The sequence below is a fragment of the Calypte anna genome, chromosome 4A, assembly GCF_003957555.1.
Source record: "Calypte anna isolate BGI_N300 chromosome 4A, bCalAnn1_v1.p, whole genome shotgun sequence".
Lineage (NCBI taxonomy): Eukaryota > Metazoa > Chordata > Aves > Apodiformes > Trochilidae > Calypte > Calypte anna.
In genome coordinates, this window is record NC_044248.1 from 4320947 (window position 1) to 4425846 (window position 104900).

Genomic DNA, 104900 nt, shown 5'->3' on the forward strand with positions numbered 1-104900 from the left:
TGATTTTTTCTTCTCTATTTTTATTAAAGGGTGGGAATTTTAGAGAGTAACTTGGTTAGTTTCACTCCTAAACCCATTACTCTAAAGAAAAAAAAATAATCTGGACTCTGTTATGGGAAACTCCTCTGTCTGTGCTGCTTTTCAGGCTTCATAATAGAACAGTTCCTGAAAAGTGTTTCTTTTCAGCCTCTCCCTTAGTCTTTTCACAGAGAGGCAGAGCAGCATTATTTTCTTGGAGAATATCTAAAGGATCTCTCAACTCTTTGTTCTCAGTAATTCAGAATCCATGGGGCAATATGAGCATCCCACATACACAATATTTATTATATTTACATTTTCAAGCCAAATCCCCTTGCATCCAAAACTGTGGGCAGTGGTGTGCAGAATTCAGGGCTGGTCTGTGCTGATTGTATCCCCTTTCTAAGGCCCCACAGCCACACATGTAGTTATTAGGGATATGCATTCTCTTCCCTACCTATATTAAATTATACTTGTGAAAACTCTGCACTGAGATTCCTCTGCTGCCCCAGAATGCAGGGAACTTCAGCCAGCAGCACCCCAGGAACCTCCCTGAAGTCACCTCAGGCAAAGTCAAGAATTATGGTGAGCCCTGACACCCAAAACACACTGAAAACACCCAAAATGTATAAAACAAGTAATTATTTCTTAAAAACCCTTATCTAGGAGGTTGTCCTCATTTAGCCCTTCTCTGTAAGGTTGCCCTCATTTATTCCCTATGCTCCTCAGCCAAGAAGGATGACCAGGAAGAGAATAAACACCCTATGCAGAGAACCATAAACAAATTTCATGAAATAACCAAAATAACAAAAACATAGAGCATAGAAACTTATACTCAACCTCACCTAGAGGACAGCAGTGGACGCAGGAGACCAACACAGAGAAACCCCAGAAGAAAAAACCCTTCCCCTCAGCCCACCTCCCCCTTTTATACTGAGCAGATGTAAGTGGTGTGGGATACACCTGGTTTTTTGGGGCAGCTGCCCTGACTCACCCTCCCAGCTGACTCAGGACTACTAATGGCCTTCCTGATGATTCTGTCCCAGTGAGCCTGGGACAAAAGTAATTTTTTTTTCTGATGGAGACCTTCTTTCACACTTGGAATCTCACCTGCTTTTTACATAGTGTTCAATAGACAAGGACAGTGTTTTCCTTTCCTTTCATTTGAGGAAGGAGGAGCACTCCTGAGAATTACTCTTGCATGCAGTAGGCAGCTCTTTAACATTACCATAGTTTAAACTGAATTGCACACACTCCTTTGGTGATGTAGTTTGGATAGCTAACACATAATGCTAGGATTTACATTACAGCTAAGGAACAGTTTTATACCTAATCTCTCTAAGAATTAAATATGGTTCTGAACAATCAGCAAATCAAGTTACTCAGGGTGTAAATTTTGGTGTGCTGGTCTAATTTCAAGACAAATAACAGAATCTTGATGTTACTGACAGCTGAACTGGTTTCTAGCTGTATTTGTTGCCACAGAAGCTACAAGGTACTTTGAGTTACACAATTTGAATCTTTATTTCACAAAACTTTGTTTAATTGTACACAGTGACTGTAATTCCTTTGTACAGGTTGTACTATCTTCCAATCCTACTTTTAAACACCAAAGATTTCTTTGCACATCCCTATATCTGCTCTATTTACACTGAGTTTAAACCAAGAAGCAATGCATGCTGTTGGTTTAAAAGTTCAGTCACCAAACCCAGCTTCTGCCTTTTTGATTTGTCCTGATTACAAATGAACACTGTAAGAAAATTGCCTTCTATGTGATCTTCCATTCAGTTTGCAACACTGCTGCCACAAAAAAAAAGTTATGGTGTTTATGCCATAAAAAATATAAAATGGGCCACATGTAGTTTTCTGTTGTCTGTGCCAAATTAGGACCTTTGTAGCTGGAGGAAAGATGGTCAGCTTTTTCCATTTTATTTACCTCTCATTCATAAAGAAATTACAAGTTGAGGAGTAACTTGTCCCTGAGTAGAGATGAACCTCACCAGCCTCTCTTTAATGACCAAATTAACTGATGACCACAAGGAAACTTTGACTCCTTTTCACTGGCCAGGACACTGGTCAGGAAGCTGAACATGAGCCAGCAGTGTGCCCAGGTGGCCAAGAAGGCCAATGGCATCCTGGGCTGGCTCAGGAACAGCGTGGCCAGCAGGTCCAGGGAAGGGATTCTGCCCCTGTGCTCAGCCCTGGGGAGGCCACAGCTTGAGTCCTGTGTCCAGTTCTGGGCCCCTCAGTTCAGGAAGGAGCTTGAGGTGCTGGAGCAGGTCCAGAGAAGAGCAAGGAGGCTGTGAAGGGATCCAGCAGAATTCCTGTGAGGAAGGGCTGAGGGAGCTGGGGGTGTTGAGGCTGGAGAAGAGGAGGCTCAGGGGAGACCTCATCACTCTCTGCAACTCCCTGAAAGGAGGTTGGAGCCAGGGGGGGGTTGGGCTCTTTTCCCAGGCAACTCTCAGCAAGACAAGAGGGCAGGGTCTCAAGTTGTGCCAGGGGAGGTTTAGGTTGGAGATGAGAAAGAATTTCTTTCTGGAGAGGGTGATCAGGCATTGGAATGGGCTGCCCAGGGAAGTAGTGGATTCTCCGTGTCTGGAGATCTTTCCAAAGAGCCTGGATGTGGCACTGAGTGCCATGGGCTGGGAACTGCAGCGGGAGTGGATCAAGGGTTGGACTTGATGACCTCTGAGGTCCCTTCCAACCCAGCCAATTCTAGGATTCTAGGATTCACTGGAGATGCTTGTTAAGCAGGCCAAGGCCTGATGATCTCCAAAGTGTCCTCACACAAAACTCTTGGAATTTGCACACTCCTGATTCCTCCTCTTCCAGCCATGCTCCTTCCATGCAGGACTGAGTGCACAGGGTGTGTGTCCTTACAGCTTTACCTGCACTGCTTCTTCCAGTGGGACCACAGCCCTTTGTGTCTCTGTGTGTGTGTTGGAATTTTACTCCAAGCTCAAAATCTTAAATTTCAAGGTTAGTCTTTTGAGCAATTACAGGAAGCTCCAACATGTACTACTGAAACCTATCTGCTCCCAAGTCAGCTTGAAACTTTCAAAACAAGGCAGCTATGGAAGTGCAAATAACTACTGAGTAGATGCAGTTACTGTATACAGGAAGCTAGGATCAAGTTCAAATAAAAGCTCTGGGCACCAGTTCTCAGCAACTGATTTTAAAGCAGTTGTAATCTTCAAAGCTATCTATTTATCTCCACAGCAGAGGCCCTGGGGATTGGATACCTAATGTGTAAGACCATTTGAGCAACCTTCTTTCACATTAAGAAGGTACTTTTCCCTTTGCCAGATTAACTGTTCAGTCCATTTCTGACAGATGAGATCAGCTACATGGAATTTTAATACTGTCTTTCATTTAAAATGTGTCTCTGTTTGTTTCCTTGTGCCCAAATGGAAGTTATAAGATTGTGAGGTTCAAAACTGGTTGTGTAATATTACACTTAATGTTTTAGGGTGTTTTTCAGTAACTACTGCTCACATACATAAAGCACAAATAAATAAGTAAGAAGTAGTTGAAATAGAGGTATAATCTTGCTCCCAAAGACTTTCCAGCTAAAGTCCTGATCCAGGAAAAGGTTTATGTGCTTAACTGTGTGTGCCATGTGTGGTTCCATTGACCTCAGTGGGAGGATTGACAGTGGTTTAGTATGCACATAAATCTTTGCAAAGTTAGAAGATAAAACTGTAGCATAACTGTTAAAATTTGACTTACTGAACTGTAGCTTCTTCTTCCATCCAACAATGTACAGAGTACTCCAGTTACTTTAAAGAACCTCATTAGAATAGGAGTAAACTATAACATCTCATAGGCACCAGTAAGTTATTTTTTTCTAAAAGTAGGAAGCAGGAATTCAAAATTTCCAAATAACTTTCATATTTCTACAGTTTAAATGCAAAGAAGCAGAACCCTAACAGCAAAAATCTACAAATTCTTAGCCAATGCCCACTTAAACTGCAGGTTTTTAAGGGAATATCCACGTTAGCTTCATCCAGTGTTGGAACAAGATATTCATCTGAATACAAACCAGAGGTTTTGTGCATATTCTCAGCTACATTTCCAGGACTATACTGCCCTGAGCCAAGCTGTGATTTTCTTATTTCTATTGGCAAAAAACTTCAAGTTCTTATGGAACAATGTGTTTGTGGGGGGAGCATGAGTCAGTGTGTATGAAAACCACCCTAAGAGGTAGTAGCATCACTGAACATGGCTCAGAATTGCCTTCAGGTTGCTTCATCTTGAGGGTATCAGTGAGATCAAGCCATTCCTGGAATTTTATTCTGTGCTTGCTTTGGCTTTGGCAATGCCAAGAAAAAGCAAACAATCCATTTTGGAAGCTAGAACTGAGAGTATCTGATTTATTCTCTGCAAGTTCCATTCAGCTTTATTGAATCCATCCTTTCCTAAAGTATCTTTTAAACTGAATTTCTTAATGTTGAAAGAACAAAGGCATTTAGCTTGAGGTTCAATCAAATACTATTGGCATTCCTGGAATGAAAAGTTTAATCTCTTTCATTGTCTATTTTTTTTTTTTAATACCTTAAATATATTTTCACAGCACATCCAGCACCGAGGACAGGGACTGAAAACATCTACTCCTTTAATTAGAAATACAGACCCATACCACAACAAAGACCCAATTTAAAACAGAAAAATAACAAAGTCTGAATGAATACTAATCAGAATATATTTATGAGGGAACCACTAATCTATAACTAAGCCTGAACTGATGAGAACTGAACTGAAAGCAGAGCTGTAATCAGCCAGGGAAGGAACCCTGATACTCTGGAGCAGATATGAAAAATAATTGTGGTTGACTTAAGTTCCAGTCCACTGGGGGGGAGGAAGGATTTTGAAACTGGTTTTTGGAGCCTGTCTCAGGGAACGTGCTGCTGGTCAGTCAGAGCACAGTTAAAAACACCACAGGATCTGCTGGATCCCAAAAGTATAACATGGTGCATATATAAATATATATAACCCCCCCACTGAATACTTGGTCAGAATTTTTCCCTTTTTGCACACAATTTCATGGAACTTGGAATAGTTTGGTCAGGGAAGTTTGCTCAGTGGAGTCTCCATCCCTGGAGATGTTCAGGACCCACCTGGATGAATCCTTCCCTGGCAGGGGTGGCACTGGGTGACCCTCAGGGGTCCCTTCCAAGCCCTGACCCTGTTCTGAGTCCGAGATGAAGCTGCCCTTGTCACTGTCAAAACACAAATGACACTGGGGTCACACACACAGCTGGCTGCAGAACCACCTCACCAACAGCCCTGTGTGGTGACTGACAGTGTGATACTGGTACCGGTGTGATCCTGGTACCAGTGTGATCCCAGCACTGCTGTGATCCCAGCACTGGTGTGACAGTGTGATCCTGGTACTGATGTGATTCTGATACTGGTGTGATAAAGGTACTGGAGTGATAGAGGTACTGGTGTGATCCTGGTACCGGTGTGATACAGGTACTGGACCAGTGTGATACAGGTGCGGTGCCAGAGCGATCCTGGTGCCAGTATGATCCCAGTACTGGTGTGACAAAGGTACTGGAGTGATAGAGGTACTGGTGTGATCCTGGTACCGGTGTGATACAAGTGTCAGAGTGATCCTGGTACCAGTGTGATCCCAGTACTGGTGTGATAAAGGTACTGGTGTGATCCTGGGAGTGGAGTGATACAGGTACTGGAGTGATCCTGGTACAGGTGTGATTCTGGTACCAGAGTGATCCTGGTACTGGTGTGATACAGGTACTGGAGAGAGACAGCTAGTGGTGTGATCCTGGTACTGGTGTGATCCCGCTACTGGTGTGATACAGGTACTGGAGTGATAGAAGTACTGGTGTGATCCTGGTACCAGAGTGATCTGGTACCGGAGAGATACAGGTACCGGTGTGATCCTGGTACCAGACTGATCCTGGTACTGGTGTGATCCTGGTACCAGAGTGATACAGGTACAAGCGTGATCCTGGCACCGCTGAGATCCCGGTACCGCTGTGATCCCGTCGCGGTGCCGAGCGGCAGCAGAGCGGACTCAGTTTTCCTTCCTGGAGAAGCAGGATCAGCGATGTTGGCTCCAGGTGTGACGAGCTGAGGGACACGCAGCCCTCCCGCAGCCCAATTAACCAACACGTTCATTAACCCAATTAACCCAGCACCCGCTTCGCCGCGCTGGGCAGACCGGGTCGAACAGCACCACCTGGCGATACCTGGCACGACACCGCCGCTACCTCCTCCAAACGTCCAAATTCTGTTGGAAAGTCACTTTTATCTTTTTTTTTAAAAAAAAAAAAACCCAGCGGTTCGCTCGGGAGGAGGCAGCAGCCTCGCTGCCGGGCGGTACCGGGCAGTACCGGGCGGTACCGGGCGGTGCCGTGCAACCCTCCCCCAGCCCTCCCGGTATCCGCAGCTCCGTGCGGGCTGTACGGCCAGGAGTTTAACGCTTCTCCTCCACAACCTTCCCCCCCCCCATGCTGCCGCCTCGCCGCTCCTCACCCCATACCCAGGCTCCGAGTGGGCTCCGCGGAGAAAAAGCGGAGCGAAAGCTGCGGAAGCTCCGCGCCCTGCGGAACGCTCCGCGCGGGGCCGCGTTGCGCGGGGAAGAGTGCGCGGCGGCACCGTGAGAGGACGGGCGGGCGGGAAGAAGAGGGAGGGAGGGGAAGGGTCTGTTCCGCCATGGCTGTGGACATCACCCCCCTCTTCAAGGCCTGCGTGAAGACGGTGAAAACCCGCAACAAAGCGCTGGGGGTGGCGGTGGGGGACAGCGCTAAGGAGGAGCTGCTCAAGCGGAACAACTCCCGCTCCAAGAGCGACTTCACCAGCCGGGCCCGGGAGGTGGTGAGTGCGGAGGTGGAAGAAGAAGGAGGAGGAGGAGGGGGGTGAGGGAGGACGAGCTCAGGGTCCCTCAGCGCCTTCCCCCTCACCCACGGTTCGGGCAAGCGAGGCCTGGGGTAGCGCTTTCCCTCACGGTGTGGGTGGGAGGGTGGCTGAGGTGGCGGCTCCGAGCTCCTCTGTCACCCACCCGGGTGTGGGAGCGGCCTGAGGGGGCTGTGGGGGGCGAGTCCCCTTCCTGAGGGGGCTGCTGAGCCCCCAAACCCTCCTCTCCCCCGTGTTTGCGGTCACACGGGTGTTTCCTCAGTGCCACGTAAGAGATGGCTCCCGTAGCCATATGGGAATAAACGTTTGCAGTGTTGGCGTTGGGTAGGTGGTCATTACTGTGAGTCCTAGGGATTCGTCTCTATTTTATTTTTTTTTTTCCTCTGTCACCCCATATGGGTAGAAAGCGTCGAGGTATGCAAATGGACACGTTAAAAGGTTAATCAGGACGTTGGGAGACTTGAAAAGGCAGGCACGGAGGAGCTGAGGAATTGCAGACCAGCACTCCTGCCACACCTCCTCTAAACCCAGGTTTGGGGCAGGTCATTCTCCTCCTCTAAACCCAGGTTTGGGGCAGGTCATTCTCCTCCTCTAAACCCAAGTTTAGGGCAGGTTATTTTCCTTCTCTAAACCCAAGTTTGAGGCAGGTCATTCTCCTTCTCTAAACCCAAGTTTAGGGCAGGTTATTTTCCTCTCTACTGAGCAAAAAGCAGGGAGAAAAAAAAAAAAAGCTTGATACCAAGGCAAGGCTTGAATAATGTGTTTAATAAGGTACTAGACCATGTTTTTAAAAATGTGGAAGAATGCTTAGTACATTCTCTGAGAAGACAGAATGTATATGCAAGTTTAGGGCTAAACAAAGTGTGCACAGCTGTGTTGAGTCATTTTCCAGCTTAAAAATAATTTAGTTTTCAAGCACAGATATTAACGTCACATTTCTGTGCTCATTCTACTTTTACCAGCTCTGAGAGAATGCTTAAAAACTTACATGTTTTGTAACACTTGATGATTATCGTTCAGTAGCTCAGTGATTGCTTTGAGGCCTAATCAGAGGGTGTCAAGTATCAGGGGAACATAAAAGAATTAAAAATTACAAAGACTTCATTTATATGACACTTCAACTGTGAGTTCTATAGTAGGGATCCAACCAGTCCATAAAACTACATCCAGGATCTTTGTCCATGAGATCTTCATTTTCTCTCCCAGTGCATCTCCTTGTTGTCATTCTAAATATTCCACCTTCTCCAGTGTTAAAGAGAACAGGTTCCTTCAGCCTTGCTCCAGAGTGAGGCAACGTCTTTAGTTTTTAGCATAATGTGTGTGTGTTAAATGCTTGAATTCTGAAAAGGATAGAAATTGTAGCACAGGACATCATGTTAGAATCACAGAAATGATTTGGGTTGGAAGGGGCCTTAAAGATGATGTAGATCTGACCTTCTTCCTGCCACCTCCCACCAGCCCAGGTTGCTCCAAGCCCCATCCAACTTGGCCTTGAACATTTCCAGGGAGGAGGCATCCACAGCTTCCCTGGGCAACCTGTGCCAGGGTCTCATCACCTTCACAGTAAAGAATTTCCTCCTAATGTTGACATTTATCAGCTGCACTTTTGACATGTGCTGTTCATAACCCCAGCACTTGGGCTGATGCTGAGAGCAGGTTGTTCCTCTATGAGGGTTTAGCACTAGATGGTGTTTGGGTACTTTGTCAAAGCATTTCCCAGTTGGTTGCAATATCAGTGGAAGCAAGAGGAAATCTGAGGTTTTTAGGTTCCAGTTTAGGTGCTATGTAGGTATAAGACTTCTGTCCTGTTGCCTCCAGAACAGTCTCTGTGAGCTTTGGTTCCTCCTTCTCACTATCAGTGTCTGTTCCAGATGCTCTAGAGCCTCTGACCAGGCTCTGTGTTTGCACAGTGGGTTTCTGTACTTCTGGTTCCAGCTTTAAAGTCCTGATTTATATTCTCAAACTTAACATGATTTTTAGGTGGATTGAAGTACTGCACAGAGAGTATAAGAACATTGACTTCCATCCAGATCGTGTGGGGAAAACAGTTTAGAGATGAGAGAATACATTTTATGTGCCTTGGTACTTTACATTAGTCACAAAAAATACTTCAACATTCTGTATTCATTTGGATTTTTCCAAAGCTGACTGTTTTATGCTCAGAAATATTGCCTTGCTGCAGTCTGTGAGAAACCAATGGAGGGTTTTGTATTTGAGATTAAGTTGGTAACAAGGATGTTAAGAGGTTTTCTGAAAGGATTGTAATGTTTGTGTTTTGTATATAAATGTATATATTGTTATATACACTGTGACAAAACTGATGTTTGCTTATGAATGTCATCTGAATCAAAGACCAATGTTATGGCCATGAACTTTGGATTTTCTTGCCTTGCCACTGACCCCTCACTGTTTATTTGGTTTGAGTAATTTTTTTGGTCTGTCAGCTGTCTCGTACAACCCCTGGGTGTCTGATATGTAATGAAAGAAGAGTAATGTTATATATGGTGAGGGGTTTCTGGCATCTCTCCACCTGTTCAGTGGTTACACATTGATTAAGGCCAGGTAAGAACTTGTCACTGGTTCTGTGGCTTTCTTGTAGGGAATCACTTAACAGCCCTTGAGTTGTTTGTAATTTCTAACAGACTGTTAATATTCATTAGTTATATATTGGGGCTTTTTGATCAATTAAAACATAAAGCAGCATTTTTTTTCTCCCTTAGCCTTTTCCAGTGTCATGGCTCTTTAAAATATAGTGTGTAGGAATGCTAAAGTTTGCATTTTATCACACTTCCCAGGTGGGTTCCCAGACAGCTGCCCCCCAGAGCTTCTCTGTCCTCCCCTCCTCAGCTGGGCAGAGGGGGAAAAATATAATAAAAGGTTCATGGGTTGAGATAAGGGGAGGGAGATACATTTACCAATTACTGTCATGGGAAAACCAGACTTGGCTTGGGGCAATGAGTTTGTCACAAATCAAGTCAGAGTAGGATAATAAGAAATAAACCAAATCTTAAAATGCCTCCTCCCCACCTCTCCTTTGTTCCCAAGGTCAAAGTCTGAGTTCTGAGCATGGGGAATGAGGGTTGCTGACACTTCATCACACACTTCCTCAGGAGAACTCCTCACACTCCTCCCCTGCTCCAGCTTGAGCTTCACTCCATGTGAAAAATTCCTCTACAGACCCCTCCAACACAAGCCCTTCCCACAGACCTTCCCTTCTTCACAAACTGCTCCAACATGGGGTGCAGTCCTTCAGGAAGAGGCTGCTCCAGCTTGGGCTCCTCTCTCTGTGGGTCCAAAGGTCCTGCCAGGAGCCTGCTCCAGTGGGGACTTCTCAGAGGGTCACAGATTCCTTTGGATGCTGTCAGATTTAAGCTGATGGGCTCAACCTTGGCCATTTGGCAGGTCTGATGGGGAGCTGGCTGGCATTGGGTGTGGGGGAAGCTTCCAGAAGCTCTTCACAGAAGTCATCCCTGTAGCATCCCCCACTTCCAAAATGTTGGTATTACACATTAGTTCCTTGCTATGGTATCAGATTTGAGATAAGGCTGAGTGAATGTGCTAAGCAGCTGAAGAATTTTAAGAATTAGAGCAGAAGTATTTAAATAAAAAAACCACCTGGGCTTGAAATAAGTGCTCAGTAGCAAAAATAAATTCAGAGGTAGCATAGGCCTGGCTTATGTGACTCTTGTCCACAGCTTTCCATGCTCTTAAACCTAGAATCACAGAATCATTTAAAAAACAAACAAAAACCTGCAGTTCTGGAAGATGTTTGACACTTCTATCTTAGGACAGTCCTAGAAAATCTGAACATTTAAACTTTCTGTGCTATTTTTAATGACAGATGTTGGGAATATCATGTCAAATGTGCTGCTTTCTTAGTTATTTGAAAATATTGAAGGAATGAGAACCTTCTATTATTGATGACTGCTCAGTGCATGTTGAAGAAATGGAATCAGGGCTGATACAGCCTGTTAGCAGGACTAAAGAGGAATTAATGGTCAGGCAGAATTTCATGGTGGGCTTGGCTGCAGCCATGAATGAAATTTTGTGTTTTGCTCTTCTTTAAGATTTCTCAAGAAACTAAAAAATGAAGTGTTGGGGTGTAGATTCTCCAGAAGTAGTACCAGACATATCTGAAAACATATTCTCAAGAATGGAAAATTTGAAAGGTTAAATGTTTCTGAGTCTTTAAATACAAAATCTTAGGATAATCATATGTCTGTGTTTGAAGCTGTTGAATGCATAAGGATGCCAGATTCATGAGGCTGGAACATCTGTTACTCATACAATTTCTGTGTATGGATTCTGCAGGATGATTAACTGATTCTTGAAAAAAAAAATTTGGTATCACAGGCCAATATTCACATCAGAAATATGTTTGGTTGCTCTGTACAAGTATCCAATGAGGAAGAAAAACTTGCACATCAGACTTGTCCCCAGAACTTTCACTAGTTCTTGTGAAAGCCAGAAAAATGACATTGAATATAATTTGTGAGCCAACCTTCTAATTATAAGGCCACCTGACTTTGGTAGGATGCAGTTCTGGCTACACACAGGTGTTGTGGTGGTTAATAAAGAGCAGTCTGCACCCTCACTGGGAAATTTCTAGGGGTTTACAAATCAAAACAAGTTTGAAAAGCATTAATTGTTTATTAGATTTAGATTTCAAGTGCAGGATCCCTCACACTTAATGCCATGGTAGAATCATATGGAAAAACAAGTTGTCCCCCAGACTGGGGGATCCACTGCCCAATTCCAGATATATATATGCAGGTACCAATCTGCTGATGCAGGGAGTGACAACATCCCTATTCTAAAAGTAAAATGTATATGAAATAAAAGTGCATTTTATTGGAATATGACTGATTATTCTGCTTCTAGTTCTGAGTCAGGTTCAGGTTTGTGTCTCCAGAAGCTATCAAATCATATCTAAGCTTTTTAAAAACCTGAGAAATACTCTAAATGGTGAAATAGCCAGCTTGTTCTATTAACTTTTTATAGGATGGGGGGTGTATTTGCCAGGCCTACAATAGAGCTGAGTGGGACTTAATCCTGAAAACTGCTGTATCCAAGAGTTGTACCATTGAATTCTGTGGGCAACCACCATCAAAGACTGCATGGTCACGTTGTTGTTGTAGCTGAAAAGCTGATGCTAACCAGTGCTATGAGGGAAAGGGCCAAAAATGGTTAAAATGGTGTGCTTTCATTTTTTTTATTTGTTTTATACTCCAACTGTAATAGTTCTAACTTGATTTACCACAGGTAGTTTCTGTGATCACTTTAATTCTAGTGGTTATGTAAGAATAACTCCCAGGAGAGAATATTTGGATGCAAGAGAAATACCTGCTGGCTATGGAATAGCCAGTTACAGTCTATTAGAAATTAATGCCTGTGCTAAATTTTGGACAGCAAGTGATATTTCAGTTCCCTTCTTAACTTCTAATGAGAGGTAAGATCTAATAAATTGGGCCCATGGCTGAGGTCATTAGAATGAATTTGGACTTCTCCCATGTACAGCCTTGACTGGTCACTTTTTTCTTCCAAGTTCACCAGTGCTGCTGTATTTTGCATGGGATTACATGCACATGGGTTTCCCTACCCCATTTTCTAGGCAGAAAGTATGATTTTAAATTAGACTTCTTGAAATGTGGAGTTGTAGTGTAATGCTTTCTAATATTTCAGATTTATCTCTTCCTCTTTGCAAATCATGGCTTATGTTAGTTATTTATTATGAGCATTTATTGTTCTTATTTCTCATTTCCTTGTTAGGGAAGAAATTTAACCTGAGAGATGGAAGGGGAAGGAGGTGATAATGTCAATTAGTAGAGGAGAAACACATGAAAAGCTGATTAAGGAAATAGAGGAAAGGTAAATTTTTAAAAAAAGATTTTTGAAGAGGGATGAAATGCTGACCTTGTTTAATGCAGTGGGGCTGAGTGCCAAATCACTGACATCCCCCATGAGGTGCTTCTGGTTTTAGCAAAATTCACATCAGGATCAGTGGTGAGGGCATAGGTTTGCCTTAGGGGAAGAGTTATGAACTCCTACATTTTGGGAAATGTCTGTGCAAATGTCTGTCCTTGTCTTCCCCTGCTTTGTTTATTTGATTTAAGGGCATTCTTAACTCCATGGGAATTGTTTTCTGAATATAACTGAACAGCAGGGTTGAAAGTTGGCTTGGGAGACAGCTTTCCTTGGTTGTCTGTTAGGCTTGTTTTGACTAACAGGACCTCATGTGGTGCTGAGGAAGAGTCCAAAAGTATCTGAGGCAGCATTTCTCATTTTTAGGATGTCTTGTTTTCATCCTCACCTCCTTCCAGACTCGTTGTGGGAGGCTCTTTCCTAATAAACAGTTCTTGGAGGACTTGCTTTATCATGGAGCTGATCCCTACAAACTCTCCTGACTGTGGTTGTCCATTAGACTGATCCCTCCTCTGAGCTCTTGATGTTCTCTTGCCACAGATGAGAAAATGTATGGAAATTTGCAGTGGGGGTGGAAGAAACCTGAGGTTTCTCATGTGTGACCTCCTTTTCTCAACCATGGGTTACATTAGTAGGGCATCTGAAGAAGGAGGAAGGCAAAGTGGCTGAGCCTGGGGCATCTGAAAAGCTGGAGAGAGACAGTGGAATAGGAAGACAACAGAAAGTGAGCAGGCTCAGCTAGAAGAAAATAGAATTATGTTGTTTGGAGACACAGAAAAATAGGGGGAGGTGTGAAGAAAAAGGATGAGTACCAGGAAATGATATGGAGGTTATGACAGAATACATAGAAAGGAAGAGAAATGGGATGAAGATAAAAAACGAAGCTTAATAGTGAATTTAGTTGGTGCATGTTTGCTTTTTACTGTTTCTCTGAGTTCTGATTTTGGGTGAAGAACAGCTGATTATTTTGAGTACTTTGATACACTGCCACTACTAGAAGCTTTGCACTCTGTATTTATAGTTTTAAAATAATAATCTCAAAATCCTTGTTTGGGACAGAAATGAGCTTAAAACAAGCAGAATCTGACTAGCAGTGTGATTTGCTTGAGATTTAAATCTTGGAATTTATTTTTCCAGGTATTGACAATGAGGCCAAAGTAAAGCTAATTTCTCTGGAAGTCAGTAACTTTCAGGTTCTGATTCCCTTCCTTCTCCTCCTCTTTTTTTTGAAAATCAGACAAGTTTGGTGGATACTGGTCCAGGTAAGAACTTACCTGGGACTTTACCCAGCATCCTGCAGTTCTCCTGTTCCCTGTGTGTGGTGGTTCCTTCTTGTTGAGCTAGGTAGAGAGGGGTTCATGGACATTTGAAAAATACCTACCCTTGTTAGCTCCTGCTAAATCCAGACTTGGACTAAGGAGTTTCTGACAACTAGCAAATGAAATTTGAGTCATCACACATGTTAATTGCTTTGAACTCCTAAGTCTATTGAAAGAGGAATAAAATGAGGAGATACTTTTAATTTCTGCTGCTAGCTGTGCTTCACAGGTGTGATTAGCAAAATAAATTAGTCTCAGGGAACAGCTATTTCAAGGCATGAAGGTTGCAGCTTGGCTTGTGGGTGTGAATCACTGCTTTCAAGGAGTGGTACTGACACCTGGGGTTTTGCTACCCAGGTCTGGGTTTGGTCATCAGGATTGGTTATTGTTGTAATGCTGAGCCTGAGCCCCAGTGATTTTTGGTAATGAGTGGACTATGTTTTTGGGTGTTTCAGCATAGACAAAAGGATACAGTTTTTCAGTGAAAGATGATGTCATTATTTGCTCTGGTTTTGAAGCTTCAGACCACTGCACTTGAAAATATTTTTTTTAGGCTGGCAAACACTAAAACGATAGTTCTGGCAGTGAGAGCAATTGAAGGGTGAAAATTAGTGGTGTGAATTGTTTCCAGCAATTTTGGGAGAATTTTCTTTACTGTTGAAAATACTACAGTGTCATACAATTGCATAGAATTTTAAATGATGGACACTTTCTTGAAAATCTAAGTTTCCTGGCTTCAGGGTGGTGTGTCAAAGCTTTGTCTGCCAAAAATGACATTTTGTAGTGATCATGTACCAGCCTTGAGGTGTTTTCTGACCCTTTTTACCCTTTCATTCTGACTCTGCCTTCTCTTTTGCTGTGGAGTGGTGAGAGCAATAAAAAAGCAGCAGTGCTGCATCTGTTCAAATTGAAATCTGTTCCTTTTCTGTAGATATTGTCTGGCACTTGGAAAACAAACAGAACAACAAACATGTGGTCAAGTGTAGTCCAGCTTCCTTTCAGTCTCTGCTTTTCCACTAATAACAGATGACTTCATGTTTCCCACTGGATATCTTTTTGTTATTGTTGCCTTTTAAATGCTTTTGTGTGCAGATGCAATCTCACTGATTCTAAATTGAATTATTTCACTTCTGTTTTATAAGATGCACCTGACTGGTGTTTCCCACCCCTCAATGCCTCAGTTGGAAAGCAAATGTGAAATGGGTTTCAAGCTGGTTTGTCTCAGGTTTATTAGAGATCTAATATTCTGCTGTTCTAATATGGTTATTCAACAATCTTTTTGAAATAGAGAAAAAATGTCCTCAAATGTACTCAGTACTCCTCAGGTTGGCTCTGTGTGCCAGGGAGTGCCAAGGATCTGGATTCTTCAAACAGGCACCAGAGATTGGGAAAGTTGATTAAAGGGGCAGGAAGACAAGGGAATTGGTCAGCAATGTGTTGAAATCGAGGTGTTTTACCAAATATTGGTATTTTGGGGAGGAAAACACAGTGTTGGAGTTGTTCTAGAAGTGTTGTGTCATCTGCTGGTTTTCAGACTGCCATGTGCAAAATACAGATGTAATTACATGGTGGGGTTTTTTCATGCCTCTTTTCAGGCTGGTTTGGGAGTTCTTAAAAAGTAGGAACAACTTTGAATTCCCAGGCTGTTTGAGATTTCTCTTTCTGAGATAAATTCCATCTTTCCTGGAGTTTTTGGCTGAGCTGGTGGTCTCATTTTTAGCCCCTAACTTCTCTCTAGTTGAACAATTTTTTTTTCTTGCTTTTGCTCTTTGCTGGAAGAGAAGCAGAGGATTATATGAGCTGCAGAGACACATATTCTGCACACTTAAAACACTTTATGTATAACATAAGACATATTATACATTATTTTTCTCCTTTTTTATCACTAGTTCACATATTAAAAATAAATGGTGATAGCAAACTAACATGCAAAAGTCAAACATGTAATGGTGATGAAAACCATTTAATGATTAGTAAGGAAACAAATATTTATTGAAAATAAAACCCATATCTAGAGGCATTAATGCTGACTTTGGAAACACTACCATGTTGTGGTATTTGCAGTACCATATGTCCTGTACAGTAGATATTGTTTAAAATTGCTTGGGAACTGGAGCTTGCAATTGTGAGCTTGGAATGTCCTGCAGATAATTAAGTTGTGGTCAGGCTTTAGAAAAATAAAAAGTTCTCAAACTATGATTTTATAAACATGCTACAATAACATTTCTTTATATTTAACAGTTTCTTATAGAAAGCTGATACTCTCATGAGGCATTGACTAAAGGTAAAACATCAAGAAAGAAAAAATATTAAATTAAATCTTCACTTAGGATGTTGACAGTTGGCTTGTAATATTAAACAGATGTGTGTGTTCTTGGGATACTCTTCTTTCAGAACCTTGTTGCATACCCATTTTCAAGTGACAGTTACAAATTTTTCATTAATTTAAAACTCTCCTTTCTTCAGTTTTCTTTGTTCCATGTTGTTTTCTCTGTACAGGTTTGGCTGGACAGTGTGGTGCATAATGTAGTTTCTACTCCAGTCTTGAATGGGAAGTTCCTTAATGTAAGCTTAAATTAAAGCATGGCTCAGCCAACTGTATAGAAAGATAATTGCATATATTCAGAGATTTCCCTGGTGTGATCCTACTTTTGCACGTGTAAGAAAGACATTTATCAGTTCTAGTTGTGAATATCATGGACATAATTTGGCCTGATAAATATTTGGCTCCTGATGAATATAGCCCATGGGAGTCAGTACCAAAATAAAGAAGCATAGGCTCTTAGAAGGTATTAGTTTAATGCAAAATGGAGGGAATTATCAACTAAAGACACATTACTAAAGTGGCAAAGTGTCCAGTTCTGATGCCAACCTTTTCTAGAAATGGTGGTGGTGGAAGGTTGTTTTGTTTTGGGTTTTTTTGGTTGGTTGGTTTGCTGGTTTTTTTATAGGAAAGAGCTACAAAAATTACCTAAAGTCTGAAAAATCTGCTTGGTGCTGAGAAATGTTTTGATCCTATTTTGTAAGAGAGCATGATCAGAAGAAAAAAAAAGTGTCCCATTTGTTCATGGATCTTATGAAAAAAGCAAAAATAAGGTACATTGCTGAAAAAAGTACAGATTATTTGTGGTGTGGTTCAGTTGTTCCTAAATTCCATAGGATCTACATCCCTTGAAATCTCCTAACTGCACTACATGTATACCAAAAAACACAGGATATTTATCAGGAGTGCAGGAGTTAATGCATGGGGATGGCTCAGGAATTCCTTTTTACATATGGGACATTGCTTGGTACCAAAGCAAAGAATTGGATACTGGTTTCCCAAATCCCAGACTACTGCTCCAGTGGCCTCTGACTCTGATCAGTCTGACCTTGGGCTGTGCAAAAGTATCAGTGTTCTGTCCTCATTTTTAATAATAAATGAACTTCCAGGAGACAATGTTAAAGCATTTAAAAAACCAAATTCCAATTTAGACTTATCAGGGGGTTTACTCTGGTGATCTCTCACAGAAGTTACCATGAAGTAAGTAACCACTTTGTAATGCTTTTTTTTTTCTTTCTCACAAATTTCAGAGGATGAATGGGTGTACAAAGACAGTTAATATAATTTTTTAAAGGCTGAAGGAGTCATTAATCAGTTTGAGGTATTGATTAAATAACACTACATTGCTGTAGTCACCTCCTGACTCAGTTTCACCTCTGTCAAATGTCCTTTATTTATTAAAGATTTCTGTAAAGACACAATGGGGCACCATGATGTGAGCAGGACTAACTTTCTCCTAGTGATATTTCCAGTTCCTAAGATTTTTAGCTTGCTATGAAACCCACTGAAGTACAGATGGGAAATCCCTATTACAGCTCTGATAGTGTTTGTTATGGTTTTGAATATGATTTTAAAGGAGTATATCACAGATAGAGGAGAATACTTCTTAAAGGTCTTGAAAATGTGAAGAAAAAAACAGGAAAAAATTCTCAGAGTCCATTAGTTGGTCTCAGATGTGACCCAGGAGAACTTCTTGTCTCATATTAATTTTATCTGGTTTATGTCATACAGAATGCACAGTGCTGTGGTCTGGCCATCACTTTACCATTTCTTCACAATTTGTTGTTTGAAAAATTGCAGTAGTTGCAGGAGCACTTTGTGGTTTCACACAGTACCTGTGAAATACTTATTCTATTATAATTCTATTTTACAGGGAAAATGAGGCATGAATAGTTTTTGAAGGAAGCTTTGCTTACAGTAAATGAAGAAAAGCCTTGATCTTTTAAGGATTAATTATTATTTAATTCAGCCCATGCATCCTGTGTAAAATCTAATATGAATATTATTCCACGTAGTATTCATACTCAGTATAAATATATTAAAAATACATTTCAAAGCATCAGTTAGAGATATGGGAAAGAAGATAATGAAAATGAGATGGCTTTTATGTTTTGAGTAAATTTCAGTGTTTGTTTTTGACAGTAATAATCTGAAGAACAGTTCAAAGCCCTTATTTAAATGTCTGCATGGTTGTTACTGATGCTTTTACATTTTAAAGAAGAGCTTCTACAAAAAAACCCTTCAGTTTTTGGCAGGCTTCTTATGGATCAAATTATTCTGAACAAACTGATTTGTATCAAAGAATTCTTAAAACACAGTGTCATCCATTTGCAGGTTGCAGTGTGGATTCTGCACAGCCTGGAGCTGACAGTCAGGATCTCCTCCAGGGCAGGAATACAAATGTCACTTTCAGGCAGCTTTCTCCTGGGGCTTCCTAGGAGCTGGGTCTGACTTCAGGTTTTGCCCTTTATGTGGAGAACTTTGAAATCATATGAAAAATTGTTGATCATGGAAATTATCTGAGATCATTGCTGTGTTCTTAAGCCCTTGCTTAGCAAACTTGGAGACAGAGGGAGATTATATTAACATATTTCTTATTATTCCCTTATTATATTAACATTAATAAATAATAATATAATTAATATATACATTAATTACATTAATATATATTATATTAACATTAATATATTCCTTATTATTCTTATTAAGTACCAGCTCTCTGGCAGAACAGTCCTACAGGTGTCTGATCCTACAAAGACAACCCTTTGAGGCTGTTGCCAGTGAGATGATGTTGATTAAATACCAATATATATTGTAACAAAAATGCTCTTTTGTTGGAATTTTATAAGCAAGCAGATTGTAACGCAGTTAACTGAAACGTTTGAATAGTAAGCTGCAACTTAAATTTCTACCTCTTTTAAGAATGTGAACCAAACTATTACATTGCCTTCTGATTGCATGATGTGTTTTCTGCCTGAATTGCTGTCAGGGTAGCTCTGAGAGTCCCTGACTGAGAGCAGAGCAAAATATGCTTTGTGGAGCAGTTGGATTTCTAACTAAGCAAGACATTCAAAGCTGCAAAATGAAATCCTGGTTGTACTGAAACAGGCTGCAGAATTAGGGTTGATTTAACTGAAGAAAAGGTTTTGCAGAAAAATCTTAGAGTGAAAGTTTAATGCTTGTTTCTACAGTTAATCTTGTGAGTGAGGATGAAGACTCAGAGTACTGAAAAAAAAAAAGTCTTCTCAAGTGCTTTTTACAGGTTTTTTATTAAGGTATGTTATTTCTTTTTTGTGTGTCTGTAAGTAATGTACTGAATTGGTTTGGATTATTCATACCATGTTGAATTGGGTCCTGAGAGAGCATTCTCAAAAACTTCTGACAAATGGGAAGGAATTACGAGTAAGGACACTTCTAATTTTTATTTATTCATATTTCCAACGATATTCTGTACCTTAAACCAAAAGAATTCTACATATATTTATGCATAACAGTTGTTAGGTAAAACTTGCAATGTTTCCAAAAAAAAAAAAAGTGTAGTTTTGAAAATATGTATGAGTTGTAGCAATTAACCTACATGCACATTTATAATTCTAGAAAATGGACAGCCTATTACATTCAAAGACTGGATCTGATAGACCAAATTGCTTAAAACATCAGTTATTGAAGATGTTCCCCTGGGACTTTGAGAAACCATTTAACAGATGAAAGTGCATTTTGAAAAGTTTGACCTTACAGGCAATCATAAAATGAATCAAAACAGTTCTTTCCTCCCCTGAAATGTACAGAGCCCATCTGTATCTAATCCAGTAATTATAGACTGAGTTCAATTACCTTTTCAAACTTGGAGCAGACTGGAGACTAGGCAGTGAACAAACATAGGGTTTTGTCTAGACCTCAATTGACCACAGTCTAAAACTTGAATTTATATCTAATTTTATTTTTAGCTTTGTTTGATAGTTTTGAAAAGAATTTATTTTGCTACCTAGCTGCTAGATCATGAAAGTTCTTCCCTCTTGACCTGCTTACTCTCTATGGCTGTGTTTTTACCTGAGTCAAGTTAATAAAATGACTCCAAGTCCCAGGAGTTTACCAAACAAATAATTTTAAATGTAAAAAAAGGGGGTTAAACCCAGCTCTTTTGAATCTTTAATATTACTGGAATGAAATAATGAAAGCAACTGAACAAAATAGTGTAATTTATTCTCTGCTCGTATCAGTATCTTTCATGTTCAAATAAAAAGAACTTTGCTTTTTGCTCCTCTGAAAAAACAAACCCCAAACCTACCAGTAGTTGACACAGATTAGAAATTATGTTGAAAACAATTTTTTTCACCATTTTATTAGTTTATTTCAGTAGTTATCCATTCAGCCAGGTAATTTTAGAAGCATCCATCCAGGCTACAAGTTGTCTTTTGAACCAAAGCAGGGAATTCACATTTTACTGAGATGTCTCTCCTGCTGCAGTCACTGCCTGACACAGTAACGTTGCCAGCACCATGGTTTTACTCCTTATTACATCCAACCTTCACTTGAAAAGCAATCTTTGCAATAAAGATACCTGAAGTTAGCAAAACCTACCCACGATGTGCAAGACTTTTGTTGTTACTGCAGTGCATTTTCTCTCTCTTTGGTAGCAATGATTAAGGACAGAATAAACAGTGCATTTTTAATTCTGTGGCATTCTCTGCAAGTGATGGCCGTGTTGATTGGTGTGTTTAACTTGCTGATTCTTAATAGTAATCAGGATTTGCTGCAATTAGTTAAGAATGTGGCTTGTGATGATTTCCAAGTCAACACCTATTTCGTGAGGAAGGCATACAGGACCAGTGAGTGGCAAATCCGATGTGACAGGCAGGAATCTTTTGATGTTTAATTGGTTTTCCTTGTAACACTTGAGGAAAAAGCTGTTCCAATGAAATGTTGTCTGTCTGTAAAGCTGAGAAGCCCAAGAGATCACCTTGATGAGTCTGGGTGTGTTTTGTTTCTAAAACTTACAAGCAAGGGACAAGTTCTCTAATATTTATCTTTTTGGGTGTTTGTTTTTTGTCTTTTTGTTTGGGGTTTTTTTTGGGGGGTTGTTTGTTTGTTTGTGCTTTGTTTGGGTTGTTTTATTTCTTGTGTGTGTGTGGTTTTTGTATTTTTTTCTTTTTGTAATGTATAGCAGTTTTCTGGATAAATTCTGAAAAGGATATAAGTGTTCTTATAGGATAGAAGTGTTCTGAAAAGGCAATAAGGAAATATATCAAACCATTTTCCTAATCATAATTTTAAAGCAAAATTTGTAACAATACATGATGAGGAGACCTAGTTGTTTTCTTTATTAAAAAAGATCAATGTTTTTCATTTTGTTTTGTTTTGGGGTTTTTTGTTGCAAAAAGGAAGGACTGCCAAGCACTCAGGAGAATTTCGGTCTTTCACCAAAACTCTGTTTATAAAAGGTCTGAGAACTTCTTGTTTCCTCCCTGCTTCACTCCACATCAGGAGTTCAGAAGACCTTTCAGCTGTTGTTGCTAGTGGAGAATATCATCTGTTGTACAATCATATTTGTATTGATAGGTTTATTATAGAATAAAAGAACTATATAAAAGAACCACCTAAAAACACTGAATGCTTCCAGTAAGACTCCTAGCACTTTTTTCCTCCTCTTTACCATAAAGGCTACAGGAAATAATTCCCCTGAAAATTCTGCTGAAGTTTATGCTGCCATTCAAGATACCACCAGACTTTGTAATTGAAAATTGTTGATATAAATTTCTGTATTTTTAATTTCTGTCATTATGTTAAAGCTTCATAGGAAAAGGTCACTGCATCAAGGCTGCTGCATCTGTCACTTGTGCTGTTTCCTTCCTTTGGTGTTGCACAGAGCTGCAGAAATGAATTTTAGACCCAGAGATAAATGAATAAGTTCTGAGAGTAAACTAAGGCAATGCCTTGGGGTTGTAGGTGACCTGAAACAAGAAGTCCAGATTTTGTGCTGTGTTTAGTGTGATGCAGGTAACTTTATTTGTAAGATGTAGTGACACAGAGTCACAGAATTGCCACAGCTGGAGAAGACACTTCTGCTCTAACCCCAAATTATGAAGCTAGGAGCAGGAATTGCTGAGAGCAGTGCATGCTACAAGAGACAAAAGCTGTGTAAAAATGGAAACAATGACTTTCACAGTCTCTTAAGATTTTTTTCATGACTTTATCAGGTTGGTTCATCATGAGGGTTGGTTGGTATGGTCCCACTTCTTTGCTCATGAGCAAAAGAACTGTTTTGTGGCTGCTGCACAAGTCACTGACTTTCAGTGAGGAAGCTGCACTCAACTAGCACAGCTTAATAAATTTTTTACCATGTGTATTCCATACATTTTATGTTTGTAATGCAAGAAAAACCAGTTTGTACTATTTCTTTTTTTAAAAATACCTTGTTTTCAGTTTAAGAAAGGGGAGTTCTGTGCTTCAGTGGGTATGTTCAGTGGTGTATTGGTACAGATTGTGGATATATTCACTGGGTCCCATGCCTTGGAGCACACACTTTGAACCAGGTGGAGTGCACACATATTTTAAACGTTTCTGTTTGAGTAAATGCATTTAATTTTCCTTGCAGGATCATTTTTAAACCTAATGGGGAATTTTAACTAAATGATAATTCCTGAATTTGACTTGGACAAAAATTAGTAGCTCCTAAAGAGTTGCCCCATTTTCTCCTGTTTTACTCATTTAAAAAGAGTATCTTTTTTGTTGTTGGTGGTGGTTTTTGTTGGTTTGTTTTGTGGGTTTTTTATTTTATCTGAATTTGACAAAAAACAACTCTTACTTGTTTGGTTTTTTTTTTGACAGTGTGTGCTTTTATTTCTAGCTCGGTGTCTTGTGTTTCCTCATAGCTCTCTGAAATCTCTTACAATTTTAGTGTCACTGACTTCTCATTTTTGGTATTTTCTTCTTTGTGCTCCATTTGATTCTTTTTTGTGTGTGTTCCTGTCCTGATTTCTCTACCAGTACATTTTGCTTATTTAAATGGTAAAAAAACCTCAAACTCCAGGAAGGATAAATTTGCTGCCCACAGATAACAAGTCAGTGCTCTGTTTTCTGCAGCAGAAGAAAGGCATATTCTTTTTAGTGTCCCTAATTTCTCTCAAAAGAGAAATTAAAAGGAAAAGAAAAGTCAAGGCTTTTTCTTTTCTTAAGTGCAAATTCCACAAATCAGTTTAAGTAGAAGAAAAATCATGGTGAGTTATTTAAACTTCATAAAAAGTCACAGTTCAGCTGATTGGTGATAGTGCAACTAAATACAGCTAAACTAAATTACATTAGGCAAACTTTTTATTTAGACAACAGGTTTTATTTTCCTTCTCTGTGTTTCTGTCAGTAATTTTTGTCTGTCTGTTTGGTGCTTATTGATGCTGTAGTCATGTCAGGCAGACACTCGAGTTGCATACTGCAGAACAGTGTTTGAAGCATTATGAAGGGGACTGAGGAACATTCAGGACACAAAAAAGACAAAAAATACCATCAGACTCATTTAAATACTAAAATTTTGGTTATCTGCACTGCTACTGTAGTGTTATACTAAAGCAGTGAGCTTTTCCATTGCATAGAGCTGCAAGCATTTGAAATTGTTGTGTGTTTGTGGGGGGAAAAATTACAATTTTGGGATGCTCTCATTCTGATACTGATGTCCTAGGGAGTAAAACATGCTATTAAAAACATGAGGTCATGTTAACTCTCTAGTAATGTGTATATATATATATACACACACATGTGTACAGTAGGGTTTTTTAGGCTATTTCAAGGAGAATATTTTACATCCTAATAGTTTTAATTGTTTGAGAGATTTGTTTCTTCCTCCTATTGTGTTTTTTATTGTTTTTTTTTATATTACCCTAAATGGAGGTCCTGTACTTCCAGATACATGTTAGCTCTTGTCTTTCTCATACTTGCACTGAAAAGACAATTACTGCTTTATCCAGGATGTATCTTACAATGTTTGAGGTTTTTCTTTACTTCACTCCATGCCCTCTGCTGCTGTTTTTATTCTCTTCTATCTTCAGCTCTTTAGCTCTTCCTTTCCTTCACTTTTCAATGTTGCTCTTTTTCACCTCTTTTCAGTGTGAAGCTTTTGTATTCGTATTCTGATTCATAGCTTTAAATTTTTCATCTTGAAATAGCTGGTGAGAGAGCTCCCCAGTGGGGAGAGACCTCACATTTAATTTTCTTTTTTCCCCATATACATCTGGAGCAACCTGGGCTGGTGGGTGGTGTCCCTGCCCATGCAGGGGGTTGGGACTGGATGAGCTTTAAGGTCCCTTCCAACCCAAGCCATTCCATGATTCTGTGACCCTCTGCATCCTGCTAGTGCGTGGGGAAAATACTGCAATAGCGATGGAATATTTCAGTCATGTTGACTCATTTGCATTGCAGAGCTGTGGAGCAGTGGTATGACATCTGTAAACCAGGTGTTAGTAACCCAAATTTTGTAAAAAAACAACTGGAAAACATGTCACCTCTGTCCTTGACATGAGGGACTGGTCAGGGAATTCATGTGAGAGCTTTGAAACTGTGGCAAGATGCAGTAACATTTAACTCTTAACTTGGAAGGAAAACCATATGCAAACCAGTAAACATTTTGTAAGAGATGCTTCTATTTCTACATTTGCATATCTGCTGAAACACCAATATTTCCCATCAGTTTCTTGTGTTATCCCATTCTCCCCACAAATCAGATATCACAGCCCAAGGGGGGCAAGGGAGATGTTTTGGAAAACTGCTTTATGGACAGTCTTCCACTCAGTGAAAGGTGTATTTCAGGTGCCTTGCAAAGCTGACTTCATTGCAGGGGTTTCTTTATGAGAAGCTTTTTGATGTCCATGTCAACCTTGAGTTTGGCTGAGTCTCCTTGATCATTCCCCTGGATGGACTTGGGGTAAGGGAGGAAACCAGAAGCTTTTACCTCACCTGTTAGATGATGATTATTCACCTGTCTTAGCACCCAGCTGCTTAGCTCAGCTTAATCACACCCAAATTGCTTTTCTGGTGATTAATACAAATGACCTTGCAAGAGCAAGCATTTGAGCCAGTATATCCCAGGCCCTAAATATGTCCTATTTTTGGACATTTTTTTTCCTGTTGCAGTTGAGGAGTATTGCTAAACACAGAGGTGTTCATAAAGCTCTTTGAGGTGCTGGTGAGAGGAACACAGAGGACATTCAGTGTCATTGGGGTTTGGATGCAGCTGGAAGAAATTTTTTCCCCGGAAGAGTGGATGTGTGGGGGGAGGAAAACAGGAGCATGGGATTTAAATTTGCTGCAAGAAAGAGAAGGTTGCTTTGCTGGGAAAGTTGCCTACGTTCTCTGTTTGAGTGAGGAGGGGGAGTGAGCTCAGATGAAAACATTTTCAGTGTGTCATTGCCTTACCTTTGTTTTCTTGGAAAATTAAAGCTGTTGGAAGCAACACTTTTGGTTTCTGGCTGTGAATGAAGGGCCAGGTCCAGGTTTTGAGTTTTTACCCAGGGGGATCTCAAGGCAAGAAGTATTTGGAGTAACACTACAGATGGCAGCCTGGCTGGAGTGATGGGGAAATCCTAGAATTGTTCACACATTGGGGTGGGAAATGTCATTTTACATCTTGACAACAAAAACCTCCTCTTGGCACTCAGTGCTCTTGCAGTGGTTGCCCTTTCATATTCACTTCTTTAAATGAGAGCAGTGTCATACTGGAAACTCATCTCTGCACCACGAGCAGTGAGGGGAAAAAAAGTTGGAATAAGGTTATAAATTATGGGAAACATATTTTTCACCTGGAAATCTGTCTGGTTTTCAACTTGTAAAGCAGTGAGTTACCCCCTGGAGAAAAACTTCCAGAGTTCATACTCTGGTTTAGGAACAGTTACTGAGTACTCAGGAACTTCTGACTTTTAAGCAGCTTAATTTTATTTCTCCAATCATATATCTGTCACTGTATAATAGATTAGTGTGGTTGATAGAGTTCAAAGTTTAACTTTCTAGTTGAAATAAGGCTGAATTTATTTTTTATTTGGTTGATGCTCTGATAATTTCCTAATGATGTGATTGGGGGAGGTGTAGAAGAAAGTCTTAGGTACAGGTAATGTAACATCTAGAAGTGCTCCATGAGAATTTATCTGGAATTAGAGAACTGATGTGAGGTTGCATTTCTTTTGGTAGATTCCTTCTACTCCATACTTGTATATTTTTCATAACTTCAATTAAATTTCTGTGCCTGTTACAGGTATTCCCACAGGAAAGTATTTCTTGTGATGAGAAAGATTTCCTAGGTTTTGGGTTGTGGTTTCTGGATTTTGTGATGTGAAGTACATCAGGGTTTCCTCATGTGAACGTCAAGCTTTTTGAATATAGAGCAAATGTTGATGCTTTTTGGGCTCTTTTTAAACTGAGCTATAAATATTTAATAATTTTGACCTTGAAGTTCCTTGTGCATTATCCTGGTTTTTGAGGGTCTGCATGCTGGAATGTTTCATGCAATCTTGTAAATACTTGCTCTATGGGAAACACTGTTTTTTCTGAACATAATAAGATTTGGTTTTAGCTATGCTGACATATAAAAATATTTCCCAGTTTGTGCTTTTTTTTTTTTCTTCTCTGCTACTCCCTGTTTTGTGTTTTTTTAATATGAAAAACTCCCAAACTTCTCTGCTGTCATCTCTTGACCTCACGATGCCACAGCACTTTCTCATGATTACTCTTATCATGAAAAATGTTTCTTATATTTAACTTTAGCTTCTTTAAGCTGGAGAGTCTTGAACTTTTTTCCCTTACTGATTGACATCTATCTCAAATAAATTAAAAATACTTAGAAATCTGAATGCTTTGTTCAGATTGGTTGAGTATGATTAAGTTGCAAGTAGTAAATCAAATAAAATCCTCCAGCTGCCTACAGAGCTGTCTGATGAATTAAAAAAGCAGCAGCCCAACTTTCATTTGCAATAATATTCTGAATTTTTATTAAGCAAATTATGTTTTACTCTCTTTTACTCAAACTCAGGATTCATTTCGATGGCTACAGCAGATATAAATCTCTAGGTTGCTTTTAAAAGGAATTGTTTATTCAGAACAGGACTGACAGTCTCTCCTTAAGAGAAGCTATTACTTAATTTTATTTTTCTAAGTTTAAATGCTTAAAAAATATTTGTAATGATACCCCAAAGGCATCATAAAAAATGTAAAAATAATTATACTCTGAAATCACCAAAATTACAGGAAATGGACATTTAAAAAGTCTTACTGAGATTCATGCCTGAGAATAAGTGAGAAAGGAAAAGTGCCTCAATTCACAACTTAAATCCTTGTCAGGGGTTTCTGCTTTCAGTGATTAAAAATACATTGTCAGCATTACTCAGGTAAGAAAGAATAGCATTGATTTTTTAAAATGATTTTTTATTTTTATTTTTTATTTATTTACAGCTATGGCTTTCTTCTCCCAAATTCTGCAGGAACTTGGTAGAAACTTCCAGATTTTTTTTTTTCTAGCAGAAATTATTCTCCCCATGGTTGGGGGGGGGACAAGTTGGTTTTGATTTAGTTTTTTTTTTTCCATAGGGTAAACCAGTTGGCAAATACCCCTAGAGAAATCAAACCAAATATGAATAGCAATTTCTGGGGAACAAATGGAAGGATCCAGACACACTTTTTCATGCCACATCATCTATTACCATGGGAAGCTCCTGGTCATTTTGTAGTTAATATAAATATGACAGTGATTTACTCTCAGGAAGGATTTTTTCTTGGACAGGAGTCATGTCAGGAGATTCTTGAGTGAAGACAAAGTAAGGTGTCTTTAGGTCCTAGTGGTGCTTTTGGGGCAGCTGGTGCTCTGATAAACTTCTGACCCTTGCTGTAGAGTTGAGAACTCTGGTTTGCCTTAATTACCATTTTATTACCATTTATTTATTTATATCATAAATATTTATATATTTATTACCATTTTATTATTTTCTAGAAAGGGGCAGTGTGGAAGCAGTGGAATAATATTAGCAGAGTGGGTTTCACCACTGATTTGGTTTGTGTCCTTTTCCTGTCCAAGAGGTATTAAAAGAATTATTTGGGGTTTTTTTGTTTGTTTGTTTTTGAGGGGTTTGTGGGGGGGTCTTTTTTGGGGGGGAGGGTTGTTTTTGTTGTTATTTTTGGTTGGTTGGTTTTTGTTTTGTTTTTGTGTGTGTGTTTGTTTTGTTTTTTGGGTAGGTTTCTTTGTTTAGTTTTTTTTTGGGTGGTTGTTGTGGTTTTGGGGGGGTTTTTTTGTTTTGTTTTTGGGGGGCTTTTGGTTTTTTTGGTTTTTTTTTTGGTACTTTGTTTTCTTCACCTCAGTTTAGCCAAAATATTTTTCTCTTAAAAAAGCTCCTTCTGGTAGAAGGAGAAATCTCTTTTTCCTAGGGCTGGAGGAGGGATGTAGATTTTCCAGAGGTGTGAGTGGCCTTTATCCCTGTGTCACACTGCATCAGCCACATCAGGACTTACAGAGCCCAGGGCTTAGTAAGGACCTAAGATTTAGGGCAGCTGATCCAGGTCTTGGGATGAGGAGAGATGGGTGAGGATGGTGCTAAAAAGGGTCATTTATCTTCATTTTTCTGCCAACACCATAAATCACTTGGATGAATATCTGAATGTGTACAGAATTAGCTTCTTTCCAGTCTGTTTATTCTTACTTTTTTGTCTGATCTTCGTGTATACTTTAGGTAAGGAATCAAACCTTTTTCTGACAGTGTTTTCTTGGTCCTGTCCAGTGTTTTAATGGAAAGTTATTTGGTATAAATCCTGGAGCAACCACTGAAGTGATGTTTTAATCTATGTAATACAAATGAAACTGTTGAAATGTAATGAAAGGGGCTTTGCATTAAGAATATTATTGTGCTGCTGAACAATCCAGAAACACTTGAACCCTGAAACAAAATGGTGCTTGTCCCTCTGTATCAGACTTTGCCAAATGGTAGGATTTAGGGGGAGATTGGGGGCTGTGGCTTTTTTTGCTGCATCAGTTTTTTTGCTTTAAAGACAGCAAAATACAGAGTTCTGTCTGCAATGGGGCTTCCTGGCAAAGGAGCCATGACTTGGTGGGTCCAGTTTAGTCCCACTGTGAAACCCATGGCACTTGGAACTCTCTGAATTGCCCTGCAAAAAATAAAATTCAGGATTTCATGATGGTGGGCAGACAGAATAACTTTTTGTTAAGGTGTATCCATTCCATGAGACAGGAAAGCTCCTTGCACTGTAAAACATCGAGTCAAGAAAACAGGACTAAACGGATTCAGACTGTGAGAACCAGGGACAAGAAAAATCTCTCCAAAAGAAGACACAAGGAAAGTCAAATGCAGTTCCTAAAAGGCTGTAAATGGAGTGTTTTAAATAGCAATGGCAAAGGCCAATTATTGCAGAGATGTATTTTGACCAATTTACTTTTATCTCGCAACCAAAACATTCCCCACAATTGTTGTGGGGTTTATATTTTAGTCAGTGAGGTTTTGGATGTTTGTATTAAAAATATACATAAATATAAACCTTAGAGAAAGTTATGATTAGGGTTGGATGATAAACAAGAAAAAGGGAAATAGTAAGTTTTATTAAAATCAGATGTTGTTGCTTTTTTCTTTTTCTATTGAAACTGTTTGTTACCACGGAGGATAAATGAAGGCTACATTCAGCATGAGCTTTCAGTGTAGAAAGCCTACTGCTTATTTTTTTTTTTCTGGAAATCACCTCCTGTTCCTGACTATATTCAGGATATTTAAATGTGCTTCTGTATGTGCAGGTATCAAACCACTGTGTTCCCATAAAACCTAAGAAAACAGTGACAAAATTAACATGGTTTTCCTTATCTTAAAGTCTACATTTATTGCAGCTTTCTAGTTCAGAATTGAAATTCAGTGCTTATAAGTTATCCTATAAAATACAAATACAAGATACAAATATCAAAAAAAATCAAAATACAAAATCAAAATGCAAATATCAAAAAATACAAAGCATCAAAATAATTTTAAGAACACGAGATACACTTGGATAATTTAATCTTAAAAATTCAGTGGCTTCAAAATAATTTTTATATACAGTTGGAGTTTGCTATACATTTTATAAAACCTACAGCAACTCCACCCCCAGTAGCAGTCCAATAAACTGTCCAAAACCAAAGTAAAGTGATATCACCCATAAATAAAGTGATAACTCTGGAGACTTTCAGCCTTTATTGTGCTCAGTGGAGAACTGGACCTTTCCAGCTCTTAGGTCTTCATTTTCTTTCCTCTCATTCGAAGGATCTTGGATGAAAACGAGTTTGCATTTATCACCAAATTAAACCAATAATCTTTGCCATGCACTTAACCAAATCTTATCCCAATTGCATTATTTTAAGGGAAGTATGGTAAGATGAAATGTGAGCCTTTTGGGCTGGTAGTGAGTGATGTGCCACCAAGTTTTCCCCTTTGCACAGTGAATAAAAATCCAGATAACCCAAATGTAGACCTAAAGTGCACTTCTGAGGCTCAGCATTTCCAGTGCAAACAGCAGAAAAAGTCAATAAGAGGCAATTTCTGAGCCATAGGCAGGATTTGTACATTATGCTCAGTAAAGTAGGAATTAAAAAAAAATACTGCCTTGAAAAGCAAATTACTTTTTGCTTACTGTACAAGACAGGGCTTTTTGGCTTTTTTACTTTTTCCTTCTTGCCAGTTTGATGGGAAGTATTTTCTGCTCCAGTCTAGGGGTTTGAAAATTGGTTTTTCTTCTTTCTTGACTGGTTTGTGAGTGATCACCGAAGCCTCCCTGTGATGCTCTGGTTTATTTTCCTGTATCCCAGAAAAGTGACTGTGTATTTTTGCAGCAATTCCTTAAAATTCTGCTTTGGTTTAAAAAAAAAAAAAAAGGGGGGAGAGAGGAAAGAAAATGCTGATTTTTTTTTTTTTTTTTAATATATTTTAAAAGTGTAAATACCTTGAGGAGTCAAAATGCCCCAGTCTTCATTATTGTGACTTTGAATTCACTGACTTGACTTTAGAATGTTCTCCTCCCATATACCACACATTTTATTAATGCAACATCCCCTGGTCTTGGTTAATGTTAATTCCTTTCCTCTGAATGCAAGACCTCTAATAAAATGCAATTCAAATGTTTCCCTGCCCATCTGCTGTTAACATAGATGCTGATGTAAAGCAGAAACCGAACCAAGTCCCAATTTTCCTGAGATTAGAGGTAGCCAGGCTGGCTGTCTCCTCTCCTCCTGCCCACCCTCTCCCACTGTCGGGCCACCCCCATGCCACAGTTTAGATATTATTTGCTCTTTTGGGTTTCAGATTACGAGAGCAATTGATCTGCGTGACCCAGTTAAGAAACTTCCACGTTTGCCGGGGAAACCTAAACCAAATGTATCCCCTCCAGAGACAAATCAACCCAAACCGGGCTGCTCGGAGCTCCTCGGCAGTGAATTCTGGTAGGACAGCACCACCTCATGGCCTCCCAAAAAGTCACCTTCCACAGCCCCTTGAAGAACCGTTCATTTCGGAGCTAAAACTTGGTTTAATTTCATTGGCTTAACCTTTGGTGCGTGTCACTGTATCCATCAGGAATCCTTGTACTGGAAGGTTTGAAGTTTCTGGTGTCTGAATCCAGGTAACAGCATTTTCAACCCCAAAATCTTGGCTGTCCTTAGGCAGCATCCTGCAGGAGCCTGTGTGGGAATGCCCTGGGCTGACAGTGCTGGAAATGCAGCCTGGAAGGAAGCTCAGAGGGACTTTCTATGTGCTTAAAAAGTTTTTAACTCTGTCTATTCAAAGATGCTGTGTAGTGGAAAACTTCTCCATAGGATTTATTTCTGTGTAAAAAAAACTTTCCTAACCAGTCTTTCCCAACTGCTGTAGTTCAGGTAAGAGCCCAAGCTCTGAATATTAATATTTATTTAGTATAAATTTGGTTTGCAGCATCTTATTCAGTTGGGTTGATTCCAGATGTATGAAAATGCTTCCCTTCAGTATGTGCAACAACCATGGAATTTTTTTTTAATATATATATAGATTAGACATATGAAACAATTTTTTTTGGTAATAAAACCAAGTTTGTGTTCTTATACCAATTACTGTATCTCCTCCTGGGACTGAGACTGTGCTTTTTTTTTTTTTGGTCAGCAGCACAAACACCTAAAATTCTTAATTTCTTCTAAAATAGACTCAGCCCAAACCTATGCTCTGTGTTTGGAATCAGACATGATGCCTGTGATACAGATGATATATAAAGATGTCCAGATATAAATATTACATACATAAATATATACATAAATACATAAATATTTACATAAATATATAAATATTAGCAATCCTAACCTTCTGCTCTTTGGAGAATGTAGTCACCTTTTCATCAATCTATAGATGGGATCTATTTAAATAAAACATTAGAACTTTCTGGATATATTGAAAAATTGCAAAACTTTGATTATTTTATCTTTACAGCCCAATCAACAACAAACACTTCATGTCCTGACTTTTGCCTTTTGGAAGTTGTTTTCTTTTTTTTTTTTTAAACTTCCCTTGAACAAAGCATCCCCTCTCAAAATTCAGAGAGGCAACAGAGTGTGCAGTGTAACACTTAATTTTATATGGTTGCTCATTGTTCTGCTGGAGGACCAAACCTGAGAAAACACTGTTTTTTCCTCAGTGCAAATGACCATTCAGCACTGGGAGTTCTCTCTCCAGTATCCCAGGAACTTACTCCCATCATTTGAATGGTAAACAATGCTGCTGCTTCCAGTGGGTTAAATGTATGCAAATTGGAACCCAGGAGTGGAAAGAAATGGGGTAGGGATTGCTGAGAAACTGAGAGCAGCATAACCACAGAGTCTTCCTTCTCAAAAAAAGATTTTCAAATTCTTCTTTCTTCAGGTCAGAGGGTTCTTGACTGGTTTGTGAGTGACCACTGAATCCTCCCTGTGATGCTCTGGTTTATTTTCCTTTATCCCAGAAGGGTGACTGCAGATTTTTGCAGCAATTCCTTAAAAATCTGCTTTGGTTTATTAAAAAAAAAAAAAAAAGAGAGAGGAAAGAAAATGCTGATAATATATTTTTTTAATATTTTAAAACTATAAATACCTTGAAGAGTCAAAATGCCTCAGTCTTCATTATTGTGACTTTGAATTCACTGACTTGACTTTAGAATGTTCTCCTCCCATATACCACACATTTTATTAATGCAACATCCCCTGGTCTTGGTTCTTCTGAGGATGCTGCTTTGGGGAGAAGGCTTTCCCCAGTGCTGCTCTTAGTTTAAAACAGAACCCGCACAGAAATCAGAAGAACAAAGCTGGAAACAGCAGAACATCTCCAGGTTTTTGTGGAGGCCCCAAGGATAAATAGAGCTGTGCATGCCACCTGTGGTAGCAGATGGCAGCCATTCACAGCTTCCTTTTGTCTTGGGCCTGCAGTAAATGCAATATTTGCTTTTATGGTTTGGTAAGAGTTATTTAAAAAAAGAAAAAAGAAAAAATCCACAGTGGCAACAAAATAGAGATACACACATTGAAGTGGTAGTTTACAACCAAGATAACATTTTTAAAGGGGAAACTGGACCCTAAAGTAACTTCTTAAAAGTTGTCTTGCAAGCTTTAGTGTGGATTTATAGTGGGGTTTTTTGATTTGTTTTTTTTTTACTTATGTGATGCTGGTGCTTTTGTTGCCACCCAGTGGAAAACTGCTGCTGCTTCTTCACTGCAGAAAATCAACTGGGTTTTGGTTTTTTGTATCAGAACTACTATTAAAATAACCCCTGGTGTCTGGAGCGTTGGGAGCTGAGTTTAGGAGGTTACCAGGTTCAAGTTGTAAATAAATCCACCTCCTTTCACGGCAGAGGAGTCTTTTAGGAAGTTCCCCAGTGATGCTCCCCAGCTGCTCCTCTCCCTTGTGCTACTAATTTGTGGAGCTGAAATGAAAGAAACTGATTCTTTGTAATTCTTTGTATTTGTCCTTAAGCATTATTAACACCCATCTCCAGAAGAGGCATTTTAAAATAAGTCCTTTTTGGTGCTGGTATTGATCCTCAAGGGAGTGGTGTTGGGAAGAAGGAAAGTTTGGAGTTCTCCAGGAGTCTTCATTGACAGAAAGAACGTAACTCTCTGCATTTTGGTGGTGGGAGCTCAAGTTGCTGTTGGTATAACTGATGGTGGCAGTATTGGGAGGAAAAGGTATTTTTCCTCCCATGATTCTCATGAGAATGTCCCTCATCTCTGGAAACTGAGTTCCTCCCCCTAAGTTAAGTTGAGTCTTTATGTAGTGCAAGAGAGCTGCAACAATGAAGGGAAGTTCTCTGAGCCCATCCCATCAGCAGAAAAAAGAAAATAATTTCAGGGTTGAAGGAGGGTCTCATTTTTCTGCTCCAGACTTTCAGAGAAGGAGAGAAAGGTGATTTCTGGAGGCAGAGAAAATGGGCAAGAGGGAATGTTCAGATGTGTCTGTGCTTCAGCTTCAAATTGCTTTCATCTGTCCTTCTGTCAGCTGGGTCAAGTTGGGGTGTAATTGTTTGGAAAATGGGCATATACAGTAAATAAAAAGTTGCAGTTGTGATCAGTGGGGAAATGAAGTGGCAAAAATGCATCTGCTGCAACAAAAGCAGGATTTAAAATTGTTCTAGGTCCATCTGAAAGATTAATTAGAAAAGATATGAGAGCTTAGCCCAGAGGCAGGCTGGCCAAGAAAACTCTTACAGAAGGGGAAGCTTTATAGAGATAAAATCAGTCCTCAGCGGGGTAATTAATGGTATTAAAACTCTCCAAAGTTAAAATATTCTTTAGCCATGTGAACAAAAAGAGAATTAGCAAAAAAGTGGATTTGTCATGCAGCTGGTGTTTAGATTAAGAAGTGTTTAGGCATGGTCTCCAGACTCAACTAGTAAGGGAAAAGGCATGAACAAGCAGAGTAAAAAGCAAGATATGTACTGGGAACCAGAGCATGGAATTGGAAATTTGTACAAAAACTCAGGAATTCTAATGTAGTCAAACTGGGGTTATCAGATAATCTTTGGGCTGAGTTCAGACACAGTGGGTTTAAGAAATCCCAAGTTGTGGAGGCAGCTGTTTTTGATGAAAAGAGTTTTAATTGCAGATGGGAGGGAAGCAAATTTAATGCCTGTATTTAAGTCAGAGGAGGGAAAGTGATAATGGAATCAGCAGGGCCTGACCAGGAGGAGTCCAGGATTCAGGAAAGATTTTAAGGGGGGGAAAAATAAAGTAGAAAGCAAGATAGATGCAGTGTAAGTTGCTGCCTTAGTAAAAAGAGGATGTGCCCAGCCAACTTGGTTAAGAAAATCTGCTTTTCCTTCATTAGGATGTTGAAGTGTTTGATAAAATGCTATAAGAAATCCAGGGGAGATTAGCAGAGAAAATATTGAGTGAGTAAGATAACTGAGCAGCAGCCCTGCTTCTGTGTTGGAAGAGTTTTGGGCTGAAATGAAGTTAATATTAGAATTACATTTTGCATTCCCCAAAATAAGAACAGTAGTAAAGAAAAGTTTTAAAATCAATACCAAGAGTAAGAGGGAGAAATTTTACTAAAGAGGGAATGATCAGAGGAAGGAGAGAAAGAGAGGAGTCAGATACCTCACAGCAAGTGCTGGATGAGTTGTGGGGAGAAAAAAAGAAAACCAGCAGTAAAATAAGAGTGAGCTCCCAATTAGTCAGTGAAAAGGCTGGAAGAAGAGATCTTACCAGGTGAGGTACAAAGTGACTGACACCAGTGAATGCCCTTCAGTCATCAGCCTTGGAAAAGGATGGATACAACCTGGAGCAACTGCAAAGTATAGGAAAGGCACCTTCAGAACTGTGGAGCTGAAAGGTTGGGGTTTGATGCTGCAGAAGTTGGAGATGGGGTTGTTGAAGGGAAACTCAAGTGCAGGGAAGCAAAGCTTGTAGGGGAATAAACTGGTTTATAGAATGATAGAAGCACAGGTTGCAGCAAGAACAGATGGGTAGAAGGTGTTAATCAGTAAAGCTGGAAATCTGGGGGTTCTTATGGCAAGAGCAGCAGGATTCTAATGGAGCCATTCAGTTGGGGTAGGGAGATGCTTTAATGCCTTTAGGCTGGAGCTTAGTGACTTTGTAAAAGTGTTCTGGGGTGTTGTGGGGTGCCTCTGATAACCCCAGAATAAGTGGGGTTTGATGACACTGGAGATATCTTCAAGGCTTGAGTTTGTCTAATCAAGGATATTGTACCAAAAATTCTAAAAAACCCAAACCAAACAACAAACCAACACTTTTTTTTTTTTTAATAGTATTCACATTCCCTGTTATGTTAGTGAGACCTTATTTTTTTTTCTAGAAATTATGTCGGGGTTTTTTATATGCTAATTACAAACTGAATTAAAAACTATGGCAGTGGAGTGCACAGGAAGAAAAGGGCAAAGAGAAATGGCCACAGCACAGGATGGCAGAGGATGCTGTTAGAATTTGAGGGAAAGCAGAACAAGAAGTCTCACTTCTGATGCAAATCTTGGGAACCAAGAGCTTGATGGGAGTATGGGCATAATGGTGTCATTCTAAATTCATGAAAATGGCTTTACAAATGAAGGAGAGGCAAAGTGGGGTCAGTGCAATTCAAACACACGATGACAATTTTAGCCCAAATAGAATGCTCTTTGTGACTAGATGAATTAATTACTGTAAGACAGTGTTCTTGCTTGTCATTCTGATTCTTTCTGCTTGTTAATCACTCCCAAATTGTAGCTATTGCAGTAATATTAAGACTTATTTCTTATAAAGTTTTGCTAATCTCTTTTCTAGTTTAATGTCTGCTCCCATATTAATACAAACGTTTTGAAATGGTTCTTACTCTGTTTCTGCTCATTGTAGTACTTTCTTTCTGCCTGTTTAGGACCATTGTACTGGAACACTGTATGATTCTTAAATGTTTTGCTTTCATAGTCAGAGCTTTATTTACCCATTCAGTACATTTCATGATGTAGCAAGTCTGAGCTGAGCAGGAAATTATTAATAATAAAAACAAATTCCAGTTGTGATAAGAAGGAATATCTGTGGAATGGTTTAGTTAATTCTTTGTTCCTCGTTTCCCATTTTACTGCTTGTGCTGCTAACACACTTTAGGCAACTGGGGGTACTAAAAGAACAGTATTTGTGATGCAGGGGATGAAATTTCCCATCCTGTTAATCATACAGACAACTGAAAAGTGGCAAAATTCTTACCCAATACACTGAGTTGTAGTGAAAATGGAACAGGAAATCATAGTAGGGAAGTGCATGCATATTTATCTGTCCAAGGCAATACTTATTTTGAGTTGAACAAATATCTGTGGCCTTACTAAGTACATTTTTTCTTCTTTCTGCTTTTTAAAGAGCTGCTGATCCTTTGAAAATAAATACCGGGGGAATTAATCTTCTGTTTGTCCAAAGTTCTATGTTCTTTCTCTGTGGATTTGTTCTTTTTTGATTTGTTTTTTCTTTTTGGTTGTTTGTTTAATTACATTTGCATGAAAATAGGATTTTAAGACTTGCACAGCTTCTAATGCTCTTTCCCAGATAGACTGAGTAAGCTGTATTTATTTCAGTTGTAGGACAACTGTTGCTTTGTAAAATACTTGCATTCTTTTTTTTTTTTTTTTAACACTGAATTATTAATGAATGTTTGAAAAATTGAGAGGTTCTCTTGAAAATATTTACCAGCAATTTTATTTTATTTTCCCATGTCCTCCTCCCTTCCATCAGGACTCCTACAAGACCATCCAAGGAGGTGGGATTGGGAATCATCTCATTTTTGGGGCCAGTTAAACTCAATTTCTGTACTTCCTTCATTCTCTCAGAGAAGCAGCATCTTGCATTACTCCAAACCTTTTACTCCAAAACCATTACTCCAAATCAGACTAAACTTTGCAAAAGTTCTTTTGTAGCTTTCGTTTTTTCATCTTTACAAAGGATCTTTGTAGAGAAGTTTAATAAAGAAAATCAAGTGGGTTTAAAGCAGAAGGTTTTCACAGAGAAGTGCAAACCCAGAAATAGAAATGTGATTGGGATGTCTATTGATTTCCTGGTGTAGAGTCTGCTGATTATCAGAAGACAGAGATACTGGTTTAGTTTGGGCACAAAATGGTCACTCTGTTACAGCAGGAACAGAAAGGAGAGGGACAGCATCTTGCTCTGCAAGTTCCAATAAGTGACTTTGATTATTTACATCATATCTCATCAGTAAAGTATATGAAGGTTTCTTATATGATCTTCTAAAATTCTTTTTTTTTTATCATTAGATAATGTGTTATTACTATAACTTTTAATATTTTTAATGTACAATATTGTAGTTATATTTTGTGTTTAGTGCTTAGTTAATTCTTTTGGATACCAGACTGATATTTTTAATGACTTTTGCCCTGAGCTGTATTTTCACACATCTTTTGGTAATTTTATGTATTGACTGCCTGCAAACTGAAAATTCTAGTACTAAAGAGTTCATTTTATTGTTCTCTTTAATTACAAAGTCATTTTGCAAATTCATATTTGAAGTGTGGAATACTGTACTTCAGACATAATTAATCAGTTATCTGACTGAAGTTTAATTATGATTTCTGTTCATTTAGGTTTCTCATATTGGAAAGCTGAAAGATTTTCTCCTGCAGCACAGAAAGGATTATATCAATGCTTACAGGTAAGTGTGCATGGAATTTAAGTGGATTTCTTTATTTTCAGCTTTATGAAGTGAGCTGCTAAAAATCTGCCAGTCTACACACTGAACACCAAAATGTGTGTCGCTTGATCTAAGCTGCTTAAGATGAAGGATGGTGCTTGTCACAGGAATGGAATTATTCTCAATAGAATGAAATTAAGTATTTAAAGATCTGGGGGCCCTGAGGGCTGCTCATAAGTCAAGAGCCTGTGAAAAACAAACCTTGGGGTGCCAGTTCTGTGTGTGCAGGTGTCTGAGGAACTGCTCTGCCAAGCAGTGAGCAGAAGTAGTGGACAGCTCTGTGTTAGGACCAGATTTTTGCTTTTTAAGTCCTGCTGGAATAGGTGATGAACAACACTAGGTGGAGCTACCAGTTTAATACTGAAAGAGCTATTTTTGCTGTGTGAAACCTTCCTGGGAATGCAGAAGCTGATCAGGAAGATCAAACTCTTAGTAGCAATTAGACTTTGAGTACCATTGGTATTTAATTAAGTAGTGCATAAAACTGGGGTGTTAAGAGGAGTAAAAACTTTTCCACTCTGAAAGTTTAACACACTTCTTGCAACTCCCTTTTAGCCAGTTCCCACGAGGCCATTTTCTTCCTGTCCTGTTGCTTGTTATTAGGGAGAAGACACCCACTCCAGCCTCCTTGCTGATAGCTACAGAGACATCAGCCTCCTTTCCTCCATGCAGAACAATCCTTGTTCCTTCAGATGCTCCTCAGACCCTTCACCAGCTTTGTTGCCCTTCTCTGGACTCACTCCAGCAGCAAAATGTCCTTCTGGTAGTGAGGGACCCAACCCTGGACCCAGTACTTGAGGTGTGGCCTCACCAGTGCTGAGCAGAGGCACAATCACATCCCTTCTGCTGGCCACACTGCTCCTGATACAAGCCAGGATGCTGTTGGCCTCCTTGGCCACCTGGGCACACTGCTGGCTGTTGAACAACCCCCCCAATCTATTTGTAAGGGATTACACTGTATTTATTCATACCATTGTCATGTTTTGTTTTGTTTTTTAAATGCACCATGTTGTTATGTTTGGTTTGTGATCCAGCATCATCCCAGGTGACTTTCTGCTCCTTAATCAGCTGTTCCCCATTCTCTGTGAGTTCAGATAATCGTTCCTGCTGCAACAAAGAGCCTCTGATCAGTCCTTATTCAGATTCTTCATCTCATTGCTCCAAGTTGGCAGTGTTGTTTTGAACTCAAGTCTTCTTCTCTTGATACACTTTTAATTCACTTAGCTTTATGCTTCTGCAAATTTAATAAGTGTATACTCCATGCTACTGTCTGAGTTGTTAATGAAAGTATTAAATAGCCTCAGAATCCAACAAACCCCTGTGGAACACAGCTCAGTGTGTCTTCCTGTTTTGGTGCATGACTACTCCAATTTCAGCTTTTCAAACAGTTTGACATTCATGGGGTGCTGGTTTCTTCTAACTCATTTATTCCCTGGTAGCTTATGAGACTGTCATGTGAGATGGTAACAAAAGCTGCACTACAGAGAAGATACACAGCAATGATTGCTTTTCATTTGGTCATAAGACCTGTTAGTGCATCCTAGGAGTAAATTACACCTGCATATGAATTATTCTTGTTACATCTTGACTATTGGTTGTTATTTGTTCTTTCCTAAGTGCTTAACAACTACTTGTTCCTATATTTTCCTAGGCTGAGTTGTCTGTAAGTCCTTTTTAAAGCCCTTGTAAAAATTTTTTTATTATTTTCCCTTAACCCTTTTGTTCAAAAATAGCAGCTGTGCCTGATATTCTGATGAACCTAATGCCCACTTATTCATCCCTGATTTTTGATGAGGACACATCCTTCTATTTGCTGCATTGCCTCTTTTTAGATGTTTCTTTTAGTAGTATTTCCAGCTCTGTCTCATCCTGCACTGACCCTTTTCTGGTTGTATCCATCCAGGCTGTGTTCCTTCAGTCTTCTCAGTGGCAATCACACCTCATTTGCACTTTCTGGATTCTGCTTTTTGCCTTTGAGCTCAGAGAAGAGCTCTTGAAAGAGTGAAGTTGTTCCCTTACTGCATTGCCTCTCCTCTCCCTTTCATCAAGGGCAGAATTGATAATTGTCATTTCTATACAAAAGCTCCCAGCCCACATGAATTCCTTCCTTTTTAGATTTCCCTTTTCTATGCAATTTAACCTCCCAGTTTTCCTAGATTATTAAAGTCTCTGCTTACTTGATAGCCACTGGCTTTATCTTACTCTTCACCCACCTTCTCAAAAATTCCAAATAACCCAAGTTGCCTTCCAGCCAGAGTTTCTCATGATGCTTTTTCCTGTGGAAGATTTCCTTTTCCCTCTTGCTCCCTTCTTTCTCCACATGCATTCACCACTGGAAGGCTTGGCTAATGCTTCTGATTGCTTCTGAAAAACCTGCTTTATTACACCTGTCTTGATTTAGTCATGCATCAGCCCACCACTGTGATACAGCAACTGCACTTCTGAGCAAGTGTTTCTGTCTCTGACACACAGGACACAGCTGGATTTTTTTGGTTGGTTGGTTTATTTTTTTCCCTTTGCATTTTCTTGCTTTCCCTTTGTATTTCCTTGCTTCTCCTATGTATTTTCTTGCTTTCTCTATGTCTTTTCTTGCTCTCCCTATGTATTTTCTTGCTTTCTCTTTGCATTTCCTTGCTTTCCCTTTGCATTTCCTTGCTTTCCCTTTGCATTTCCTTGCTTTCCCTCTGTATTTCCTTGCTTTCCCTCTGTATTTCTTTGCTTTCCCTTTGCATTCCCTTGCTTTCCCTCTGCATTTCCTTGCTTTCCCTTTGCATTCCCTTGCTTCTCTTGGCCTGCTCTTCTTAAATGAATGAGCCTTTTTACCATAAGGCTAGAAGATGGTGGTTAGATGGTTTTTCAATATAATCTCCATGTGCAGACTTACTGGGGAGAGCAAAGGGGACTTCAGTGCTATTTTTGTACCAGTGGGTGCTAGAAATACTTTGACATCACAGGGTGTGATTGTTGCACTCCATCCTTGCCTTCCCAAGGAGGTTGGGTTTCAGGTGGCCTTGCCTCTGAGTGGCTTGCCCAGCTCTTGTTCAAAAGGGTTGGTACCAGACACTATGTAAGGCAGATTTGAAAGGAAAAGGATTCTTTTTCCTCTTCACTGAATTAAACTGCATTTTGCTACCTTTGAAGCTGTGAAGTATCTACTTAAACATTTCATCTACCATATTTTTGTGTTGGCTGTTATGAAAAGTAAGTGAACAACTTGTGTCCCAATGCTAAAGCTCTTACAGTTACCCTCTGTGTATCACTCTATTACTGCTAATAAAAAATAAAGTGTGCCTGAGGCAAGCTTTTCATATATATTTCTGACTTCAAAGTAAATTCTGGTTTGCATTTTGTAATGCTGAAGTGCTAAAAAATGCATTCAGAGCATAAAGCTCTGCAAACACCACAAAGCTGGGCAGGGTACAGGAATCTTAGATGTATAAAGAGAAGAACTTTATACTCTGCTCAGTAGCAAACCAGCCAGAACTTATTATTGTCACCTAAAATAGAAGAGTGGAGATTTTAGGTGCTTCATCAAGGCACCATCATGAAGCTGTTACTTCATCCTCATTTTTCATCTGGATCTTTATGCCCTAACATGCTTAAGTAACTCTCTAGGCATGGATCACTGAATGATGTTCTGCATTATCCCATACCAGAAGTTCTTAATGGTTCACTTCTGCCTGGGCCTGTAAAAATGGATTTTCTGGCTTTACACATGCTGAAAACTTGCTTTTTTTTTCCACAGACTCCTAATAAAAAACCCTGTTTAATATAAGCTGTGCAAACATAGTGGGGGAGAGATGAGTCCTAATATATTTAACAACATGAATTACCTTATATTGCATCTGTAACTCCTAATATGTCACCTTGACCAGGCTGTGGAAAGCCTTTCCATCAGACAGCTCTAAAATCAGATCACTTCAAAGCTTTCATCATTCAGAAGCTGCTGCCTCAGAGTGCAAATTAGAATTGCAGCTTAGACCACTGATTACAGCTCTGAGAGGGATTTTTATGGCTGCTTTTCTGCAAGTTTTCTGTAAGCTGTCCAAAATCATTCTCAAACATTTCAAATAGGTAATGAGGGGGGGGGGGGGGAGGAAAAAACCCTGATGTTTTGGTGCCAAATGGATGACTGCATTGGAAACAAACAAGTAAAATACAAAACATTACTTCTGATCAGTTTGCCTTGCTGTTTGCTGGTCCATCTGTGTTTGTATGCAAGAAACTAATTTTCAAACCAGGTAAAAAAAATGTGCTGATTATTCATGTGCAGTCAGTCCCATGGGATTGGAATGAAAACATTCTGATTTAATACTGAGGGACAGCAGAGAAAGCTCAAAACTCTGTGGAGGAGATCTGGGAAGCCTCTGTGGTGAGAGGTGAGGAGATGGGGTGATATGAACTGGTTGTGGGCATTCCCAGGGCAGGGATTGCAGCAGGAACAGGCAAGATTTGGGATAGTTTAGGTGAGGTATGTGAGAACTCTCTAAACCTATCAGCACAGCTTTGCAAATTGAAGATCTTTCCACTTTTATTACTGCTTTGATGTAGTTGTTTTATACCTACCTTAAACAATGGGGAAGTTTTCACATAGAAATAAAAATCTTAATTCAAACAAGAGTATGAGTTTAGGGTTTTTTTTCCTGATGTAAAGGCAATATATAATAGGTTGTGGTGGTTTTATCATCAGGAAACCCAGGGTGAAGATAAGCTCCTGCAACAAAGTTTTATCACCCTGTCATCTGTGGCTGTGGAAACACTGTTAAACACCTTTATACAATATGCTTTTCTGGTGGTTATCTGCAGGCTGCTCATATTCTACTGACAGGCTGCCATTTTTAGGAATTTAGTTACAAAAAAGCTGTAGCAATCTTCCTAGAAAATCCTATGTACATAATATAGAACCAGAAATGCAAACAGGAGGAACAGATTTTAATAAATCCTACAATCTACTTGATATTAAAAGGTGTGCATTGTTTTCCAGTTCTTTGTTTTCCATTCTTCTTTGCTCTGGTTTGAATTCACAGATTTCATAGTAGGGCTGCTTTAAAAATGCAGCTCAGTGTGTAGGATAATGAAAATACACAGTTAAGTAAAATAGTGTCAATTTTTTTTTCAGCATTTGAGCTGTGCCTTTATCTACTTGTTTTCATGTTTTTAGACTTGAAATATGCCTCACTGGAATAAGTACTAAGGGTAATGATCTGTTTTCTTGTCTCCCTATCTGCTCAGAGTTTGATTATGTGTGAGATGATAGCATATATTGCTTTTTTCCCCATAAAAAAATGTTTTCAAGAAACCTCTCAGCTTTGCAGAAGTGGCACCTTTATCACTGGCAGGGATTGTACTTTTTGACTTCTTTCTCTGGGGAAAATTAGTGTTGCAGAAAACCTGGTGAGTGGGGATGTCTAAAACGTGTTCTTGATGGTGTGTTGAGTGACTTTTTTTTCTTGTTTCTCAGCCATACAATGTCTGAGTACGTGAGGATGACAGACACAGAGAGGGATCAGATAGACCAAGATGCTCAGATATTCATGAGGACTTGTGCAGATGCCATCCACCAGCTGAGGACAGAAGGTAAACCAAGCACTTCCTAAATGTTTGGGGGGTTTTATTGTCTTGGTTATTGATAAAGGTTAATAGGATGCTGAGGATTAGATGGTGAAATCTGAAATGCTTTGGGAAAGAGATTGAACTCTAGTATAGACTTCTAGGGTAATATTGGTAAAGATCCAGTGGGAACAAATCCAGAGGAAGGGACACATAGATGATCCAGGGGCTGGAGAACCTCTGCTGTGTGGAGAGGCTGAGGGAGTTGGGAGTGTTCAGCCTGGAGAAGGCTCCAGGAGGACTTTAGGGCTGCCTTCTGATACCCAAAGTGAACCTACAGGAAGCCTGGAGAGGGACTTTTCATAAGTGTCTAGTGATAGGACAAGGGAAATGGATTTAAACTGAAGGAGAAGAGCTTTAGACTGGATCTTAGGAAGAAATTCTTCAGTAGGAGGGTGCTGAGACTCTGGAACAGATTGCCCAGAGAAACTGTGGCTGCCCCATCCCTGGAGGTGTTCAGGGCCAGGTTGGGTGAGGCTTGGAGCATCCTTGGCTGGATGAGAGGTTGGAGCAGATGTTCTCTAAGGTCCCTTCCAAACTGAGCCATCCTATGATTCTGTGGAGTCTCAACCTTTTTGTTTGCATCTGTGTAATCCCACTGGATGATTACACCTGTCCTTAATTTTCTATAATGTGAGTGGAAGGAGAAGCTGTGGCATTGAATTTTGTTATATTTGTTCCAACACCCTAATGAGAAAATGTAAAAAAAGATAATATTTATGTAAAAAAGATAAATATTTACTAGTTGAACAGTAATTTAGCAGTGTGCCACAGAGCTCTGAACCAAGTCACTAAATTCAGTGGCTGCTTCTTCCTAACTTGTCCACCTGTAAGAATCTTTCCAAGATAACTCTATTGATACAATCCTGGTAAAGCAGCAGTGTTTTCACAATTTGTGGGGTCAGAGCTTTACAGTGCTGCCTTAGGAAAGCTGTAGGGAGAGGAGCTGCTTCTGTTCCCCCACTTTCAAGCTGTAGGGAGAGGAGCTGCTTCTGTTCCCCCATTTTCAAGCTGTAGGGAGAGGAGCTGCTTCTGTTCCCCCACTTTCAAGCTGAAGGGAGAGGAGCTGCTTCTGTTCCCCTACTTTCAAGCTGAAGGGAGAGGAGCTGCTTCTGTTCCCCCATTTTCAAGCTGTAGGGAGAGGAGCTGCTTCTGTTCCCCCTCTTTCAAGCTGTAGGGAGAGGAGCTGCTTCTGTTCCCCCACTTTCAAGCTGTAGGGAGAGGAGCTGCTTCTGTTCCCCCATTTTCAAGCTGTAGGGAGAGGAGCTGCTTCTGTTCCCCCACTTTCAAGCTGAAGGGAGAGGAGCTGCTTCTGTTCCCCCACTTTCAAGCTGAAGGGAGAGGAGCTGCTTCTGTTCCCCCTCTTTCAAGCTGTAGGGAGAGGAGCTGCTTCTGTTCCCCCACTTTCAAGCTGAAGGGAGAGGAGCTGCTTCTGTTCCCCTACTTTCAAGCTGAAGGGAGAGGAGCTGCTTCTGTTCCCCCTCTTTCAAGCTGTAGGGAGAGGAGCTGCTTCTGTTCCCCCTCTTTCAAGCTGTAGGGAGAGGAGCTGCTTCTGTTCCCCCATTTTCAAGCTGTAGGGAGAGGAGCTGCTTCTGTTCCCCCACTTTGAAGCTGACTTGCTGGATCACACGCCAAAGATTTTCATCAGGTTTGAAATGCCATCTAAACATACCTGGAGCATTACTGAGAAACATGAGAAGTCAGTCATGTATGGGAACTGCATAATATCAAAATAAGAAATATTAATTTATGTGATTTAAAAGGATGCTTGACACAAGCAATCCCAAAGATTTCCACATAGTCCGTACACCAGAGAATGTAAAATGTTACAAGTTCAATATTTTAAGCAAGTTAAATCTCTAGATCTGTTTTTCTTTGCTTGGTAACATCTATTCCTGTTTAGAAATTTATTTGACATGATATGACTCAGTGGCATGTATAAGAAATAAATAACATAAATATTTTAAGACACTATGTTCAGCCTTTGGTTTGCTGCAATGATTTGCTGTTTTACAGAACAGATGTTTAAATATAGCTATGTTTACAGGAAATGCTAATATATATAACTAAATGTTTATAAGCTCTTGAATATAACTTTTTTATCAACTGAAAATGGAAACTTTTGTGCAACTCCTTGTAAGTTAAAAGCTTGTAAAATCTTCCTTTTGTATTTCAGCACCCAAGGGTGTCCAGTCTGCTCAGGTCAAGGAGCACAGAACAGCTGTCTTGGACTTGATTGAAGATTACTTAAAAAGTATTTAATCTTTATTACTGGTTAAAAATGAATTCTTGCAGTGACAGGAGAGAACCTTTGCTTTTCTAACCTGAATTTTTGTTTTCCTGCTGTCTTGAACAGGGGTGTGCAAACTCTACTCTGAACAAAGAGCCATCCGACTGAAGAGAGTGATAGATAAGAAGAGACTGTAAGTAGTGTGTAATCAGAATTTCTGTGCTTTTCCTTTGCAGGACCTTCAGATCTGTAGCTGGATGACCAATTTACACTGTCAGCAGGTGCATTCCAGAGCTTTTACACTTCTGGCATGTGCAGTTTAGTCTCTCAATAGCCAACTGCCAAGAGAGTGCACTTCTCATTTATGAAAATGATTAAAGCACCAGATCTGGAAAATGTGGGCTCATAAACCTATTGCACTTCTACAAATGCAAAAAAAAATAATTAAATTTTTATATCCCATTAAGTAATATTCTGCATAAAAGAATTTAGAATGAAACCCTGCATATTGGTAATATGGCTCAAAGATGTTATTTAGGATGCTCACTGTTTACATTTAGGACTGCTCAGTTCTCTCTCCTGTTGTGTTTCTTCTTGACTTTTTCTCATAATATTTTGTTCTTCTAAAGGCACGATTTTTCTACTAAATCAAGTGGTTCTGTTTTGAATAAATGCTACTTGAGATGACTGGGCTTCATGGCCAGTAGAAACAAACATGATTAAAATATAATCTTGACTGCAACTTCTTAACTGAAGCAATAGATTTTCTGCTTCCTATTGTGGCACATGTTCAGGCTGCTAATGTATGAATATGTCTGAGCTGATGTGCTTGCTGGCTTTTTGGTCTGTTTTGGTGGTTTTTTGGTTGTTGGTTTATTTGGGGGTTTTTTTTTCAGTGAAGTATCAGAACCCATCCAGGGACGGAGAATCCACTACTTCCCTGGGCAGCCCATTCCAATGCCTGATCACCCTCTCCAGAAAGAAATTCTTTCTCATCTCCAACCTAAACCTCCCCTGGCACAACTTGAGACCCTGCCCTCTTGTCTTGCTGAGAGTTGCCTGGGAAAAGAGCCCAACCCCCCCCTGGCTCCAACCTCCTTTCAGGGAGTTGGAGAGAGTGATGAGGTCTCCCCTGAGCCTCCTCTTCTCCAGCCTCAACACCCCCAGCTCCCTCAGCCCTTCCTCACAGGAATTCTGCTGGATCCCTTCACAGCCTCCTTGCTCTTCTCTGGACCTGCTCCAGCACCTCAATCTCCTTCCTGAGCTGAGGGGCCCAGAACTGGACACAGGACTCAAGGTGTGGCCTCACCAGGGCTGAGCACAGGGGCAGAATCTCTTCCCTGGACCTGCTGGCCACGCTGTTCCTGAGCCAGGACAGGATGCCATTGGCCTTCTTGGCCACCTGGGCACACTGCTGGCTCCTGTTCAGCTTCCTGGCAATCCAGACTCCCAGGTCCCTTTCTGCCACTCTGTGCCCAGCCTGGAGCTCCCCATGGGGTTGTTGCAGCCAAAGTGCAGGACCCGGCACTTGGCCGTGTTGAACCTCATCCCGTTGGGATCAGCCCAACTCTCCAGTCTGTCCAGGTCCCTCTGCAGAGCCCTCCTGCCTTCCAGCTGATCCACACTCCCCCCCAGCTTAGTGTCATCTGAGAATTTGCTGATGATGGACTCAATCCCTTCATCTAAATCATCAATAAAGATATTGAACAGAACCGGGCCCAACACTGATCCCTGGGGGACACCACTAGTGACCGGCCGCCATTTTGATGCAGCCCCGTTCAGCACCACTCTCTGGGCCCGGCCCTCCAGCCAGTTCCTAACCCAGCACAGGGTGCTCCTGTCCAAGCTGTGGGCTGACAGCTTCTTCAGGAGGATGCTGTGGGAGACGGTGTCAAACAATCAGACCATACTTTCAGATCATACTGAAAGGTTCACAATGGAAATACACTTCCATTATGTTTCCTTTTAGACTGATAAACATCCTGAGCTTTTAAAGAAATTGCCTTAGTTACAGTTTTCTCACACAAGTTGTATTAACTTGTGTTTTTCTGATTAAAAAGTTCTACCACTTACTCAGGACTAGTTCCCCAGAATGAAAAGTTGAGTAATAGAAACACAAGCAGCTCTTTCTGTAAAGGTGCTGGGTTGTGATTTCCAGTTTTTATGGCTTTTGGTATTCAAAATTATGTTTCATTTCAGTGTAAAACTTATTTTCTCATTAGAATATCTTGTGAAATATTCATGCAATTATTCAAATAAAGTTGGTATGATTTGGGGAATTGGTGTTTTGTTAGTATGAAAACTATTATTAGAACTGCATGGAGATGCAGATTTGTTTTTCTTATTATTAGGCAAATTTGGGACTTGAGAAGCAGATGATGAGTGGATGAGGTTTTTTTGGTAAAATTACCATGAGCCCATTACTTGCAGAGTTTTTAGAACTTAGAATGGTTCCCTGTAACTGTTTTTTTTTTCCTGTTTAAATAGCAGATCCACTTGGTGATGACTAATGCATTATATTCTGTTATGCTCAGAAGTTTCTAATTATGAGTTAGAATTTAGACACAATTCAAAGAAGGAAGGGAACACACAATGCAACACCTTCTGCTAAGCAGCAGGGGAAGATTGCAGATCATAATGAGATTAACTTGGTTATATTTGAGAGGGGAGGAGGTGGTGAAGGTGGCACAGCAGGTGATTCAGCCCTTTGCTTTCTGATTTTTTTTTATTCTTTAGCTTCTCTAACAGCATAATTGCCAAGCATTTATCTGTCTGCTGTGTACCAGTTACAGAATCCAGTGTAGACCTTAATCAACCACTGAAGTTTAATGAAAAAAAAAAAAAAAAACAAAAAACCAGTGTTACCCCTGATTTTAATCTTCTTTTGGTGCCACAGTGAAAAATACTTGACAGCTATTTAATATAATATAATATATATATTCACTGAATATGCTGCTCATTCTTTTTGCATTGCCTCTGTATTAAAATTACATAGCAGGGATTTAGCTGTAATATCTCTGTCTACTTCATACTTTTTTTCTTGTTTCTAAATGGTCTTACAAGGTCTTTTGGCAGACAAGGGAAGGATTGGTTTCATCCTGGTTAAACTGTTCTTTAAAGCAAGCTAAATAAAAACACCTAAGTCAGGAAAAAGCTCATTTTGTTGTATTGTCTTACTTTTACTTTATGATAATTGGCAGTCTGAAGTGAAATTTTACTTGCTGCTTGAAAAAATGAAGTAGTGGTGTTTGCTTTTGCTACAAAAATGAGGTTTCACTCTGATCAAAATGGGTTTTTGCTTTTGAAAGGAAGTTTCTTTGGATTTTTGAAAGAGAATTTAATAAATGTCTGTGGTTTGATGCCGTAGCTTTCAAGGTTCTCCTCAGCTCTGCTCAGGAGTTGTGCTTTGCTCAGGAATACTGTTTGTGCTTTCTTTGCTTTTCTAGCAGTATTTCAGTGAAATTTGCCAGTTACATTTTCTGTCTGGATTGAAAAGTCTTTACCCTGAAGTTTGCAAGAATTAAAGCATCAAATTCATGATCTGTGGTTGCTCTTATTTTAGAGAACTGCAGCTGTGCAATACACATTAAATTTTAGGCTTTTGTGTTTCTAGGTCCAGACTTGAACCTGAGCAAAGCAACGTGTCCAAGTCACCTCTTTCCCATGAAAAGTCTGCCCAGAATCCTTTGGATGATTCTGAAGAGAAACTTTCTGCTGAGGAGAGCAAAGGTAGGAATAAACCAGTTACATTTTACCTGTTGTTTCCAGGTCTGCCTGGTCAATACTTCCCTCACATGACCAGAGCCTTTTCCTGTGACTTGCATCTTCTCTGTTTTCATCTTTCTTGAGCTGATCCAGCTGAAAGGCCTTCTGAGGAAGCAATATCTTAAACTTTTTGACATGCTTTTTCCAACCAGCTGAGAAAGTTCCATGATGGATTCCTCATCCAGCAACTCTGAATGAATTCTTTACTTCTTCTGTATTCTTATCACTATCCCTCTACTTACACATTTTCTGAGAGCTGTCTTTTTTTTTATTTTTCCCCACATTCTTTCCCATTCCTTGCCATCAGTGAAAGGGATTTCAGTGCTGTTCTAAGAACACTGTCTGGTTTTTAAGCACAGAGCCCTTGAGTTGGATATTCTACAGAAGGAATTTGAGGGTAGAAATACACCCATAGAGGGGAGGTTACTGGCTGGCCACATCCAGTTGTTTTGGGGATTTTCTCCTCAGAATGGAGTTTCCCTGGTGGAAGAATTGAACCTCATCTTTCAGTGGACAGGAGACAGGCAGAAGTCCAAAGCAAAATGACCCCAAACAGGGTCACTTCATCTGGTGCTGTTTTGGAGAGGCCATGAGAACATTAATTCTGAGGCTGGGGAATGGAAGTCCCTTTTCTTACCCATTTTGCTCTGCCCTGGGAGGTGGATGCTGGGGGAAGTTCATTGCAAAGTGGCTTTGGGAGTGCCACCCTCAGGCAGATCATTTCAGGTTGCAACCTGAAGAGAAATCTTGTTTCTGAAGTGGCTTTCTCTGGCTTCACTTCTGCTGCTTCTGCTCTCTAGAGGAGCCCAAGGTACCCTGTATTTTACTGCATGAAAATCAACTCTGGAGTAAAACAGGAGTGGTATGAAGTAGAACATTTTATTAGTATAATGCTTAGGATAATAATAGGTAATATCCTAATACTTCATTAGGATAATACAAAATGGAAGAAACACACTGGGTGGCCAGATTTTTCTTTGATCAGATTCTTTGATCAGATTTTTCTTTGGCAATTTTTATTTAAAACTTCCCATGGCTGGGGACTGTAGGGCCACACAAAGAACAGATCCATGAGGAGTGGGAACTCCATTCCTGGATGAAGATGCTAACACTGAATTACCTCTCAGCCTCTGAGCAGTTTGATTTTCTGATCTGGCACTGCTTATCTTCCTAAGTGTTACCTCTGCAGCCCTCTCAACCAAATGCCTTCCCCAGACACTGAATGTATTGTAAGCAGCACAGGGTTTGATTCTGTGTCATTTCCAGTGCTTATATGATTTTATAGTACACACAGATGAGTTTCACCTTCACACCTTATCAGTGTTTCCCAGCTGTGAGCTCTGCCAGCAGAGAAGGGGCAGTGCAGCAGCAGCTTTGCCCTGTGCTCCTTCCTTGTTGCTGTGAATGTCTCTGCAGCCTCTGAAAGTGCCCATCCCCACCACAGAGTCTCTTAACAGCCTTTCAGCTCCAAAAACCTGTGCCATGCTATGGAAAACACTCTTCTTTGGCTGCCTTTTTTTTTTCCAAGTAACTTCTCAGTTTTTTTAAGGAATTGGAGAAGTTACCATGTTCAGAAATAAAGCTTTCATCCTCAGGATGATGGTGGTTTAGAGAATGGTGATCATTTGTATTTCTGAATTAGCCATCATCAGTGTCCCTGGGGTGAATACCTGTAAATAAACAGTAAATAGCTGTTCCTCTGAGAGCAGCTTGTGGGCTTGGCTCTGGGTTCAACATGGTTATGAACAGCTGAGTATCCTGCTTCCTGTGCTGAGGCCCAATTGGGCTTTCCCTTCTTTCCCTTCTTTCCGCCTTCTTCCCTTCTTTCTTCCCTTCCCTTCTTTCTTCCCTTTCCTTTTCTTCCCTTTCCTTTTCTTCCCTTCTTCCTTCCCTTCCCTTCTTCCTTCCCTTCCTTTCCTTTCCTTCCTTCCCTTCCCCTTCCCTTCCCCCTTCCCTTCCCCCTTCCCTTCCCCCTTCCCTTCCCCTTCCCTTCCCCCTTCCCTTCCCCCTTCCCTTCCCCCTTCCCTTCCCCCTTCCCTTCCCCCTTCCCTTCCCCCTTCCCTTCCCCCTTCCCTCTTCTCCTTTTTTTCTTTCTTTTCTTTTTTCCTCTTCATGGCAGAAACCAAAGCCAAATGTGATGCCTTGTTCTGAGGCAAAGCACCTGTTTCCATTAGAGTTACACTGGACATGCACTTGAGGCAAACAGCCTCTCTGCAGATTGCTTTCCTGTGCAGCCACTCTTTATTTGCATATTACAAATCTGACATTTAGCTTATGGAAATAAATGTAAATAGTGAGCAGGAGCTTTTGAACTGGCCCACAAGCTTAGCAGCTGTCACCTTTCAGCATGGAAAAGGGTCCAGGGAGTCAGATCAGCACTTTGTATCTCAGTCCTATATTAACCATTCCTCCTTCTGTCAAAAAAACCCCAAACCCCAATAGTTTGGATGAATTGTAGAAGAGGATTCTTGTCAGGTGCCTGGAAGCTGGAAGTTTCCCAGTGGGCAGAAGCATCTCCCAGTGAGAGGAGGAGCCCTGGGGGGATTTGTGTTTCTCACTTAGGTGTTGCCAGGGCTGGTGGCTCGTTAGCAGCCACACTGCACACAACAGTGCTGACAGTGCATGGAAGTTAATTGGTTCCTCTGGGATAAAACAGGAATAATCTTATTTCTTGGCTCCATAAACTGTCTTCTTTTCCTTTAATCCAGTAAATAATTAATTATGTTTTTGACATCACATTAAGACATTGATTACTTGAACAAGTAAGTTTTTTGTTTATCCATGAAATGGACTCTAAGTACTTGATGATACCCCATGGAAAAGAGTGTTAACTCCCTGCTAAACAATCTTTAAAGATATTCTGTATTTATTTCTTATTACTTGTAAGATTACTTTTGGTAATTTTTGGTTTGTTTCTTTGAGTTTGTGAATTTTTATTTCATTTGGTGTTCATTTATTTTTAAAGTTTCCTATATTTCCTGTCCACATCCCTCATTTGTGACCTTATCATTGTCTGCATGCCCTGGAAGCAAAACACACATACACAAACAATAGTTTTCACAAGTACTAAAATGAAGAATAAAGAGCAAAATTCCTGCTTATGATGTTTTTAATGTATTTGTTTATAAATGGGACTGTTCCTTTCAGAGGCTTCCCAAGAGAAGTCTGAATGATGATGAGTAAGTGCTGCTTATGCAACTGAAAAAAAAATCAGGTTTAGAAGGTTAGAAGAGAACAAATGAAAACACTTAAATATGCCTGAAAAAAACCAACTGGGATAAAGAGGAAATATGAAATCTCTGATGAAATAAAACCTAAATCTTTCTGTACCTTTAATGTGCAGTCTGCATCTGATAAATCAAAGCAGGTTCAGCTTTGATCCATTGTGGGGTGGTGAAAATCTCTCTTTTGAGTGAAAATGGCACAAGAGGAGAAGGAAAAGGAGGAGGAGGAAGAGGAAGGAAAGGTCTTCTCAAGAGTGCAGCCTTATTGTTAGGATTGTAAACACTGGTGCTAGAAGAGCTTCAGAAACACTAGGTTGCTGCAGCATAATTTCTTTTCTTTTTCCATTCTAGTTCTTCATCTCTAATCAGTAGTGTGTAATTAAGCCTAAAAATAAATCTTTCTGAAGGAAATATCCCAGAAATAGCTGCTCAAGATCTTTTATGCCCAACTCCTGCTAAGATTTATTCAGATGATCAGCTTGAATCACAGGGGAAGTCCTACTGAAATCAGTGAAGCTTCTGTGATGTGTTATGGGTGAGTTTGTGGGAATAGGGTCTGATTTCTCTTCCAGGCAGGAAGACCCCTTCCTCAGTGTGCTGCAATTTTAATTTTTTTTGGTTTTTTTTCTCTGTGATGTGTAGTTTGAGCAACAGGAGGAAATGGAATCAGTTGAACCGTGTGAACTTTGCTCAAAATGTCTCTGAGATTCTGTTTTTGCTCTTTGGGATGAGGAGCTGGTTGCTCTGTCAAGTCTCATTGGAAGATAACAGTTTGCATACAGACTGTCATTTTGAAAATTATGTGTTTCTTCTGTTAAAAGACAAATGCTGCAGGATTTTGTGCCCTAGCAAGTCTTGGTGCACTGTGAGCTGGTTTGCATCCTTCCCTGTTCATGTATTAATGCAGCTCCTTGTATCTCACAAAATTAAAGGCAGGTGTAGAGTTTTGTCCCATTTTAGAAATGAAAGTTTATTTGGTGCAGTTTTGTGCTGGAAATGCAGGGTAAATCTCAGTTAATGGCAAATGAGAGACAAGAGTTTCATCAGCATTTTGAACTGGTTGAAAAAATGATTTTCATTTCACTCTTCAGTGTCCTGTATTAAATGTGGGTGGTTCTTTCACAGAAAGGAACCTGCCTGATGTCCAGAGTAACCTTGGATTATGGGGGGATGGCAGAGGTGAAGATGAGCTGTCACCTGAAGAAATACAAATGGTAAGGTGTACCTTGTGTCCTCTGTGGTGAAAAAACACAGGTTCACCCAAATTCATGTTCAACTTTCCTTATATACAGAAAAATGCCACAACAAGATCCACCCTTTGCTTGCACATGGCTTCCTGGTAGTAGCTAAAACTAAAAGATGTTACAGAAGAGCTGCTGCATCAATTTGAATTGAAATTCAAATGAGCTTGAAAATTCTGAATTGCTTTTTTTGTTCAGGAAACAATGGAAGTCAAGGCAACATCAGAAAGAGCATTCTGAAGCTTCTGAAAGAATAAACTTTTATCTGTTTTTTACTCGGACTATTTCTAGAAGGCACCTTAAATAGTTACACTATTTACATGTACCTATGAAATTATTCTTCATTTTATTCCTATTTATACACTATTTACATGGCCACACCTCGAGTCCTGTGTCCAGTTCTGGGCCCCCCAGTTCAGGAAGGATATCGAGGTCCTGGAGCAGGTCCAAAGGAGGGCAACCAGGCTGGTGAAGGGACTCGAGCACAGATCCTATGAGGAGAGGCTGAGGGAGCTGGGGGTGTTGAGGCTGGAGGAGGCTCAGGGGAGACCTCATCACTCTCTCCAACTCCCTGAAAGGAGGTTGGAGCCGGGGGGGGTTGGGCTCTTTTCCCAGGCAACTCTCAGCAAGACAAGAGGGCAGGGTCTCAAGTTGTGCCAGGGGAGGTTTAGGTTGGAGATGAGAAAGAATTTCTTTCTGGAGAGGGTGATCAGGCATTGGAATGGGCTGCCCAGGGAAGTAGTGGATTCTCCGTGTCTGGAGATATTTCCAAAGAGCCTGGATGTGGCACTGAGTGCCATGGGCTGGGAACTGCAGCGGGAGTGGATCAAGGGTTGGACTTGATGATCTCTGAGGTCCCTTCCAACCCAGCCAGTTCTATGATTCTATGATTCTATGTACCTATGAAATTATTCTTCATTTTATTCCTATTTATTTTCTGGTTTATCAAAACCAGGTTGGTTTACTAGAAGGAAGAGCAGCAAGATTCCTATATTTATATATTTTTGATCCAATTCTGCTGAGAATTGTGAATGGACAGAATACGGAATTTCTAACTTAAGCATGGCTGCTGACAGCCTGCCTGTTATATTTTTGATATTCCTAAAATGGATTGTATTGAACACAGGTCAGAATTCCTGTATCAGCACACATTGCTTTGGTTTCTATCAAAAAAATAAAACTGATTTCTAAGTAGATGTGCAGATTTCAAAATGGTGAACTTCACCAAAGGACTTGTGCAGTAGGGAGATGAGAAGCTGCCTTGGCAGGGATTGGAGATGTTCCCAATCACAGTGTGCATCATTCTTCCCATCAGAGATGAGTAAATTGTACACAATTATGGTGTGGTTTGTCAGATAAAAGGCTCTTTAGAGGCTGCTCCTGGTGCTCTTGTACTGTTCCTGTGTGCCAGTCTGAAACCCAAAGGCATGCTGCTGCTTTCTGGTTTCTTTTTAAGGAGAATTCTGTATATATTGTCATTTTTCTGTGTTTAGGAACAGTAGTATTAGCCCCCTGGCTGTAAAATTCCAGAGGATCAGGAGGAAACAAGGATCAGAGGTGAACCTTGTGGTTCCATCCAAGGGAAAAAAGTCTGGCTCTGCTCTCTGAGTGGGGAGTTGTAGAATCTTTTGGGTTGGGAGGGACCTTAAAGCTCATCCAGTCCCAACCCCCTGCATGGGCAGGGGCACCTCCCACCAGCCCAGGTTGCTCCAAGCCCTGTCCAACCTGGACTTGGATACTGCCAGGGATGGGGCAGCCACAGCTTCCTTGGGCAACCTGTGTTCCCTCACAGGAAAGGATTTTTTTTTCCATCCATCAGCCTCTGACACAAGGTGCACAAGGACAGAGCAGTGCAGTTAAATTTCTGTCCTCCTGCATTCTGGCTCTGTGAAAGCAGCACCAGGGCAGCTGAGCTCTGCCTATCCCATGACAGCCACCAACTCTCCTGCTGCACCTCAGCAATGAGCTGCATTGCTTAAACTGCTTTGAGAAGCACTCAAATTCTTCATTTTCAGCTATTCCACCCCTTTGCCTTTCCCTGCTGCAGTGTGACCCTGGCTGTGACAGTTTTCTGTGATTCAGACTTTTTTTTTTTTTCCCCCTCCTCCTTCCTTCTTTTGCTTTGTGCAGACAATGGTTCTCAAATCCTTCTGTCTTCTCTAAGCAACACCTCCTTTTCTTCCAAGCTTAAGTACTGGGCATACAGCTCAGACAGTGAGCAGTTCCTCCTGTACTGACTGAAACCTGCAAGTTCTGGTGTCATCTTTGACCATACTCTGTCTGAAAAGGACACAGAGACCTTGCAAGGTGCCAGGAGGACTGCTGAGCTTTTGCTGCTCATGAAACTGTAATGTGGTTGAATCAACCCCTGCCTGTTGCTGGGTAGCTCAAAATGAGGAGGTAGCAGAAGCAGAACAGTCTTGTCAGATTCTTTGCATTCTGAACCTTGTGGTTCTCTTGATCCTGGCACTGTCCCATGTGTCACTCAGGTTTGTCAGAGGCTCCCCATGCACCGTGTCACCCCACAGCTCAGGCCTTTCCCAGCTTGGGGAGCACAGTGCAAACCTGGGCTCAGTTGTGTCCATACTCCCAAAACCCAGCAGTTCCCAAGGCTTTGGCCAAGCAGCATGAATGGGCAGAACCCCTTTAATAAGGAACCCCTTTCATAGAATCATAGAATTGGCTGGGTTGGAAGGGACCTCAGAGATCATCAAGTCCAACCCTTGATCCACTCCCGCTGCAGTTCCCAGCCCATGGCACTCAGTGCCACATCCAGGCTCTTTGGAAATATCTCCAGACACGGAGAATCCACTACTTCCCTGGGCAGCCCATTCCAATGCCTGATCACTCTCTCCATAAAGAAACTCTTTCTAATATCTAACCTTTAATGAGATTCCCCTCCCTCCTGATACAAAGTCCCCCTGGGCTTCTCACCAGCTGGAGATGAGTTGCAGGATCCAACTCATTCAGGCACCTTGAAAGTCCTGGCTGGGTGTGCCCTAAAGGTCCTCTCTGCAACAACCCAAAGGTTCTCTCTACAGCAACCCAAAGGTCCTCTCTGCAACAACCCAAAGGTTCTGACAATTCAGAGGTCCTCTCTATAACAACCCAAAGGTTCTCTCTACAACAACCCAAAGGTTTTCTCTGCAACAACCCAAAGCTTTTCTCTACAACAACCCAAAGGTTCTCTGACAATTCAGAGGTCCTCTCTATAAGAACCCAAAGGTTCTCTCTTTAACAACCCAAAGGTTCTCTCTGCAACAACCCAAAGTTTTTCTCTGCAACAACCCAAAGGTTCTCTCTTACCAAGCACCTTCCAACCACCTCCACCACCCCCACACGTGATGCCTCCCTCAGCTGTACTTTTGCTGTGCAGATTTTGTGTCAGCAAACTGTGTCCTTGTCCTCATTGCCTGATTCTTTGTCCTGTAATGAATCCTGAGTGAGCTGAGGGTCGAGTACATCTGAAAAGTCAAAGTTTATTCTCCTGGGTGAAGTCTTCTATTTCACTCGAGTATTTTGCAAACTGTCCCGTGGAAAGTCTGCTTAAATGTTCCATTGATTACTTGGGAGTTTTTAATTGAAGAGCTCTGCTCAGACAGCTTAAAGCCAATGCATTTGTAAAGCATGAAGTACCAGGTGTCAAAATATTTCATACTGTAGCAAAACTTGAAAGCTCTTCACTCCCTGGCACTGACAGTGTGTGAATAACAGGAGTGACAGTGCAGAGGTACCATGCAGACAATCAGCTGTTTCCACAGGCTTGAAAGCTTTCCCCACTCAAATTCCCAACATAATAAAAAAGGACAGATTTCATCCACTCTATTTCTCCTTACTGCAGAGTAACTTGAACAAAATCTTCAACTTATTTTGGGTTTGTTTCCTTAATGTCAGGAGAGTGACAAGTGTGACAGTGCCCGGTTACAAACGAGCTGATGCATTTAGGCCACTATGGGCAATTAGTGAAGATCTTTTTATTTATAAACAAGTTGCAAGGAAAGGTGGTTGATGTTGGTTGATGTTCCCTGTGTCCCAAGGTGTGGACTCATCTGTGTCATTTCCTTCTTCCAGTTCGAACAGGAGAACCAGAGACTCGTTGGTGAAATGAACAATCTCCTCGATGAAGTCAGGTACAATTTCCTGTTACTTGACAGATTTCTGCAGTGCCAGCCCCACAACAACCCCCACACTGAGCATGTTTGCTGTAGGACACCCCACGGCTTCAACTGTAGGGCTGTGGTAGAAGGAGGGAGAAAAGAGGAGCACCCAGGAAACAAACTGGAGGAGTTCACACCTTGTGCTGCCCCACAGCATAAAGAATGGTTCTGAGTGTCACACAGTTCATCCAAAATTCTTCTGCTTGCATTTGGAAGCTTTACATTCTAATCTGAAGCTTTTAGAGTCACTTTTCCATTCCTAGCACGTTCTCTGCTACAGGTGCAGGCAGCAGCTGTAGAGCTGCCCCCCTTGCAGAGTTCTGGTTTCATGGGCTCCCTGCCTGCTGTGCAGAAAAGTCTGAATGGGACCTGGGGCTGGAGCTGTCCTTCTGGGTTACTCCAGAACCACAGAACCCATCAGAGTTGGAAGGGATCTCTAGAGATCCTCTAGTCCCACCTCCCTGCTACAGCAGGATCACCCAGAGCACATTACCCAGCAGTATCCAGTGTCTGCAGAGGAGACTCCACAACCTCCCTAGGCAGCTCATTCCAGTGCTTTGTCACACTCAGAAGTTTTTTTTCTGAGGTTTAAACTGAACTTCCTGAGTTCCAGTTTGTGCCCACTGCCACTTTTCCTGTTGCTGGGCACCACTGAGGAGAGTCAGGCTCCATCCTCCTCATGCCCACCCTTTAGATATTCACACACCTGGCTAAGGGCTCCCTCCCCTCTCAGTCTGCTCGGAACTTCTGGTGCTCAGCAAGGTGCAGTCCCCTCAGAGTCACAGAATGTCAGGGGCTGGAAGGGACCTCCAGAAATGGTGTTGTCCAGTCCCTCAGCCAAAGCAGGAGAACCTGTGGCAGCCCCACAGGAACACATCCAGGTGGGTCTGGAAAACATCCAGACATGGAGACTCCACGACCTCTCTGGGCAGCCTGGGCCAGGGCTCCCTCATGGTAAAGAAGTTTCTCCTCATGCTGAGATGGAATTTCCTGTGCTCTGGTTTATTCCTTGTTCTGTTACTGGGCACCACTGGGAAGAGATCGGCCTCATCCTCTTGACACCCCCCCTCAGATATTTATAGGCATTCATAAGATCCCCTCCCAAGCTTTATTTTTTCTCCAGGCTGAACAGCCCCAGCTCTCACTCTTTCTTCACAGCAGTGTATAAAAAGGTGTCAAAAACAGGTACTTAAGTGTCCACCATGGCGTTTTTTTTTTTAATTAGATGAAAGAAGGAAGATGGGTGAAGCTCTGGCAGTGCTGACTTCTCCCTGCCCCTTCCCCTGTGGCACCTTTCACTGTGGGGCTGTTCCTCTTCCATCCAGGAATTACCAACACCCTGAGCTCAGGCTGTTCCTGCCTAAGGAACCATCCCCTGCCCTTCCAAACACCCACTTACCTGGGGAGGGGGGGGAGAAGCTGCATCTGCAGCAGCAAGAAAATCCTTGCCCCAGTTTCTAATGGAAATATTTCTCTTCTTTCTCAAGACAAATTGAAGGAAAAGTGGTGGAAATCTCCAGATTACAAGAGATATTCACTGAAAAAGTCCTGCAGCAGGTCAGTACCATTCAGTGCTGTGGCAAATGCAGCTTCAGGATTTTCTTGGGTTTGTTTTTTTTTTGGTCTTGGTTGCTTGTGAGATGTAAGCAGAAAAATGAATGAATTTTTGACAAAAATGTTATTTTCCAATGCAAAATCAAGGTATTTACTGTTGTTACCTATCAGTGTGTGCTGGAAATGGAAAATGCCTCAGAATCAGTGTCCTGTTAAATGTGTTATTTAATAGAATCTTTTCTGGAAATGGTGGCACCTCTTCTGAAAGACCTGGCAAAAATTAGGTTAGATTTGATTCTAGAGGAGTGGAAGACTTCTCTTGATCTTGGTGGTCTCCATGCAGGCTCCTAAAATCACAGGTGAAGAACTTCCAGCTTCATTGTGTCTGTACCTTTCCATCAGCAGCACTAAAATGGGAATAATGCCAGGTTTTTAGTTCTGCTTGTTGCCCAAATCTGTGTTTTCTTCCTGACATTCACCACTATTTCTGGTTTTTTTTTTCCAACAGGAAACTGATATTGACAATATCCATCAGTTAGTTGTGGGTGCAACAGAGAATATCAAAGAAGGCAACGAAGACATAAGAGAGGTAATTTCTCCCAGCTGTGTTTTAATCTCATTTCTCTTTCATTTTGACCCCACTGTGGCTTCAAACAGCACCTGGGAGCTCATGCACAGCACAGGGGCAGTGTCAGGACATGATTTTGGGAAAAAATGTCCAAAAGCTGAGGTTCTGGGTGGTTTGCAGTGCCTGTCTTGCTAACCAGGATCTGAAGAGTCTGTCTGCAGAAATCTACTTGGCTTCACCTGTTTTTTACCCATGAAGGTCACCTGGCATGCATTTAAGCACCCATAAAGTTTGGTTTTTGATTTCAAAGTGGTTTTTTTAAAAAAAAAATAGGGATAAGTTACAGTCTGTGGAGGAAAAGGCAGTGCTGGAATTGTTAAAATTGGAGTTAAATGCTGACTGTGGGCAGAAGAGTCTCAGTGTTGGGCTGAATGCATCTTAATGCTCCTCCTAGTAAAAAAAAAAAAAATAAATCTACCCCTTTGTCTTATTGATTAAAATAATATTTTCTTCCAAGAAGTGAGATTTCAATAAAACCAGAGTTCCTAAATGTTCTTTTTTCTTCCCCCTGCTGAAAGCAGGATGTGGAACTCGAGGATGAGTTACCTGCTGCTCAGCTCTGTCAGATGCAGGCACTGAAGTTATTTTTGCCTCATTTTTTCACATTTGTCAGTGGAAGTGGGGTTCCTGAGCCACACAGAGAAACAGGAGAGAGAGGTGATAAATGCAGAACTTTATTATGTGAATGTTTTTATCAGCTGAAGAGATCTGCTCTGAAAAATAAGGGAGAACAACAGGTCCCCTGCTCTGTGCTAAACCCAGCTTTGGGAAGGAGGATACAAAATAAGTATTTGCTGTGCTTGGTCCTTCTGTTGAGTTTCAGATATGATTGAGAGTCCTAAATCGACCTCCAGAAACAGATGTCAGGTTTTGGGTTGTTTTTTTGTTTTATTCTGTTGGGTTTGTTTGGGTTTTTTTAGGGGTTAGGAGATATTGATTAGGATGGTGAAGGTCTTCTTACTTCTAATAACAACATTTCACTGAGGGAAACTAAAACCAACCTTTCAGCATGTATGTTTTGATATAATTAATGTTTTGAGTGTATATGGGGGGGATCCTGGGATTTTTTCTTGTTGTTGTGGTTTTTATAAATGATTTTTTTAAGGTTTTGAGAGAAAGCTCAGTGTAAGAAATCCCAGTCCAGCCTTGCTTGTGTTCACCCCAAATGAACACCAAGTTGTGGTTCCTCCTGAGGGAGGGTGAAGCCACCACCAGTTCCCCTCTGTTGCCTTTGTTCTATTTGTACTTCATGGTTTTGGGTGGAAATAACAGAGAAAACCTTTTCCTCACAGGCCATCAAAAACAACGCTGGATTTAGAGTATGGATCCTCTTCTTCCTTGTGATGTGCTCATTTTCCTTGCTTTTCCTGGACTGGTATGATAATTAATTAAAGGTAATACTGGCTACCTGCTTTGTTTGTAAAAATTATTTTTTTTTCCAGTGGAGCAGAGTGCAGAGCATCCCTGTGTGTTTTATGCATTTCTTCCACAGGGAAATGTTTTCCAATAAATAAATGTGTATTTATCTGCTCGTGCAGATGGAGCTGATATCATGCATTTGAAGTCCCTTTCTCAAACATTAAATCATGCTAAGAACAGAAAAGCTTCTGAGAGAGCTGGGAAGAAAGCTGCCAGCTGGAGCAGAGCTAACAGAGGAAAAAAAAAAATAAATTATAATGGTCTTATCATAGTTCCCCACGTTATCTGTGATGTTTCAAGTGCAGCTTTGGAGCAGATCAAGAGAAAACTGTTCCTGGGCAGAAGGATCTCCACTGTCTCAGGCTTTTATTGAATCATTCTGCTTGAGTACATGGTGATGGGTTTGCACGTGTAGGGCCTTTGCTTCTGATCCTCTGACAGCACTGGAGTCAGGGATCAGGGTGATTTAACAGAGAGAAGAGTGATCAGAAGTCAGCTGAAGAGCTTTACTTCTGAGTGACAAGAGAGAGAACACAACACCAAGAGACTCTGCAGTGAAACAAAGGTTCTGGGTGGCAGAGCAAAGCCAAAGGACAATATTAAAGCCCAAACTCTTCAAACTCCTAAAAACCAATTAGTTAAGTTAAAAGTCTCAAAATCAGCTGTAGGGAAGAGTCATCTCCCTCCTGTTAAATCAAGAGGGGAAAAAAATGGTTTGATTTCAAGCAGCATAAGCAATCTGCTCTTCCCAGGTTGTAAACTTCCTGGGTTTTTAACATTTATTGTTATGAGAGAAATAAGTTGTTTCTCATCTGTGTTTACTTGTGCATCATCAAAGTTTTTATTGTCCTAAATATAAGGGGAGATTTAAGCATCATGAATCATTGCTGTGTAGGGCAGTCTTGGGGAAGAGATCTTTCCAGCCTGTAAAATCTGAATGTTCTCTGTAAATCTGTTGCTATGAAATGTGTGGCTTGCTCTCTCTCTCTCTCTCTCCTGAAATGTGTATTTCCATACCTCATAATGCACCAAGCAGCAGCCTTATTCTTGCTTTACTCTGCACAAAGTGAAAATGTCAAAAGTTGCACAATTTAATCACACTCGACAAAGCCTGTTGGGAAAAAAAGCAAAGATGGCTCATTTTGAGTATCTTAACAGAAGGCTTGAAATTTTTTAAAGGCAAAGAAAAAAACTTGGCACTTAACTCACTGCTTTTTTATGCATTCTGCATGCCATAATGAACTAATAAAAAGCTGCATTACTTTGTGTAATGCACATTTCCCATCCAGGAGGATTTAAGTCAGAGTGGTTATTTTTTACTGGTTATTTTAAACTGGTGGTTTACTATTTTTTTCTGCTGCAGGAAAAATAACAGTAGAGCTGACCATGTTTGTTCAGCTACAGATCCTGAGGAACAGCCCCTACTGGGGGTCTCCATTTATATTTTTTTTTTTTAATAGTCTCTACCAAAAAAAAAAAGGAACTTTTGACATGTCCACTACACCTTGTCCCATCCAAGCCCCAGGAACAAAAGGGTGACTGTGGCTTCCCCAGACACTTGAATTATTTAACTGTTAAATGATTAAAATGTCTTTTTTTTTTTTTTTTTTGTAATATATATTTAAGATTTATAATAAAAATGAAACATGGTTTCACACAAAGAAGAGAGAAGTTTGTCATTACAATGGAACTTCAACGTGCACCCACAATACTATGTTCTTCTACATCTTTTCCCCTCCCAAGCCAGACAGAAACATTTCTACTCTTCACTCCCAGTCACAGCAGCTTGGAAACAGCCAAGTTGTGTCACCTACTATGCTACGGTTTCACTCGTGATGCTCTGTGTTTCCAACAGTACCCAACCACCAACCATCCCCAACCCCACAGCTCTTCCTAATTAATTAAAAGGAGAAAATGGTAATGCAATAAAAGGAGAAAATTTAGGCAGATTAATCCCTCTGTTTTACCCAACAAATTACATGGTGGTCTATATCTACTGTGAGCAGGCTTCCTGCCTCTTTATGATGATCAACAGCTGTTGTTTCTCATTAAAACATCCCAGACTGTATAGATATATATTAATTAATTTTTTTTTTTACACTATCCTCAACATCCATCACTAAAACTTCTTTTTTTTTTTTTTTTTCCAGAGGGTCTATCTAGCTTGTGTTGCAGTGCACATCCTTACCAAGATGCTAAAGCCATGGTGGAACTGCAGTTAATAATAAAACACTGAGCATGCCTTGTTGCAGAGAACTTCATTAGCACTTACAAAGAAACAACAGTAGAGAAAAACAGAAGGAAAAAAAAAAAAAAATGCTATCTGACAGTTTCTTTCCCCCTACAGATCATTACATTATGCCCCTGACATCACTGCTACCATTCTTGCTTGAGCCAAAATTAAGTATTAAAGAGAGCTTTCAGCTAAAGAAGAGATCACTCCAGTTATGGCTGGGATGTTTCGGTTTGCAAAACAACAAAGAATTATTTTTTTTTTTAAAAAAACAATCATTAAAGTGTCAGTTCAGACAACAAAACACGTGATTTGCCTAAGGTGCAAGCCCTGAAAATCCACTGAAGAAATCTCTCATCATCCAGTGGCCTGCAAGAACAAATCTAACATTGGATTTCTTTTCTTTAACATTGAAAATGGTGTCAAAGCTCTAAAGCAATGCTGACAGGCACCTTGTTTTTTTTTTATGCCCATGAATGTTCTGCAGCAAGTTTTGGGTTGGTTTGGTTGTTTTTTGTTTTTTTTTTATTTTATTTTTGCAAAGCAGTATCAGCAAACAGAAGCAATTGCACCATAAACATGAGTAACCTCTAGATTTCCCATAATTTATATTTAATGAAAAGTTCCTTAAAGTCCCTCAGTTACCTTCCAATGACAGTGTTAATCTTTAGCTCCTCAATCTAAGCTGCTTTCTCAGCAGCCTCAGTCTCCTGCTGGGACAGTTTCTCCTCTGACAGTACAGTCATCCAGGGGGACACTGAGCGTGTGATGGTTTGTTTGGCCAGGTTGTAGTGGTTGATCACTGTGTAAAATTTCCCTCGAGCACTGGAGTCTTGCTCAGAGTAGTAGTTTTCCAACCCAGCTGGAATGCACTGATTATTCTGGAAAGAAAAAAATCCACCACTTAGATCACAGATATGCTCCCAGACACATCACGAGTGGGTTAAAGGGGGTTGGGATTGACTTTTTAAGTTTAATTTTATTTTTTTAATTTTTTTCCCTTTAGGCTAAGCTGACGTTTGCTTTCTGTGAGTCAAGATGCAGCATAAAGCAATTACCTACAGTGCTGTCCTGCTGTGTTCAAAACGTTCTGCCCTGTGATCCTTAAACTACTTTGCCAAGGAAAACCAAGCTGCATTAATATGCCAGAATAATTACCAGGCAAGAAACACTTAACATTATTTAAAAAAAATATCTCTATTCCATCAATATTGTGGATTTTATTTTTTTTTTTACCCCTACCCCACCCAATTCCAGCTGTTTGCTCTCCACTTCCAGCTGTCTGTACACCCCTAAAGTAACTTCAGACTTTGGATTCTGGGGGTTTTGTTCTGAAGGACCAAAAAATTAATTCAGTGGTGCCAAGGTACAAAGAGTTTTCCAGCCCAGTGAGTGAGAGACACGGGGAAAACAGTGAGGGGTGGCCAAGCTCTGTGACCTGCAATTGTTCTCACAGAGCTTGGCAAACAGAACTGAATATTGGTAATTTCTGAGCACAAGTACACATGGGAAAAAAAAATCAATTTTTAGGACTAGATGCAATCAGAAATGTGTCCACGTTTGCTTTTGGGTTGATTCTTGTCAAAAAAAAAAAAAAAATTAAGAAGTGGTATAGACAGTTGTAAGAATTTCAAGAGGTTTAAATTGTAAAGCACAAAAAGAATGGGGGGAAAAAATCCACCTGGCAGTGGTGGCTTAATATAAATTCTGCATTTTAAAAAGGTTAGAATGAAAAAAAAATAATAATAAAAAAAAGCAATCAAAAGGTATGAAAGAAACAAGCAAAACTTGCCCAAACACCCCCCATCAACAGCCCTACAGGTGTTCTCACCAACCTGCCTGCAGCCTGGTGGCAGAGCTGGAAGGGGACAGAGCTGGGAGGAAGGGACAGAGCTGGGAGGAAGGAAGAGAGCTGGGAGGAAGGGACAGAGCTGGGAGGAAGGGGACAGAGCTGGGAGGAAGGGGACAGAGCTGGGAGGAAGGGACAGAGCTGGGAGGAAGGGGACAGAGCTCGGAGGGGACAGAGTTGGGAGGAAGGGACAGAGTTGGGAGGGACAGAGCTGGGAGGGACAGAGCTGGGAGGAAGGGACAGAGCTGGGAGGAAGGGACAGAGCTGGGAGGAAGGGGACAGAGCTGGGAGGAAGGGACAGAGCTGGGAGGGACAGAGCTGGGAGGGACAGAGCTGGGAGGAAGGGACAGAGCTGGGAGGAAGGGACAGAGCTGGGAGGAAGGGGACAGAGCTCGGAGGGGACAGAGTTGGGAGGAAGGGACAGAGTTGGGAGGAAGGGACAGAGTTGGGAGGGACAGAGCTGGGAGGAAGGGACAGAGCTGGGAGGAAGGGACAGAGCTGGGAGGAAGGGACAGAGCTGGAAGGAAGGGGACAGAGTTGGGAGGAAGGGACAGAGTTGGGAGGGACAGAGCTGGGAGGAAGGGACAGAGCTGGGAGGAAGGGGACAGAGCTGGGAGGAAGGGGACAGAGCTGGGAGGAAGGGACAGAGCTGGGAGGAAGGGGACAGAGCTGGGAGGAAGGGGACAGAGCTCGGAGGGGACAGAGTTGGGAGGAAGGGACAGAGTTGGGAGGGACAGAGCTGGGAGGAAGGGACAGAGCTGGGAGGAAGGGACAGAGCTGGAAGGAAGGGACAGAGCTGGGAGGAAGGGGACAGAGCTCGGAGGGGACAGAGTTGGGAGGAAGGGACAGAGTTGGGAGGGACAGAGCTGGGAGGAAGGGACAGAGCTGGGAGGAAGGGACAGAGCTGGGAGGAAGGGGACAGAGCTCGGAGGGGACAGAGTTGGGAGGAAGGGACAGAGTTGGGAGGGACAGAGCTGGGAGGAAGGGACAGAGCTGGGAGGAAGGGACAGAGCTGGGAGGAAGGGGACAGAGCTCGGAGGGGACAGAGTTGGGAGGAAGGGACAGAGCTGGGAGGGACAGAGCTGGGAGGAAGGGACAGAGCTGGGAGGAAGGGGACAGAGCTGGAAGGGACACAGCTGGAAGGGGACAGAGGTGGGAGGAAGGGGACAGTGCCAGGGGAGTGCCAGCCCTGCCAGGCAGTGCTGCTGAGGCTCCCTCTGTCCCCAGGCAGCAGCCAGCACAGCCCCTGCCTCCCAGGCTTGTCTGGAGCAGCCCCACACACAGCAGATGGGGCTCAGCCCGGCTGAGTGAGAACTTTGTGCCTGCTCAGCACTGGTTTAAGGCAATGGAGCTTTCACTGTCATCATCATTGTAGGTGCCAGATACAAAAAAGTATCAATAAATAATGTAAAGATTTAAAAAATAATAAATAAATATAAACTAATATAATTAATATAATTAAATATTAAAAGTAAAATAAATTTTAAAATAATAAATAATAAAAACAATAAAATAATAAAAAATAATCCAAGACAGACTCATACAAATCCAAACAAAATACAAAAATACAAAAACCATACAATTCAAATATAATTAATATATAATTAATATAATTAAATATTAAAAGTAAAATAATTAAAAATAATAAAAATAATGAAAATGATAAAATAATTAAAAATAATCCAAGACAAAATCATACAAATCCAAACAAAATAAAAATACAAAACATACAGTCCAAACAAATATAACTAATATACAATGAATATAATTAAATATCAAAAGTAAAATAATTTTTAAAATAATAATAAAAATAATGAAAATAATAAATTAAAAATAATCCAAGACAACTTCATACAAATCCAAACAGAATATAAAATACAAAACATACAATCCAAACAAAAATGAATATAATTAAATATTAAAAGTAAAATAATTAAAAATAATGAAAATAATAAAACAATAAAAAATAATCCAAGACAAAATCATACAAACCCAAACAAAATACAAAAATACAAAACATACAATCCAAACAAATAATTAATTAATACATAATACCATAAATAATTAATATAATATTAAATTTAAAAAATAATAAATTATAATAATGAAAATAATTAATATAATATTAAAATAAATTTTAAAAATTAATAAATGCTAATAATGAAAAATAATCCAAGGCAGCTCTGGAATGGAGTTGTTTGATGTGTGCCACCTCCTGATGTGTTCTCCAGGCTTTCCCTGATCTCATTCTGATGGGATGAAGTGAGCACTGAGTGTGCAGTCTCAGCATCACTGCAGTGATTGTGTCCCCAGCCCGGGGGTGCAGCCCCAGTTCTAAACATTTACAACAGGGGAAGGGACACAATCTGCTGAGCTGCTGAAACCCACCAAGGAAATTCCAGCAATTGTAATTATTGGTGCTGAAGGCAAACCAAGGTGACAGCCACTCTAAGGAAAAAAAAACAAACCACAAAACCAAAAGCCACAGATTCTTTTGTTGCTTTTAGAAGCAATTTGCTCTGTAACAGGCAAACTGACTCAGTGGTGTTGGTTTTTTTGTAGTCACAACATGCACAACAGCTGCCAGAAGAAACACACAGCCCAGTTTCCATCTTGACCCTTTGTTTTTGCTCCTGGAATTTTGTGCTTGTGGAAAAGAGAGGGAAAAACCCTTTCATAGAATCCTAGAATTGGCTGGGTTGGAAGGGACCTCAGAGATCATCAAGTCCAACCCTTGATCCACTCCCGCTGCAGTTCCCAGCCCATGGCACTCAGTGCCACATCCAGGCTCTTTTGAAATATCTCCAGACACGGAGAATCCACTACTTCCCTGGGCAGCCCATTCCAATGCCTGATCACCCTCTCCAGAAAGAAATTCTTTCTCATCTCCAACCTAAACCTCCCCTGGCACAACTTGAGACCCTGCCCTCTTGTCTTGCTGAGAGTTGCCTGGGAAAAGAGCCCAACCCCCCCCTGGCTCCAACCTCCTTTCAGGGAGTTGGAGAGAGTGATGAGGTCTCCCCTGAGCCTCCTCTTCTCCAGCCTCAACACCCCCAGCTCCCTCAGCCCTGCTGCTGTGTACTGCCCCAGCACCAGCCCCTCAGCTCCGTGAGTGATGGAACTGATGCAGATTCTCATCCCACCTCCTGCCTGAGACCCTCAGCTTCTGCAGAACTCTCCTCTCCCCACCTTTTTTATTTGTTTCCACGGTTGTCAGGTGAGAGAAGGAACAAGGGAGGACACGAGGAGGAACTGGGATGTGCCAGTTCCATTCCTTTCCCAGCCCTTCTATTTCAGAAATAATTTATGGGTTGAGGCCTTTGCTGCTGGACTGTGTCTGCCTGGAGACAGAAAGACACCAACTCTGCTGGGTCAGTAATTCCCAAGGTAACAGAGGATGATGCTGTCTTTAATGCCCTGAGATGATTTTTTTGTGCTGTCCCTGAGGCTGACAGAATGCAGGAGCCTTGGCAAAGAGAGCCAGGGGGTGACAGATGCAGTGTGGAGCACACCAAAGAAAACTCTTCCAGGATGCTAAGTGCACTCCAGAGTCCTTCAGGAGAGTGATCTACACAAGAGCTGTACTGGGGCTGGGTCAGAAAGCTTGAGCAAGGACAAAACTGAAGTTTCAGATTGCTACACAAAGGAAAATAAGCACCTTTTTAATTAAACCTTCAGGCTCTTAAAAAAAAAAAACAACAAAACCCAAACCAGCACCTCTGGAGCTGCTCCGTGTCTGAGTATCAAAGCCTTCAGGACAGAAACCCAACCAGGTTCTGTGCAGAGTGTGACAGCTGGGACACTCCTATCCCCTTAAATGTTTTTGACAGCAGGAAGAGAAGACTCAAAGGAAGGGACAATGTGGGATGAAAGGAAGCAGAAGCAGCACATTGTTAGCAGAGATGTGACAGGGGGATGGGAGTGGCCAAGATCACATCCAGATCAAGCCAGAATCACATCCAGTTAGGCTCAGTGGGAAGAGTCTGCACTGCAGATTGCTCAAGGCCAAGAGAATCTTAGGAAACCAAGGCTCTTCTCCCATCAGACATGAGCACAGAAGGGTTTTTCAGTGCTCATATGAAACAAAAACACCAAAAAAACCCCAACAGCAGAACCAAAGGTTGGATCTCCTGAGTCCCAGCCAAGCATTCCAACCACGGGGTATTTTGCCCTTGAACCAAGGGAAAAAGCAGGAAGCTTAAAACTGAGTGCTTGGAGCCAAGGTAATCCAGCAGAGCATCACTGCCTGCAGCTCTGCACCAGATTCTTGTGAGATAAGTATTGGATGGATGAAGTGACAGAAGCAGAAGGCCTGAACAGGATGATCAAGGAGTGCTGAGGCAGCCAGTCCTTCTTAAACCCTTTTGAAGATCATGCTGTCCCCATATGATTCACCCCATGCCTCAATATTCTTAAAAAAAAAAAGAAAAAAAAGAGGGAAGAATGTCATCATCACTGCTATTTTCCTTTTTAATTACAGCCAAGTTCAACCCTCTTAAATTTACCTTTCAGGTCATAGCTGAGGAGCCAGCATGACCACCTCACAGGAATGGAGTGAGCCATGGCCTCCCTTCTGGTCAGCACCAGCACTGTTTCCAAAAATGTATTTTCCCTTTTTTTTGGCATCACTTTTGGCCTGTGGCAGTTGAGCACAGAGCTTGCTGTTCTAGAACAAGTTCTTTCTACAAAAATAACCCTAAGCCAATTCTGCTTTAATGAGAGCATCACTCTGCTGTTTCTTTGACACATATTCCAGTAATTTCTTTTCTTTTCCTCCAGGTTTTACCACTCTCTCCTTCCCTAAGACACATGAATTCAGAAAAACATGCCAACATGAGCCAATAAATGAGGACTTTGTCCAGACAAAGATGAAGTAGGTTTGAAGGACACTGGTGCTGGGACTCTGCTGTATTTTCAGTGCTTAAAGCATGAGCAAAAAAACAACATTATGAAAACTGTGCAAAAGCACCACCTTAATTAAAAATCAGGCAGAAAGCATGATAGCAGGAAGCAAACCAACCTGTGGAAATGGACACAAGAACACAAATTCCTCTGCAGTACAGCAGGACTTATGACTTAACTGAGGTTATGCAGGGAAGAGCACAGAGGTAGGATGCAATTTACCTTGAAAACAAATCCTTCTGGACAGGTATGATCATACTTGTAAACCTTGTAGACTACCAGAAATACAACACATGTTAGGAATGCAAGGGCAAAAAGGACCAGCATGGTTACCTGTAAAGAAAAAAAAAAACAATGTTAGTAATGCACTGCTTATTACACTGCTCTTTGTGGCTGTAGCAGCTGAAGTGCATGAATGCACTTTACAGTGAAACCAAGCAAAGGATAAAAAGAGCTTCTTAATTATTGAGGGAGAAGAGGGAAGCTCCTGCCTCCCCTTTCTCCAAGAGAAAGCAGCTGATCTGGTTGGTGGCTCTTTGCCTCTGTACTGCAAGGCTTTTTTTGGGTTGCATTTCTGCTCAGTGCACACAGGAGGCCAGGAAACACGTTCAGGTAACCACCTGCTGCTTCAGTATTGGGGTGATTCTGCAGTGGTAGCACAGGTGTCACCCAGGTAATACAAAAGTCACTTGAGGTAAGAAGAAAGTCATGTTTGTCTTCTCTTAGGATAAGAGTTTGCTGCACCTGGATGGATGGATGGATGGATGGATGATTGATTCCCCCCAGGAGGAATTCCCCCCAGGAATAAGCCCCCAGCAGCTGGAAACTGGAAGCTTCTTTAGGTGAGACAGGAGACAAAACCACCTCTAGAATTACCTCGCCCACTGGCAGAAAAAAGGCCAAGATTTTGGGCTAGCAGTTACACTGCAAAGCTTCCTAACAAATCCTGTTTAAATGTGTGGTTTTATGATTATAAAGCTTCTACTTTACAATTTGATGTGCAATGAGTAGCTCAAGATGACAGAGTAAGGGTAGCTGAGCTTGGGTTGTTTGGGGTTCTTTTGGCAAAGAAGCCAACATCTGCAACAGTGTAAGAAAGAGTAATAAGCAGAAACAAACAAGATTGTGGGAATAATTAAAACAAAGTGTAATATTGTCTAAATCTTAAAGGAAATAAAATCAGCCAAATATATATATATGTATTTTAGAAAGAGAATGTGGGCAGATCAGGGCCAATCATGCAAACAGGAATAACCTGGAACTTGAGGAAGCAATGAGAAAATAAAACAAAACACAAAAAACACAGATTTGCCTCTAAGTTAAAAAAAAAAAAATCATCACCACCACTACCACCACATGCTGGCTTTAGGATAAATCCCAGAACTAACAGGATTTGCAACACTGCAAACTGTGTGTGGCAGCAGGACCAATATGCTGAGGGATTGAGATCAACTTTTAGGGACTTCTCACACTGAAGAAATGAACATCACCACGAGCAGACAGCAGCAAGTGCCAAATTCCCTGTCTGAAATGAGGCTGGGGTGCTGCTGAAGCTAAGTTTACAAAGCTTTTGACAAAAAACAAGCCAAAAAAATAAGTAGGACTGGAGGAGAGGAAGGGAGAACTGCAGAGGAAAGGTAATTTAGCAGAAGGAATGTAGGTGTTAATGTAACAATGCTGACTGTAATGAGGGGTGGAGCAAAGGACCTTTCTGATAATAATAACAACATCTTCAGTTTGTCAGAACAATCACTGGATTACAAAACAAAACAAAACAAAACAAACCCAAAAAACCCACAAACCCAAAAAAAACCCAACACAAAACCCACCAAAAAAAAAATCATATTCTTAATTGCCCTCCAATACCTTCACATTGACATCAAATTGCAGATCCAATTTCTCTTTCCCCAGGTTTATGACCCATTTTTTATGACCTGTTTGCACACACCAAGTTGAACATGGACAGATCACCCCACCCTGCCAACCTCAGGTTTTTTTTCCTGACATGGCCCCTGTCTCAGTACATCCTGCAGGAATCCAAGAGATCAAGCACGTTTTCCTTCCTGGTCATTTTCTGTGACCCAGTTTAATAACAAACAACACAATGCCCTTCATGATATATCCCACACAGCCTTCCAGGAACATTATTTCCCATTCTGACATACAGATGAGGCCCTAGGAACAAACTGGAAAGTTAACAAAGTGGTATTGTAGTTGAGAGCAGGTAAGAGAGTAGAAAAATGTTTGCATTTCCACAATCACTGCAGAATCTCTCTCTCCACAGCCCCTAAGCTGTGTCTCAGAAATAGTTATGTTGTTTGAAAGAGGTCAAAAGCCCAACCAAGGTTGTGAGGATTGCTGGGGCCTGGCAAGTGGCAGAGCCACTGCCTCAGGGTGGATTTGCTGAGCCATGGAGCATTTCCCTGAGTGAGAGAGCTGTGAGCTCACTGCTCATCCAAGTCAGGTTCTTCCACTGCCACCATGAAGCCTCTGGGAAGAGCTCGAAGGCTCCTGGTTCACAGTTCTCACAGAATCTTTCTCACTTGCTGTGTTTCCTGATGTTATTTAGTATTAATATGTAAATTGTTACCCTCATTATCTCCAATAATTTGCAATCACACTCCATATGCACATCCCTAATCAAGCAAGCTCATCTCCTCCCTATTAGGAGAGAGGCCCTCTTCTTGTAACCATACTTTAAGGTATGAGAGTAACTGCTGTGTGAGGGACAGTCACACATGTAACCAAAACAGATGGAGGGAAATCCATCCAGGTGATCCTCACCACTTGCTAATCCAGCCCTCTTCTCCTTTTTTAAGCTGAAAATCCTTCAAAGAGCCACCTTCCCTCACTGCTCTAACACCCCATCACCAACAGCCCAGACCTTTCAGATCCCCAGGTTCACTTCTGAACCTCAGAGAGTCACCAGCAACACAGCACAGCCCCACCTCACCTCCTGAGCCCTCTCTTCCCAGAAATAAATCTCTTCCAGAAATAAAAGCATAGAAAGAGGGCAAGTGACCAACTGCACTTCAGACCACAAGTGCTGCCAAAGCTGGGGTTTTGTTGCTTCCTTCCACAGCAGCTTTGCACACTCACTATAAACTGAAGTTATTCACTATAAACTGAAGTAATTCTTTCTAGTGAGGCACTAGCAGCAAGTTGTCCTCTTCCTCTCTTCAAGGCAATGCATGAATTATCATGGTTGGAAAAAACCTCTAAGATCACCTTTAACATCCCCCCTCCTAGTAAGAAAAAATTTAAAAATATACAGATATATCACCATACCCACAAAAGAATGTTGTGAAGTGCCTCATCTACACAGTTTTAAAATACCTCCAGGGATGGTGACTCCACCACCTCCCTGGGCAGCCCCTTTGGTGCCTGACTGCTCTCTCAGCAAAGAAAATCTTCCTCACACCTCACCCAAACCTCCCATGGTACAGCCTGAGGCCACCTCCTCTGGTCCTGTCATAATTCACTTGGGAGAAGAAGCCAACACCATCCCTACAACCTCCTCCTTTCCTGACACTGCTCCCCAAGGCTGTAGTGCTGTGTGGGGTTGTTGTGGCAGGACCTGTGTGGAATTCCCCTTGTTACAACCTCATAAAATTGTCCTCAGCCCATCCATTCATCTTGTCCAGGTCCCTCTGCAGACCCTTCCTACCCTCAAGGAGACCAATCCTCCCACCCAAGCTGATGTCTGCAGACTTGCTGAGGAAGCACTCAATCCCCTCATCTATGATGAAGATCCTGAACTTCTCTTCCAGAAGGAAATCTTGGATCTCTTCTCCTTGTGGGAGCCAAGTGGCTGAGTGCAGGGCCCTGCACAGGGGGAGCAGAAGTCTTTAGAATGATTATGATCATTCACTGTTATCTCCTGAAGAACTACAAGGTGCCTGTCACACCACACAGCTGATGGGCTTTTAAAACACTGTTGGTGAAACACCTACAAGGTAGCAAAAAAAGCCATTTATTTTAAGTAGGAACTCAAAGCATGGTTTTGTTTTCATCTTGAGAATGTCTTTGTAAGTTGGTTTTAAGAGGCTGGCAGCACAACTAATGAACAGAGATGACAACCTGTGTGGCAGATCTTTGTACAGATTGCAAGTGAGGAGCAGAAGGACAACATCTAGCCAGAAGCCACTGCAGTAATCAAAATGAGAGATGACTAAAAAAATGAACCAGCAAAAAAAACCCCAAAACCACCCTGCCTTCAGTCTGTGTAAGCATTTAGCTGAACAAATGAAACTCACCAGATCTGACAGCTGCACTAACATGTAAGCAGCTCCTGACCATCAAGATCTGCTCCATCTTCCCAATCACTTCAACACGCTCTGCCCACTTTGTCTTCCCAACTTTACTTCACCTAAAAAGCCCTGCAAGCTGTTATTTTCTCCACCTGGCTACTGGAGTCTCCTCCTTCTTCACTTTGCTAATATTTACTGCACTCCCTTTTCAATCAAGCCAGAATATTATGGCAAATTTCATGGATTGCACCACCTGTGCCTGCTTCTCTTCACACCCTCTCCTGTCCTTTTCTGGACAAATCTCACACCATGTTTCAAGGGATGCACAAGGGATGTTTCAAGGGATGTGCCTTTTGCTCCTCTGAGCTCTGTCTCCATCCACTCTCCTGTCCCACCCAAGCCTGGGTGCCATCTGTTTTCCCTCTGCCTTCACCTCCACCTTTCTTGTGATGCCTCAAGCACACAAGCCCCCACCTAGGAGCATTCCTCTTGCTACAAGAAGTGGAACTAAAGTGGAACTAACAAGGACATGGAACAATTTTCACTGCTCAGTCACTGGCACTTGGTCACAGGCCTGCTCTGCATCTCTGGATTATCTATTTCAGTGGCAGCTGCTTTGGGAAGACAACTTTCAACTCCTGATTTGTCCTTACAGTGCTAGGCACTGAGCAAGAAGAGTGAAGACACACATTTTATAAAGCACCTTTCATCTGAAGTGATTTACAACCAATTTATTCTTTGCCCACCAGTGAAATGCAAAGCCCTCTGGGATGAAATTACAGCAGCTCTGTACAACCATTCAGGACAGGAAATTAAGATTATTGCTACCCAATTTAAACAAGAGAATTTTAGGCAGGCAGACTATAATTACAACAGATTGTGTCTGGCTGCATCCCATGGCCTAAAATTCATAAAACCTACCACACTGACTCCCCTGCAAATGGCTGTGACCTCCATTTCACCTCTCTTTACTGAAATCCTCCATCTCCAGCTGCACAATGCCCTCTACCAGCACATTAGAGAGCACTGAAATCAGCTCTCTGCCTCCCCTGACATCCCTGCTTTTCCAAACTGACATTCTCCTTTGCTATTATCTGGGCCTGTCCCTCGTTTACATGAAAGATGGTTCTGAAACAATGCACAGAAGGGTTTAGAAATGTTGCATCTGAAGTAAATGGCAACGTGAAAGAAAGGAAGAAAGGGAGGTTCACATCTATCCATTCAACATTTGACTCATCATTTACAAAGCAATCCAGATTACACAAAACAACTTGGTACAATTTTCCACACTTGCTAGGGAAATATACATCCATCTACAAGCTGAACAGTGACTCCAAAGACAACCTCATTTCAGAAGAGGCTCATTACATCAAGTCACAGGTTTAGCTATATGACTGGGATCTACTCAGCTCAGCTTCTTCACCAGAATATTCCCATCAAACTTTTGTCCTCAAAAGATGATGACAGTCTTGGGGCAGACTGTACAGAAAAAGCAGGAGATCAAAAGACTGTCCTTACCAAACTGAGATGACAAAGAGGCAGAGAGAACTGGATGGATGCTCACCTGCAGATGACTGGGGGTAGCAGCAAGAGAGGCAGACAGAATCACAAGGGATTCTGAACTGAAGCTACAGCCCCTGTGCTTATTAACAGTGACAGAACCATCCTGCCAGGGAGTCAATTAATGAAACCTCAGGGAGCTACTGTTAAGACAAAAACAGGTTAACAAGCCAGTGTCCTTCAGAGTGTTAGAGCACTGTGCTTGACACAGCTGCTCAGGGCAGTCACACAGCACCATGCATTAGCTTCTAACCTAGAGAGATCTGAGGAAGCAGTTCAAGAAGCCCTGTGGCCCTGAGATAAGAACCTTGTTACCTTCCCATACAAACCCAGAAGATATTACTGAGGCCAGGAGAAAAGCTAGGAAAAGTTACTGCAGAAGAGGAAAGGCTATGTTAAGTGTTACATCTAGAGAGAGAGCAAAACATCTGTGTCACCAGTGTCTCTGCTCCTGCTCTAAGATTGCCCATGGACACCTGACTGAGAGCAGGGGGTCTGCTGTTAGGCATCCACTTAAGTTAAATCTTCCAGCTCTTACTATAAAAAAAATCCTTTTAGCCAAAAATTTATCAGGAGGACTGTAAATGTCATGTCAGGGAATTATTAAACATTTAAAAAAAATCCAAAACCAACAAAAACAACCAGAAAAAATGACAGCTACCATGCAGTGCTATTACTTACATCAAGTGTTTTACAACAGCAGTTGCAACCTCTTTTTACTTTTCTTGTTTAAGGTAATAGTGGTAAAATTCAAAGCCTGCCAAATGCTTATGAGCAGCTTTAATCCTGTGAGTAGTTCTACTGAAGAAAATGGAGCTACTCAGAGCCATAAGTACTTGTCAACCTTCCAGCCCTAAGTGATGGACAGAATACACTGAAGGAAGTGATATTCTATGATTCTGTACCCTGTACAGGAACCAGCTGACATCCCATGCACCAGAACAGAACACCTGGAAGTAGGAGCAAAGAGCAACACACAAAAGTAATCCCACAGAAATCAAAAGAGAATTATTTTCCCTATCTCTGGTTATTTTTCCAGCACTAATAGTCATTGGTACAACTAAGAACATGTAAGAAAGTCTTCAGCCTTAAAATGAGCAGGTGAAACTGCAGGAATTGATTGTGAAGTCTCAATTCTTCTTTCATAACCTCATGCAGACATTTCAACAACTGTTTGCTGCTTGATAGTACATGGCTTGCACCATATGTTCTTGCCACCCAAAGCTGGAGGCTTTGTCTCTGCAGTTGGATATATGAAGAGATGTCAAGGATAAAGTCTGAAGAACTGAACTGTCTCTGAATGGAGCCAAATGGTTTAAGGCATTAACTTGGGTTTATTTAACAGCTTGAAATTTATTGGGAAATGTTTATGTATTTGCTTCCAATATAATTCTGAATGTTCTCCATTTAGGTTTCCCCAAAGACAGGAAAAAAAAACTCTCATGCTTTGAAACAGCAGACAGTTTTTGAAATTGGTGAGCTGGTGCACAATGGTCAATTGCAGCCCAGCTTCAGAGGTGGCAGAACAGAGATCTCACTACAAAATCCAACTGGAGTTTGTAATAATGCTGCTCTGTCAATGGAAGAGGCAAAGATTTGGCCTTGGGTAGTGGATACCATCAATTCCCCTCTACAATAGCTTTCTCTTATGTCCTGATCCATAAGACTCCTTTGAAATTATATTTCCAGCCTTGCTGTGTTATTCTGTAGAGCTGAAAATTCACAGGACAGAAGAATCTGCCTTATTCAAAGTTGCTTCTCCTGGTGTGAAGGATCAAACCCCCCACATCAGCCTACACTGTTCAAAAAACAAAGCCAAGGCTATTTCTAAATGATCTTCAGTGAAAAAAATCACATCTTCCTTGGTGTGGCTAGTGCCATAAAACTGAATTAAGTCAACAGGGTTCTCAGGAAGCCTTCACACTCTTCTGACAGTTTATGATTTGAATTCATAATGTGGCTAAATACAGGAAAATTATACTTGCTGTTTTCTTTGTGAACATCCTCAGCTCTGTTGTAATAACTGTGGTAATGTGGATTGAACGCAGGAAATATGTTTTTTTTAAGTTCTTATTCACCCAGCTGCTAAAATACTAAATGATCTACATGACACACATATGCTGGAGCTGCTTCATTTGTTGTAATGGGTAATTTCTCCAGAACAGCTTTAGATGATCTGCACTGGTGAATCTCCAAAGTGCAATCTGCTTCGTCCTTATTTAAGAAGTACATCTCAGAATACACATGTGAATTATTTGTAAATATGACTGATTGCTTTTATTTTTAGCACAAGGTTTGAGCCTCGTCTTGTGGCAAGCTTCTGCATCAGTGATGTACAAGGTTCAAGGCATTACAACATCATCTGAAGCTTCTCTCATGAACACGAGCCAGAGTCAATATCCTACCAGTTAAATAATGCATTTCATAATTATAGCAAATATTTAATTTTCAAACAAATATCCTTTTGCTCTCCCAGAATCAACAGCAGTGGTTAACATGATAGTTCACAATTAATAAGGACCCAGGAGAAAAACCTCACACAATCGGTACTTTTCATCTACATATTTATGAAATTTCATCAATTATTCATGTAATATTTACTACTGGGAGTGGTGAATGAGACAATCATCCCTGCTGGAGAACCAGTCAGTTCTCTTTAAAACGTTGCAAGCAGCGTAATTCAATTCTAAAACTGCTAGATTAAAGGACATTTTTAGGACATGAATGTTCTACATGAAACTATTGTTTTCAATTAACTGAACCACAATTTTCCTAATTGATCTACCCCCACACTCTTCATTAAAAAGCCAGACTCAGAGCCACAGTGTGAATCACCCTTTAATTCCCAAGAGATATCAAATCTTACTGAAACCTCTCTCTGATGCAGTAGTTACCAAGCAGCAAAACCTAGCAACCCTGTAGTATGAGATTAATCCCAGAGTGATTCTCAGAAAGTAACATCTAAAAGACATTTTATTTAAGTATGCCATCCAAAGGTACATAAAAGTGCAATACAAAAATGCTCTGGCTTCTAACTGTTCAGATATAGATATTAGGAAAGACTACCTAACAGCATGATGAGCTGTTTGGTTTGTTCAGCAAGGCTTCACTTGCTCAGCACAGCTCTCCCCCAAAAAAAAAAAGACAGAAAGAACCCAGATCTACAGAGAGATATGTAAAACATTTAGATGTGACTAAGATATTAAAAACCCTTCCTTATCTACAATTCAGTGTTCAAGTGATGAAATCCCTTAGTCCCTACAGCTACTGCAAAATTCCTCAGCTAGAGGTTCTGTTCAGTGGCTTGGAATAGAAGACCTAACAGGGTACTCCAGCTTTCCCCCCTTTCTCTTCTACAACATATAAGCAATTTCAGATCTCCTCAGTGTGAGCAGGACACACACTGAAGTCAGACAGAATTAAGGACCTCCTTGTTCTGAGCTGCCCATCTTACCCAACAATAGAGTGCTCACAACCCTCACCCCAGAGGAAGGGGATTACTCTCAACGATTGGTGCCACGGTGCCAGGAGGAGAAAGAGAAGAACGTTCCTCAGCAGGCAGCATTTTCCCTGAGGGATGGGATGTCCTTGGTCCAAATCAGGGAACAGAAAAACTGGAACTAGGTTTCTTAACTCCTTAGGAAATCCCTGCCAGGCCTCAGAACATCTCTTATTAACCATCTGGGGTGGCTTACCCCACACAGCTGACTGAGAACCTACCTGCTTCACTCAAGACTCCACCAGGTGACCTGCACTTAAAACATTTTGTCCTGACAACACTCTGCCAAGTTCCTTTGCAAATGCAGACTAAAACACCCAACCTAAAGCACCCTGAGCCTTCATTTTGTCTGCTTTGCAAACAATTCCACAGAGGCATATGCCCTTCTGAAAGGAGGCTTGGGCATTTTTTAGAACCACTGATCAAGCACAGCTTTTGTGGTTTTATTCTTCAAATTACAGAATTAGAATCTTTGGCTGTACCCTAAAACTCCTGTTATGCAAACAGAGGTTAGAAGTGCACAGTATAAACAGAATCCCAGTTTTACTGAAACTGTATTTTTTTCCCTCATACTTAACATCAGGCTTTTCCAAATGTACTTGTGCAATCAACAGTGTGGTTGCCTCCTGTTTAAAAGTGCTTTGGCATCCTTGGGTAAGATGCCAAATTAACAGCACTGAAAAGCTAAGAGAACAGGATAGGAAAGAATGAGCTTAAGTGCCAACTTTCCCCCTTTGTTTTATTTGCACAGAGCAAGAAAACCCATCCTGCAGTGACAAGGGGGAAAGGTAATTAATTCCTTGCACCACTGAAGCATTCATCTTTCCTCTGAGAGTACTAAAGGGAGTAATAGGGATGTGGGCACTAAGGAGTAAATCTGAGTTAGATTCTTGCTTAAATGCCATCTGCCAGGAAATCTCCTTGTCACCAAGCTGCAAGATACAATTGGACCAGGAAAACTGATAGCAAAGAGCTCTGGTACACATCCCTGAGCTGCCAAGTCATACATTCAACCATGAAAAAATACATAATGGACTATGACAGTGCTTTTAAGCAAATGGTTTGGCCACGGTGAGAAATAATAAGCCAAAAACAAAACCCCCAAATACTTCTTGTGGTTCTTGCCCTTCAACACTAACAGGATTTTTATCCATGTCAGGAGAGCTACCTGTGTGCAGCCCACACACACACACCCTGCTCAGCCACCTTCTGAAAACCACACACTGACAAAAGTGCCTTTTGAATTCATCTGCCAGCAGATCCACAAGCAATAATGCTGCCAGATCTGGTTCTGCTGCTAATTGCTAAACACTGAACTGTTAAAAGGTTGAGTTTCTTTTTCTTACATCCAGCTAAACCCACAACAGCCACTCTTTTAGTTACAGCCAGTTTTCACTACTACCAGCCAGTGATTTGAAGCACCTCAGCAAGCAGCAGTAAGTCATTAAAATCTGCAGATAGCACTGCTTACCTTAAATCTTTCTGAAACCCCTTCAGTGATGCTGATTGTGAATTCAGCTATTTTAGGAGTACGGAATTTTCCCTTCTTGCGATCAGGTTCATATTCTGTTTTCGTTTTGACCACAACCTTTAAGGAAAAAAAATAAATAAAATCAAAAAGCTGTCAGCTGAAACTAGCTGCAGGAATCTCATTTATTTGTTAACTCTTTTTTTTTTTACTAGGCAAGCATCTACACAGTTCAAATACAAATCATGAAGCCCTTCCCCACGTTTCTCCTTGCATCTTTCAAAACCAGCCACATCCATTTGCTTCAGGAGATCCCATTTTTGGGATTAAAAACTGCAAACCAGTAGGATTAGGCAATTATTGAAGAGGTCTTTGATGGCAGGGTTCTGAGTTTAAAAGAAATGAAGCAACACATCCAGCTACTTTGTGCCAGACTACAGCTTGTGACACTCTTTATTTTTAACATCCAAATTTTGAATAATCAGCTGCAAGCAACGAGGTGCACACAAACCCTTGTGTTAATGAGATTTCTTAAAACACCCAAGGCTCTTCAGTTTATTCCTTGCTGTGAGCTACTGTCCCAAGCTATGCAATTTAGCACCTTACCTGTGTTCCTGAAATATCCATTACGTCAGTCACATCTCTAGTGCTCTCCTCTGCATTCCAACTGTACAAAATTTTCACATACCTAACCTATTTGCCTCGTTTTTGCCTTCTGCAATTCTTCAGGATCTGTTTCAAAGTATCCCTCTCAAGACAGGGTGCAGGTTACCATACTCAAAGCACTATTAAAATCTGTTCAGTTTCCTCTGCTCTTCCAAAGAACAGAAATCTAGACTATTCTAGACTTTTAAAACCAGATTCTATCATTAGAGCAGCCAGTGGCATCAACAGCAACCACATTAGCCTGAAATTAAGATTGGGATACTTAAGAGGCAGACAGGGACTGAAATTAAAGCTTTAGGTTGCCCTCTCCTCACTTGCCTGGACTAGACTCACTGGACCTAGACTCAGCACCACAAAGCTTATTAGACACTTCCACAGCCTTACACATATATATGCAAGCCATAGTAGTTTAGAAACTACTTATTTTCAATGAGACAGGAACCATTTAACTTTATAACTGCCCAACAGTATCGTGGAAGCAAGCTGAAGATTTTGGGGATTTTTTTTTTAGCATTTTACTTCTCTTCCTCCCCTTAATGTTGCATAATCTCAGGCAACTCAGATCACATTCAGCTGACACTGAACATAAGTTCCACCAGCTCGGTTATGCAATGTCTTCTTTTGTTTAACATACCTAAGTATGAATTTAAATCAGTTCATCCTATTAATTTAGGAGCTGTCAAAATCATCAAATCCTGAGTGCTGGAGTCCTGTTCTAGAAGTTATGCTTCTCTGCCACACTGGAGCCTTGTAAGGGAATAATAAGCATTGCTACATGAAGCATGTACTCCTCTTCATTATACAGGAGTGTCCTCGTACTTCAGAATTTGATTTGTGTGTCAATCTTGACTTAATACCCTTCCTTCACATCAGCAGCTCTGCTACTGCCACTGAGTCTGTAGCAACAAGGAAAGACACTCAGACACGACTTCACCAGGCAGCTGCAGGAGTCAGCAGACCAAATTTATGCACGTTTTTATTTTTTCCCCATGTTTGCAAGAGGGAAGAAAGGCTAACAACAAAAAAACAAAACAAAACAAAACACAGCCAGTGGAAAGAATGGAAGAGCCAATCAAAGATCCCTTTATTTAAGCTTCTAGTCTAGCTCTACATTTCTTTTCATCAAGGGCTGATGACTTGAAGGTGAGAGGGGTTCTGCCCCGTTCTAACAGGAACAATCAGGCTGGCATAGAACCTCCTGGGTTCACCAGAGGCTCTGCTCAAGTTAAACCTATTACTTGTACAGCTCCCCAGCTCAGACTCCTGCTTAGCAATGCAGTAACACAGCAAATTCCTTCAGAGATTGGTCCTGGTTAATTGGTTATATCCAGTCACCAGTTGGCAGGCGTATCAGACACAGGAAGACTTAACTTGTTCTAAAGCCTTAGGGTGCAATTTTGTCCTCAGTTACCAGATTTACACTCATGTAAACCAAGGGCAGAAAACGGACCCTCAGGCTCTCCAGCAGCTGTTACAGCTTATTGCATTTCTGCCTGCCAACTGGTCACCACGCAGAATGCTACTGATAGCAATTAAAATGGGAGGTCACAAAGGTGTTTATATTGCCTACAAGCAACACTCCACCCAGGAAAAATCTCACAGGCTAAAATTATTTACCTCAAAAACAAGATGATGTGATTTCTTTTGAGCTATGAGGGATGTAGAGCTATCACTCTATCCAGAAGTAGAACTGAGCTCATGGAGGGCACAATGACAAAAATCAGCCTGAAAATATTACTGACCAATTTCCCAGTTAATTTTGTAGTTTTCAAAGACAGCAAAGCTTTGCCAGATGCATGAGAAAGGTGCAAGTATCCTCTCAAAATAGGATACTCAAAACAGAATACAGTATCTTAAAAGTATCCCAGTCCTAAGTAAGTCTTACCTGTAGTAACACTTCAATGAATTCTTTACGGTGAGAATAAACATGTTTACAGGCTAACATATCAGTGAAATCCTTAAAATTAAATAATTAGTAGTCAAACCATGAAATGAGGAATCCAGGATGTACAATTCCCTTCCAACCTGTGAGCAGCAGGGGACTGCCCCTTCCAGACACAGGGCACCTGAATCACCTATCTGGAGGGGTTTGAACCAAATAAATTGCCATGGACAAAACTCAGTGGCCTGATTTTGTTATTTCATCTGGGGCTAGCATTAATATCCTACTGAAGCACAGGACTATGGAATTTCTTTCTCTCTGTGGCCTGTCTGCCCGTGTACATCTTGCAGAGACATAAAGCAGTGCTAGATCCTCCTGTTAGGGGGGATTTTTCTGGACAGAGAAAATTCACATCACTCACAGAGAATACACCAGAGCTTCCAGATACAAAAAAGAAAGATACAGAACAGGAAGGGCTATGACAATACAGCACAGAGAAGCTTGCAGCTGTGTGTATATTTCATATAGAAGCACTGACATCTATATATGCCTACGTTAACATTTCCCACAGCTTTTCAATGCAAATCACTACTACAGGATTTTCATTAGCTTAGCTATTAGGTGGGGTTTTTTTTTCCCCAGAGGTAACAACACGCCTTAAAACACCCTCATTTGCTTGACATTTCTGTGCTGCTTGTTACATGTAACCTATTCTTTTGTTGTTTGCCTGCGATTTGGGTGTGATTCTCTGGGGTGGAAACTAAAGCTTACTGTACCTTATCAGGAGGTGGGAACTGGAGCTGATTGACATCCAAGGGTGTGATCAGGGGGATGGTGTCAAATCCATCCTCCAAAAGGGGCTGCTTTGTGCTCTTCTCGCTGAAATTATTCCCCAGTTTCACCATTCTTCCAGGATAGAGGGATTTTCTGCAGGCACACATGCAGAGAGATGCAAAACGTCAGAAATTCGGAATGCACCCAACCTTTTTTTTTTATTATTTATTTTTTATTTCCCAGGTTCTTACAGCGAGGTGGAAAAAATTTAATTAAACAAATAGAAAATTATACATTAGTCTCTGCGACTCGGTTACATTTTGGCGGCTCGGGAAGTAAGAACCAAAAGCCGGCGTTTTTACTGCCCGAGTTTAAATTCAAATATAATTTACATAATACACACTTCATCGAATTAAAAAAACCTAATACACCCCCAAAATTCCCCATCGCGTTACCCTGATCCCAGCCATCCCTTCCCGCACGGCCCCGCCTGAGGCATCGCCCCTCAGCCCTTGGGGATCGAGCGGGCTCCGCTGCTGACCCCCGCCCGGGCTCCACCGCCGCAGCTTCCCAGCCCGGTTCCCCCCGGTTCTTCCCAGGTTCCCCTCGCTCCCTGCTCCCCCACATCGCGGCCATGTCCGGGGGATACCCCTCGCCCTCCTCCCTTCGCGCCGCGCCCCGCCATGGCGCTCCCCGGCCTCCCCTCAGAGGGGACACGGCCACACCGGCATCGCCGCCGCCGCGGCTCCCGACCCCTTTCCCTCAGGGGAGACCGTCAGGAGAAAAGCAGCGGCTCCGCCACTCACCGCCGCGGCTCCCGGCCCTTCCGTAAGGGACGACGAGGTGTGAGGCAGCGGCCCCGCCGCGGCTCCCGGCCCTTGGTCGAGGGGTGAGGAGGGGGAAGGTTTGGGGAGAGGGGGGGGGGAAAGGCTGCGAGGCGTCGTTCCGCCGGCGGCCCGCGCAGCAATGGCGGAGGAGGGAGGGATGGAGGGAGAGGGATGGGGTGTGCGTGTGTGTGTGTGTGAGGCGTGAGGCGGCGGCTGTCCCTCCGCGGGGTGACTCTTAGGCGGTGATGCAGCCGCCGCCGGAGTGAGGGCAGCTCTGGAGGAGCAGCACAAAGGGGCCCCGCGGGGATCGGGCGGGCGGTTCCCCCCCCCCCCCCCCCCCCCCAAGGCAGCCGGCGACTGGCGCAGCGGCAGCAGGTGGAGGAGGAGGAGGCAGCGGGGGGACGGGACGGGACGCACCGCCCTCCGCGTCCCGCCCCTGGTACCGGGGTGGTGGTGGTGGATGGAGGGATATGGATGTGGTGGATGTGGCAGTCCCCTGAGCTATCGGCTCCGGGCAGGGAGCGGGGATGCCGCCGCCCTGCCCCTCATGGCAGTCCCTGAGGTGGGGCGTGAGGGGAAGGAAGGCGGGAAAGGGGCCCTGGGGTCCCTCGGTGCCTCAGGTGGGCGAACTGCAGGAAATGAGGGGGAGGTGGGAAGGGGACCCCGGAATGGCCTTCCCGCCTCCTGGGCTGCGAGTCCAGGGGTTTAGAGCCGGGGAGTAAAGCTTCCTCCTTAGCTTTTCTCCTTTTTTTCTTTAATTTCATCCCCCTGCTGCTCTTCGTGCAGGGAAAGGGGCGATGGTGGTCGTCGTGGCCTTGAGACCCGAGTTCTGCAAAAGGAGGGGGAAAAAATGGGAATATTGAAGCGGCGTCACTGAAAGGTAAATGGGTATTGCAGGGTTGCGCAGCCAGAGGGAGAGAGGACATCTTATGATCTCGACTGTCTAAAAAAGAAAGAGAAAAAAAAAAAAAAAAGAAGTGATTCATAATCACTGTGCTGTCTCCTCTAAGCCAAGGCAACCAGCCTGCTGGTTTTGTGCATCTCAGCTGGTGGAGGGAAAACCACTGTAGGCAATGCAACAAGTGACTGGGATGGTAGGCAGCTCTTGAGAGAAGAGGCAGAGAGAGAGGTGCTCAGCCTAGAGCCAGCTTTGTGCTTCCAAGCCAAAAGAGCCTCTTCTTCCAGTTGGGAGCATGAGCATAGCATCTCTCTTCTCCTTTCTGTGCTTTGTAGGCAAAATATTGCAGAGTATTAAAAATTCGATTGTGGTAAGGAACTTGGGAGTGACTGCGGTTCTTACTTAAAATTTTCTTGCTCTCAGAGCATCACTGGTATCTTATTCTACCATTCAGACATGATTTTTCTTGATACGATAGGTGCAGGGGCTGAAGGTTTGTTTGAGCTTGGGATTCAGCTGTCTGTCCACATAAATGTTGAACATTGCTGATGCAAATATGAACTGCAGATAAAAGTCAAATTATGCTGATCACATCTTCCCCTAGGAAGTGGTATGTTACAGACATGGCTTTTGCTTTGCACTTAAAAGCACCAGACACTGGTCAGTGGTGACTAAATGTCTGCTGGTTCTAAAATGAGCATGGCTGTCATCAGAGAATAGTTTGGGTTGGAAGGAACCTGAAGGATCATTTGGATCAGGTGTTGTCAGCAAACGTGCTGAGAGTGCACTCAGTTCCACTGTCCATGTCACTAGTAAAGATGTTCAACAGCACTGGTCCCAGTACTGACCCAGTACTGGTCTCCACTTGGATATTGAGACCAGTTGTCTTTGAGTGTGCCCATCCAGCCAGTTCCTTATCCACTGAAGCCAATCTGTTACCCATGTGTGTAGACAGAATACCAGATATATTTCAGCAATAAGCCCTTCCATGTACAGCTCAGAATTTTATGTCTTTAAGGGGGATTTAGACTTTTTTTATGCAGACTATGGCAAACAAAGTGTTTGTTTGTTTGTTTGTTTGTTTGTTTTAAATGTTAAACCCACCCATATGTTTGTGAGTATTGTTTTTAATCTAAGAATTTTACTTTGTGTGAAATTCATGTGAGCCATCTACATCCTTTTTGGCTCATGTGTAAGTTCTTCAGTGAGTGTTAAGAGTACAAAAGAAACCTGAGTTCAATTGCAGTCACTGGAGTATGTCCTGTTGTCTTCAGTGGAGTCATAATTTCACTCACTTTTCATAGGAGAATCTCAGCAAATCTGAAGCAGAGTCAGTGAAAAAAAAATGTACTCAAGACTTTAACATTCTATTGCTATAAAATCCCAATCTTAGAGTTTAAAATGATAATATGATTTTGTTACTGTTCTCTTAAAGAAAGATGTCCTGGTTCCTGTCATCTTTTTTGTTTTCTCTTTGGCAAATATTTTCTTTTTATCCTTTCATTCTCAGAGGGCAGAAAACAATGGACTTTTCTTTGCTGGCTTTTTTTATTTTTGGGGAGGTGGTGGTCATAAACATCACTGATAGTGCTCAACAGAGCTCTGAGAAGTATGACTTAATTAGTTAAACTGCTGGCTGGATAACTACCTCTGCAGCAGCCAGATAAACATCCTGGAAGATGGGAATTATTAGTGGGATAATAGTATTTTTAAAACCTGCTCAGTTGAATAGCTTACTTATATTGAACAGGAGACTCAAAAACACAAAACTCAAGAGACTCAAGAACACAAAACATTTTCAAGGTAGTAATTGATTGTTGTGCCTCTCAGTTACTGAGCAAGCTGGTCTGATTTGGTTGTTATTGAGGATCATACAAAATAGAGAAGAGGAGGACTCTGAAACAGTGAGTTTGCCTCTGAGCATTATAGAGGCAGCAGCATTTATACACATCCCAATACCTTATTTTTACACCCTTACTTGTTGAGAGCATCTTGACCCATGCATCAGGCAGATAGAGCTGACATTCAGTCATTAGGTCTCAATATATATTGATTTCTTCAGTGGTTTGTTCCAGTTGTCCAATCCAAAATTCATTCCATCTCCCTTTTTTCCCCCAGGGTCAGTGGCCTGTGTGATTCTAGAGGCTCAGATTCTCTTCCTGGCTGTGGCATAAAACAAATCATGTCTCTGACTATGGATCATCTTGTCTATTTCGTTTATTTCTCCCATCAGTGTTCTGTTCTGAGTAAATAAAGTGTAAAATAAGCTTGTCTTACTTGAGTAACATTTCATAAATCATACTTGGGTGTGCTAAGTAGAAAAATATGGTGTTCATTTAGTACAGAAAATTGCACCTGCAAGTGGAAATGAAAGGGTGTCTCAAAACCCAAGAAGAACCTAATTATTTAATTTGGGCAATAACTTGTTCTTAGAATCAGGTGTTCTTGAACAGAACAGATGAATAAACCACAGAGGGATGAGTGGAATCCATTCAGAATCCAAATGACATCAAAAGTCCAAGTGATGATCCCAAGTGTATTTATTTGATAGTGTCCTCCAGTGAGCCAAAATAACAGAAGGTGGTTTAACAAATTGATTGACAAAGTCTTTTCATCTCCAGCTTCTGTGATTTTATATTTGAGCCTTTCTGAAGAGGGTCAAAAGCAGTGGGCAGTTGTGTATGAAGTGTGTGCCTGAGGAAGTATCAGTGTGAGATTAAGATGAATGGATGTAAATTCCCCAGCTGACTGGTGAGATATTTGCTTCAGTTTTATGAGTACTCTTTTTTAGAGTCCCTTGTAGAGAAAAAGAGAATTTTGGATGGCCAGTCTATAGTACAAATTTCTCTTTGCCACTGTGCATTTCTTTAACTTCTTTTCTTGTTGCCTTTAATGAATTTAGGCTAACTAGGCATAGTCTTACCCAATTCTCCAATTTTATAGAAAAATCCTTAGGTGTTAAGCAACTAGATAGTGCTTGCCCCTTGTGCTACTGCTGATACTTGGCTTACTTTCATTGTAAGTGAATTTCCTCCACATACTGTGATATAATAGAAAAAAAAGTATGTGTTTGTGTGTGCATGTGCATATACACACAAATATGTGTCTAATAAATATCTTTATTTGCCAGGTATGTCAAAGAGGATTTAATTTCTGGGAACAAATGATCAGCTCTGGTTTGCTACTGATGGCTTGCCACTGATTTTTTTAGAAGAAAGAACAAGGTAACTCACTAAGAAAACTGACATGCTGAGCAGAAGTTGCTGCCTTAAGGATGCAAAAAAAAGGTATATATTCATATATATATTCATATAGAACATATATATCCATATATTCATAAAGAATATTTGAATAAATGTATCTTCAAAACTAGAACAGCTCTTCAGGGCTCCTGCTGTAGGTCGTTTTGTTGTGGTTATTCAAGGGGTTGTAAATTTGGAGAGAGGACTGTCCTCTTCTGTGCCTTGTACAGAGTAACTCAGCAAGTTCCCAGTCCTTAACAAGTGACAGCATCCTTGCCGAGGCACTTGAGTGCCATGGCCAGCAGTCTTTATCTAATGTTAGTGATCTCTGAGGGAGCACAATGGCTTCCCATGGGTTTTGACTGCTATGTAGGCAAGAGGAAAAGCAGCCAGAGCTCAGAATTGATGACCCAGCAGCTCGTCTCATTAAGGCAGATGGGACCCTGATTTACTTACTCTGAAACCTTAATGGTCTCAGTGAGGTTAGAATTCACTCTGTGTGCCATCAGCCCAACTATGAAAGCAGAAAATTTGCACTGCCTGATTTTTCCTAATGAACTAACTAATGAAGGAAAAAAAAAAATTAGGGAGTAATGGCAACCTTGTGTCTGCTGGCTCTTGGTCCTAAAGTCTCCCTTAAATAACAGTAAGCCTGTGTCACACAGAAGACCAGTTGCCTGTGTTTTGACCTGAGAATCCATGCCAAGTCCTCATTTTGTAGCAGAAATATGAAGAATAAAGTCACACACTCTCTACATATAGAAATGAAGGAAATATTGTCAATTGGTAAGTGCCATAGGGCTGAACTTCTGATTCATTGCAGGCAAGAGCTCTAGAAATTGCAGCTTTTTTTGTTTTGTTTTGTTTCCCTGCAAAACACTTTTTCTAAAAATGAGAACAAAAATTGTGACCATTAGCCTACTCTTTGTGATTTGATGATGCTTTACTCAGGTTGGCCACATGTCTTTTGTTTTGGGGGTTGCAGTTTATTGACACAATCAACTGAAATGGATCTTCTGGAGCCACTACACTTGGTTGTGTTGGTGCAGCTGGAAACACTTCAGCATAGCATGTGTCAGGCTCTGTCAGGTTCACAGTTGATGCTTCCAAATCAGGATTAGGGTGAGTGCTGATGCAGTGCAGTGCAGCAGCTGCTTGTGCAACATAAGCATTCATGAAAAGGGACAAACTCTGCTAAGTAAAGCAGCACCCTTCCTATGGTTGGTTCTCAGGTGTCCATCCCTTCAGAAGGTACTTAAAAATACTAAAGGAAGAGTTGCATCCTCATATAAACACAAACTATTGGTCTGTTTTATGTATCCAATAATCTTCAGGAGTTATATTCAATTCTTAGCCACAGATTGAGTGATGTACCCCAAAGGAGAAGCAAGAAATACATGGCAAAATCAGACAGGTGGAGCCAGCTGTGTGGCTACCAGCAGTGATACAACCAGTATTTCACCTCACTAGGGAGTGCTAAGATTTATAAAGCCCCTTTACTCCCTCTTTCTGTTCAGTAAATCCACACCAGGACAGCAATGAAGCTAAAGCTTCCTCTTAGGATTTTATTTTCTGATTTGTGTACATGTTAGGCTTGTATGTGAACAGCTGTACAACTGTTAAATTCACACTGAAATTGGTAATGGGTAAATGGATAGGGAACGTGTGCATGACCAAAAGTGATACCTTGTTGATGACAGCAGCAAAATGAAAAAAAAAAAAGTGATTTTTCAGCTACTGACAGATTTATAGAATTGCCAAATGGAAATAAAGGTACTGGTACTGAAAAATGCATATTTGTTATTTCCAAAATGGGTGAGAAGGAAGAGACTGAATTCTTCTGTGACAGAGGAAAATTGAGGAATGGTCCCTGGAAAGCTGTGAAATTCTTTAAAACATCAAACAGTTCTTCAGTCCTGAATTCACATGCAGACATCTAAATGAGATTTTTTTCAGATGGGAAAACAGCCCTGAGATTGAAGTACCACTGAGAAACAGGCACTCAGGTTCTCAAGAGCTGCATTTCTCAGGCAGTGTGGCAAACATCAGTGATGCACTCACATGAAAAAGCCACACAGTACTTTTTTTACTCACAGTAAAGCCAGAACTGCTCTGAGTGTCAGTACCCTGAGCCTGCAGCTGCTGGGGCAGGAAGGTGACAGTCCTGAGAGTGAGGAGGCAGGGGGATTTGAGGAGGCAGCAGTGAAGGGAAGTGCTGGAAGGGGTAAACTGAGGTTGATCTTTTGCTGTCCTCTTCCCAGGTTAATCCTGCTTATGATTCAAGCAATTTAAATGGCTCAAGTTACCTGGTTTAGGAAAGCACAGTGATGTTTTTTTGCTGTTATACAGACAGACTGGAGAGTTGGGCTGATCCCAACGGGATGAGGTTCAACACGGCCAAGTGCCGGGTCCTGCACTTTGGCCACAACAACCCCATGGGGAGCTCCAGGCTGGGCACAGAGTGGCAGAAAGGGACCTGGGAGTCTGGATTGCCAGGAAGCTGAAGAGGAGCCAGCAGTGTGCCCAGGTGGCCAAGAAGGCCAATGGCATACTGGGCTGTGTCAGGAACAGCGTGGCCAGCAGTTCCAGGGAAGGGATTCTGCCCCTGTGCTCAGCCCTGGTGAGGCCACAGCTTGAGTCCTGTGTCCAGTTCTGGGCCCCTCAGGAAGTTCAGGAAGGAGATTGAGGTGCTGGAGCAGGTCCAGAGAAGAGCAAGGAGGCTGTGAAGGGATCCAGCAGAATTCCTGTGAGGAAGGGCTGAGGGAGCTGGGGGTGTTGAGGCTGGAGAAGAGGAGGCTCAGGGGAGACCTCATCACTCCCTACAACTCCCTGAAAGGAGGTTGGAGCCAGGGGGGGGGTTGGTCTCTTTTCCCAGGCAACTCTCAGCAAGACAAGAGGGCAGGGTCTCAAGTTGTGCCAGGGGAGGTTTAGGTTGGAGATGAGAAAGAATTCCTTTATGGAGAGGGTGATCAGACATTGGAATGGGCTGCCCAGGGAAGTAGTGGATTCTCCGTGTCTGGAGATATTTCCAAAGAGCCTGGATGTGGCACTGAGTGCCATGGGCTGGGAACTGCAGCAGGAGTGGATCAAGGGTTGGACTTGATGATCTCTGAGGTCCCTTCCAACCCAGCCAATTCTGTGATTCTATGATTTTAAACAGCACCTAAGTAACACAAGGTCATGCAAATGCCAAGAAGATCCTCTGTTGATTTAGAGTATTGGGTGAATTTAAAGGATAAGATCAGTGTCAGCACAAGGCTCCCTTAACCACTGAACCATTTATTTTAAAGAAGTGGACAAACAAAGCTTTCAGCAGCAATACAAGGAGGCAACCCAAGACTTCTCTTTGGCCTTGAACCATTTCAAATTAATTGGTTTGGAGCCAAAGGAGGTGCGTAATATATCACAATTTATATTTAGGAAAACTCATTAGAAATTAAGGAGTTATGTAACTCCTTAGAGAAAGCTAAAGAAATATAGGACAAATTATACTCAAACACTGCAGTTAAATTATTTTAACAGCGGGGTAGCTTTAAAAAAACCCTGTTAGGACAAAATCCTACATAGCAGGGGGGGAAAAAAGCTTTTATATCTTACTGTAATTAGAAACTCATCAGGTTAATGGGGCAATTTTTCAAAGCTGCCTTTTAAGTTTTTGCACATAGCCTTGATCTTACTGTATTTCAGTTTGCAAATAGAACCTGTCCAGAGGAAAAAAAAAAAAAAAAGAAAAAAGCAAGCATTTGCTAATATACATGTAAATTCAAAGCTCTATATCTTTATGGCTATGCTTTTTTCTTCAATTTGTACTTGTGATAGAATTCTGAGAAGATTTCATTTTCACTTCAATACCCACTCACTGAAATTGCCAAAAGCAGCAGGTGATTTTTGGGGTAACTCACTCTTTAGCAGGGAAACAGAGAGGCTTCAAGAAAGCCAAGGGAAGGGAGCCAGCTCTTTGAGACTCACTCTTAATGTGAGCACTTAAAAATATGAGGCATGGGAAACTAATAATCACTTTTGATAACTTAGATCAGCACAAAAAAGTTGATAGATATTTAAATACATGATGAGAAGAAATACTAAAATGAATAGAAAGGGATGCAGCACAATGAGGAAAAATTTCCAAACTACCAAATGTCAGGGGAGACTCAATCTGTAGGAATTTGATTTACTGGCTGTGGCACTTTTCTTGTGTGTTGTTTTGTGCCTCCTAAACCTGCTTCTTACTGACAAAGATATCTAAATGATGAAGTACAAAGCAAGGTGGAGTTACAAACCATCTGATGACTCCAGATGACTGATAAATGAAAAATAAGAGGGCACCTGAAAGCAAGAATGAGCCAGATAACTTTACTGAAAGGATGAATTATTTCTTTTTGAGAAATAATCAATTATTAGACATCTCCACTGTGATTTTTTTTTTTTTTTTGCTGAAGCTTTAAATACGTCACACTGAAAACAGATGTTACTTAACAGAAAGGCATTGTGTTTGCTATATATTCATATTTTTCAGGGTAGGTGGAACAAAGCAAGGAATGAAATGTAATGGAATGTAATGGGACAGGGCAGAAGAGAATAGAGTGGGATAGAACAGAGTGGGGTGGGATGGGATGAGATGGGATGGGAATGAGGAGAAGAGAAAAGAGGAGAAAAGAGAGAAGAAGAGAAGAGAAGAGAAGAGAAGAGAAGAGAAGAGAAGAGAAGAGAAGAGAAGAGAAGAGAAGAGAAGAGAAGAGAAGAGAAGAGAAGAGAAGAGAAGAGGAGGAGAAGAGAAGAGGAGGAGAAGAGAAGAGGAGGAGAAGAGAAGAGGAGAAGAAGATGAGGAGGAGAAGAGGAGGAGAGGGAAGAGAAGAATATTTCTTTTCAGTTGGAAGGTACCTAAAGTGATCATCTACTCCAACTGCTTGATCACTACAGGTCTGAGGAAAAAAAAAGGCACTTCTGTTGCTTGTTACCTCCTGTGCAGAGGACTTACCACTTGGAGATGATGTCCACCTCCCCAGTGGTCACCCCAGGACAATGCTGTCAGGCTGCTAGAGGTTGGTTTGACCCAAGATCCCAATGTCCCAAGATTCCTAAAGTCCAGACTGAACCTCCTCTGGTGCAGCTTTGAACCATTCCTGTACAAAACTGCAGTAACTCAATGAATGAAGTAAAACTGTGTAACTAATTAACTCACATCAGCTTGACTTAAAAAATTATCCCTATTAGCATTTAATACTATTAGTTTTATATTCTGGATGAAAAGGATTTTTCACATATGCAAGTTTTGCCTATTACCATAAAAGCAAAACCGCCTTCACAGCTTCTGTGCACTGCATATCAGACTCATTTGTAAAATCAGAGCTTTGTCAAGACTTTAAAGCAGGAGAGTTTTTCCTATCCTGGTAACCCATTTTGCATTGCTTTGTACTGACAATCCAGGCAAGAGAAAATACTTTGAGAAACGATGGGGAAAAAAAATGTAGCAAGCAATACCAGTTGTAACTTCAAAGAAATAGTATTTAACCCTGCAGAACCTGGTTGCTACAGGAATAATTCCTGCTCTACTTGTTGAAAAAATGAAACCCAGGACCAGCTGCATCCACAGATATTGTCTAGCAGAGGATTCCTGGTACTTCACAGCAAGAGATCTAATAACTTAGAAAACCCTATTTGCATTCTGTAAAATATGCAGCACTCTCCCCACTATATTTGAATCACTTCTACTTTAGGAAACTGCAGCTGAGAGCATTAAGCACCCTGGATGCTAAGAAATCTAAACCCTGGACTTATGAATTTTAAATCAATGGAATCTCTAAACATGGTACACATCTAAGAACAAATTATTCAAAATGAAAACGTGGTGAAAAATAGAAAATAAAAACGACAAGGAAGGAACAATTCCAGAAAAATAGGGTTCCCACTGAGTGCTGAAATACAGCAGCTGAGGAAATCTGCCAAACACATTGAGAACTCTCCATAAATTGGGTTTTTGAAACAGTGTCTTCAATCAGAACTGGCAGGAAAGGCATCCAGTGGCCTTGTGGGAACAGAAGGGGAGTGAGAGCTCCTTGACAGCACAGCTAAGGGAAACCTGTGGAGACCAAAAGTTTTGCAATATCAGCTTTACCAAGCAGCTTCCAAAAATACTTCATGACTTCAAAGTGCTGGACAAAAATGCACCAACAATTCCCTGTTCCCTTTCCCATTAAAGGCAAAGCTGAACTGCATCCTGTACTCAGCCCTGGTGAGGCCACAGCTTGAGTCCTGTGTCCAGTTCTGGGCCCCTCAGCTCAGGAAGGAGATTGAGGTGCTGGAGCAGGTCCAGAGAAGAGCAAGGAGGCTGTGAAGGGATCCAGCAGAATTCCTGTGAGGAGAGGCTGAGGGAGCTGGGGGTGTTCAGCCTGGAGAAGAGGAGGCTCAGGGGAGACCTCATCACTCTCTCCAACTCCCTGAAAGGAGGTTGGAGCCAGGGGGGGGTTGGTTTCTTTTCCCAGGCAACTCTCAGCAAGACAAGAGGGCAGGGTCTCAAGTTGTGCCAGGGGAGGTTTAGGTTGGAGATGAGAAAGAATTTCTTTCTGGAGAGGGTGATCAGGCATTGGAATGGGCTGCCCAGGGAAGTAGTGGATTCTCCGTGTCTGGAGATCTTTCCAAAGAGCCTGGATGTGGCACTGAGTGCCATGGGCTGGGAACTGCAGCGGGAGTGGATCAAGGGTTGGACTTGATGATCTCTGAGGTCCCTTCCAACCCAGCCAATTCTAGGATTCTATGATCCAGCTCTGGGCTGCCCAGTTCAAGAGGGCAGGGATTTATTTGAGAGAGTCCAAGGTAGGGCTGTGAGGATGTAAAGGGACTGGAACAGCTGCCTTGTGGAGAAGGGCTGAGAGCTTTTTGGTCTGGAGAGGAGAAGAATGAGAGGGGATCAAATAATGTGTGTAAATATCTGAGGGATGAGCACTAAGAAGGAAGGGACAACCTCTTCTCACTTGTGCTCTGTGACAGGGCAAGCTTATTCTTTCTCTGATTTGGGAAAAAAAATGCATAAATATCCAGCAGATATAATTATATTGACTACAAACGGATAGCAAATATGGTTCATGTGTTCCTTCAGTAATCCTTCAGCAACCCAACACACATTGTGCACACAAACTCTGAAGAACACCAGTGTCCAGCTCTGCTAGAAACTGAAGGCCAACTTAAAGACATTTCTACATATGTCTACAGGTATTTAGGCAAAGGAGAGTCTTTTTGGGACAGCTGAGTGCTTTTCTAAATCTAACAGACTGAATATCCTTAACATGCTTGTCCAAAGTAAATAACTTATTTAGATTCCATAAAGAAAACCCACTTACCAGGAGACTACTTGCACAAAAAAAGTTTATAATATTTGGAAAGTCATTGTTTTTGACAACATGATTGATTCAAGTTGTTTTAGAAGGTTTTTGAGGAGCAGTATTTTAGGAGCTCTCTTACAAAACTGCCTATTAGTAAAGCAATTAATAAGCAGTTTGGGGTAGAGCTGGGTACTTGAGTGATTTCTGATAAACAAGCATAGTACTTGTGGTTATCAGCTGCTGAGCACTCAGGGAACACAGGAAGCAGTTTAACCTGTAAATTAACCTGTAAGTAAACACATTTACATTTAGTTACAATTCACCTGGAAAAACACAGAGTTGAAAATGCTTGAGCAGAAAAATCCTTGCCAAAGCAAGAGGGAAGTGCACACCCTGCTTCAGCCTGTGCTATCTGCTGGTTTTCTGGCAGTGTCACAGCTGGTAACAACATGGCAATACCAGTTAAAGTGATAAATATCCCTCACCACAACTGGTAAAGCAATGGAATATGCTTGGGTTGTAAAGCTGAAGTACTGACAGAGTCATACTACTTCACTCATAACTCTTTATAGATACCTTTATTGCTGCCAGACCTTCCAGTAGGTTTTAAACCAGTTGTAGTGTTTGAACTTCATCCCTGATTTACCTGTACAGCCAAAATCACAAAGCCAAAAATGGCCTCTCCTTTTCAAGACATCACTGGAAATGACATGAAAGCACCAAAGTCCATACTTCACTATTTGATTTTATGTTTTGTGCATTTTTTTTGAGAGAGAACATTTGCTTTCTCTTTAAGGAACCACTTTCAGATTATTTTCTTGTTTTTTTATATTTTCTCCTCACACTCACGGGAGGCTCTGGCTAAGCTCTTTTTAGACTTGCAGCTTCCAAACAGATGCACTTTAATTATTATTCTCACAGACAACTTCTCCCTGTTTACCCTCTGACTGGTTTCTCTGGTCCCTGCCTTTTCAGTCTGAATCCATGCAGCTGTGCAGTACTTGGAGATCCTTGCCAGAAGGAGAAGCCAAACCATTTGTTCTGCAGGAAGAAGCAACAGGAGAGGACTTCCCAAGTCAGCAGGTGAGTTGTGGCACCTGAGCACCATTTAACTGAAGGACAGGAAAAGGTGGTTACCAATAAGTTCCAAACAGAGTAGTGTTAAAACTATTTGGTGTTCTGAGCATCCTTTGAGTTTAAGTGAAAAGAATTAGAGGGTTTCTTTAGATGATATTTATTTAGAAATTATAAGAGGTTCCCCAGAGCAATGTCATGGGGTCAGAGCATTTCCCAAGTGACCACAAAGTGAGTGCAAAGGTGCTGGCTTGTTTTTTGTGCAACCATCTGCAGCAAGAGTTGTAAAGTATTAAAGCAGAAGGGAAGGAGCACGTGGTCACAGAACACAGGGAGATAAAGCACATTTATAGTCATCAGTCTTTCCAGTGATGTCCAGTGACAGGACAAGGGGCAATGGTCACAAACTGGAACACAGGAGGTTTATCTGAAATATAAGGAAGAATTATTTACTTTAAGAGCTCCAGAGCACTGTAACTGAGGTGGTGGAGTCTCTGTCTCTGGAGACATTCAAACCCCACCTGGATGCCATCCTGTGCAACCTGCTCTGGGTGAACCTGCTCTGGCAGGGCAAGATGATCTCCAGAGGTCCCTTCCAACCCCTGTGATCCACCCCCTAACCCAGCCCTGTGATTCTGTGATAAAAGTAGTGATGTTTCTATCACCCATCACATTAATCTCATGACTGAAGCACAGACATCTTCTGGCTGCTGTGGCAATGCCATCTCCAGCTGTGTCCAGAAGTTATGTCTAAGGTAAGAAATTATTTCCTTACACTTTGTTAAAGATGTAGCTGGTAGCAAACCAGCACGTTATGGCTTCCTAACAAAAAGGAAGGAGGTTTATCATTTTTGATAAAGCCACTCCAGGCAGAGGGATGGTGCCAGCCTTGGGGATCATCCCTCTGTAACCTGGGCTTCCACTGCCACCCGGTGGGCAAACAGCTCTGCACTGCCAGCGACACCGAGTGCCACCTCCTGGTGACAGTGCCCCGGAGAGACATTTGACCCAGTGGATTTATCGGAGCAATTCTATTGTTTAACTTCAATTCATGGAGGAATGAGGGAGAGCTGAAGGATGCAAACCACACGTTTAAAAAATCCCGTGGGTGTATCCCAAAGCATCATGAGTGGGACTTACAAATAATGGCTGTGAATATTTTAAAATGCTTTTTACCTCCTGATTTCTAGGCACTTTGAGCACATCAAGCTTTTATTGCCATGCCAAGGGCTAACCCCTGGGAATGGTAATTAAATTAATAACCTTATAATCAAGCTGCTGAAAAGGGGCAATGCTAATGGTGGTTGGTAAAGTCACCTCGTTTAAGGCAAAACTTTCTGAAGTGATAATTCTTGGATGATTCTGCTGCAGCCAAGTTGCTGTCAAAGTCAAAATGATGGATGCAGGGCAGCCAGAGCACTCAAGATGCTCATCCATATTGCAGCCCAGAGCTGAGAGTACTCCTTCTCAGAAATACATACATTACACAACATCATTTTATGCCCAAGACTTTGATGATTATTTAGTATTTTGCCACACTAGGGTTCTTCTAAGCACTTAAAAAATGCAAAGGGATATGACATCAAAGCAGCAAGAAAGAAAAGGAGAAGTTCCAGGTACAAACACCAAGCTGAAGTACCTGACTTATAAATACTCTTTGTGTAACATGGATTAGGGCTTCAGTCAAAACATTCTTTTGGGTTATCACTTCTAGGCTTTGGGAAATAAAAACTGATTTTATCCTAGGTATTTAAAAGCCACATTTTATTTGGAAAGAGAAAGTTCTTCCCAGGTGGGCACGATCAGGATTCCTGTTTTCTCCATATAACTTGGATCTGGACTTCACCTTGTATTACTGACAAATAATTGAATTGCCAGCCACTTACTAGTCAGCAGGAGAAGAACAAAATCCATTTTTCTTCCAATTTGACTTATTCCTGGATGATTACAAAGGCCTTCCAGGCACCTAGCAAAGATCCCTGGTGTCCTAAGGCCCAGCAGGCATCATTCTGCCAAAGAAGAGATAAGAAAAGCAAACAAGTTTTCCAAGATCCAACCCATTTTGATCAATGTCCTGTTCTTAGTAGCTCTGAAACTCAGGATTACAAGACAAATCATTTACCAGGCTCCATGATGATGTTCTCCATTTCAGGCTGTAAAATAACTGCTCTGAAGCAGACATGGCACAATCTGATCTACTTTACCATATCAGCAGCTGAACTGAGCTTTGACAGTGATTTTCTTTTTGTATGCTCAATTCCTAAACTCAGACTGAAGTTTGAGCTCAAAAGGCTGCAGACTACAATGAGGGAAACCAAAGGCAACATTCATATGAATCTTAATGAAGTGAAATTCTCAAGCTTCAGGCAACTTCAAGCCTTCTGCAAGTCAGACAGATCTGCTTTACATGAGAACTTGATGTAATATTATGATACTCTTACAAATACAGAGGGTTGTGTTTTCCAGTAGCTGATTCCCCTGTGACCCAGCTTTTAAAATCATTATTATGAAAGGTTTTGGGAAGTGAAGAGAATATGTGGAAAAACAGTGCAAATTGTTTGCTTAACAGCATTTGCTTTTAGAGCACGTCCAGAAGAGTTAAAAATATTCTTCAGATGACAGGAGTGATTCATGACCAGACAGCTGCTGAGAGAGACATCACCAACAGGAGAGAGAGGGAAAGAGTGCCTGGGAGAGAGATTCGACATGCAAATTACTGGAGAAAAGGAAATTAAATACCTTTTCTTCTGAGCTTCAGCATTTAGGGATGATTTTAATGACTTTTGAATTGAAACAGAGTTGTTGCATCTCCTGAAGCTGTCAGAACTTCAGTGCCCCTCCGACCCATTTCATGGCTGCAGTTGTTACTCAGCTGCAGTGGTGACTGCCTGGGTAGAAAAGGGCAATATTCCTTTGTCTGTTTGGTGTTTTGCAATATTAAGAAACTGACTGCTGAAATCCCTGTCCAAGCCTAACTTCATAAAGAATGCAGCTCTTGTGTAGGTGTCAATCTTTAGACAAAACTTTTAGTAAAGTTGGGTGGATTCGAGTTGCTCGACATAGAAGAGATGCTTTGCCCATCCTGGATCCATGGAATAAATTCAGCAAATGACTGACTGAAATCCAGACCTGAAACTAACAGATAAACCACTTAACACCCCAGTTTCAACTTTGATGTTCTCTGGCATTTTCCATCCAAAAAAATCCCCTGCCAGAAGTGCTCACCTACAGTCCCACTGCTTTTCCCTGTCCATTTAGCTTGGATCTGGCAGCACAGCCCCCAGCCTGTCAACACAGGACTTCACTGCAACATCCTACCTTTAAACAGCAATTTTCATTGATTTTATGCCTTGGTATTTCTAATTTAATATATACTTATAGTGGTTTGATGCTCCCTGGAAGCCCAAGCTTAAATTTCAGGCTTTGCCAAAAGTGGTCAGCCCTAAGCTTGGCCTTTTCATGACTCCACATATAAGCATCACCTGAATGATTCAATGCTTTTAGTTGCTCCATATAGTTTTTCCCTGAAATTCTTTTCTGCATAGCAAGTGAAATCATGGAGGGGGCCTTATTCTGAAGTAAAATTAAAAAAAAAACCCAAACAAACAGTAAAATCAGCTAAAACTTTCTGTACTTAAATGCCTGTTTTTTCAGCCACTTCCCAAACAAGCATGCCATACATTCATCTATTTACATTCAAAAAGCTAAGCTGATTTTAGAAAACCAACATGATTAAATCATAGGCAAATTTGTGTCAACCAACCACCCCTTTTTTAGAAGGGCTTTTTTTTTTTGGCTTTTTCTTTTTTTTTTTCTTTTTTTTTTTTCCAGCTTGCTTTGTTTCCCCAGAATACAGATTATCTATTTGAAATCCATGAGCTGAATGGACTTCCCATTGAGGTTGGTGTATTCTGGCATTGTAATAAAGGTTATGAAAAGATGTCCGAGCACCAGCTGGCTTGCCTTTGATCCTCTCCATTCTTCTGATGATACATTTTCACACTTAAGATGATTCTCTTCTACCTCAAAGGCTGAGAGCTGCTTTGGTCCTTACAAATATTAACTGCAATCACAATGACCTATCTTTCTGGTTCCAGTCATCTGTTTAATATAGAGTGGAAGGTCAGAACTACATTAGGAGGGCCTGAAAGGTTTGATTTCCGTGTAGTGCCTCCTGCAGAGCTTCACAAAAAGCTGGCAGACTTGTAGTTCATGCATGCACGCTCCTCAGCACTGCTTTGTGTGCTTGTATTAATGGGCTTTTGTAACCTTCCAGGAAAAAAAAAAAAAACAAAAAAAAAATTCCCTCCACAAGAGAACAAAACTGTCGTCAGATCTGAACACGCATGTGAATATCAACTGCTTGAAAAAAGGGGGGAAAAAAAAATGAAAAATCAGGTATATAATTATATTTAAACAGTTTGGGTACTGTCTTCAGATGGAAAAAAAAAAAAAAAAAGGATGCCTTGAGTCACAAGCTTGTGCCTTCCCCAGGCTGTGTTTTAAAGGTACCTATTTATCTGTTTGCTAGGATGGAGATTTAATAACAGAGGTGGAAACCAACTGTTTAGAGACAGCAAATTCAATCAGAGATGTCAGCAAGGATTAATGAATAAGGCTGTGGACCAGAAAGCACAAGCCTCTGTGTCCCAATACAAAGAAATCTGTTTGCAGCAGAGTGGAGCACAGTTCACTTGGAAGTCATTAGCATGGAGCATGAGCTGCATCTAAGGCCCTTCAGTCCTCAGCAGAAGACATTTCCCAAGCAGTCACATCTTCCTCCTTCAAATCTGCCTACAAAGCTCAAGTTTTCTTGCTTTCTGTTAAGCCTTCTATACAAACAGGACCACCTAAGCTTCTTGTCATGTTGAGTTCACATAGCTCTTAAGCAAGGAAGCTGAAGAGCCAAAATCCCAGCACACACCCCAGAGACTGGAGATTATTTTTATAGATTTTTTTTTTACAGCTTTACCTGCATGCCTTGACATTTTTTCTTCACTGAGCTTGCATATGTTAACCTCTGGTCTGGATTATGAGGGGTGGGTAAGTGGCATGAAGTGAGCAGCAAGAATTGAATGCAGCTGTCCAGCTCTGAATGGAGCTGCCCACGGTGGGGAAGACAATGAAAGGAAAATAAAAAAAAAAAAGAAAAGAAAAGTGGATTCCAGAAGCAAATGGCCTGTGGGGCCAGTTCCACTTGCTTCACACTGATTTTGTCTGAAATTTGGCCTGCTCTTGTATATGCCACTTAGATGTTTTGGGAAGGCTTCATGTGTAGCAATTACTTCCCTATAAAACTATCAACAGGAGCTTAAGCCTATTTGGACTTGAAGAAGCCATGGAAACAAAGCAGCAGTGCTGTGGGCTAAAACCTGATCTCTGAATTCAAGAAACTGCAAAACATCAAGTAGGCCAGGTTTAAAAAGAGAGAATGCAGATAAAGACTCAGAAGCACTTTATCTGCTCAATGGCACCAGGTAATAAAGAAATGGTAA

General features: G+C 41.4%; 2 protein-coding genes across 3 annotated transcripts; one reads left to right on the forward strand and one right to left on the reverse strand.

Annotated features, from left to right (window-relative positions):
* The first annotated feature begins 6609 nt into the window (after positions 1–6609).
* STX18 (syntaxin 18) lies at positions 6610–65202 on the forward strand. 2 transcript variants are annotated; one of them, XM_008496135.2, is made up of 12 exons: positions 6610–6861; positions 39028–39095; positions 44596–44711; positions 46921–46998; positions 47101–47167; positions 50588–50703; positions 55089–55177; positions 59276–59334; positions 60849–60918; positions 61424–61504; positions 62836–62937; positions 65113–65202. In XM_008496135.2, the coding sequence occupies exons 1-11, from the start codon at positions 6700–6702 to the stop codon at positions 62929–62931; spliced, it is 1002 nt and encodes a 333-aa protein (XP_008494357.1). In that variant the 5' UTR covers positions 6610–6699; the 3' UTR covers positions 62932–62937; positions 65113–65202. The 2 variants fall into 2 exon arrangements, with proteins under 2 accessions (XP_008494357.1, XP_030306005.1); XM_030450145.1 differs by lacking the exon at positions 65113–65202 and adding an exon at positions 16383–16425 and having other exon boundaries at positions 6840–6861; positions 62836–63116.
* NSG1 (neuronal vesicle trafficking associated 1) lies at positions 63776–86982 on the reverse strand. Its single transcript, XM_030450146.1, has 6 exons — positions 86852–86982; positions 86048–86198; positions 82727–82843; positions 72169–72279; positions 65841–66076; positions 63776–64073 (listed from the first exon to the last, which is right to left on the reverse strand). The coding sequence occupies exons 2-5, from the start codon at positions 86174–86176 to the stop codon at positions 65876–65878; spliced, it is 558 nt and encodes a 185-aa protein (XP_030306006.1). The 5' UTR covers positions 86177–86198; positions 86852–86982; the 3' UTR covers positions 63776–64073; positions 65841–65875.
* Positions 86983–104900: the final 17918 nt, after the last annotated feature.

Excerpts from the sequence above, each read along its gene's own strand:
- STX18 (XM_008496135.2), top strand. The coding sequence starts at position 6,700 with ATGGCTGTGGACATCACCCCCCTCTTCAAGGCCTGCGTGAAGACGGTG. Across the intron at positions 6,862-39,027 it reads CCAGCCGGGCCCGGGAGGTG|GTTTCTCATATTGGAAAGCT; the intron begins GTGAGTGCGGAG and ends CTGTTCATTTAG. Across the intron at positions 50,704-55,088 it reads TTCTGCTGAGGAGAGCAAAG|AAAGGAACCTGCCTGATGTC; the intron begins GTAGGAATAAAC and ends GTTCTTTCACAG.
- NSG1 (XM_030450146.1), bottom strand. The coding sequence starts at position 86,176 with ATGGTGAAACTGGGGAATAATTTCAGCGAGAAGAGCACAAAGCAGCCC. Across the intron at positions 82,844-86,047 it reads AGTTCCCACCTCCTGATAAG|GTTGTGGTCAAAACGAAAAC; the intron begins GTACAGTAAGCT and ends TTTTCCTTAAAG. Across the intron at positions 72,280-82,726 it reads GGGTTTCAGAAAGATTTAAG|GTAACCATGCTGGTCCTTTT; the intron begins GTAAGCAGTGCT and ends TTTTCTTTACAG.